At 36.3% G+C, this 144,179-nt stretch overlaps 2 protein-coding genes across 6 annotated transcripts; one reads left to right on the forward strand and one right to left on the reverse strand.

The window, feature by feature from the left end:
• Nucleotides 1-5,787: 5,787 nt before the first annotated feature.
• Nucleotides 5,788-19,404, reverse strand: ORMDL1 (ORMDL sphingolipid biosynthesis regulator 1). Of its 2 annotated transcripts, none has more exons than XM_059052553.2 (4): nucleotides 19,260-19,404; nucleotides 17,468-17,648; nucleotides 12,487-12,638; nucleotides 5,788-8,842 (listed from the first exon to the last, which is right to left on the reverse strand). In XM_059052553.2, the coding sequence occupies exons 2-4, from the start codon at nucleotides 17,639-17,641 to the stop codon at nucleotides 8,707-8,709; spliced, it is 462 nt and encodes a 153-aa protein (XP_058908536.1). In that variant the 5' UTR covers nucleotides 17,642-17,648; nucleotides 19,260-19,404; the 3' UTR covers nucleotides 5,788-8,706. The 2 variants fall into 2 exon arrangements, with proteins under 2 accessions (XP_058908536.1, XP_058908539.1); XM_059052556.2 differs by having other exon boundaries at nucleotides 12,466-12,638; nucleotides 19,260-19,359.
• Nucleotides 19,405-19,469: 65 nt separating this feature from the next.
• Nucleotides 19,470-117,963, forward strand: PMS1 (PMS1 homolog 1, mismatch repair system component). 4 transcript variants are annotated; one of them, XM_059052546.2, is made up of 14 exons: nucleotides 19,473-19,614; nucleotides 20,589-20,704; nucleotides 24,771-24,922; nucleotides 27,621-27,803; nucleotides 37,973-38,075; nucleotides 56,892-57,055; nucleotides 84,031-84,147; nucleotides 90,294-90,416; nucleotides 90,966-91,109; nucleotides 91,262-92,154; nucleotides 104,962-105,444; nucleotides 108,852-108,982; nucleotides 112,895-113,055; nucleotides 117,591-117,963. In XM_059052546.2, exons 3-14 carry the CDS (start codon nucleotides 24,791-24,793, stop codon nucleotides 117,753-117,755), a joined length of 2,799 nt encoding a protein of 932 aa, XP_058908529.1. In that variant the 5' UTR covers nucleotides 19,473-19,614; nucleotides 20,589-20,704; nucleotides 24,771-24,790; the 3' UTR covers nucleotides 117,756-117,963. The 4 variants fall into 4 exon arrangements, 3 of the variants coding, with proteins under 3 accessions (XP_066882551.1, XP_058908529.1, XP_066882552.1); XR_010839152.1 differs by having other exon boundaries at nucleotides 19,489-19,614; nucleotides 108,878-108,982; nucleotides 117,591-117,947; XM_067026450.1 differs by lacking the exon at nucleotides 90,294-90,416 and having other exon boundaries at nucleotides 19,470-19,614.
• Nucleotides 117,964-144,179: the final 26,216 nt, after the last annotated feature.

Below are 144,179 nucleotides of genomic sequence, written 5' to 3' on the forward strand. Positions count from 1 at the left end.
AGTATGTACCTCAGCATAGTATGTACTCCTGTTCTTGTACCTCCTTCAGTCTTTTTTTGTTTTTTGTATGTGAACTTTTTACCATTTGAATAGATTTATCCCAATCCGTTTTTCTTCCCTGCCTGGCGCTAAGATTTTACAGAACATGGACTTTACAAATGCAAGGTTGGACAGGGCTGGCACATGTATCTGCGCCTTGCATGGTGTGAAGCTCTTGGTACGAGGTAGGCAAGTCACGGTTATGGTCTAGTGGCAGATGTGTAATTCATAATTTCCAGATATGTAAATTTATAATTATCAGGACATTAGTAAGAATTTTTTTTTTTTTTTTTTTTTTCGCGGTACGCGGGCCTCTCACTGTTGTGGCCTCTCCCGTTGCGGAGCACAGGCTCCGGACGCGCAGGCTCAGCGGCCATGGCTCACGGGCCCAGCTGCTCCATGGCATGTGGGATCTTCCCGGACCGGGGCACGAACCCGAGTCCCCTGCATGGGCAGGCAGACTCTCAACCACTGCGCCACCAGGGAAGCCCTAGTAAGAATTTTTAAGGTAGAACTTACGTTTATAAAAAATTTTATTTATGTGACAATAATAACCATAATTAACAAAGTGGCACTTACTATGTGCCAGGCACTGTTGCAGACTTATTTACTTAATCCTCATAACAATCACATGAGGTAGTTACTGTCCTCATTTTGCAGATGAGACAACTGGACCACAGAGTTTGGGTGATTTGCAGGTTACACAGATAGTAAGTGCAGAGCTAGTATTAGAAGTCGGGCCATCTGCTCTGGAGTGTTTTCTTAACTGACAGAAGATTAAATAGTTCATATTTTCCCTAGGATGTGTTGTTGACCCAAAGGAAGAAACAAGAAAACTTAAGACCTAAAGGTTAAGAAAAAGTAGTCATGGGCATCCCTAGTGGTGCAGTGGTTGAGAGTCCGCCTGCCGATGCAGGGGACATGGGTTCGTGCCCCGGTCTGGAAGATCCCACATGCCGCGGAGCGGCTGGGCCCGTGAGCCATGGACGCTGAGCCTGCGTGTCCGGAGCCTGTGCTCCGCAACGGGAGAGGCCACAACAGTGAGAGGCCCGCATACCGCAAAAAAAAGAAAAAGAAAAAGTACTCATCCTGATTGCATATGATAGGTCAGGAGTTATTTTCTTATACACTTGTGATCTATTCTGAACATAAACTCATTCCCGTCTGGCATAGTTTTTCTTGCAACTTGAATTACTTTGTTCCAGTGCTCTCCTGTGCTGTCAAGAGTTATCCCTGTTGTGTTTGGTAGTGTCAATAGTAGAATCCTTAACTGGGCACTCTTGGCTGGTGTTGAGTCTGAATGCTACATTATGTGAAAGAGCCAAACTTTAGGACACATTAGGAAGAAATTTTATTCTTTGAGTGCATGTGGGTGGTAGAAAAAAATGGTACTTACACCAATCCCACATATTTGGCAAGTGAAGGTATAAAGCTTCCATGTTCTTTATTGTACTGGAGAAGTTATTGCGGGAAATGCATGCTCTCTGGGGCTTGTCTGAGCTTTTATGCAGATCACATCATATGGTTTGAATGCCACATTCATGGGCATTCTCAAGAAAATATGGCCTATCCACTGTAACTTCAACTTGTATTCAGAGCTCTGAATCTAAATATGTTCACTTTGTCTCTGCTATTGCTTAGCTTTCCGTTTGTAAACTTAAGAGGAAAACTTTATATAGAAGAATCTTTACAACAATACTCATTCCCTAATTATGTCTTACTAAACTGGATTTCGTTTTCACGTTTCATATATTTATTGGTTCTTTTCCTTTGTGCTAGGCAGTTTATTAGTTGTTAGGGATCAAAGATAAAATCCATTTTCTATTTTCAAGGAAATGAGTCTAATAATAGGCAATTACAATACAGCATTATGAAAAATGTGCATTGAGAGAAAAGTTGCGGGGGAAGGCGGTATCCACAGTCTAGCAGGACCATGCTGTGATGACTGGGTTTCAACATCTGATTATTTTCATAGGTTGAAATTGGTTTATCAGATCTGGAAGTGACTGGACTCTGTAGTGCTGAGTCACACACTCAATTTGCTAAGAAACTGCTATGTAAAACCCATAATACTAATGTATTAACTTAAGAGAAATGATGGAGGGTCTAGGATAGTTGAGCTTGCTGATCCTCACCTTCTCTGTGGTGATCAAATTACAATGAAAGCCAGATCCAAATTATAACCAGATTGTTTAGCACAATGGAATGGAAGCAATAGAAATGAGTTTGGTGCTTTTTTTTTTTTTTTTTTTTGGAAATATTAGTTTGAACCATTTTATTTATTTTTTATTGATTTAATTTTTTTTTCGGTATGCGGGCCTCTCACTGTTGTGGCCTCTTCCGTTGCGGAGCACAGGCTCCGGACGCGCAGGCTCAGCGGCTATGGCTCACGGGCCCAGCCGCTCCGCGGCATGTGGGATCTTCCCGGACTGGGGCACGAACCCGTGTCCCCTGCATCGGCAGGCGGACTCCCAACCACTGCGCCACCAGGGAAGCCCAAGTTTGGTGCTTTTAATGGCTAATATTTCAGGCCTGATGCCCTCCTTTACACTTGAGTCACATACCTGCCTTATGTTCTTCATAGGCTGGATTGTGCTAAAAATAGTCATTTGCCTTTCTCTGTTTTTTTTTCTTTTTGGCGGTACACGGGCCTCTCACTGTTGTGGCCTCTCCCGTTGCGGAGCACAGGCTCCGGATGCGCAGGCTCAGCGGCCATGGCTCACGGGCCTAGCCGCTGTGCGGCATGTGGGATCTTCCCGGACCGGGGCACGAACCCCTGTCCCCTGCATCAGCAGGCGGATTCTCAACCACTGCACCACCAGGGAAGTCCTGTGTTTCTCTTTTTAAAGTTTCTTTGCTGACAAATATTTTTTGATGTGGAACATTCTTTCATTAATGGTAATACCATCAATCAGGTCTCATCTTTGGAAGATATTTTGCTTTTTATTTCATTTGCAGAACGATTATGCTTATTTTACAAATTTACTGCTTTTTAAAAATTGTATTAAAATATACGTTAACAAAATCACCATTTTAAACAGTTCAGTGGCAGTAAGTACATTCACATTGTTGTGCACCGGTCACTACCATCCATCTCCAAAACTTTTTCATCTTCCCCAGCTGAAACTCTGTATCCGTTAAACACTAATTTCCCATTTCCCTTTCATCCCAGCCCCTGGCAACCACCATTCTTTCTGTCTTTATTATGACTTTGAGTACTCTAGGTACCTCATGTAAGTGGGCTCACACAGTACTTGTCCTTTTGTGACTGGCTTATTTCACTTAGCATTAATGTCAAGGTTCATCCAGTGTGGTAGCATGTGTCAGAATTTCCTTCCTTTTAAAGCTAAATAATATTCCACTGTGTACATACACCATATTTTGTTTATGCATTCATCTGACAGTGGACACTTCGGTTACCTCCACCTTCTGACTGTTATGAATAGTGCTGGTATAAACGTGGGTCATACAAGTATCCTTTCAAGTCCCTGCTTTCACTTCTTTGGGATATATACCCAGAAGTGGAATTACTGGATCATATGGTAATTGTTTAATTTTTTGAGAATTTGCCAGACTCAGATGACCTTATTTTTCAAGTGTGTGGGGTCTACGTTTTTTGGTAGTAGAGGGAGAGGGTGAATTTCTTTGTTGCTCCATAAACTCCCTATGACCATTAAGCACCATGATAGAAGCATGCGTTTGATAATTCAAAGGAGGGACAGATGTTTCAAAGCAGGATCATTGTATCAGGTTTTCATGTAGTAGCTGGTATACTCGTATTTTCCTGGGTAATAGCCAATAAATCATCTGCTCTTCTGTTTCCATTTAAAAAGTTACAAAATGAAGAAGATAATGCATGCTTATCTTGCAGAATCTTCAAGTTTTTCAAAAAAGTGTTATCAAAAAATTTATATAGTTGGAAAGTCAGAATATTTATATAGTATAAAATGCTCTCATATTTTATATTTTAGAGTTCATTCTACAATGTTAATGATGTAGTTTCTTTACTTATATTCTTGAATTTGAGAAGAATGTATTTTTATCAATGTAATTATGCAGTTAGAGTGAAAGGACATAGTAATAAAATTGGCTTATCTGCTAACTTAAAATTTAATAGAACTTTGAAGCTACAGGTTGAGCCACTTTCATAACCATTAGTTGTTTATTAAAGACTTGAATGAGTCTAGAAATAAAATAAATTACACTGCTATACTGAACATAAAATAAAATCCAAATATATTTTTACTAAACTTTTTAATTATGAAATATTTTAGATTACGAAAAAGTGTCAAGAATAATAAAATCAACTTTTGTGAACCCAACACCCGATTTAAGAGCTAAAGTATCACAGTTGAGCTTTCTGGGTACCGTATACCCAAGATATTCAGTATTCTAAATTTGATGTTTATAATTCTTATACATTCACCTTTAGCTAAACAAAAGCTTTTAAACCCCATATAACAAACTATCTGCTGAATCATTTTTAACTGGAACTGAAATTAGGGAGTAAAATAAAAACCTGAGACATCTCATTACTTTTTGACATCAAGCAAAATAAAGGTTTATCTTTGCTATTCTCTTACCTACCTTACTTCCCTGCCCAGTGCTACTCAAAAATTGCTTTTATTTTACCTAGACTTGTCTTTCCAGTACTAAATTTGTTTGCATTTCCAACATCAATATGTAATATCCATGTAACTGTTTTGGGAATTACACTTTTCTATCTGTCCTGTTAGAAAGATTATTAAACTGCATTGGTCTATACTGGGTTGCTGCATTTGTCTTTTGCAGGATTAGCATGAGGGTAATTTGGAGTCATATTTACTAGTGACATATACTAAAATAGGAGACAAACTATAAGAGAAATATATTGCATGAGAAGATTCACCTTCAGCTAGACAAGATGAATCAATAGGCTAAAATCTAACAACATGGGGATCTATAGAAAAAATAAGAAATCTTAGACTTTGGTTTAATAAATCCATTAAATAAGTACATGAAGGGAAAGCCACCATTGAACAGCGCTACATGTTGGGACTTGAGGTTTTAGTGACCATAAAGTGAATCAGTGATACATGGCTCTCAAAATAGCTAAAATAATAGGCTGCATTAAAAATAAAAAGTATCCAGAACAAGGGAAGTGGTACTGTTGTAGTGACATCACATCTATCACCTCTTGTAGTTAGCTTAGGGCTATATAATAAATTGCAACTTACAGCAGAATTACCAGGATAGTGGGAGAAATTTGAAACCATATCATATGGAAAATGGTGAAGGCTCTGGTAATATTAGTGCTGTTGATAACAGTTTAAAAGTTAATTGAAGAGTTATACAGAATAAGGATTAAATTTTGGCTCATTGTAAAACATGTCATAAATTCCATAACAAAAATGCAGCCTTGTAAGTTGTAAGTCTTCCTTTATTAGTGCTAACACAGAACTGAATAGAGGTGTCAATGAAACTGAATAGAGGGTCGATGAAAATTCAAGGTAAAGGATGGGGCTGAATACAGCCTCTAAGGTCTTTTCTAACTCTTAGCATCATATAGTTTTGTAAGGCTAATTCATACAGATATTAGTTAAGGAGATAGCTATGCCCCTTCAGGATCTTTCTAGTTTAATTGACAATAGTGACATAAACCTAAAAAATACCATTCTTATGTTTAAAAAAAAGGATGGGGCAAGTCAAAAGAACACAGGAGTTAACTTGGGAAGTTCCACTGGGAACTCCCAATGGTCAAAGATGGGGGACAGTTTTAGCAACAAATTAATAATGATTATAATGGATTATAAACCAAAGACTAAAATATCCATGAGTCCATAATATAAATGATTGAATAAATAAATGGAAGAGAAAGGAAAAATATGCGTTACAAAAGAATTCCAATAAATACATGTAGAAGGAATGAGGGAAATAGAAAACCACCACTGGAACTCCACAGTAATAACTGCTGCAGGAAAGATTCACCAATGAATGCTAAAATCAGTAGCATTTTTGAGCTCATGCCTATTAAGAAATTTATTATTATATGTCCTGACTTGAAATTAGGAGCAATTATAGCATAGCAATTGATTTTGTTCCAAACAATAGTCATTATAGATTTTGTTTAAAAAAGAGTTTTTGTTTTACACTAAACTCTACCAATTTGTGAAATGGGGAACAGTTTTCATATTCACTATTCAACCATTCACTAGGTTTTAAGACCAAAAAACCATAAGTCATTTTAGTTCCCTTCCTCCTACTCACTTTCAATATACCAGTGTTTTGTGAGCTGTACTTGCTACGTATATCACATATCTGACCACTTCTCACCACTTCATCAGCTAATTCCCTAGTCTGAGCTACCTTTTGCTTGTAGTAGCTATTTTTCCTGCTTCCCATTACCTTAACAGTTTTTTTTCAACATTAGCCAGTAGCCTTCACAACACAAACAAAAAACCCCAGATCCCTCTACTCTCCTGTGCAAAACTCTCCAATAGCTTTGTCAAGCTTAGAATACAATTTGTTCTTTACCTCGGTCTATAAAGTCCTATAGTGATCTGACCCCTACCTACTTCTCTGAGCTCATTCTCACTGCTTATTACTCCTTTCCAGGCACAGTGACTGTCTGCTTTTTCTTCAAACACACCACCCTCATTCCTGCCCCAGAGCTTTAATATTTGCCATCACCAGTACGGGAAAGTCTCTTTCCCCAGATCTTTGTACTCCTTGCTCCTTTACATCAGGAAGGTCTGTGTCTAAATGTCACCTTAGTTAGGATATTTAGGGAAGACTTTTCTGAGGCAGGCTCCCCTGCCTTTCACCGACTTAATTTTTTTCCCCATTTATCACTATGTAAAATAATATTATTTGTTTACTCATTTATTATCTGTTCTCCAACTTGAATGTAAGCACATAAGGGAAAGGACTTGGTTTGTCTTACTTACAAACTGTATTCACAATACCTAAAACAATTCCTACAACAGAGTGGGCCCTCAAATATCTACTGAATAAATATCTTTAAAACACTGAAGGGCAAAAGTAGGCAAAACAGCAGAAAACCTGTATTAGAGGCAGATTTCTATCTCCGAAGTCTGTGCAAAAAATATAAGCCTTTTGAAATAAACTTAAAAATGAAGGAAAACAAAAGAATATTTTTTAGCTACCTTAATTTTACAAATTCACCATTTATTGCTTTAAAAAAATTTGAAAAATTTAATTGTAACTCGATGACTGACTTTGGAAAGCTTTTGCAATAACCTTACACCAAAGAAAAATTTATTAAAGTATAGATTACTGGTTATTTAAAAATACATGAGAAAAGACAAACATACAAAGGCATTATCATACAACTGATTTCTAAACTCAATACTTTTGAAATACAAAACAATGATCATTATCCCCAAAAGTCAGTTTGAAACATATTGATTTTTAAGTTGGTATTATAATTCTTTTCACTCAATTTTGCTTACAAATGTTACTAGGTTTTTCAGTTTTGTCACATATCAGAACTTTTTTTGACATGTTTATTTCTCAAAGTAGAATATAGTTATTTCTTGCAATTAATGTCAGCAACTATAGAAAGCTTCTCTTAAGTCACAAGGATTCAATATGGTTGCTGCTTTGGAAATAGTTACCATTCTGAGTTATCTATACTAAGATTCATGTAGGCAAAATATTAATGGGAAAAGTATGGAGATTGAGAGCAGGATGACTAAGAAAAGATGGTATCTTTCACTGCAGACCTGCTAAAAAAAGACTCCATTATTTACTGATAGTATTGCTAGAGAAGCAGTTTCTGCCAGATCACAGGTTGGCTATGTAGTTGTCCATTATAAATTTCCATCACTAAAGAATGGCAGACTTCAACAATTAGATTGCTCAACCAAATAAGCAGACCTTTAAGTTACCATATACTTTAATTACGAGAAATAAGTTATATTCTTAATTGGTTTAGCAGCCTTGTATCTGGAAAGGCAGCAAAACCCACTTTGTTTCAAAATTAGGAGGCCGACTCAGAGGCTGCTTCTAAGGTGCCTAACTATCTTCTATCATCAATCAGTCGTGAAGGTGGACCTTCATGAACTCAGTAACTTAATAAATGTAAAAATGAACTCATCTATCAATACAATATTGAGCCTGCAAAACCAAAAAAGTATATTCATAAGGTAGGAATTGGTTTGTATAAAACAAGAGATATATATCCTCTTATATAACATAAAAGGACTATGCATGGTAATAAAAACAATCTATAATAAACTTGTAAAGAAATGATTCTGGTTTACATGTAACTCTGCTTAAACTGACCATGACTGAATGATTAAACATTTTCTTCTCCTAACATAATGCCCATTCATTATAAGCTAAGCTGGACTTAGTTTCTTATAAATCTCTTATTTCCTTGGATTTATCTACTACACCCTTACTTTATAGCCATTTAACTTATAAGCTGGGCCTGCCCAGCCTGCCTCTAAAGGCTCTCTTCAGAAGGATACCAGATGCATTAAACAAAGGCATGTTCTTGTAAGAATCTGCACTTTAAAACAGCATATGAAGAACCAGCAATTGGCTCTCTAATGTAGCAACCTCTCATTTCACATTATCACAGAAACAGTGCAGTTTAGTAACCATTCCTTCCTTACAGAAAACTCAGTAGCTGTAAAAATTTTTGTTGTTTCAAAACACATTTCAATACTTATTAATTCCAAAGATCCGAACACCATGTAGCTGTGGCATTTTGGGAATTAGCACACTCAGGAGAGAAGCTGTGTTCAAGATGAAGTGAGTTGGATCATACTTCGTATAGAAACTTGCCAGAAAATACCTGTAGAAATAAAAGTTAAGAATATATATATAACATCTAAAAGTGAAATTACTTAGAATTTTTAAAATATTTAAAGGTAGGAAAAAGGCCACTGAAACATAAATACCTAAAAGCAGAACCATTTTTTTGAGCACTAAAACAAGAGCAAAAAGTTTTAGTTTGGGGGCCTAAATTAATTTTATTTGGGATTTAAACATTTGTTTAATGGAGGCATATATGCACATTTTAATGCAAGACAGTTACTACTGTCTTTAAAGCAGAAGGCTTTCAAACTAGGGTTCATGTGCTTCCTGAAACTTCAGGTGTAGTTTTGTATCTATGTGTATGTATCTGAAGAGAAAGTCCATATTCAAAGCATCCATCATATTCTCAAACGGTTTTGTGACCCACCAAAAGGTTAAAAACTACTGCTGTAAAGTTGTGAAAAACGGGTGTTAGTGCATTAGTAGAGTTAGCATCTTTGAAAGAAAACAAATACTTGATTGCCGTTTTGATGTTCTCATTTCCATACTGAAGTTGAACAGGTATATAACCAGTATAACGGGAAACTTGAGAGACACTATTGTAAAATTCCAGCTATTTTGCTATAACCAAACATACGTACATATATATATTCAAAGACATCCAATATCCGAGGATTTGTTTTCAGGAGCCTAAGCCACCTTTAAGACCACAGATCATAGAGTAAGAATGCCTAGTTTGACCCAAGGGTACATCAAAATGAAGACACATCATGAGGCCACTAAAAGAGTATTCTAAAACATCATACCTTACTTGATGATAACTAAGAAGTTACTATGCACAAGGGTGTTTGTCTAATTAGTACTTTTAGAGTACACAGAAAAGTATTTTAATAGTGTTTCCTCTAAAGGAGTGATAAATATCTTGTGTAATATGGTTAGAAAAGAACATCTATTTTCCAAGTACAACTAAAAACATCAGAGAACTGTACACATTATTTTCAGAACCATCTAAATTGAGAAATTCTATACTTTTCCACCTATTTCACAAACTATAGTCAGAAAGTTCATTCTTGAGAATAAACTATATTCCTCAATCCTTACTTTAAATCCTGTCTTCCTGCTTTCATATACTTGAAGACTGTTTTCATACTTCCTTAACTGAACAAAATAGGATACCATTTACATTCAGTAAGCTCATTTAATTTCCCATCATCATTACAGGTTTAATCTGTAATCTGATGTTAGAAATAATAAATCTTCTTGGAATGGCTTCTCCTCCTCATAGCATATGTCTCCTTTATGTCTTTTAATAAAAACTGATTGTGTGTGTGGATCATATGAAAATTACTTGACTCTTACAAAAACCTACATAACCCTCCAAGGGGATGCAAAACCCAGGTAGGAATCAATGTGGTAGCATTTATCTGCCAAAGAGTATACCAGAAAGAGACCTGTATTAGAAGCTAGAAGTTTAGGGTTTAACCTGGGCTCTTAATTCCAACTAGCTACAAGATCTGGATGAAGATGATGCATTTGAATCTGTTTCTTTATCTAAAAATCTGGGATAATATTACTCATCCTACCTACCTGACAAATGATCAAATAAGGAAATGTAAATGCACTCTGAAAAATATCAGTGCTACACAGATGGCTTTAATGCTGTTTCCTCAGTTGTATAAGGAATTTAATCATAGAATATTTAAAATCATACCTGTTGGTCAAAAGTACACTTTAAGAAATATGGGTGTTGTACACAGGTACATCTTAGGCTTTTAAGTGATAGCCTTTTAAGTGATATCACCTTTTTTGTGATAGCTCCTATTGAAAATTCAGCATATGTCAGGCTTTTTACATGTGCAGTTGACCCTTGAACAATGAGGGTTTGAACCGCACAGGTCCACTTACAGATGGATATTTTTCAATAGTAAATACCACAGTACTGCATGATCCACAGTTACTACACGATCCGCAGTTAGTTGAAACCGAGGATGTGGAAATGGGGATACAGAAGGCTGACTATGTAAGTTATAGTTGGATTTTTAACTGCACAGAGGGAGGGTGCCTATAACCCCCACATTGTTCAAGGGTTAACTGTATTATAATGCAATCCTCAACATTTTATAGATGAGGAAACTGAGACTTTCAAGAATATGGCCAAAAGTCACATAGCTAGAGAGTAGTAGAGCTAAAATACAAATTTAGGGCTGTTTGAATAACCATTATTCTTGTTATTGCATTAATCTTTGTTAGGCCATACAAATAATTTTTCTTTTGACATGAATTTTATGTGGGACTAAAACAATTAAAAACTTAAAAAATTTCCTCCCAAGTGCTATAAATATAAGGAAAAAGAAATTTATCACTTTATGATTACTTTATTCTTTTCATTTGAAAATGTCTTCCCTAACTTAAACACCTGTCTAAAACCTACCCTAAGTCCTAGTTTAAGGAATTCTAATGCCTCCAAGAAGTCTTTCCAGCTGCTGCAGACTGCACTGATTCTATAATGGATATATAAATCTATATCTATATCTATGTCTATATATAGAGAGATATATATCTATCTATATATATCTCCTTAGTGGTATTGAGTGTTTGATTAGGATATATGTGAAACATCCATTATATGAAAGCAACTGAGTGTGGAATTCAAAACAATCTATGTACTTATAAATTCTTTGTAGAAATAAACATAATAATAGAGAAATAATACAAAGTACCAATAAATAAGGGATATATAACAACTACTATGGATTTCAAAGCAGAGCGTTATCACTGAAGGCTGGTTGCTAAGGAAAAGACCTCAAAGGTAAGGTCACAATTTAAATCTTGAAAGAAAAAAATAAGACAGATAAATTAAGAAAGGAGAAGGCATTTCAGGTGGGAGAAATGACTTGAACAAAGGCATAGAAATAGGACTATACATGAAGTATTTAAGAAATGCTGCTTAGAAGAGTGTGAGCAAGTAGGAGTTGGGTGAGGGTAAAATAGTCACATAAAGGAAAAATGAGGTAGGAACCATTTTGTGGAGGACCCTGAATATCAGGTAATAGGAGGAAATTACATACCATATATAAGGTTAAATGCTTTACAGATAGGTATTATCTCATTTATTTCTTACAGCATCAGATTGAGTTAGGCACCATTGGCTACAATTTTATTTATGAGCAAACCAAGCAGGCTGAGTGATAGGTACAGGATTCAACCCGGGTCTGTCCTACAATGAAAGCCTAACCTCTCTTTTCTCTAAACCATACTGTCTCTCCCAAGGAGTTTGAACATCCAAATGTGGCAGGTGGTCAATGAAATTCATCTGAAATCATCCAAATCCTTGTTTAGGGAGATTAATCTGATAGTAGAATACAGAACAAGACTATGTGTTTAGTATTCTTGCAAGCAGCTTAAAGACATGAACTAGAATATATTTAACTTTTATTCTAGAATGTCTTGTCATACTGATAAACATGTAAGGTTGTCTCCATATATATTTGACTGAAGTGAAAACTGGTTTATTACCAGCTTGTTAAAAATTTTGCCTGTATTTTATACTCTCTATGAAGTAGCAATTTACTGATACAGGTTTTCAACAAAATATTCTGTTTCTATTTCAAATTTAATCTAATAAAAGGATGGCTTCCTCTCATCTAAACCTCCTCATACCTGAAAATTTCCACCACTTACAGAATTATTGGAGAAATTGTGAAAAACTTCCGTGAAGATGTAAACTGTACTCCATAGTCCAGTTGTTCCCAATGAGTTAGGAGCCTCGCTTTACCCTGGTCAGGAGTTTCAAATGGTGTTCCTTTTACTGCATGCAAAAATACATACATCCCCTGGAAAACAAGCAAGGGGGTATATAATCAATATCAAGTACAAAATTAGTATTTGCCAGTTAGCATTAAGACAGTTGCAGTCTGTGACAGAGAGCGTGATTAACTTGACAGCTCAAGTTTTAAGATTTCATATTGTGAAAGACTGTGGCCAGTTTCTTCACAGTAAAACAAAACTTCTAGGGGCTTACACATGCAAATATTATTTGTTGAAAACCACTCTAAGTCAACCAAAAGTAACCTGTTTTCATCTCCTATTAAATTGAAAATAAACGAAAAGTACCATCACGGTAGCTTTGCATCATTACATTTAGATTTTCTAACACATTTCCTGTTGGGAGATAGAATTATCTTTTCTCTAATGTGTAGGAAAGTTTAGAGTATCATATTAGTAAATCTGATGATACTTATAAAATGATAAAAACATACAAATCGGGAAATAATAATAAACAAAATCTCTGTATTGGGGAAAATTGTTTTGAAAATATTTAATATTAGGACTGTTTTTGTCTCAATAGTTCTTTTCCAAAGCAACAAAGATGGTTTGATGTAGCAGGTATAATGTTCAACACAATTTACTTTTAAAATCACCACTGTACCTCAATAGTGTCTTTTGAAGTTAGTTTTTAAAAATCAAAGTAAAAAAAATTACTAAAAGCCATTCTGTCCAGTGATATGTTTAAGCATCTAATTTTGTGGTTAATTAGGGGAAAAAGCCAATGTATACCAGATGTGGTTTACTTGAGATGCCCATTTAGATTGATAGTTAATGCTTCATTGCAGGATCACTGTCTGAGGCACTGGTAACAGAATAAAGCCTATATATGGTCATGAAACAGCTTTACTTACTAAAGTCATGATGTGATGTCATTTTTTTTACTTCAACTTTTAATAAATATATGGAAAAATATATAAATATTAGTGATTTGAAATTTTACATTATTCTACTAGGCTAAGAGAGCCCTTGTTTTCAAAGCTTAGTCTATCTGTTTCCTATAGTTATTCCATTAGGCAATTTAAAAGTTGTTTACCTACAGTAACACTTAAGCAACAGAGGAATGGATTCATGTTCAATTGGATATAACTCTACAAACATTTAATAAGTGGCTAATATGTACAGGACACAGGACCTATATGCATATATGAAATTGAACAAGACATGTCCAATGCCTTGAAAAAGTTCAATCTTCTAAGAGATGGTAAGGAAAAAATATATATATATGCATAAACAACTACAATATAGGGCAGAAATTACTATCAAAGGTACAATCAAAGTACTCAGGAAATGCAGAGGAGGGAAAGGGTCCTTGTTGCTGAGGCTAAAGCCTTGATGGTTCCTTGTCACCTTCCTCAGTCTTGAAGGTTCGGCTCAAATGATAACTCCTTAGTGAAGCCCTTCTCATTAGCAATAATTAACCTCTTGCCTATGTACATATATAGAATTTTATTGAAAATACTTTTACTATAGCACAACATATTGTATTAAAGTTGTTTACATAATGTTTGTTTTCCCATTAGCCTGACTACCTCAGGAACAAGGGCTCATACAAAGCAAGTATTAGATATTAAGGCAAGATGACATTAAGCCAAGGAATGTTTTTATTCTGTAAGCACAAGAAACCATTTTCACGTGGTATTTTTTTTTTTTTTTTTGAGGTACGCGGGCCTCCTGCTGTGGTGGGCTCTCCTGTTGTGGAGCACAAGCTCCAGACACGCAGGCTCAGCGGCCATGGCTCACGGGCCCAGCCGCTCCACGGCATGTGGGATCTTCCCGGACCGGGGCACGAACCCGTGTCCCCTGCATCGGCAGGCGGATTCTCAACCACTGCGCCACCAGGGAAGCCCCATTATTTTTATTTTAATAGTTTTTCTATAAAATTTTAGTGATGGATGATTTATACCCACATTAAAAGAATTAGGGAAAAAAGTATATAGCTCATGGTTAGCCCTTAACAAATATTTACTGACTCAAAATGAAGAGAATTCTCTTTCATTTTAAAAGCTAGGATAAGAATTTTGTGAAGTATTAAAATTTCTAAGAGTGAACTGTAGCACTGAGTAAAAACAATTGCTTTAGGTTTCTACTATATGGTTCAGAAAGACAGAGACCATGTTTTTTCTTTTTTCCCATATTTGGTCTATTTTGCCATGTTTAAAAGCATGCAGTATGTATTTCACATTTTTAATTGGTTTAACGTAGGCTAACTTCAAAAGAAATTTACATTTGGCATCATGTAATTGCCACATCTATGGCTGGTTAGTCAGGTTTTTAGTGGAGGACTAAGAAGTCAGAAATTTGCTTCCCTACTTGTTCTCATTACCTGTCCTTTGTCCATGGTCATATACTGTGCCTCAGTCTCAGTCAACCAACTGAAAACATGAAGGGAGGAGATGACTTCTAAAGTACATTTAATACATGTGCCACTGGAGAAGGGAAAATTATGTGAGAACAGACTAATTTATTCAGCAAACATTTAAATAGGTCTTTAGGGATAAAGAAATTAAAAAACAAAAAAGATAAACTGCTAATTATAAAAGGATGATAAATACATGAAAAAAGAATGCAGCATGGGACTTTTGTAGCTTCCTGGAAGAGGTGACACTTGAGTATTTTTCCTGGAGAAACAGGAATTAGCCAGGAAGAGTAGGAAGGAGGAAGAGGTATTAAAATAGTGGAAGAAGAGCCTAAGCCAAAGCAAAAAGGTGAGAGAAGATGATTTTCATTATTGTAGAGCACAGCTTGTGTTTGGAGAGATGTTAAGATTGTGTCTCTATCTTGCCTCTGTTGTATTATCAACTGGTCTTGTATGCCACACAAAGAACTTGGCATTTTACTATGAATGTAACAAGGAATCACTGAAGGACTTAAGAGTGTGACCTGAACAAACATGAATTTCAAAAATATCACCCTGCCAAATTGGAATGAAGGAAAGTAGAGTAGAGAAGCGTCAAAGAGACCACTTGATCTGCTGGTGTAATCTACCTGAGGGGAAAAACGGGCATGAAATTATAGCAATGCCCATAAGGATCAAGTTGAAGACAGTAAAGCAGTAGAATAGACAGGCTTTGACTAAATGGATATGGAATATAAAGGAAAAAGAGTTACCCTAAGTCTAGGGTGACTATATATACTAGTTTTCTATGGGTGGTCCTGATTTTCACTTACTCTCTTGGAGTAGTTATTACTAGAGCTCTCTTTTACTCTCAAAAGTCTCAGTTTGGATAATACATTATATTAATCACTTTACCTCTGACATTCAGCTATGTGGCTTGGCTTACTGGGCAGATAGTGGTACCTTTAGATTAGATTAGGAACAAAATCCAGGAACAGATTGTGGTGGGTGGTAAGGGATATATCAGGAATGAATTCAATTTATACTTGTTTGGTTTAAGGTGCAAGGTGATCTTGCAATATTAATATGGTCATCATCATTTAACATTTAACTGAAAATACAGATAGATGAAGTAACCTAGATAGAATATATATCATAAGAAGAGATGAAGAAAAGAACCTTGAGAACAGTAATATTTAAGAAAGGAAAAGAGAAAACTGTGCACGAGGAAATAATAAAGGAAAGGTCAGAAATATATCTAGGAAAAAGCAATCCCATGGAAGCCAAAGGAAACGAATTCCAATAAAAGGGATATGATTAGTGTCAAATATTTCAGAGAAGTGACTATTTAAAAAGTGTTTTTCTACACTTCCTTCCAAAGTCTATCACATAAAATGGACTAAAGGGACATTCACTGATCTCTACCACATCATCTTTGTCGTCCTCCAGTCAACTTCAAATGCTTTACAGAAAATATAAATAATATCAATTTTTTAAAAACCTATTTCTCCTACATTTTTCTGTCTTAAAGTTCTAAGCTCTTCATTTTGGGTAGATCTTTAAACAAATATATAGTTAATCTGGATTTAATTAAAAGTCTCAACCAGATCTCTCCCCTTTCATTCTACTTTAATAGGCTGTTAAGGACAAGAAAAGTCACTATCACGTTTTGTTTGCTTTTAAACAGGCAATTTTCAGGGCTGCATGATATGGTCAGTAGAGTCAATTTAACCTCTGGTACTTTGTAGAGCTATCATATAATACAAAAGAACAATAGTCAACAGGAAGAACTAAGGCACCGTAAGTTTCTGAATCATATAAGATATGATTCAACTCAAAATTTCTATACTGAAATAGAAAAGTATATATATATATATAATTTAGAAAGGATTTAAACCAAAGATATTCATTAGACTCCAGTTAACCAAAAAACATAATTACTTCCTCTGATACATTTTGGTTAATCAATATATAATAGTTGCCTGAATTACAGTGTCTTGTAATTTTTGCTAAAATGCCCTATTTTTCAGATTTTATAAAACCAACAGGAGAAAAAAATGTCTTACTTACAAAAAGGATCCAATATAAATATAAAGTGATAGGAAAAATATAATCTTATTCCAGATAAGTATTCTTCAGAATTGTCATATATACTAAAAATCACTGAACTGTACTTTAAATGGGTGAATTTTATATCTCAATCAAACTGTTTAAAAAAACTGAGTCGTGTTTTTCTTCTTTGTAACATAAAACTTTAAGCTTTTTAAAAAACTATGTTTAAATACACATAACATGGACCATCTTAGCCACTCTTAAGCATACAGTTCAATGGTATTCGGTGCATTCACGATGTTACGCAACCATCACCACCATCCACCTCCACAACTCTTTTCGTCTTGCAAAACAGTACCCATCAAACAATAACTTCCCATTCCTGCCTTGCCCAGTCTCTGTAAAACCATTAGACCTTGAGTGTTCAGTATAAGGTGAAATTCTTACCAGATTATGTATAACATTTGTTAAGGTCCAAGCAACAGGAACACTGAAGAAGGGAATACTGAGTAAAACGATATGAAGCAAGCCAACTCCCAAAGCATATGTCAGCCACATACCCCGGCTGTTCATTACACGGGTATTTGGATTCACCTCACTGTGGGCAACTCCAACATTCATGTTTGCACTGTAGGAAAGCAATGGGATGAATCAACACTGATATAACTGGAAACCTAAGTACTCCTAATTCTGACGTGACAAAATAAGTGTTACTGGGATTATTTTTTTCCCTCATCATTTTTAAATAGAACAAATAGACCCTCCAAAATATGCTACTTGCACATGCTGACGAGGGCAGTAAATAATTCTTAATATCTAACTCCCCAGTAAGACAAGCAAGACTTATTTTTATGCTTCTTGTTGAAAAAATAAACAGTTAAAATGCCTTTCCTAAAGCTTGTCTTCAAGCATGCTGGTTTTATTAAATGAAGTAATGGGCAGGAAAACTCAAACTGAAAGAGAAAACCTACATTTTCTTATGAGTGTACAGTGAAAACTCAGGAGGTAAATTTACCAACAGAATAAACTAATATATAAAAAAGCAAAGCTGACCTAACCAGTCTGTTCTGAGTAGACAGATTCTTACATTTAATGTACTGTTGTGTCCATAAAGAGTGGTCAGAGTTCAAATCACTCCTTTATGAGTACTGAAGCTGCGAGGTACATAATGAGGTGGAAATTTTACATGGTCAAGGGATAAGGCTTGTTTCTCAACCTAGTGATACAATTAGGTTTAAACAAGGAGTCTTTCTTCTGCGTATTTTAACTCTAGTCACCTAACCAAAAACTTTGGTTTTCTCTCATTCTTTCCTTCCTTCTTCCCCTCCCTCCCTTCTTTCTTCCTTTCTTTCTGAGACTGGGGGTGGGGGGAGCAGAGCTACATTATATTTCGAACAGCTCTGATTTTAAAATGTATAAACGCTTTCTATTACAGAGTTGGCACTGAGAGAGGAATTTCTCCGAACCCCGTCCAACAAGTGTTCTGGAGTACAATGGCTTCTCCCTCCAAAAATCTATAGACTTACGGTGATGAAAGTTGGTTGCACTGAAACAAAGCAAAAACCTCAAATTTAAATGTATAAAAAGTTCCTCCAATCCAAACATCCACCATCCATGTTACATTCTTTTTATACGCTATAAATTATACTTAGAACGTGCCTCCACTCAAGATGCCTTTCCCATTTTCGACAGGATAGGAAAAAAAAAAAAAAAAAAAAGCTCGAAAGTAGGCTTAAAATTTACATCTGAGCTGGAAGGCAAACACTGACTCTACCCCAGGCCAGAAAACCCTTCCAGGGAGTCTGCCACGCCACTTCAGGACTGGCAAACAATGACTTAAGAGAGCGAAGAGCCTATCGGCTTCTGCCCTCGCGGTGCCGGGCGACCCACAGCGACGCGCCCCCACCTCCACCCCCGCCGCTACCGTCACCCGCAGCCTTCCCCGGTGGCCGGAGCTCCCAGCTAGTGGAAGCTCAGCAAAAGCCGCCGCTGCTACTGCCACAGCGCCCCCCCCCGCCCCGCCCCTTTCTTCTCGGAGCTGCACATCCCGTCAGGGCCAGGATGCGACGACGGGGGTTTGGGGGGCAAGCCCTGGGGACCACTTGGCCCGCACGGCCTGACAGGGCGCCGCGGACTGAGCCGGAGTCCACTCTTTCCCCTCAAGCCGACCCGGGCCCGCCAGCAGTTCCCCACTGCACGGGCAGCAGCACAGTCCCGGCAGCCGTTTGTGCCCACTCACCCGCCGCCCCACTCCCGGCGGCTGGCTCGGAGCAGTATCAGCTCCGCGGCGGCTGCAGTGCCGACGGCAGCGCCTCCTCAGGCGAAACGCGAGTGGCCAGCCCCAACGCAGCGCGGCGCGGCGCAGCTTGCGGAAGCTTTCAGGGCGGAACGCGCTGCCAGGGCATTGGCTGAGGGAGGCGCCAATCCCACGTTCGCCGGGCGGGGCGGGACTAAGGGCGGTGCGCTTGGTGCCCGCCCCGCCTCGCGTGCGTTGTGGGTGAGTCGGGGATCAGTCAGGCCAGGCCTGGGCTGCTGGCGGGAGGCCGGCCGGTCCGCTAGTGGATTGTTGTTGCCCACCTCGCGCGAGCAAGAAGGTAGTGTCGTGTGGCTAACGGGTATTCATTCTTATATCGTAAGCTCGAGAGCCTCCTCCCCTCCACTTGTCCCGGTCGGGGCGGGAGCGCCGCCGTGGGCGCCCATCCCCCCCTCCCCTCGCGGGGCGGGAAGCGGACGAAGCCCGGCTCGCGGGCGCGCACACCTGGAGAGCGGTCTCCCAGCAGGTGTGGGCTGCTTAATGTCTGATTTGGACTTTACTGACTAAATGGTGTTTAGGCCTTTGTTCCAGCCCATTCCTCAGATCCTTCTGGGTGCAGACCTTAAAGTTGTTGTTTGCCAGGAAGAAACTTTAACCTCTGACTGCGATAACTCAGCCTGTCTACAGTGTGAGTGAGGGGTTTTATAATATTGTAGGTTGTGGCATCATGCAAGTGGCGGAAGCAGACTTTTCGGTTAACCATGATTTTTACTGGTGTCATTCTGGGTCGGTCTACACGCTGAAGACAGGTACCTGTGTAATATGCTGAGGAAATGTGGTTACCAAGAATTGATCTTTTTCTTCGTTTTTTGGCCGCTCCCGCGGATTGCAGGGCGGCTTGTGGGGACCTTAGTTCCCTGACCAGGGATTGAACCCGCGCCCTCGGCAGAAAAAGCTTGGAGTCCTAACCATTGGACTTCCAGGGAATTCCCCCACTAATTGATCTCATTCAAGAACGGGGAGGAAAAAACTAGATTATTTGGAATCATCTTTGATATTGAATTTCATAAGCTTGGCAGTACACAGAGTTTTTTAAATTTATATTGTTGAAATAACTTACAGTGGCTTTTCAAAATTGGTGTAAGAGAATGTTGACTGTACATACACATATATATGTGTACATATATTGTATTTCTAATGGCCTTATAAAACCAATTAGGTTAGATTTATTACGTTTTTTTAAAAAAATAATTATTTCATTGTGTTCTTCCTAAAGTTTATCTATGAGTTCTCTGATCTTTACTTCTTTTTTAGGTGCACTGTTAGCCTTAACTGAATTTCCTGATCATCAGCACTCTTTCAAGAGTGTTTGATTTACCTCTCAGCAAATATAGAAGACTGATTCCTGGCATTGTTAGACATTCTTTGCTGTGAGTCGTAAGCCTGATATCAACCCTTCCACTTTTCAAAAGATGCCATTTGGTACACATATGGTGGAATGCTTGTTATGTTCTAGAGGTTGTGCTAGGGATATGAGATTAATATATCCTCAAATATATCTCAGCCAGGAGGAAGGGACAGAAATACAATACTTAGAATAATGTGTGATGGGTTTGGGGTTAGAAATAAAGAAAAAGTAGTCTGGGAGTACAGAGGAAGGACTGCCTAATCTGTTGGGGCAGGGGTTGGAGCTGATAAGAAAGGCTTCCTCGAAGAACTAAATCTAGAAGGATGGTGAGAAGTCATCAGCAGAGAAAGGGAACCTTATGAGCCAAGGAAGGAGTCACTGCCACCATATTAAGAAAGACAAGTTGCATAGTATGACTGGCTTAGTGTGCATTTGGAAAAGAGTGGGATGAGATTAGAAAGACAGGGGTCCAATTGATAAAGAGTTTGGGTTTAACCTAGTTAGTAGTTGGAAATCTTTATAAAATTTTAAGTAGGATAGCAACATGATTGAATGTAAATTACGGAAAGAATCCTGTAGGTGGTTGAGATTCCAGGCAAGCTGTCAATTAGCTGGTTATTTCAATAGGTCGGGGGAAAATTGTTGAAGGGCTGAACAGAGGCAGTAGCTATAGGGATAGAGGAAAGAACTAGTTTGAGAAATATTTAGGTGGTAAGATAGGCAGGAGTGGGTGGCAGGATGTAGAGAGTGAGGAGAATTTCAAGGATGACTCAAGGTTTCTAATTTTGCTTTGTGAGACTGGATGAGCATAGCCTGTGGAGTCAAACATGACAAAATATGCAGGTGTGCATCAGTCACTTAATAGTTGTGTGATCTTGGAACAAGCGATCAAGCTTTTAAATCCTGTTTGTGATAGAGGAGTGACACTATACATAAGCTTGTTGTGAGGATTAACTGGAATAATTATATATATATATTTAAGTAACTTATGTTAGCTGTTATTTTTATTATCAAATAAATATAGCAAGAACGACAGTTAATGAGAGAAAGATCTGATCTCTTTGGGACATGTTGAGTTTAGGGTGCCTTTCTGTCATCTAAATGATGATATTTAGAAAGTAGTTGGAAATAAGGCCCTGGATTCTAGAAAAAAGCCTGGTTAGGAGATACAGGTGATGAAGGGGATGATATGGAGTCCAGTTAAAATAGAATAAATAAAGGGTAGGAGTTAAGGCAGTGGTAACTTGCTGGGAAGGAGGTCACTTTTCCTAATGTTTACCTTGGCATGAGGTAGGTGCCGATAAAATTATTTTTCGTGTCCACTTCATTAATAATTATGAAGTACTCACCTTGAGTGAAGTACTCTGATTACTCTGTGTTGCATCCAGAAGTATATAATTCTGTGCATTCAGAGGTTGTATAGGTCAGGACAGGGGTGTGTTAAGCAAGCCAAGTTCTTTCGTAATGGGAGGAAAGGGTCATTCCTGGCTGGGTGATCAGAAAGGACCATGTTACAAATGATATTGAAACCGGGTCTAGAATGATAGATAGTATTGCATTAGGAGAAAGTGGAGGTGCAAATAGGGTGGGATTGCTGGCAAAGGAAGATTGAAATTTTTGACCTTGGTCACTAAGAACATTGAGTTATTAAGAGAAATAGCAAAGTTAAGTGGGAGGTATGGAGGGTGGAACAAGAAGATAAGTTCTATTTTATAAACGTTTTGAGGTAGCAGTGACACTGATTGTAAGAAATGCCTGTCTTGGGAAGAGAGAGATCACTGCTGGGATGTAGATTCAGATGTTATTCTATAACATCTAAGGTTATAGGGTTTTGGGTATATAAGAAGAGGGGAGAGGGACTAGGGAATGCCCATTTTTCTGGGAAGAGAGTGAAGAAAACACGAAGAGATCCAAGAGATATTGATGGATGGTATAATCCTTGAGAATAGGGAGTATCATCATTGTCACATGCTTCAGGGATATCAAGGAATGTGAATCCTGAGAAAAGGATTTGATGATTTAAGAGCTCATTGGTGAACTTGAAGAAAACAAAATCCTAGCAGTGGTTGTGTAAGCTATTTTGCAAGGGTTTTAGAAGTGAGTTGTTGATAGGGAATTGGTGACGGTGAATACAGGTTACTTCAAGTTTGGCTTCATAAAGAAGATAATCATAGAGTTAATAAGGTTGAGAGAAGAATTTTTGTTTTTGTTTTCAAGACCAAGAGGCCTGGAGGAGGGATGGGACTAGATAAAGAAACTAGGTGAAAGTGTTAGTTTAGAAGAAAGAGGCATTGGTCTGAGACTGAGTGAAGAAGAACATGGGTAGAGGTGGAGACATTTTAAGAAACCAAAGGACACAGTATGGTGGAGGAGGTAAAGTGTGTGAAGATAGAGTTCATGCTGTGGTCTGCCTTGATCTCAGTAAACTAGAAGAGGGGGAAGATTGGGATGAAATTAGGGACTAGCTGGGGAGAAATAGAAGATTTTGGAAGAGAGATTATAGAGAATGAGACAAAGATGATGAGATTAATAAAGAGATTAATTAATCTCTGCAGAAGGAGGGAAGGTTGAGGTGAGACTAGGTTTATACCCCAAAGCTTGCTTGATAAGTGTTTTTCTTAGATCCCTGGGACTCTCAAACTAAGGAAGAAGACTTCTTAAACCCAGACCTAACCTGATACCAAGCACTGGGTTAGCTCCTGTGGGTCTAGGGGTTAGAAGTGTGTTGGGGGGTGTGGTATTCATGTAGTAGTTTGGAGGAACTCAATTTAGTCCAAAGATCCTGGGATTTTTAGCATGTATATGCCAAGCACTATAATAAGTTGTATACATTATCTTATTTACTTCTCACCACAACCATATGATATCATCATTATCTCTATTTTGTAGGTTAGGTGATTGAGTTTCAGAGTTTAATTTTAATTTCCTCAACATTGTATAGCTATTAGTGTATAATAATATTTAGTGGCATATTTTTCCATTGTGCTAATCAGCTTTGCCTCGTACAAAGCAAAATATAGTTATGAATTGTGAATAGTTAACACCATTCAGAACTCAGTATATTGACTTCTTCCCAGAAATGCATCCCTTAAAATTTTATGTAATCATTGTAGTGGCTATACTCCATTTCTTGCTCAGTTACTTATTCTTAAACTTTATGTGACTTCTTGTTTTATGTCTTAAGTTGCCTGAGAAAGAATCCTAAACAGAGACCATTTTATTGTAAAATAAAATCATGACTCTAGAGGAATTGTGTGTTGTCAAGCTGGTATTTTTTATTTTCCTGAAATCTTTTCTGAGTTAGGCATTAAGGTAGTTGCAAACCCCACTCCCTGCAAATTTTACATATGTGATTTCCATATGAAACTTTTTTGTTTCTTTGTTTGAAAAGGTTTCAGACAAAGGGTTTCATGGCTAAAACAATTACTGGCAGAGAGATTTTGGATGTACAAGTTGGATCGGCATGTAAAGGACCTTGAATGCCAGCATATGGATTTGAGCTTTATCATAATTTGGCTTCGGGGAGCCACATGATATGAAAGATGTTTTAGACACAGTAGTGCATAGGATAGTAATCTGATATGATAGGTCTGGGTATGACTAGTTTAGATTAAGAGTAATTCTAGAGTCAGATTTCTTAACTCTAAAAGAGCTCAATAATTGAAAGAGATATTGTAATTCATCAGAATGTGTAGATGACTAATGTTCAAGAGCAACTGCCATTAAGACACATGACTGACATTATCTGCATAACAGTTGACAGCAGCATCTGGTGATTCCTAACCAGACACATCATATATTACACTTATTGCACAATTGTTCTTAACATTCTTCAATTAGTAACATACTGTGATTTACCAACAAATTTCTCTGTGCCTTAGTCTTATAATATGGAGATGATAATGGCATCTATTTTAAAGGGTATTCATAAGAAATAAATGATTTAATACTATGTGGTTAACAGTAGATCCTTACATACAGTGAGGCTCAATAAATATGCATTGCTGTTATTGCTGCTGTTGTTGCTATCAGTTCTGTTAGGAATGTTTAACAATTTTTATTTTTACAACTTATATTTTATTTTCTAGCTACTCTGCTAAAAGCTAGAATGAAACAGCTGCCGGCAGCAACAGTTCGCCTCCTTTCAAGTTCTCAAATAATCACTTCAGTGGTCAGTGTCGTAAAAGAACTTATTGAAAACTCCTTGGATGCTGGTGCCACAAGCATAGATGTTAAACTGGTGAGTGTCCCTGAGATGCTAACAAGTACTTTTAAAGCAAAAAAGGGTTGGACAGATGTTTTCTTCATACGATTATTACCTTTCTTTTCTTTATATAACAGTGAATTATTCTTAGTACATTGAATCCTTTGTCTTGTTTAAGAGTAAATTCTTAAAAATAAGTTTTAATTTAGATCAGTGTTACAGTAACATTAAAGGAAATTATAAAGGAAAGCTTATTCTAAAGGAATCTATCACATAAAACATGAATTTAGTTTGTCCGTATTTTCTACAAATACTTATCCTTGGTTATTTGTGTTTACTTGTTTTATATATTCTCATTTGCATTTTGTTTTTTCTACCTAATCTTATTTCAGAACTGTGCCCCTTGTTGCTTCATAGTTTTCGCATTTTTAAATTTAAGTGCTACATATTAAATCATTTGAGTTAATAATGACTTATGACTCTTATTATGATTTATTACAATTAGTCTTCAGGTCTACCTGCCCTGTTATAAGTTACTAGCTTATGGAGGTAAGGTCTATATTTTTTTGTGTTCTCTATACCTGTCCAGTATCTGGTACATAAATGGTAAATAAATTTGAGTGAATGTAAGAATACATTTTTTGTAATTTCCTAATTATCAGATATTCATATTATTTCTGGTATTATGGCATTAGAAAGACTACTGATATGAATATCTTTGTAGGAAAGAGACCTTCCCTTTTCATATACATATGCATATATTATGTATATGTTACCCATTTGCTCCTTGTAAAAACTCTGTGAATTAGCTACTGCTATACTCATTTTATAAATAATTGAGGTTCTGAGAACTTTCCCAAAGTCACGTAAGTAGTAAGTACTGGAGCTGAGATTGTAATCCAGGTCTTTATGACTCTAAAACTCATTCAGGATCTTTCCTCTATGCCAGTGGTTTTCATAACATTTGGGTGCATCAGTAATTTTAGGGAGTCTGTTAAAACAGTTATTGGGCCGCAGAATTTCAGATTCTAGGTAGGGCCCCAACTTTGTGTTTCTAACAAGTTTCTAGTTGATGCTGAGAACTGCTGTTTTATAGTGTATCAAACTGCTACTTTGGTTTTAAATAATATAGTAAAAGCTTTATAAACATGAAAAAATTAAACCGAAAGAAAGACATTTTCTTTTTCTTAGACATTTTATGTAGTCAGTTCAGTCTGATTAGAATACAGTTGATAATGCTTAAATAGGATTATATAATTATATCTGACAAATTTAACTTAAGAATCTTAGGCAGGCAAACATACGCCTTGTTCTCAAAGTTCTTGGAAGAAAAACATAGTTTTTAGAAATAGTTTTACAGAGCCAACAAAAGTCCTCTTTAAAAAGTAAATTAAAATACATACACATTTTTATCCTGCTGCATATTTAAGTCTCTTGACATTTGCCAGTTCCTGCTTTGTAGAATTTTAGAATAAACAAGTCTGTTGCTTTACATAATAAGATCTGTTTTATTATAGTTTCATACAGTAATAACTGTTCTGACTAGGAATGTTTTCATAATTAGTAAATTAAACATGTAAATATTATTTTAAACATTTAAACAGATCTTTGTGTTATTTTACTCAGGTGTGTGGAGTTCTTATTTATATTGAAAGATTTGCATTGCCTGGAGTTCTTATTTATATTGAAAGATTTGCATTTCTATAGTTAATTATTTTTCTATAAAATGAAGCAGACAAGCTATTCCCAGAAAGATAATTTTTAGATCGAGGGAGAGATAAGAAACTAAATCTTAGGTGTCTCCCCCCAACACCTTTTATTTCTAATTTATCTAAAAAGTAATGACACAGTATTATATAATTTTAGGTTATTAAAAAGTATTATTTTTAAATAACAGAGTCATCAGAATTGTAGGAAGATTTTTTCTCCCTTTGTAACCTGCATTTAAGGCCACACAAATAAACTTTGTGAAGTAAAGCTTATGATAGAAGCTTACTACCAAATTTAGTATATGGTATCATAGAAAGTGTGATCACTCTAGGAATTTAGTCTTTGTATTTGTTATGTATGCATATTTTTAGTATTAAATTACCAATATTAAGCTATGATTTGTTTTTCTCCCTCCATTTTCAAATTAAAAACTCTGAGATTGCCAGTTAGCTATATTTTCTCAGCAGTCTGTTAGGTGACTATCTGCAGAAAGAAATTTAGAAAGTTATAGCAGATTTTTATTTATTTATAAAAGCAATAAGTAGTTCAGGGACAAAGTATTAAAAATCAGATTGAATAATGATGATTGGTAGACTCTTGGTGGATAGAACCAGCTGGTGTTTTTGATGGTGATGGTATTCTGTTTTATTTGAGAGATTATATATACAAAGGTGTATATAACTTAGAAGAATATTTCTGGGCAAGTTTAAACATAAATTTAAACATAAATGCCTATCATACTGAAATACTTCTAGGGAACCTTGAAGATCATACTGATTTCCTTATTTTACAGTTGAATCTGAGTCCAAGGAAAACAATAGTACCATAACTAGGAATTGGTAGAGTTAAGAATTTAAACTCTTACTTCTTTTTTTTTTTTTTTTTTTTAAACTCTTACTTCTTTAATGTTAAGTTTCCATAAAAGATAAATGACAAAACCATTTCACTTGTGTTACATTCTGTTTGTAAATGTGATAATAGTTTAATGTCCTTATATACTAAAAGTACTGTTTAACTTTCATAGGAGAACTATGGATTTGATAAGATTGAGGTGCGAGACAATGGTGAGGGTATCAAGGCTGAAGATACACCTGTGATGGCAATGAAGTACTATACCTCAAAAATAAGTAGTCATGAAGATCTTGAAAATTTGACAACTTACGGTTTTCGTGGAGAAGCCTTGGGGTCAATTTGTTGTGTAGCTGAGGTGAGGTAATTTGTATTGACTATTTGAGTGGTTTCATAATAACACAATATTAGAATTAAGAGACAACTCCCCCAGAATTTGGCAAAGAGGTTTTTTTTATTGCATAAAATACACATTTTATTGTGTAAAATATACATAAAATTTACTATTTTAGTCTTTTTTTTTTTTTTTTTTTTTTTTTTTTTGTGGTACGCAGGCCTCTCACTGTTGTGGCCTCTCCTGTTGCGGAGCACAGGCTCCGGACGCGCAGGCTCAGCGGCCATGGCTCACGGGCCCAGCTGCTCCGCGGCATGTGGGATCCTCCTGGACCGGGGCACGAACCCGTCTCCCCTGCATTGGCAGGCGGACTCTCAACCACTGTGCCACCAGGGAAGCCCTATTTTAGTCATTTTTAAGTGTACAATTTAGTGGTATTAAATACATTGAATTGTTGTGTAGGCATCACCACCATCCATCTCCAGAACTTTTTCATCATCCCAAACTGAAAGTATGCCCATTAAACAATAAACTTCTATTCTCCTTTCCCCCGTCCACTGGTAACTGGTAAGTATTCTGCTTTCTGTCTCTATGAATTTGACTGTTCTAGGTATGTCTTATAATTGAAAGCATACACTATTTGTCATTTTGTGTCTGGCCTATTTCACTCAGCGTAATGTTTTTAAGATTCATACATGTTGTAACATGTATTAGAATTTCATTCTTCTTAAGGCTGAATGATACTCTGTTGTATCCATTCATCTGTCAATGGACATTTGGGTTGTTCCACTGTTTGGCTCTTGTGAATAATGCTACTATGAATATTGGCGTACAGATGTCTGTTTGAGTCCTTGCTTTAATTTTTTGGGGTATATACCCAGAAGTGGAATTGCTGGATCAAATGGTCCAATAGTCCCCCCTTATCCATGGTTTTGCTTTCCATGGTTTCAGTTACCCCAGTCAACCACTGTCGGAAAATATTAAGTGGAAAAATTCCACAAATAATTCATAAATTTTGCACCATTCTGAGTAGCTTGATGAAATTTTGTGCAGTTCTGCTCTGTCCTGCCTGGAACGTGTATCATCCCTTTGTCTTGCATATCCATGTTTTATACACTACCAGCCTGTTAGTCACTTTCTAGCCATCTGGGTTATCAGATCTGTCAAGGTATCATAGTGCTTGTGTTCAAAGAAACCCTTATTTTACTTAATAATGGCCCCAAAGTGCAAGAGCAGTGATGCCAGAAATTCAGGTTTTCTCTTACTGTGCCTAATTTACAAATTAAACTTTGTCTTAGGTATGTATACATAGGAAAAAACATAGTATATATAGGGTTTGATACTAACTGCAGTTTCAGGCATCCATTGGGGGTCTTGAAACATGTCTCCTGCAGATAAAGGGGACTACTATAATTCTGTTTAATTTTTTGAGGAATGACAGAGTGTTTTTCAGTGTTAACATTTATAAGAGGAAAAAATGGTTTAGTGATCCCCTGACTTGGAAAAGTATTAAAATTAAACAGGTATCTTAACTATAAGCACTTCTCAGAGCATTTACTGTACTAAAGTGCATTGTGAATCTCTGAGGTTGGTGGTTTATAGTACAGACATTTCCTGCACGGTTGTGCTGTGGAATGCACTCTGGAAATACTACTCTAGTCAAAACAGATAACTAGACTGTGCTCTAGAGATGTGCATTGACTTGAGCTAAACCCTAGCTAGAACTTTACTGCACTTACTTGACTATGAAACTCTTTTATTGAGACAGATATCACTGTTATTCTGTTGTGCTGTGGAATGCACTCTGGAAACACTACTCTAGTCAATACAGACAACTAGACTGTGCTCTAGAGATGTGCATTGACTTGAGCTAAACCCTAGCTAGAACTTTGCTCTCCTGACTGCTAGATGTTTTCAATTTCTATGAACCCTTAAGTTCACTGCCTGACCCACTCCATTGCGTAGTACCAATTATACGTCACTGCCTCTGCCCTAAGTTACATAACTAGTTTGTGGCAAAGCCTATCTAGAACCTTGATCTCTTCATTTCCATGTATCTCAGTTATGTTTGATCACTGGTTTCTTTGTGCTGTACTGTTATTCTGTGTGTGTTAGGCTCTGTTTTATAGTGTGATAGTATCTGTGTGCGAGTGAGTGACATGGTAATTGTGAGGGTCTCTTTAGCTACCTAAAGAGTTTGCCAGTGGCTGTGTATCCTTTCTTTTGTGCTTAGGCTGGCAGACTCTGTTTGGGTGAGCGTGCACAGGTGCAGTAAAATGATAGGACTTTATACTTACTGTCCCAGAAAAGTGGCAAGGACATGAGATATTGTTGCTATTTCTTTATCTATTTAGTAGCCTGGTCTCCCCAGCAATGATATATTCTTCAGGCTTCTTTTGGTTTTCCCTTGGTCCTTCTGCCTTTAGAATGCTGGCAAAGTGTAGGTTTTCTGTTTTCTGTGGAAAGGGTCCCAGCTAGGTATTTGCTTACTCTTTGACTTCGGGGCTCTGTAAGCTGATGCCTATGTAAGAAAGAAAAATTGTGGGTTGGGGAACAGGTGGAGGTTGAAGTGGGAGGTTTTGCTATTCTGGCACAGAGGACTAAGGGCCCTTGCTTGTTAGAATCCAGATGTTCAGACATCACTAAAGAAAGAAAGACCTTGTCATTCGTTAAGTGCATTCTGCTTAAAATCTCTATCCAAAATCTAGCACACTGTGTGCTTTCTCTATCTTTCTCAGCTCTTGCTTTATTTAAAGTTCACTGAGTCTCCAAATAGATTTTAGGGAAGAGCAACTAGAGGGTACAACTGGCCATTGCCCATTTTTATCCCCAGAGACTGTGTATGGGAACCTATAGCCCTAGAATCTTGTACAAAGAGTCTGTTTTTAAAATGGGATGGGATTTGTACCAAGGAAGCTTTGAAGCTCCCAGTGCTAGTACTGTTGTTGGAGTTCTCAGTGGCTATTTTAGAAATCATATAATTTGTTTGAGAATAAAAGTATTTGCTTTTTTAGCTGTCGTCCAAATTTGGCAGATAGTTGTTAAGCTTTATTTTGGCAAGTATTGTCGAATAATATATTGTTCAGCATTTCTGTATTTTCTATAAGATGTATATAATAACCTTTCAGAACTGAAGTTGGTCATTATCAACTTTGTCTGCTAGGTGGCAGTACTACACTTAGTCTTTTAAAATACATTGTACATCAGCCATGATTTCTCCAAATTTTCACTGTAGTTCTGATTTTAGATGGCAGTTTTGCAAGTCCTTATCTTGTGATACTCTCTATCTTGTTTTTTTATTTGATTACTTAAGCCCACTTTGATATCCAGGTTTATTATTTTGCCTTGTTTTATTTTTGAAGCATTTGAATGCCTTAAGTATAAATATTTAAAGTAATTTTGTTCATCAAAATCACAAAAGGAATAAAAAAATTGTCAAAGTATCACAATAATAGAAAACTATAAGCTTTAAAAAAATTATGTTCAGTTTACATATTGCAATGTCAAGTGTTTATCTTAGAAAATATTCCAGTATTTTGTGGACTCTCTTGTAAGTCTTTGGGAAAATCACACATAGGGGTGTGTGTGTGTGTGTGTGTGTGTGTGTGTGTATGTATGTGTGTGTGTGTGAATATTTATGTATGTATACTTCAGATCAAGATTTAGACCATTATCAGCATCCTTGAAGTTTTCTGTCATGTCCCCTCCCATTTAGTACACCTCAAAGGTAATGGTTATTCTGATCCCTATCAACATAGATTAGTCATACCTGTACTTGAACTTGATCTGAAGGGAATCTTACAGTAAGTACTATTTTGTCACAGATTTTTTGATGATTTAGGTTTGATTGTTTCTTATACAGGGGACTCTTGTATTAGTAGTGGACCCTTACCCACCTCATACAGGGCAACCTGCATCCAAAGACTAGTTGATGTGGGGTTGTAAAGGCCTTATTCCAATTCAGAAGCAGCTCTGCCATGCTGTTTCTGCTCCAGAGTGCCCCCCTGGGGTCTGCCAAGGCCTTGTGACTGTGGCACAGCCTCACTTCTCTTTCTGCCCTGCCCCCACAAGTGATCATCTCTGGAGCACTCCCCAGTGCTGGTCTCCATCTCAGTCTTTTATGGTTTAGTTTCCTTATATTACTGATAAGGAAAACGAGGTCTTGTGAAGCCAGATGCCGGGTTTTCTCACCCCAACTTCAAAAAACAGTCTAATAATCAGTCGGCTAATATTACAGTATCTGCTGTATGCAGGGTTCTGTGCTAAGTAGTTTACTTCAGAGGAACTGTGCACAGTGAAGTAAATGGAATATGAAAATTGTGACCTGTTTAGAGACACATAATGTATCCATGGCAAAGCCAAAAATTCATTTACAATTTCATGCCTCTCAGTAGTGAGTTTTCCACAGTAGGTCATGCTGCTTTCTTACTAGCATGGTTTTTAAGGTATTTATAAGTTTAAAAATACCTCATATTAAAATAATAAATATACTCAGGCCTACAGTGCTCAATAGAGAGGTTATCAAGGGGTAGTCAAGTTGAAAATTATATGGGAGGGTTCTGAATAGTATTTCAGAAACACAGAAAGTAATACCTGGTTGTTAAGGTCAGTTACATATAAAAATTGTTATTCAGCAAGGCAAATTAATGAGTGCTTTTTTGGGGAAAAAATTCACTTTTTAAACAATATTCTTTTTTTTTTTTTTTTTTTGCTGTATGCGAGCCTCTCGCATTGCGGAGCACAGGCTCCGGACGCACAGGCTCAGCGGCCATGGCTCACGGGCCCAGCCGTTCTGTCACATGTGGGATCTTCCCGGACTGGGGCTCTCAACCACTGCGCCACCAGGGAAGCCCTAAACAATATTCTTTACCATTCAGAAAGAATTGAAGTTTCAGGTATAGAAGTTGCATGTTTATTTTATTTTTTAATTTTTTTGCATGTTTTTTAAAGGCTCCAACTTATTTTGAAAATCTTTGGATAGAGATTGCAGTTACATAATAAAAATTAGTGATTTGGTTATTTTATCTGCCAGACTAACTGATGTAGATAATTTAAAAGTCATACAGATGTAAATCAACTCAGACTTGGTAGATTGATAATATGCAGTTGGGATATAGTTTGTCACACTGTTAAACAGCTATCACCCAGAACTGTTGAAATTATTTTTTGTTAGATTAAAGATGTTAATAATTTTAGTTACAGAAAGAAAAAACTAAGTAGACTTTCAGCAAAATTGGCTGAAGAAATTTAAAATACATCAAATTCTGTTTTTTTATTTATACATTTTAAAAGAATGGGCAGTTTTCCTAATTTGTCAATTATAAAATGACTTCCAATCTTAAACAGTCCAAAAGAGTAAAAAAAAAAAAATTTATATCTACGAGTGATCTATTGGTATTTAAAACTGGAATTACTGCTTCCATAATTTGTGATGAAGGTGTCAGTGACTGAAACAAATTGATATGGTTTTTAAAAAGTCATATCATCAAGCATAACTTCTCTTGAAATTTATTGTTGTTTGTGGAGCAATAATTTTGGGATATTTGACAGTCTTCAATGTTAAATTCCTGATACTAATTACTAAGCATACTGACTAGAATGAGCTAGAGATAGTGAAAATCCTGTTTTGACCTGTTCATAAATTTTTTAAGACTCTTTGTATATATTCTTCCTGTTACATAATAAAACACACAATAAAAAATTTTATTTCCTTTTAGGCTGATATTTTGTATACATTATGTTAAAAATGATCTTTTTTTCCTCCAAGGAAATGTATGAGAAACTTGTAAGTTTTTTGAAATAGATTTTAAATGGAGGCTAAATTACATCTCAGTTTTCAGAGGAATACAGAACAGTTTTGATTTGTTTTGTTTTCTTCAAATTAGAACACAGTCTGGATGAAGATTCAGAAGCTTAATTATCATTACCAAGAGTTTAAATAAGAGAGTTGGCCAAAGGCATAAAACAGGTTGACTTTTCTGAGAGCCAATTTTTTTTTTAATCTATAAAGTGCAGATAATGCTTTGAGAGTTAAATGAAATAATATGTATTAAAGTATCTAGAATATGGTCATGTGCCAAGAAGATGAAAGTTATTTTTATTCTGGACTTGAATGTGAAAAGTAGCATGCGTCTGTATCACATAAGGTGATGGCGTCATCAGGCTTGCTCATTCTCTTGTTGGTAAGCAGTATTTCACCTTAACTTTCAAAGTTTATTCAGACTCCTCAACATTTTCAGGAAATCCTTTCTAAAATTTAACTGCCATTCCTAGCTAAATTCCTTCTAATTCTCACCAATGGTCTTTATTCTGTAGCTTAAGTTCACTTTTTTTCTCTTGTTTTTCCCTGGGAAGAATTAGAAGAGTTGCCAGCCATCCTCTTGCATAAAACTCATGTTTATTGATTCATTCATTCAAATTTTTTAAAGTGGTTATAATGTGCTGTGTGTTATTTTGATCTATCAAGTTCATTATACATTTTGTGATGAGATGATGAGGGATGTATAGATTTGTTTTTGTTTTATGTTACAGTAAACCTCCATAGCTTAAGGGGGGGCAGAATGAGAAGCTAAGTCATTCTGTTTTGAAGATGGGAGTTGGGGTGCCCTTATTTGTGGTTCCACATAACGAAGATGGGAGTTGGGGTCCCCTTATTTGTGGTTCCACATAGCTGTAAAAGAGTAGTAGAGGGAAGCCTCTAGCTTCATTCTGCTGTTTCCTGCTTCCTGTTCCACAGTGTAGGATACCTCCTGTGTCCTTTAGAGCCATTGTGGTAGGGCTTTAATTAGAATAGGCACAGGATTTTTGAAACACTTGGTGTATCCTGCTTCCTAAATAAATGCAGCCTTCTCACAAATAATAAAACTGCTGAAAGGAGAAAAGCCAGGGCCAAGATCTCCCTGTTGCTAGTCTCCCTCAGTGGAGGAAGGCTCTAAAATCATAGTATACAGTTATGCACAGGCAGGCAGACATACTCACACAGAGAAAGAAAAAGATATTTCAGTGATCCGTGCACAGTCCATATTTTAGCTGAATCATGAGGACCATTTACTTTAGTTTTCAGATTCATGTTTTTGTGCAAAGTATTTGTCCAAAAGTCAGCAAAAACAAAACAAACCCACAGAACCTTAATATGATTATCTTCAATAAATTTTTGTCAATAGAGGATATTTTTTTCTCATGAATTGCTAAGATACATCCTAAGCTTTTCAATTTACTTTCTTTCTAAAACATTGAGAAAAATTGTGCTTATCTAAAGTTTAAATGCTTTTATATAATTTTAACTTTGTAATAGTACTATAATTTCTTGAAACTCAGTAACTGGACCGGACAGTTTTTAATAACTGATAACTAATATAAACTCTAAGGACTTCTAAAACTTCTTTTAAAATAAACCTCTCATTTTAAAATTCTTTAAAATAAATTTATTTATTTCTTTTCTTGACACCACTAGATTCATTCACTGCCACAATTACTCAATGTCTCTAGTAGGAAGCACCAGTAATAATTTGTAATATTGGAGATGCTCCTGATGGTGGAGTTACTACAGATTCGAATGTGTTCGCTGCTTCACAGCGAACACATTCTGAACCTTTGCCTCGTCCAAAAAAAGGTTTCCTGCCTAGGACACAGGGTCATATGATGAAATGAACTCTTGAAATACAATTCCTTCCTTTGAGGAACACACTGTATTTCATGAATTTGTGCAACGTGCTTAGGTATGTTATCCTTCACTGTCTTTTGAAGTGAATTGCAAAGGATTTCCTATCTAAATAAATTTCATAGTACTCTAAACATTCTAGTTTTTAAAATTTTGACATTGGAAAACAATATTGTGTTCTCTATTTTTACCATAACATAAATGTTACATTATGACCACTAAGGTCCTATTTTGTTTTTTAGCACTTCAGTTTATTCATCTTGGCTGGAGTATATTTATTATTCACTAATGTGTTTAAAGGATGAACATGTTAATATCTGTAAAATGCTCTTAAGTAGTTAACACAAAAACCCACGTAACCTTATAAAGTATTAGCATCATCTTCAACTTATCATCACCGTCTTCTTAAAATGATAGTGTAATCATTTATTCAGGACCATCTAGCAAGCCACTGGCAGGGTTAGTACCAAAACTCAGAGTTTCAGGGCTGCCTTTGCTCAGTGACACCAGCTTTAGGCCAGGTGGCTAGCTCTTTGGAGAATAGAAATAGAATTCAGTTGACCTTGGCATTTTGGAGAAGTGGTTGGTTAAATGTAGAATTGTTTTTAAAGGGACAATCATAGAGTAATTAAATTAGAAACAGGAAAGAAAATCTCTAGCAATTTCTGTCTTCTTTGTTTTAAACAAACTTTGCTAGAGGAAATCACTGTTGGACACAATAGAGTTGGGATGTAGGTGGGAAGACTGAGATTGGTTATCAGGAAAACTTTTTTTTTTTTTTGTGGTACACGGGCCTCACTGTTGTGGCCTCTCCCATTGCAGAGCACAGGCTCCGGACGCATAGGCTCAGCGGCCATGGCTCACAGGCCCAGCCGCTCTGCGGCATGTGGTATCTTCCCAGACCTGGGCAAGAACCCATGTCCCCTGCATCGGCAGGTGGACTTTCAACCACTGTGCCACCAGGGAAGCCCCAAGGAAAACTTTTAAAATACAACTTTTGAACCATGGAATGTATTTTTAGAAGTAGTAGAATCATCACTTAAGAGTATACAGAGGCTCACAACTTTGTTTCAGGTACAACTCTTTGAGGGAACAGTTTGGACAGAAATAGCAGCCTGCAGCAATGAGCCTCTAAGGATTTTATGGACGTCACCCTTAGACAGAACCTAATAGACTCTACTAGTACTGTAAGCTAGAGAAACCAAATTTTTTTTTGTGGTGACTCTGGTTTTCCCTTCATGGTACCCACATGATCCACAGAGCCATCAAGCCTACCAGAAATCAGGGCATGGTTAGGACTTGGTGACAGAACCATCAAATGTAGACCCAACTGGACCTGGATGAATTCCAACAGTGGAGCTGTATATTTGTGGCTTCTTTCTAAATTATATAGATTTATTTTAAGATAGCTCTGCTGAGTTCATGGATGGCTGAGAAAGATTGCTCCCAGTTTTGGATCAACATTACTCACTAGAAATGTGAGGAGGCTACCCTTTTCTGAATCCATCCTGCTTTTTTTTTTTTTGCGTTACTCAGGCCTCTCACTGTTGTGGCCTCTCCCGTTGCGGAGCACAGCCTCTGGACGCACAGGCTCAGCGGTCATGGCTCATGGGCCCAGCCGCTCCATGGCATGTGAGATCTTCTCAGACCGGGGCACAAACCTGTATCCCCTGCATCGGCAGGCAGACTCTCAACCACTGTGCCACCAGGAAAGCCCCACCCTGTTTTTTTTTTTTGCCAGCATTCCCACTCCCTACCTATGGTATTTTCTGATAATGGAATGTTTTACTACTGTTATAGCATGTACTCTTCTAGTAATCTCACAAAGTAGGTAAATAGAAAGCTGAGGGTGAGGATGGCTCAGAAGAGTTCAGACATCCTTAAAATTTATATTTCTATGACTGTAACATCATAGGAAATATTTTCATGCTGAATGGAATCCTATCTTACATGTTTTAATGCTAGTTTTTTTAATAAAAATTTTACATTTAAAACAATGAGTTCAAAGCTTGGGTTTAAGAAAAAACTGCCCATAAATATACATGTATGTATAATTTATTTATTTTTATTCTTTTGAACCATTAACTTGAAAGAGAAGTGCAGTTTTATCAGAATATAAAGGAAGGAGGGAATGATCACTTTACAAAAGGATTTTTCACTTTGCCAACAAATTTATGGGAATTGTCTGTTAAAAAGCAAGCTTCCCTAATGCAATTGATTTGATTTTATAGATGTAAGTCATTTAATACATACAATACAAATAGCCGTTTCAAGTATACTGATTTGTGTGTTTTAATTAAAATAAAATATTTGAAATAAAAATCGGTAATTTGCAACATAGAAAATGTAAGCTAGCCTATTGCTTATTAGTGTTAACTCTAAGGAATATTTCAAGAGAGATGGTTGTAAGACCTTATTAAGTAAAACTTCTATCAATCAAGGAAATACGTAATTATTATTTTAAATCTAATTTTATAATAAGCCCACTGCAATAACTAAAATCATAATTTTATTAGAGTTTTTCTTTTTCTAGGTTTTAATTACAACAAGGACAGCTGCTGATAATTTTAGCACCCAGTATGTTTTAGATGGCAGTGGCCACATAATTTCTCAAAAACCATCACATCTTGGTCAAGGTAAGAGAGAAGCTTTGTAGCATTCTTTGCCTTTTCTGTCTTAATTGTTTGTTTTTAAAAAATTGTTTACTCCTTAAATTCAAACGTATTGCTTTAAGTTTGTTTCTGATAAAGGCTGGTTAACTTCCAAGTGAACATTCAGCCTTACTTTACCTGCTAATCTTTTAAACATAGCGTTGTCCTCAAGACGAACTATGTGAAAGACTTTGAGCAACAATATGGATTAGTTATTCTGTAAAACTCTTAAGAGCAGTTGTTTTACTATTGCTGGATCACTAGTGTCTTCTTTATATATGAAGGATAATATTTTCTTTAAATGCCTAAAACATTATTGATTTAGTAATCATGATAATAAACCATCCTATCAAGATATTTTGATTAAATAATTAATTTAAAATATACCTGTTTGTGGAAAACTTCAAATATATGTACAAGTAGATAGAATAGAGCAGTGGTCCCCAACGTTTTTGGCACCAGGGACCAGTTTTGTGGAAGACAGTTTTTTCACAGATGGGGGTGGTGGTGAACTTGAGCGATGGGGAGCGGCAGATGACACTTCGCTTGCCCACCACTCACTTCCTGCTGTGCGGCCTGGTTCCTCATAGGCCGTGGACTGGTAGTGGTCCATGGCCTAGGAGTTGAGGACCCCTGGAAAGGAGTACCCATCACCCCTGGAATGGAGTACTCATCACTCAATTTCAATAGTTATCAACTCATTGCTAATGTTTCATCTAATACCCTCAGCCACTTCCTTCCTTTCTGTATTATTTGAAGCAAATAAATATATTATAAATTATATCATATATAAATATAATATTCTACTTGTAATTTAGTTCTTTTTTTTACATTTTTTTAACTTTTAAAAAATTTTTATTTGTTTATTAATTTTTTTGGCCACGCAACACCACACGGCCTGTGGGATCTTAGTTCCCCAACCATGGATTGAACCTACGCCCCCTGCATTTGAAATGCAGAGTCTTAACCACAGGACTGCCAGGGAGGTCCTGTAATTTAGTTCTCTAGTGTTTTATACACTTACATAATTTTAGTATGTTTTAATTGACATCTTAATATTTTTAAGTTCCTCTACTACTTATTTACTTCTAAAGAAAATAATCTCTTCAGGCTTGAGTTTCACATATTTCCTTTAATATTTTTCATGCTACTAACTTCTGGTAATGGGATCTATAAATTTGAGAGAATATTAAAGATATGCCCTGTTTAGAGTCATGTGCAAAAGAATTATTAGATCTGAAAAGGGACTTCTGTTGTTGTTGGGGGTTTGTTTTTGTCCTTCCAATTTTGTTGTAAGTTCATTTTAAATTTTTGGGTTCCTCGTAATTTATCAAAGCACTATATATATATATATATATATATATATATATATGTATATATGTATATATTTAAACATCTTTATTGGAGTATAATTGCTTTACATTGTTTTGTTAGTTTCTGCTGTATAACAAAGTGAATCAGCTGTACATATACTTATATCCCCATATACCCTCCCTCTTGTCTCAAATTACTTACTGATTTCCTTTGCCCATTAAGAATTATTTTTGCATCTACATAAAGAGTAAATAGGAACTCTTAAGAAAACACTCTTTTCTCATTTATTCAATTAATAAAATGAGCTCAAGTCTAAAAGTGATTTAATTTGATGTATTATATTGTACATGTTTTAATTAAAAGTAGTAGATTGTGATTCTTTTTCTTTTTTATGTACTGAAGATAAAGACAAGGAGAAGGCATTTTTTAATATTGTCCCTATTCAGAAATGCTCTGACCCCAGTTCTTGGGAGTTCAGATTAAGAAACCATTAGGAGATATTTGAGTGGCTAGCCTATGGAGTACTTTGAAGGAATCTAGTCACCTTAGAAAACTTAATTGTATTTATTTTTATCTTGGTAGTAGCCAGTCTAATCTGGATGGCCAGTGGCTCTGTATCACTCATACTTCTCATGCTTTTCTGTATTCATCTCCATGGGAACTATGAAATAACAATCCTTAAATATGGAATCCTTCTGATCTTTGCCCATTTGCTTATTGATTTTTTTTTTCTTGCTGACGTGAGTCTTCTTTACTGTAGTGAGACCACATAAGCATATTAAGAAATTTCTACAGTCAGTAAATGAACCTTATTTTCTTTAGCATATTCCTTTTATCTTAAGAAACTACCCACTTAGAAGGTCAACATTTGTGAAACCAGTCACTGCGTTTCATAACTCACTTTTTTCCCCCAATTACAGCTGGTTGCCTAGGAAAACAACAAAAAGTCAAACTCTTAGTTTCTTATTGCTCTATGTAGACATATAAAAATCCACAAGCACTTTCAAAAGTCTTTTACATTTATATTGCCTTAGTGCTGATAGTTTTTGAGTGATTGAATCACAGACTCAACATTTCACTACCTGTCATTTATATATTTTCTTTGTAAGATAAAACTACAGTACAAGCATCCTAATTAATACCTGTGCATTTAGGGTTCTTGTAGATTAATTTCTGCTGTGGTGTGAATATACTTGCTTTGCAGTTACTCCTCATATCATCTGATAGGATGATGACACCTGTAGATAGCCTAACTGTAGGTGCAGGGACAACTTACAACAAAATCTTCCTTAGGCATTGGAAAATTCATTACCCCTTTAAAACATGTTTTAAAACGTTTAAGCATAGTTTTACTAGAGATTCCAGTTCTGGTTTTTCCAGATATAGGTATTTGTTTTATAGATTAATTTAATCATTTAAAATGATTTATGTGTTTAATAGAATGTCATTTTAAATTACCCTTCTGTTCAGTTCTAAGACGTTTTTAAAATTAACAAGAAATGTAAAAATAAACTTCTAGCTTTTAATTCTTTTACCAAGAACTCTGACTAAATTATTTGTTTTGGCCATATCTTTTTTCTGTCATTGCTTCTATTCTCTTTACCCTAGATAATCAGCATTCAGCTTTCTAAATTGATTTACCCTCCTGGACAAATTTTTTGTTTGTTTGTTTGTTTGTTTGTTTGCGGTACGCTGGCCTCTCACTGTTGTGGTCTGTCCCGTCGCGGAGCACAGGCTCTGGACGTGCAGGCTTAATGGCCATGGCTCACGGGCCCAGCCGCTCCGCGGCATGTGGGATCCTCCCAGACCGGGGCACGAACCCATATCCCGTGCATCGGCAGGCGAACTCTCAACCACTGCACCGCCAGGGAAGCCCCTGGACAAATTCTTTTAACACCTCCTAGTACTTCTGCCTTAGGAATTTCTCAGATATCGAAAGTAATATATTTAAAGTACTGTGATCAGGGTACATCCTTTCCCTACTCTGTTATTAGAGTAATGCATCATGTTCTTTGTAAATCCCTGCTATGTGTGATTGTGCAAGTGTTGAAGGATTTTTTTTTCATGTTGAGAATGGAACTTTATTCATTAAATAGTTTAAGAAAACTCTGATATAGTCAAGCAATCATACCTCTTTACATTAGGAATATAAATAGCTGCCTTTATAAATGGCATAACATAAGGTCATGTAAAAATATAACAGGGAGCATAGTACAGACTACAGTTTAATTCTGGTGTTTATAGAATGTGCTAAAGTTAGAGAGCTGAGCAGTTCTCTTGTAAAATATGATAGTATACTAGGGCCTCCTCCCTACTGGCCAGTATTACTTGGTACTTTTTTTAAGGATATACATTTCATTTGGAATCAGCAAAGTTTTCCATCATTAAGTTTTATTTGAACATATATATAATTCTTGGCTTACTGGTAATTCTGTTTGTTCAGAGAAAATAGTTTTAGCTGTTGAAGCAATAATTTATCAATTAATATATGGATTAGGTACAGTGTAGTCTCTGATGCAGACATATATTTAAAAGCCAACATACATCTTTTCCTTTCATAACACATATTTTGCCCTACTGATTTTTGCCTATCTTCTTTCCCACCATCTGTCCACAGCTACAGTATATCTCATTATATTTGCACAGCCTAGTGGAGAACACAGGTGAGTGAAAGGAATTCACAGACTAGTGGAGAACACAGATGAGTAAACAGGCAGTGACAGTAAAAAGAAGCCACCAGCTGCCTAGAGGAAGGTGAGCAAATTTTTCAGAAAAGGTAACATTTGAGTTTGAAGATGGTAGTAAGGAGGGGTGGGAGCATAACCTTTCAATAAGAGAAGAATGATGGCTCTAGAAGATTTCAGGAGACCATTGCTCTCTGTGTAACAATGAGGGGGAAAAACACATAATTTAAAAACTTGTATTTTTAAAAACTCATTGGAGAACTGTGTCACAAAGAAATTAAATGAACCAAGTTCAAGAGGAAGATGACCCTTCCTAGGTGCACCTAGGCACAAAGAGATTGGTGGCTACTTGTATCCCTGACAGCATTAACTGAGCCTGGAGGCATAGGCATGCAAAGGAGCAAGCCTACTATAGACAAGGGATCTTTTATGGCCCTAGGAGAAACCAGCTGAACTTTATTAGCCACGTGTGAGCTGAAATGACAGATTGGAGGATAGGATCCTCAAACACAGAGCTAGTTACACCCAAGAAGCCAAATCTCATCAGGACTTTTGCTGAGTAAGCAGTGGTGAAGAAAGTTGGGACTGAGCTAGAGAGAGAAATATCTTAAAGTCTTACAGTACTTAGATCCCAAAGCCTTGCTAGAGGCAGAGAGAGACCTGATTCCATCCTCAAGACATTTGAAACCAGAAGTGAACTGGAACTAAATAAAGGGGCAACTCGGCTCCAACCCAGATGAACTCCTCTAATTATGTATTGAAGAGATCTATTCTTCACTCCAGCTGTTTGATGAGAAGATGAAGTACCTTCACTGGGGGGAAATATCTATTTCAATATCTATTGTTCTTTTATATATTATGTGTGATGAAAATAAAAGTATTGAGAGACATGAAGAAAGGAAAGTGGGGTTCATAGTCAAGAGAAAAAATAGTTGATATAAGCAAACTTGCAGATGTTTGAATTAGGGACAAGAACTTTTAAAACTACTGTTAAAGAATTTAGAGGAAAAGATGGTCAATTGGTAAGAAGGTGGAGAATATCAGCAGAGAAATGGAATTCTAAAAAAGAATTCTAATGAAATTCTAATGAAAATTCTAGAACAAAAAAATGTACCACTAAAAATACTACAAAGAAGTATAGCTAAAAAGCCAATAAAGTAGGTAAACTGGTATACTAAGAATGACATAGCAAAGTTCTGTGAGAATGTTTGGAGGTAGTAGATGCAGGAGATTAGGTAAGAAAATGGTAGCTTGGATATTAGGTTATGGCGGGCCTGTTTTATCATGCTAAGGAGTTTGTACGCTTTCTTGGCAACCAGTGAAACTTAGGTAGAGGATGGATATCATGCTATTTACAAAATTAACCAGTAAGACATTATAACTCCTACCGTAATTTATGTCTTACTGTAAGAGATGTTATCCTGAACTAAGGTTTGAGGAGAAGGAAGGGACTTGACATAAATTTGAGAGATATTTTGGGGATAGAATGGATAGGGCTAGGTGACTTAAGCAATATTGGTAGTAAGAGGTAGAGGAAATCTAGAGTACCTGTTTTTAGAAACTGTTTGATGTCAGTGTTATGTGAGAAAGGGAGGATAGATGTAGTATCAGACTCAAGAAGAAAGATTGTGACTTCAGGTCTGCATGTGGTGATTTGAGGTATCTTTGGGATATCCAGGTAATTTTGAATAAGCATCTGTATATAACTTGAGTGTTATAGGTCTCAGATATATATCTTAATTATAAGATGCACGTTTTGACATCTCTGAAACAAGTTGTGGCTTATAATTAATGGCTTCCTCAGATCCTTTTTGGACAAGCAGTTTTGTGCATTGTTCGTAATTCGTGTGTTGATTTCAGGAATAAACAACAATTTTGTATTTTCTTTCTGAAGCAACAAATGCTTTATGAGACCTAAAAAGGGAAAATAGCCACAAGTGAAAAAAGCTGTGTTAAATGCAAAAGGATTGCTGTCACATGCCAAGCATTGAAATTGAAGACACCAAAGGAAATTGCCTTATCCATGGGGCTAGTTAAAAGTAATTTCAAAGCATGAAAGTCTGGTGTGAGTAGTTCTGTGTTGCATGGGACTGTTGTTAAGGCATTGTAGCATACTTTAATTGGCTTGTTTTATCATTTTTAGAGTTTCATAACAGTATGGTGTTTCTTACAGTTTTGATGAAAAGAATCAGAGATATGGGAACATATGTATATGTATAACTGATTCACTTTGTTGTAAAGCAGAAACTAACACACCATTGTAAAGCAATTATACTCCAATAAAGATGTTAAAAAGAAAATCATTGGCATATGAATGGCAGTTGAAGCTGTTGGAGTGGAGGAAATATCTAGGGAGAACGTAGATGAGATGAGCAGAAGGCATAAGAGGTTTCAAAATAGGGTGTGATGTGAATTCTTCTGTGAGTGTGACCTCTGTTTAGCAATGGAGGCAGAGTGCATACTTGTTCTGCGTGCATTCCTTGATCTGTCAACTTTACCTCAGAACTTAACAGTGGCTTTTTTACTTCCCTAAGGCAGAGAATACCAGCACCACCGTGTTACTGGTGAGGAATACTGTGGTGTTCCTAGGAATTTTGTTCTTTGGTGGAAGTGACATGTACATTTAGTCCAAGAAAATACCCTACATAAAAATGGAGGGAGGCCAAAAAAAAGAAAAAAACCCGCTTTAAATTGTTAGTACAGTCATCCCCCAGTATCTGATTGGTTCCAGGGCCCCCTGCGAATACCAAAATTCTCAGATGCTCAAGTCCTTTATATAAAATGGTGTAGTAGTTGCATATAACCTATATGCGTTCTCCCATATATATATATATATATATATATATATATATTTTTTTTTTTTTTTTTTTTTTTTTTTTCCTGGTACACGGGCCTCTCACTGTTGCGGCCTCTCCCGTTGCGGAGCACAGGCTCTGGACGTACAGGCCCAGCGGCCATGGCTCACGGGCCCAGCCGCTTCATGGCATGTGGGATACTCCTGGACCAGTGCACAAACCCGTGTCCCCTGCATCGTCAGGCGGACTCTCAACCACTGTGCCACCAGGGAAGCCCCTCCCATATATTTAAAATCATCTCTAAATTACTTATAATACCTAATACATTGTAAATGCTATGTAAATAGTTGCCACTACATGCAGCAAATTCAAGTTTTGCTTTTTGGAATTTTTTTTCCCCAACTATTTTGGATCTGTGGTTGGTTGAATCTGCTGATGCAGAACCCACTGATGTGGAAGGCTGACTGTGATATGCTAATGAAGCACCTAATCAAGGGGAAAAAACATCAGGTATGAGCAAAGTAGAAATACAGCTTTTCCTTTGGTCCTATTCCACAAAGATCTTTTTTTCCTTAACCTTGTTTTCTTTGTTTTTTTTTCTTTTATAGGAAATTCCCTTTCAGAAATTTTAAAAATGCAATGTGTACTTCTTTAACTACAGAAACAATTTAAACAAATACAAAGTTTCTACTTACTACCTTATTTATTTTATTTTCTTTCTTCAGTGCATTCATTCATTTGTTCAAAAATTTTTAGTTAAATGCCCACAGCTTATTAGTCATTGTGCTGGGGATTTATTGGCAAACATGGTAGACAGTTACTTGCTCTCATGCTTCTTGTATTCTAAAAGAAGAGGCAGACACAAGTTTTTTCAAATATTGATCATTTCTAGGAAGAAATAAAACATGATTTAACTTTGGGAGCAACAGCCTTTGATAGGGCATTCAGGAATGGATTCTCTAAAGAGGTGTTACTTAGATTGAGCCTGAAGGTTGATAAAGGAGTTAGCTATGCAAAGGGTAGGGGATAGAACATGTGCAAAATCACTCAGGTGGAAAGAAGTCTGATGTGCTGGAATAACAGAAGGAAGGACATTGAGAGGAAAGGAGATAGCCATAGTGAACTTTATATAGGACCCTGTAAGCTTTATCCCTCTTTATTCCTAACTCTTTTCTCCAGTTATTACCCAGTGTTACTAAGAATCGTTTAAAACATTGAGTTCCAAGCTATTGGTAGGATTTCCCCAACGTGATATATCTCTTACATTTTAAAAATCTTTATTTAACAGTTATATTGTAAATGCCAGCCACATTGCCATCTTCTGTTTACATTCAGGTCTTAAGATTCTTTGCTCACCAAGTTTATTTTCTTCTCATTGTGAAATCTCTTGTTTTGATATAATTGGCACTTGGTTAGTGTTCATCCTCCACTGTTTTCATCACATATACTTTGGTTGATATACTTTCAAATCCTTGCAGGTTCCAAACTGTCCACATATTGCACATATACATATCATATCTTGATGTAAGTTTCTTAATTACACATAAGTAGTTTGAGGTTGTCTTCTAGTGTTATAGATAACAAATTTGATGCTAGTCTTTCCTCATAAGGAACTTATGCTTTCTGAAGGTTTGGAAAAGCTTTCTATTCTTAAAATTTAGGACTTCCAGTGTAATGTGGTGTCTTTTTTTTTTTTTTAATTCCTACTTGTAATGCTCTAAGCTCTTGAAGCCTGCACTCAAGCCTTTAACTCAAGAAGATTTTCTTCTATTATTTATTTAATTACATCTGCATTTGTTTCTTTTTCTCTTCCTGGAACTCCTGATTTTATGCTAGGCTTCTAAGTCTTATATTTCCCTCTTGATTGTCATTTCTTTGTGTTTTTGCCATTTCTTAGGAGCAGTAGGTCAAAGGTTGACCTTTGGAGCAACTTTCAGGTTTTTTGATTCTAATTCACAGTAAGAAATACATTTTACATAGCAACCCAGTTTATACAAATCTAATCAAAACAAAAATTCTTAATGCAATATATACACTTACTATGTGTGATGCATTCTATTTTGTTCTCGTTTAGTCTATTTGTATTTTAGTTTTTCTTGTTTGTTTGTTTTTAATGCTAGTTGCTGTATACTGAATCAGTGATTCTCAACCAAGGGCAATTTCCTACCCCCCCACCCCTGCCAGGAGACATTTGACATTTTCTGGAGACATTTTTGATTGTCACAACTGGATTGGGTGCTGATTGCATCTACTAGGTAGAGGCCCAGGGATGCATCTACACATCTTGAAACGCACCAGACAGCCCCCACAGTAAATGTTTGAGAAACTGTGCACTAAATTGGTTTTTTGACTTTGCAGTGCTTTGTATCTCAACCCTGCTGTACATTCATTAGAATCATGTGAGGAGATTGATTTAATAAGTCGGGACTAGCTGGTAACTGGCAGTTTTAAAAGTTGCTCAGTGTTTGAAAAAGCACAGACTTATGGTATATGGCCTTGAGAAAGCATCCAGTACTAATTTCATGTTTTTTTCCCCAACAAAAGCTAATTATTAACCTGATATTTAAGCAGTATAATTTTTATACCTTTATTCAACTTTTTTCTTTTTTTTATTGAAATGTAGTTGATTTACAATATTAGTTTCAGGTGTACAATGTAGTGATCCAATATTTTTATAGGTTATGCTCCATTTAAAGTTATAATATACTGGTTATATTCCCTGTGCTGTACAATATGTTCTTGTAGTATCTTTTATACAAAGCAGTTTGTACCTCTTAGTCCTCTACTCCTATCTTGCCCCTCCCCCTTCCCTCACCCCACTAGTAACCAATATTTTGTTCTCTACATCTGTGAATCTGTTTTATTGTTTTCATTCATTTGGTTTTTTTTTTAGATTCAACATATAAATGAAATCATACAGTATTTGTCTTTCTCTGTCTGATTTATTTCACTAAGCATAGTACCTTCTAGGTCCCTACATGTTGTTGCAAATGGTAGAATTTCATCCTTTTTTTCATGGCTGAGTAGCATTCTGTTCTGTGTATGCACCACGTCTTTTTTATCGATTCATCTGTGGTTGGACACTTAGGTTGTTTCCATATCTTGGCAATTGTAAATAATGCTGCTGTGAACATTGGGGTGCATGTATCTTTAAGAATTAGTGTTTCTGTTTTCTTCAGATACATACCCAGGAGTGGAATTGTGGGATCATATGGTGGTTTTATTTTTATTTTTTTGAGGAATCTGTATACTGTTTTCCATAGTGGCTGCAACAATTTACATTTCTACCAACTGTGTTAGGGTTTGCTTTTCCCCACATCCTTGCCAGTTTATTTGTAGTCATATGATAGCCATTCTGACATGTGTGAGTTGATAACTCACTGTGGTTTGATTTGCATTTCTCTAATGAACAAGCACTGTTGAGCATCTTTTCACGTGCCTGCTAGTCATCTGTATATCTTCTTTGGAAAAATGTCTAGTTAGGTCTTCTGCCCACTTTTTAATCAGGTGTGTGGTTTTTTGATATTGAGTTGTTTATATATTTTTTATGTTAACTCCTTATTGGTCATATTATTTGCAAATATTTTCTCCCATTCAGTAGGTTGTCTTTTTTGTTTTGTTAATTGTTTCCTTTGCCATGCAAAAGCTTTTAAGTTTATTTAGGCCCCATTTGTTTATTTTTGCTTTTGTTTCCTTTGCCTCAGGAGACACGTCCAAAATATATTTCTATGATTTATGTCTGAATGTTATGCCTGTGATTTCTTCTAGATGTTCTAGTCTTATATTTAGATCTTTAATCCATTTTGAGGTTATTTTTGTAAGTGGTGTGAGAAACTGTTCTAATTTCATTTTACATATAGCTGTACAGTTTTCCCAGTACCAGTTATTGGAGAGACCATTTTTTCTCCATTGTATATTCTTACCTTCTTTGTCAGTAATTGACCATAAGTGCCTGAGTTTATTTCTGGGCTCTCTATTCTGTTTCACTGATCTATGTGTCTATTTTTGTGCCAGTACCATACTGTTTTGATTACTGAAGCTTTATAGTATAGTCTGAAGTCAGAGTCTGATACCTCCAGCTTTGTTCTTTTTTCTCAAGATTACCTTGCCTCTTCAGGATCTTTAGTGGTTCCATATAAATTTTAGAATTATTTGTTGTAATTCTGTGAAGATGTCAAGGGGTATTCTGATGGGGATTGCATTAAATGTGTAGATTGCTTTGGGTAGGATGTACATTTTAACAATATTAATTCTTCCAATCCATGAACATGGGATATCTTTCCATATCTCTGTATCATCTTTAAGTTCCTTCATCAGTGTTTTATAGTTTTCAGAATATAGATCTTTCACCTCATTGGTTAAGTTTATTCCTAGGTATTTTTGATGCAATTTTAAATAAGATTATTTTCTTCTTTTCTTTCTCTGATAGTTAATTATTAGTTATTTCATTATTACCATCAGGTTTCTGTATATTAATCTTGTATCCTTCAACTTTACTAAATTCATTTATTAGTACTAGTAGTTATTTTGGTGGAGACTTTAGGGTTTTCAGTGTGTAATATCAAGTCGTCTTCAAAAAGTGAGTTTTACTTCTTCCTTTCCAATTTGGTTTCTTTTTACTTCTTTTTCTTGTCTGATTGCTGTGGTTAGCACTTCCAATACTATGTTAAATAGAAATGACAAGAGTGGGCGTCCTTGTGTTGTTCTGTTGAGCATGATATTAACTGGGTTTGTCATCAGTAGTCTTTATTATGTTAAGATACATTCCGTCTATACCAACTTTGATGAGAGTTTTTATCATGAATGGATGTTCAATTTTATCGGATGCTTTTTCTATGTCTATTGAGATGATCTTGTGATTTTTATCCTTCTTTTTGTTAATGTGGTGTATCAAATTGATTGATTTACAGATGTCGGACCATCCTTGTATCCCTGGAATAAATTCCACTTCATCATGGTGTATGATCCTTTTTTATATATTGTTGAATTTGGTTTGCTTATATTTTCTTGAGGATTTTTACATCTATTTTCATCAGAGATATTGGCCTGTAATTTTATTTTTGTAGTGTCTTTGGTTTTGGTATCTGGTTAATGGAGGCCTTATAGGATGAATTTGGGAGTGTTCCTTCCTCTTCAATTTTTTGGAATAGTTTGAGAGGGTAGGTGTTATTTCTGTTTTATATGTTTGGTAGAATTCCCATGTGAGCTTGTCTGGTCCTGGGCTTTTGTTTGCTGGGAGTTTTTTATTATAAAATCAGTTTCACTACTAGTGATCAGTTTGTTCAGATTGTCCACTTTTTCCTGCTTCAGTCTTGTAACATGTTTCTAGAAATTTATTCATTTCTTGTAGGTTGTCCAATTTGTGGGCCTATGACGGTTTATAGTATTTTCTTACGATTTTTTTGTATCTCTGTGATATTGGTTGTTATTTCTCTTCTTCATTTTCTTGTTTATTTGGATTCTCTTTCTTGATGAACCTTATCAATTTTGTTTTCAAAATTGGTTTTTCAAAAAGCCTTTCAAAAAGGCTTATCAATTTTGTTTATATTTTTTAAAAACCAGCTCTTGATTTCATTGATCTTTTTTATTGTTTTCTTGAACTCTATTTCCTCTCTGATCATTATTATTTCATTCCTTATGCTGAGTTGGGCTTTGCTTGTTCTTTTTTTCCTGATTCCTTTAGATGGTAGTGTAGGTTGTTTATTTGAGATTTTTTTTATTTCTTGAGGTAGGCCTGTATTGCTGTAAACTTCTGTCTGAGAACTGCTTTTGCTGCATGTGATAGATTTTGGAAAGGTGTGGGTTTTTTTTCATTTGTCTCAAGGTATTTTCTAATTTCCTTTTTAGTTTCTTCATTGACCCATCAGTCTTTTAGTAGCATGTGGTTTAGTCTCCATGTGTTTGTGTTTTTCCCATTTTTCTTTCTGTAATTGATTTCTAGTTCCTTACTGTTGTGGTCATAAAAAATGCTTGATATAATTTCTGTTCTCTTAAATTTTTGAGAATTGTTTCGTGGTCTAGCCTGTGATCTCTAGCATGGAGAACATTCTGTGTGCACTTGAAAAGAATGTGTATTCTGCTGTTTTGGATGGAATGTCCTGTAGGTATCTATTAAGTCCAGCTGGTCTAACGTGTTATTTATTTTATTTTATTTTTTTTTGTGGTACGCGGGCCTCTCACTGTTGTGGCCTCTCCCGTTGCGGAGCACAGGCTCCGGATGCGCAGGCTCAGCGGCCATGGCTCACGGGCCTAGTTGCTCCGCGGCATGTGGGATCTTCCCAGACCGGGGCATGAACCCGTGTCCCCTGCATCGGCAGGCGGACTCTCAACCACTGCGCCACCAGGGAAGCCCCTAACGTGTTATTTAAAACTACTATTTCCTTATTGATTTTTTTTTTTCTGCATGACCTGTCCATTGGTGTGTAAGTGGGGTGTTAAAGTCGCCTACTATTGTTATATCATTGTCAGTTCCTCCCTTTATATGTGTTAATATTTGCTTTATATATTTAGGTGTTCCTCTGTTAGGTGCATATATATTAATGAGTGTTAAACTCTCATTTTGTATTGATCCCTTTATTATTATATAATTCTCTTCTTTGTCTTAAAGTGTTTTTTGTTTGATATGAGTATTATTTGCCCCAGCTTTCTTGTCATTATTTGCATGAAATATCTTTTTCCATCCCGTCACTTTCAGTTTATGTGTGTCTTTAGCTCTAAAGTGAGTCTCTTGTAAGCAGCATATAGTCGGGTCTTGTTTTTTAATCCAATCAGCCACCTTATTGCTTTTCTTTCTTTTTTTTTGGCTATGCTCCACAGCTTGTAGAATCTTAGTTCCCCTACCAGGGATCAAACCTGGGCCCTCAGCAGTGAAAGCCCCGAATCCTAACCACCAGGCTACCAGGGAATTCCCAGCTACCCCATGTCTTCTTTTTTTTGGGCTGCGTTGGGTCTTCATTGCTACGCGTGGGCTTTCTTTAGTTGTGGCAAGTGGGGACTACTGTTTGTTGCAGTGCGTGGGCTTCTCATTGTGGTGGCCTCTCTTGTTGCGGAGCATGGGCTCTAGGCACGTGGGCTTCAGTAGTTGCAAAACCCAGGCTCAGTAGTTGTGGCATACGGGCTTAGTTGCTCCACAGCATGTGGGATCTTCCTGGACCAGGGCTCGAACCTGTGTTGCCTGCATTGGCAGGTGGATTCTTAACCACTGCACTACCAAGGAAGTCCCTACCCTGTTTCTTTTGCTTGGCGCATTTAGTTCATTGACATTTAAAGTAATTATTGATAGGTATGTACTTATTGCGATTTTGTTATTTATTGTCTGGTTGTTTCTGTATATTTTCTTGGTCTTCTTTTAGGTTCTTTCCTTATGATTTGATGATTTTCTTTAGCAGTATGCTTGTCTTCCTTTCTCTAATTTTTGTGAATTGTATTTTATTTATTTATTTTTTGGCCACACATGCTGCTTGCAGGATCTGTTCCCTGGCCAGGGATTGAACCTGGGTAATGGCAGTGAAAGCCTGGAATCCTAACTACTGAGCCACCAGGGTACTCCCTCTATTGTAGTTTTTGATTTATGGTTCCCGTGGGGTTCGTATATGTTGACCTATAACTGTATCTACTTGTTTTAAACTGGTAGTCATTTAAGTTCAAACACATTATAAAAGATCTACATTATTTTCCTCCCTTCTCCCATATTTTGTGTTTTTGATGTCATATTTTACATCTTCATTTTTATCCCTTAATGGTATTGTAGTTGTAGTTATAGTTAATTTTACAATTTTTTGTCTTTTAATATTCATAGTAGCATGCATATTTAAGTGGTTGATCGACAGCCTTTACTGTATATTGGTTTTTGCTTTTTTTTTGGCTGTGCCATGCAGCTTGTAGGATCTGAGTTCTCTGACCAGGGGTTGAACCCAGGCCCGACCAGGAGTTGAACCAGGGCCCTCGGCAGTGAAAGCTTCAAGTCCTAACCACTGGACTGCCAGGGAGTTCCCTTTATTTGTCTTTAATAGTGGGATTTTACTTTCCAACAGATTATTACTTCTTGTTGTAGCCTTTTCTTTTTCTTAGAGGAGACCTTTTAACATATCTTTTAAAGTCATTTTATTATTGACGAGCTCTTAGTTTTTGTTTGTCTGAGAAGTTCTTTATCTCTCCTTCAATTCTAAGTGATAATCTTGCTGGGTAGTATATACTAGGTTGTAGGTTTTCTCCTTTCAGCGCTTTAAATATATCATGCCATTCCCTGATGGCTTGCAAAGATTCTGCAGAAGAATCAAATGATAGCCTTATGAGGGTTCCCTTGTATATGACTCTTTGTGGGGTTTTTTTGTTGCCTTTAGAATTCTCCCTTTATCTTTAATCTTTCTATTTTAATTATGATATGTCTTGATGTGGGTCTGTTTAGGTTCATTTTGTTTGGGACCCTCTATGCTTCCTGTATTTGGATATCTCTTTCCTTCTTCAGGTTTGGGAAGGTTTCAGCCATAATTTCATCAAATGTATTTTCGACCCCTTTTCTCTCTCTCTTCTCCTTGGACCCCTATAAAGTAAATGTTAGTATGCTTAATGTTGTCCCAGAGGTCCCTTAAACTCTTCTCATTTTTTTAAATTTGTTTTTCTTTTCATTGTCCTGATTGGGTGATTTCCATTATTCATCTTCCACATCACTTATGTGTTCTTCATGTATCACCAAGTCTACTGTTAATTCTTTCCACTATGTTTTTTGTTTCAGTTATTGTATTCAGTTCTGACTGGTTCCTTTTTTTTTTTAGTTCCTTGTTAAAGTTCTCACTTTGTTCATCTGTTCTTTTCCCTAGTTCAGTTAGCATTCTTATTACTAATGCTTTGAACTCTATCTAGTAAATTAGTTACCTATGTCATTAGTTGTTTTTTCCGTGGGTTTTCTCTTGTTCTTTCATTTGAAACAAATTCCTCTGTCTTCTTATTTTGCTTAACTTTTTCTGTCTCTATGGAATTTGGTGAAACAGTTACCTATCTTGGTCTTGTAGTGGCATCCTTGTGTGGGAACATCCCTATACTGTCTGTGTGTGCCAGGTGCCTTTGGTGGGAGAGCTGGATTTTATATGAGCACGAGTTACATCTTCCGCTATGGAGTAGTGGCAGCTTTCACCTTGGCTGGGGAGTAGGGCTAGAGATAGATGGGCTAGAACCAGAGTCACGTGTAAGCTGGGGCTTCTCCTCTGCTCAGTGGCCAATACAAACCTATTGGGGATGGGATCAGGTCCCATGTTGCTGGAATAGAAGGTCTGAGGGTCAGGTCTGAGCTGGCTCTCTTCCCTCTAAGTGTGTGCCCTCCCCTCCCAGCATTGGCACACTCGCCTTCAAGGGGAGCTGGAGCAAGAGAGGCTGCTGGTGTGGGTGCTTGGCATGGGTCAGGGTGCAGGCTGTGGTGGTCCTGGCACCAGTTAGAATTCCATACTGCTCTTGATCTACTTTCTCCAGGAGCACCAACAGTGGCTGATTTCAACCCTGCTCAGATGCTGCATTGGGCCTGAGCTATCTCCACCCTCTACAATTGTGCATTCCATTCAGCCAGGACAGCCCTTGCCCTAATGTGGAGCTATGCTGCAGAGCAAGCGGGACCAGGGCTGATGCTCAGTGTGGACTGGACATGCACCATGGCTGTCCTGGCACCAGAGTTCTGCACTGTCCCCAATCCACTTCCTTTGCAAGTGCCAGCAACGATTGCCCCTACCCGGTTTGGATGCTGCCCCAGGTCCAAGCCAGCCCCATCCCCTACAACCATGCACTCCCTTTGGCTGTGGCAGCCCTTGTTGCAGTGTGGAGCTGTGCCACAGAATGAGCCCAGGCCAGAGTGCATGCTCAGCTTGTCCAAGGTATGTGCTGGGGTGGTAGTGGGAAACAGGCCAGAGACCTGGGCAGTTTTAATCTGCTTCCTCTGCCTTATTTCAGGAGTAAGCAAGCATGTGCGTGCTCTTCATGAGTGAAGTCTAGCTTTCCTATAGCCCCACTGTCAATCCTGCTGGTTTTCAAACCACCTAAAGCGACTCATCTTCCTGGTGTTGGACCTCAGGGATGGGGCACCCAATAAGTGGTGCAAACTGCTCACTCCTCAGGGAGGATCTCTGAGCCTGTGTACTCCCTCCGCTTCTGTGCCCCCTCCAAGTAGAGGAGAGGGATTACACAGACTTGCTTCTTTTCCCCTCCTGCTTGATTTCATGTGCATCTTTCTTACACCTTTGGTTGTATAAGAGTCTTAATGCCAGTCTCCAGTTTGTTTTCAGTAAGAATTGCTCTACAAGTAGATGTATTTTTGATGTGTTAGAGAGGGGAAGTGAGCTCTGTATCCTCTTGCTCTGCTATCTGGATCCCACCCCTCAACTTTTTTTTTTTTTTTTTTTTTTTTTTTTTTTTTTTTTTTTTTTTTTTGCGGTATGTGGGCTTCTCACTGTTGTGGCCTCTCCCATTGCGGAGCACAGGCTTCTGACGCGCAGGCTCAGCGGCCATGGCTCAGGGGTCCAGCCGCTGTGCGGCACGTGGGATCTTCCCGGACCAGGGCACGAACCCATGTCCCCTGCATCGGCAGGCGGACTCTCAACCACTGTGCCACCAGGGAAGCCCCCACCCCTCAATTTTTTAGTTAAATAATTTCAAAGTTTAAAAAAACCTTTTGTTAGATTATCCTGTGTTTTGCGTATTTGTTGTTGTTCAGGAGATGAGGTAAATTAAATCAGGCAATTAGATATTATTTCAGATAAGAATTGTTTTTTACTTGAAGTATAGTTGATTTACAATGTTGTGTTAGTTTCTGGTGTACAGCAGAGTGATTCAGTTTTACATATATATATTATTTTTCATATTTTTTCCATTATAGGTTATTATAAGATATTGAGTATAGTTCCCTTTGTAGGACATTGTTGTTTACGTGTTTTATATATAGTAGTTTGTAACTGCTAATTCCAAACTCCTAATTTATCCCTCCCTCCTGCCCTTTCTCCTTTGGTAACCATGAATTTGTTTTCTATGTCTATGAGTCTTTCTGTTTTGTAAATAAGTTCATTTATATCATATTTTAAATTCCACATATAAGTGTTATCATACGGTATTTGACTTTCTCTGTCTGACTTTTTTCACTTAGTGTAATAATCTCTAGGTCTGTCCATGTTGCTGCAAATGGCATTATTTCTTTCTATTTTATGGCTGAGTAATAGTCTGCTGTATACATATACCACATCTTCTTTATCCGTTCATGTGTCGATGGACATTTAGAGTGCTTCCATGTCTTGGCTATCGTCAGTAGTGCTGCTGTGAACATTGAGGTGCATGTTTCTTTCTGAATTAGAATTTTCTCCAGATATATGTCCAGGAGTAGGATTGCCAGATCATATGGTAACTTTTTTTTTTAAGGAACCTCCATACTGTTTTCCATGGTGGCTGTACCAATTTACATTCCCACCAACAGTGTAAGAGGGTTCTTTTTTCTCCATACCCTCTCCAGTATTTATTATTTGTAGACTTTTTAATGATGGCCATTCTGACCAGTGTGAGGTGATACCTCATTGTAGCTTTGATTTATATTTCTCTGATAATTAGTGATGTTGAGCATCAGATAAGAATTTTTAATTGAATAATTAAGGTTATCACATATGCTGTTAGCCTTATACCACCTATGTATTTCAAAGTGTCAAATAATCATCATCACCAGGTAGTTTGAATATCAGCAGATTTCTTAAGATACTGTACATTCTAGTAAGCCCATGTTTCTCTGCAGTGGTAGAAATAAGATTATTCTTGTTTAGATCACATAGACGAGATCATACTTAGCACGTCAGACCTGTTAACAAATAAGAGAGCCTAGCAAGGGATCAGAATAGCTTGCAAGGTTGAGCCTTCTTTGTGTTCCCAGAGTTTGAAGAGGACTGGCCTTCAGTGATAAAAGGGATTAATTACTGATTGTATGTGGTTTTGAATATCTGTGAAGTTCCTTCCACATCTAAATATGCTTTCCTCTTATCTGCCAACAGGTACAACTGTAACTGCTTTACGATTGTTTAAGAATCTACCTGTAAGAAAGCAGTTTTACTCAACTGCTAAAAAATGTAAAGAGGAAATAAAAAAGGTCCAAGATCTCCTCATAAACTATGGTATACTTAAACCTGATGTAAGGATTGTTTTTGTACATAACAAGGTAAGCATTATTGTACTTTCTACAGGATTTTTTTGGTATATGATATAATAAAGGGACAGTGTATTTTATCTAAATCAGTTAGATATGTAAAGAGTCTTCTTTCAAAATTTGTCCACATTTGTTTAGCTTTTTCTTTATTGTTTAAAGAGCATCTTTACTTTGTTACCTCGTATCTATATGAAATCTGATTGAACCTTTTATTTCTTAATTTCTAAGATAGGTGATTCTACCAAGAGACTTTTCCATCCAAGAAATGTTTGCTTCCTAAATATGAGGATGAGTAAGACTTGTTCTTTTCCTTTAAAGAGTTCACAATTTAATAACATTTTCCACCTTCTATTCTAAACTGTTTCTTCTTTGGAAGAGTTTTTTGTTAAGTTTTTAAAGGAAACTCTACCTCATTTTTTTCCATTTTTCAAAGCAGGGCTGATAAGGAATTCCTCTTGTTGCTTGATGAATCTTAGGGGAAAGAAAGGTTTACATATCTTCTGATTGTTATGTTTTTCATAAAATTCCACACATGCACTTCGAAATATTTAATGTAAGGAGAGTAGAACCACACAGCAGAAGTTTGGAAACCTTATGGGGAGTAGAGAGTTAACATTTATTAAGGGTGTACACAATGCCAGGGCCTATGTTAGGTGTGTGAAATTCCTATATCCACAGCAACAACCAGGTGAGGTAGACATTATATCAGTTTGCAGTTGTCCTCTGAACTCAGAGGTTTGATACTCTGCTCAGTGTTGCACAGCTGGTAAATTGTTGAGATGGGGTTCAAAACTTTACCTACCTACAGAGTACAGGTTCTTCACACTCTACTGTTTTGTCTTCCCATTTTAATACTACATTACATTTGTGTACTTCTTTTCCATTTTCAGAGCACTTACAATAACCTTGTGGGTTAGACAGCCTTATCTCTATTTACATGGGGAACTTGAAGCTCAGAATGATCTAAGGAATTGTTTTCTATTTTGTAGTAAGTAATACTACTGAGGTCAGAACTCTTTTTCATCCAGTTTTCTTTCTACTCCATGTCTTTTTACTTGTTATTAAGAAGATTCCATATTAAACCAAGTTATGGTAGAATATTTATGATCAAAATCTTTGGTCATCTTAAAAAAATAAAGAAAAACATTAAGAATAGTCAGCCACTTTTTCCCGCTGGCATAGAGCTCAACCAACTAATACCTTGATATCCCTTCCAGCTCTATCATGCTAGGATTCCTCAGGATGTTGATAGATAGAGACTCATCCTGTTAATATAAATAACCCTATGATCTCTTGATCCAAAGGACATTTAGTCATTAAAAGTTGAATTACCCAAGTTAAGAAAATATCAAGGGCAGAAGAAACAGTGATCAGGAAGGGAAAACAAATGCAAAAACGTAAAACATGAAGACAGGAGCTACATTTTTATAAAAGAAAAGTGACTACAACCAAAGAGAAAAGTTTTAAGAGAAAACAGAAGATTATTATTGCCCTGTGTAATGGAGATGTGTATTTTTTTTTTAATTTTTTTAAGGGAATTCCTTTATTTTTATTATTTATTTATTTTTGGCAGTGTTGGATCTTTGTTTCTGTGCAAGGGCTTTCTCTAGTTGTGGCAAGCGGGGGCCACTGTTCATCACGGTGCACGGGCCTCTTACTATCGCGGCCTCTCTTGTTGCAGAGCACAGGCTCCAGACGCGCAGGCTCAGTAGTTGTGGCTCACGGGCCTAGTTCAGCAGCATGTGGGATCTTCCCAGACCAGTGCCCAAACCCGTGTCCCCTGCATTGGCAGGCAGATTCTCAACCACTGTGCCACCAGGGAAGCCCTGAAGATGCATATTTAAAGTCAAATATATATCTTCTAAGCTTCTAATAAGTTTATATTATTATCCCAGCCTGTGTAAGATCATCAGTGTAGGCATTTTCTTTTGAAAATGGAAAGTAGTATTTTTTAATACACTGTATTTTATAATTTTTGGAAGACACCGTATCTGAACTTGTACTGAGCAAACACAGGTCTCTCAGTGGCCTTCAGTAATTTCAGATACAGTTCAAATCCTGGAGAGTGTTATACCATGCAAGTAACGTAAGATTATCAAAAGTCTTATAGTAAAATAAGTATAAGCTATTATTACACAAGGAAATCATGGACTCAATTATGTTTTCAAGCTTTTTTCTTTTAGTATAAATTATTTTTTCACTCTTCCATTTATTAATAGTGCTGTTGTGCCTCAAATGTTATATTGTTAAACGTCCTAAAATAGCATTGATACATTATCATAAATCTCTTTGAACATTGAGTCCTGCTCTGCTCTTATAAACATGCTTATGTTTGTCATTCTTTATGTGCTTTTCTGAAGAATTCTTTTGCCTTAGCTTAAAATTTAAAGATGGCAATATTGTTGTCTCTTCTTTTTTTGAAATTTCTTTCTACATTAGAAACAAACAATCATATTGCACATAATATGAGAAGTACTATTGCTATTTTGACATCTTGGATTATGTAGTGTTCTTTCTTTTTATGAAGGTTCAACCTGCCAAGACATTCTTTGAATACTGATAATGTTGATGTTCTTGCCAGTATGGTTATGTTAGAAAGAGGTATTTTTCTTCTTTCATCACCATGTTCCTTGAAAGCATATTGAATAATGAGACAGCCAAAGAGAAATAATTTACAAGTGGATTCAGTGACTTTATTTAAAGTAGATTTTGTTTGGAGAAATGCTAGAGCCATTTCTTAGATGAGCACTACAGTCTTCAACTTTTGTTTTGTAACTGAATCCCTGTGAGGTCCTGCTACATATATTTTCATTTATAAAGTAGCTATTTCCCAGAATTAGAAGTTTTTCTCAATGTGGTGATATCTGCAACCCACTTAATAGTATTAGCTCTTTCACAAGTACATGAGTAATTTTATAGACCACTAGTTTAGAACATAATGGTAAATATGTGATTTCAGATAAGGGATACTTTCATACTTCATACTTGTTGATTTTCGTGACTCCTTTGCTTAAAATATCATTTGTATTTTTAAAAATTGTTTTGCATTTAATCCTGTCTTGATAATTAGAGTCCTGCTGGTATTGTAAAAGCTGAATTGGATATTACTGACATAAGAACGTCTGATCTGCCTCTTACAAAAGAGAGAGAGAAGTAATTTAAGGAATGGCTTTCTGCCTATCCCACCTCCATGTGACATGAATGTTAAGGCTTATTGGGATCAATTTATTTATTTTTGAAGTCTGGAAGAATGATGACCAAGAATGAGAAAGAAGGGACACATTTATTAGATTATAAACTAAAGATAAATAAGTTGTAGTTTATAATCTGTATCCCCTACATTCATGGTATTCCCTTTATTCATTTTATTCTTTGTATCCTTTAGCCTTTTATTCATGTATTTTTGAATGTCCCAGTGTTGTTTCACCTGTGTTGTGAGGGACTCAAGGAAAAGTCCTTTGCCCATAACTCACCCCTCCCCCTGCCCATCCCAGCCAGTGTTGTGGAGGCAATATAATCAAAGAAATTCTAGTCCAGGACTATGGTTCAAATGCCCCTTCCTTCTGAAGAATATATTCTTCCAGTTCTAACCTTGAAAGTTTGGGTGGTTTGTTTTTATTTATTTTTTAGTTAGTGAAGGTGGATGTTCCTTCAGATATGTTTTAAGGGTAGCTTGGGGCTCATTATCAATCATGATTTGTTGTTTATTTGCAAATTAATGATAAATTTTTTTAATGGTTCTCATTTTTCTTCTTTGTTATATTAACTTCTTTTACTTTTCACCTAACTTCTGTGAAATATTATATAGAAAAGATGAGGGACATATATAAGTCAAATTTTAGTTTAGTTGATTTCTAATTTTGATGTTTGCTCACACTGTTAAAAACGTCTTTGAAGTCTTCCCCTATCAGCCAGCAAGACTTAGTTATTATGTAGCTTTTTCCATACATTTTCTGCATATTCCTATTATGTCACTTTTGCTTTGTTGGAAATGATTTGCATTCTCTCTCCCTGTCCCAACAGCCTCTTGTGGAAGGGAGGGCTGCATCTTGCTTATATCTGTATTCCTCTTAATGCTCAGTTAGCATTACAAAATTTTGAGTATACAACCATAGAAAAGAATGAAATAATGCCATAGAGATTATCATACTAAATGAAGTAAGTCAGAAAGAGTAAGGCAAATACCGTATAATATAATTTATATGTAGAATCTAAAATATGACACAAATGAACTTATCTACGAAACAGAAACAAACTCACAGATACAGAGAATAAACTTATAGTTGTGTAGGGAGAAGGGGGTGGGGGAGGGAGAGCTTGGAAGTCTGGGATTAGCAGATGCAAATTCTTATGTATAGAATGGATAAACAGCAAGGTCTTACTGTATAGCAGAGGGAACTATGTTCTGTATCCTGTAGTAAACCATAATGGAAAAGAAATATATATATATATAAATGAATCACTTTGTTATACAGCAGAAATTAACACAGCATTGTAAATCAACTATACTTCAATAAAATAAATTAAAACAAAAAAACAGAATATTGAGTATAATTCCCTGTGGTATACAGTAGGTCCTTGTTGGTTATCTCTTTTATATATAGTAGTGTATATATGTCAATCCCAAACTCCTAATTTATTCTTCTTCCCCCCCTTTCTCCTTTGGTAACCAAAAGTTTGTTTTCTATGTCTGTGGGGTCTATTTCTGTTTTGTATATAAGGTCATTTGTATCTTTTTTTTTTTTTTTGATTCCATATATAAGTGATATTGCATGATATTTATCTACCTCTGTCTGGCTTACTTCACTTAATGGTACAATAATCTCTAGGTCTATTCATGTTGCTGCAAATGCCATTATTTTATTTTTTCTATGGCCGAGTAATATTCCATTGTGTGTGTGTGTGTGTGTGTGTGTGTGTGTGTGTGTGTGTGTGTATACCACAAATGGGACATAATTAAAGCTTTTGCACGACAAAGGAAACCATAAACAAAACAAAAAGACAACCTACAGAATAGGAGAAAATATTTACAAATGATATGACCAACAAGGGATTAATCTCCAAAATATAGAGAGCTCATACAGCTCAATATCAGAAAAAAACCAAGCCACCCAATCAAAAAGTGGGCAGAAGATCTAAATAGATATTTCTCCAAAGAAAACATACAGATGGCCAAAAAAGCACATGAAAAGATGCTCAACATTGCCAATTATTAGGGAAATGCAAATTAGAATTACTACTACCACTTTAAATTCATGATCACTAATCTTTGTACTGCCTGGTAGTCATACTGTGTTTCTCTTGCCCATTTTCTCTCCTGGTCTCCTATATCAGTGCTTTAAACAAACTTTAATGTGCATACATATCACCTGGGGATGTTGTTAAACGTGCAGATCCTGATTTAGGCCAGAGAGGGCCTGAGATTTCTACATTTGAGACAAGTCTCTCCAGGTGGTGCAGTTGCTGCTGGCCCATGATCCACACGTTGAGTGGAAGTCCCAAAGGGCTATTTCATGTTTTCTTTTCTCAGACAGTCAAGTCCTTCTTCCCTGTCTTCACAAGAGTAGCACAGAGAACTAGGACATAACCTGATCTTACGTCCTATTTCACTGAGAAAATCGAGGCAATCAATAGAGAACTTTTACAGACTACCCACCTGTCTGCAATTGTGCCCATACATTCAGCCTTCCCTTCTGTTACTATAGATGTATGTGTCATGTTTCTAGGCAAGGCCAATTCCTTCACTTGGGCAAAACTTCTTAAAATGCTTGTCTGCATTCATTGTCTCCAATTACTTTCCCCCTATTCTCTCTTGAACCCACTCTAGTCAGACTTTCTCTTTCTGCCAGTCCACAACTCTTACCAAGGTCATCATTGACTTTCAAATTTCTAAATCCAGTGGTCACTTCTCAGATCTTATCTTACTTAACATTTGCCACAGTTGATCTCTGCATCCTTGAAATACTTTTTCACCTGTCTTCTAGGTCAACACACATACTTGGTTTTTTTCCTATCTTTCTACCATTTGTTATCAGTCTTCTAGTTCCACCTCATATCCTAACTTGTAAACATTTAGTGTCCTGTGGCTCAATTCTGGAATTTATCTTCGTGTGTGTGTGTATGTATAATTTATTCTCATATATATTCTTTTTTTGATGTGCTTATTCAGTCGTATGCCTTTAGATATCAGTTATACACTGATGACTCCTCAATTTTTATCTCCATTCTATAGCTGTCTTCTGAACTCCAAACTCATAGATCTAACTACCACCCCAAATCTCTTTTTGGATGTTTAGTAATAAGCTCCTCACATTTAACATGACCAAAAGTAAGCTCCCTACCTTGTCTCTCAGAATTGCTCTTTCCACATCCTTCCGTATCAGTATATGAGAATTCTGTTTCTCCTGTTGGCGAACCTTAGGGTTATCCTTGACTACTGATTCTCGCACTTTAATCTGATAAAAGAGTAAATTCTGTTGGTCTACCTTCAAAATATATCTAAAATCTAACTACTTTTTACCATGTCTGACTACCATTGTCGTCCAAGCCACCATCATCTCTCACGTGGATTTTTGTAATAGTACTGTAATTGGATTTCCCCACTTCCTACCTTTCTCTCTTTAGTCTATTCCCAGCCCAACAGCTAGGGTGACCTGTAAAAATGTAACTCAGGTCATGCAACTCCTCTTCAGTGAGTTTCCATCTCAAAGTCTTTATAAATGGCCTGTGAGTTCTACATAAAAGTTAGTAAACCTTTTTTTGTAAAAAGCCGTGGTGTAAATATTTTGGGTTTTCTAACTCATACAGTCTCTCTTACAACTGTTCAGCTCTGCTGCTTAGCATGAAAGCAGCCGTAGGTATTAAAACTTTACTTTAAAAAGCAGGCAGTGGGGGCTTCCCTGGTGGCGCAGTGGTTGAGAGTCCACCTGCCAATGCAGGGGACACGGGTTCATGCCCCAGTCCGGGAAGATCCCACATGCCAAGGAGCGGCTGGGCCCATGAGCCATGGCCACTGGGCCTGTGCATCCAGAGCCTGTGCTCCACAACGGGAGAGACCACAACAGTGAGAGGCCCGTGTACCTTAAAAAAAAAACAAACAAACAAAAGGATAGTCTCTTTAGGGCTTCCCTGGTGGCACAGTGGTTGAGAGTCCGCCTGCTGATGCAGGAGACACGGGTTCGTGCCCTGGTCCAGGAAGATCCCACATGCTGTGGAGCGGCTAGGCCTGTGAGCCATGGCCACTGGGCCTGCGCATCCGGAGCCTATGCTCCGCAACGGGAGAGGCCACAACAGTGAGAGGCCCGCGTACCGCAAAAAAAAAAAAAAGCAGGCAGTGGGTTGGATTCAGTCCTTGGGCTATAGTTTGCTGACCCCTGTTATAGATGATCTGATCCACTATTATGTCTGATCTCATTTTTTTCTTTTCTTGGCTTCAGCTAACTGGCCTCTGTGTTTTTTCCTTGAACCTACTAGTCATACTTCCAACTCAGAACCTTTGTATTTGTAGTTCCTTTGCTTAGAACATTCTTCTGTATATCTGTCTCAATCCTCATCTTTTAGTTCTTAAAACTTCTCAGTGAAGCTTTCTTTAGCCACCCTAAAGTTATAACTATTTCTCCCGCCCCACACGTTTTCCTGCTGCTTCTTCTTAAAACTTCTCAAAATCGAATACACTGTATGTTGTACTTCTCTTAATTTATTGTTTCTCTCTCCTCCTCTGTAATATAATTTTCATGAGGGGAAACATTTTTGACTATTTTTTCACCAATGTCCCCAGTGTCGACATTAGTACTTCATGTAGGTACTCAAAAAATGTGTTAAAATAATGAGTGTGATCAAGGATTGAGAGCATGGAGGACAGGAGCACTCTATCGCATTGGTGGCACTAGCCCATACTGGATTGTGAACATAGGTATTAAAGCACCAAAGATACAGTGGTAAATGGTTTCACTAGAATTAGAAATAGCAACTGGTAAAGAGAGGTGGGAAAACAGCAAGTATCAGCTTTTATACTCGAGACATTTCCCTTTATTTCTGGAGGGTTCCTAGAAAGTCACAGAAGAGGGAGGGCTGACTTTAGCCACTTGGCAGGTGGGTGTTACTGATTCAGTGAAGTAGGAACTACCTGTAAAAGTGATTTCACCTAGAACTCCACAAGTGGGTGCATCATAGGCTGATTCTATTACAGTATGATTTGCTAATATGTATAAATGGACCAAGACCATTCTAGGTAGAGGAATAGTATGAATATAAAAGATGTAGGTAGGAAAGTACAGAGCACATTTAGAGGCAGTGAATAAGTCAATTTAGGTGAGTAGGTATTTTATATAAAGGAATACAGGAAGATAAATCCTGAAAGACAATTTGAGGCTAGATTATAAAGGGTCTTGAATTCAAGCTAGGCTGATTTTTTTTTTTAATAGAAAATTGGGAGTAGGGAAGTGACTTGATCAGGGTGTTACCTCAGACAGTTAGTTTGGTAGTGTGCTGGGAGAAATTATAGGAGGCTATAAGTGGTGACATTAGTTAGGAAGCTGTAACAGAAGTCCAGGCACTATGGGTCTGAATAGGATAAGCAGATTGGGCATAGAAAACAGTGTGATTGCTATTATAAGGACGAATCAAAGAGACTGATTGCACATAGAAAATGAAGAACAGAAAAGATTTGAGGATACCTGATTTATTTAACTTAATGCCTAGGAAAATGATAATACTATATACATGCCTTTTTTTATTCCTGGATGGGTGCATCTGTCTTTCTCCTCTTATATGTAGTACCTTCATGAATTACTCTGGCATAATTTTGATTTCACTCCAGAAAGAACCTAATAGGATCAAACCAAACTTTTAAAGTGAAGTTATTGTTACCTCATCAGTAGAAAGTTTTTGTTAACTAATCAATTAAGAAAGAAAAACTAATCAACTCCAGCCTGGATATTATTTGTTAGCCTTAAAAGTTGTTGCTTGTTTTTTTAATAAAAGGACAAAATTAGAAATTAAAAAAAAAAGAACCATAAGGTAATTGTTGGCATATTTGCCTGAATAGGGTGTATGGGAAGAGAATTGCCATCAGTTAAGTACCAGAGAGCCAGCTGATTGTAGCATAGTTAGTTCAGAATCTGTGGGTTTGGTCGTGTTTTTTCTTTTCTAAATATTATTGTGTTAAGAACACTTAACCTGAGATCTACATGCTTAACAAATAGTTTAAGTGTACCATGTAGTATTGTTAACTAGAGGTATGGTGTAAAGCAGATCTCTAGAACTTACTAACCCTAACTGAAACTTTATGCTTATTTATTAGTAACTTCCTATTTCCCCATCCCCCCAGTCCCTGTTAACCACCATTTGACTCTTTGATTCTATGAATTTGTCTATTTTAGATACCTCATATAAATGGAATTATGCAGTATTTGTCTTTCCATGACTAGTTTATTTCACTTGGCATAATGGTCCTCATGATCGTCCATGTTGTCACATGTTGTAGAATTTCCTTCTTTTTTAAGCCTGAATAATATTTCATTGTATGTATATAGTACATTTTCTTTATCCATTCATCCATCAGTGGACATTTAGGTTGTTTCCATATCTTGGCCATTGTAAATAGTGCTGCATGGGAGTGCTAGTATCTCTTTGAGAGTTTGCTTTGAATTATTTTGGAAAATACTCAGATGTAGGATTGCTGGATCATTTGATAGTTCTATTTTTAATATTTTGGGGTATCTCCATGCTGTTTTCCACAGCAGCTGCACCATTTTGCATCCCCACAAACAGTATACAAGGGTTCCAGTTTCTCCACATTCTTACCAACACTTGTCTTTTCAATAGCCATCCTGACAGGTGTGAGGTGATATCTCATTGTGCTTTTTGATTTGCATTTTATACTGAGCATTTTTTATATACCTATTGACCATTTGTGTTTCTTCTTTGGAGAAATGTCTATTCAAGTCTTTAGCCCATTTTTTGTTGGGTTATTAGTTTTTTGGTTTTTGAGTTGTAGGAGTATCTTATATGTTCTGGAAATTAATGGTCAGATATATGGTTTGTAAATATGTTCTCCCATTCCATAGGTTGCCTTTTCACTTCATTGATTGCTTCCTTTGCTGTGCAGAAGCTTTTTAGTTTGATGTAGTCCCACTTGACTATTTTTGTTTTTGTTGCTTGTGCTTTTGGTGTATTATCCAAGAAATCATTGCCAAGACGAGTGTCAGAAAGCTTTTCTTGTATGTTGTCTTCTAGTTTTACAGTTTCAGGTGTTTAATATTTAAGTCTTTAATCTATTTTGAATTGATTTTTGTGTGTGGTGTAAGATAAGGATCCAACTTCATTCTTTTGCATGTTGATATCCAGTTTTCCCAACACTATTGAAGAGACTGTCCTTTCCTCATTGTGTAGTTGTGACACCCTTATCGGACATCAGTTGACCATATATGCATGTATCTTTTTCTAGGCTCTCTATTCTTTTCTGTTGGTATTTATGTCTGGCTGTATGCCAGTGCCATGTTGTTTTGATTATTGTAGTAATCAAATACTATAATATATTGTAATATATTTCAACCTCAGGAACTGTCATGCCTCTAACTTTGTTCTTCTTTATCAGGATTTATTTGGCTCTTCATGCTCTATTATAGTTCCATACAAGTTTTAGAATTGTGTTTTTCTGTTTCCGTAAAGAATGCCATTGGGTTTTTGTTTTGTTTTTTTTAATAGGGAGTGCATTGAATCTTTAGATCACTTGAGTAATATAGAAATTTTAACACTGTTAAGTCTTCCAATCCATGAACACAGGATGCCTTCCCACTTGAGTCATCTTTAATTTTTTTCATCAGTGTCATCATACAAGTCTTTCACCTCCTTAGATTTATTTCTAAGTATTTTATTCTTTTTGGTGCTATTGTAAATAAGATTGTTTTTCTAATTTCCTTTTCAGGTAGTTCATTGTTAGTGTATAGACATACAACTGATCTTTGTATTAATTTTGTATCCTGCAACTTCATTGAATTTATTAGTTCTAATGGGTTTTTTATGGAGTCTTTAGGGTTTTCTAGAAATAGGATCTTATCATCTGCAAACAGGGACAATTTCACTTCTTCCTTTCTCATTTAGATCCCTTTTATTTATTTTTCTTGCATAATTGCTTGGCTAGGACTTTCAGAACTATGATTACTGATCTTAGAGGAAAAGCTTTCAGTTTTTCACTGTTGAGTATGATTGGCTTTTTCTAGATGGCTTTTATTATGTTGAGTTACTTTCCTTCTATTCCTAGTTTGCTGGAAGTTTTTAATTGTGAAACGTTCAGTTTTGTCAAATATTTTTTCTGCATCTATTGAGACGATCATGTGATTTTAATCCTTTATTTTGTTAACGTGGTGTATCACATTAATTTAAATGGATATGTTGAGCCATCTTTACATGCTAGAGATAGATCCCATTTGACCATGGTTTATGATGTTTTTTTTTTTCTTTTTTTTTTGCGGTACGCGGGCCTCTCACTGTTATGGCCTCTCCCATTGCGGAGCACAGGCTCCGGACACACAGGCTCAGCGACCATGGCTCACGGGCCCAGCCACTCCATGGCATGTGGGATCTTCCCGGACCGGGGCACGAACTCGTGTCCCCTGCATTAGCAGGCGGACTCTCAACCACTGCGCCACCAGGGAAGCCCTATAATCTTTTTAATATGCTGTTGGTTGATTTCTAGTGTTTTGTTGAGAGTATTTGCATCTGTATTCATCAGGAATATTGGCCTGTAGTTTTCTTTTCTCAAAGTATTCTTCTCTGGCTTTGGTATCAGGAAAATGCTGGCTTCATAAAATGAGTTTGGAAGTGTTTCTTCTTTCTCAGTTTTTAGGAAGAGTTTGAGAAGGATTGGTGTTAATTCTCCTTTAAGTGGTTGGTAGAACTCACCAGTGAAGCTATCTGGTCTTAGGATTTTCTTTGTTGGAAGGATTTGGATTACTTATTCAAACTTCATACTAGTTATAAGTTTCTTCAGACTTTTCTCTTCTTTCATAACTTAATCTTCGTAGGTTGTATGTTTCTAGGAATTGAGCCCTTCTTGTAGGTTATCCAGTTTATTGACATGTAATTGTTTATGTTGTCTGTCATTATTTTTGTTTCTGTGGCATTAGTTGTAATATCTCTTCACTTCTAATATTATTTATTTGGATTTGTTTTTGTTAGTCTAGCTAATAATGGTTTGTTAATTTTGTCCCTTTTCAAAAACCCAACTCTTATTTTTGTTGATTTCTTTTTCTGTTTTTTTTTTCTATTTTGTTTATTTATTTTCTACTGTAATCTTTATTTTTTTCCTTCTGCTAACTTTGGGCTTAGTTTGTTATCCTTTTTCTGGGTCTTTGAGGTATATAGTTAGGTTGTTTATTTGACATCTTTCTTTTTTAATGTAGGTGTTTTTTCTGTGAACTTCCCTCTTAGTATTGCTTTTGCTGCACCCATAAGTTTTGGTATGTTGTATTTTCTTTTTCCTTTATCTCAAGGCATTTTATAATTTCCTTTATTATTTCTTCTTTGACCTAGTGGTTGTTCAAGAGTATGTTGTTTAATTTCCACATATTGTGAATTTTCCAGTTTTCCTTTTGCTATTGATTTTTAGTTTCATTGCATTGTGGTCAGAAAAAATACTTGGTATGTTTCAATCTTTTTAAATTTGTTAATACTTGTATCGTGACCTAACATATGATTTATCCTGGAGAAAGAGCCAAGTGAGCTTGGGAAGAATGTGTATTTTATATATGTCTATTATGTTTATTTGGTCTATATTGTTGTTCAAGCCCTTTGTTTCCTTATTGATTTTCTGTCTGGATTTCCTATCCATTAATGGTCTTGATCTGAAAAAAGAACAGCTAGAGAACCATGTTGAGGATGGAGTTGCATTGTAGAAGAGATGGTTGGGGTAGCTTTCTTTAAAACGTGTTAGGGAGAAGTAGGAGTCAATTCGGAGAAAAAAAGTCTCTTGAAAAACAAAATGCAATAGAAAGGTGATCTATTCAGTTCGAATAAAGAGGAAAAGCTGAAATCAAATATTATATAAAGCAGTAGCAGCTTGATTTGCAAATAACCTTTTCTGTAAAGTTAAATATGGAAGGATGTAGTGATTGCCTCAGCGATCCACGATTAAAGAGCTGATCAGAAAGACTGATCTGAAAGATTTCTATAAACAGTATTAAGAATATAAGTAATCTGGAAGCAGTTATTAAACTCTGGTCAAATTCAAAAAGAATTTTCAGAGGAGGTGGCTTTAGAACTGGTTCTTGAGAAAGACTTAGTGGGCAAAAGCATTCAAAGCACATGCAAGGTCAAGGAGTCATGAGAGGTTAGAGAAAGCCAGTATAGGAAAATAGATGAGGCTGGAAAGGTTGCTTGGGTCTAGATTCTAAAGGATCTTATAGACTTTACATGGGAATATGGACTTCTTGCCAAGTGGTGAACGGGAACATAATAAGGACATTTAGTAGGAGACTAACAGAATATGATAATTCTCATGGCAGTTGGAGAATGAACCAAATTATGTGTAGTAGTTGTGTAACAGAAGAAGCTGGTTTAGTAGTCCAAGCAGTTGCACAGAGCATGTAGAAAAGGGTATAGGCAAGAAAAACATTTTTTAAATATATCTTTATTGGAATATAATTACTTTACAGTGTTGTGTTAGTTTCTGCTATACAGCAAAGTGAATCAGCTATATGTATACATATATATCCTCCCTCTTGAGCTTCCCTCCCACCCTCCCTATTCCACCCCTCTAGGTTGTCACAAAGCATCAAGCTGACCTCCCTGTGCTACGCAGCAGCTTCCCACTAGCCATCCATTTTACATTTGGTAGTGTATATATGTCAATGCCACTCTCTAACTTCGTCCCAGCTTCCCCTTCACCCCCGTGTTCTCAAGTCCATTCTCTATGTCTGCATCTTTATTCCTGCCCTGCCACTAGGTTCATCAGTACCGTTTTTTTAGATTCCTTATATGTGCATTAGCATACGGTATTTGTTTTTCTCTTTCTGACTTACTTTATTCTGTATGACAGACTCTAGATTCTTCCACCTCATTACAAATAACTCAATTTCATTCCTTTTTATGGCTGAGTATTATTCCATTATATATATGTGCCATATCTTCTTTATCCATTCATCTGTCGTTGGACATTTAGGTTGCTTCCATGTCCTGGCTATTGTAAATAGTGCTGCAGTGAATATTGTGGTACATGTATCTTTTGGAATTATGGTAAGGAAAACATTTCTGATGTAGATAAGATTTGATTAGCAATTAGAAATAATCTTTTTTGCTTTAAAGACCACAGAGTATCTATAATCTCCCTTTGAAAATTATGCAGAGGTTAACTTATGTTTTCAATTTTTTGCTTAGTTTTTTTTTACTGAACCATACCTTCTTTACATGATTCAAAACCCAAAAAGTATGAAAAGGTAGAGTGACGAAATTAATCTCATCTTTGTCTCTCATATGCCTAGCTCCTATAAGCGCCCCCCATAGGTAATGTTACTAATTTCTTCATAACCTTAGGAAAAAATAATTATGCATACTGTATTCCAAAATATGAATATAAAATAAAATGAACATTTAAGCAGAGTAAAGTAAGCATAAAAGATTTTATATATATTTCTTTAAGTGGGGAGGGAAGGGTCTTTTTTAATTTTTTTTTTTTTTTTTTTTTCCTACTTGGCCGTGCTGTGTGGCTTACGGGATCTTAGTTCCCCAACCAGGGGTTGAACTCAGCCCCCCCCACCCCCACCCCACTCAGTGAAAGCACTGAGTCCTAACCACTGGACCGCCAAGGAATTCCCACATAAGAGACTTTAAATATCGAACTCTTCTAAATAAATTTTACGGGTTTTCAACTTTAGGGCTGCTTAGTAAGAATCAAATCATATTAATGCTTATTATGTTAATAGAATGTGATATTCTTTTTTTTTTTTTGTGGTACGCGGGCCTCTCACTGTTGTGGCCTCTCCCGTTGCGGGGCACAGGCTCTGGATAAGCAGGCTCAGCAGCCATGGCTCACGGGCCCAGCCGCTCCGTGGCATGTGGGATCCTCCCGGACCGGGGCGCAAACCCGTGTCCCCTGCATCGGCAGGTGGATTCTCAACCACTGCGCCACCAGGGAAGCCCTGATATTCTTTTAACAATAAATAGTATTTGGTATTGTGATGGAATAATCCATAATTTAAAGTTTCTATAAGCTTCTGTAGCTAATGTTGTTATCATACTGCCAGTGCAGAAAGAGATTGCCTTTTCTTTTATTGTGTTTGTGCCTCTGACCTTTTCTGAACCATTCAGTACAAATACATGTCCAGGAGTAGATAGCAATAGATACAGATCCAGTTATATTGTAAGACCTTGGAAGTAGTTAAAACTTCTGATTTTTAAGAAATTGAAACATATTCTTAGTACATGTCTGCAAATAATTTGCATGAAAAGTTTGGTTGCACTCTATGCTAATATGTATACTTTGATTTCATATTCTAGGAGTCGCCTTTGCTCAGGCAGTCTTATTAGCATTATAGTTTTTAGTTAATTGTTTATTATCTATGTGTAACCTCCTTTTTCCCATTATCACAAGTTGCCTTCACAGTTGAGGTTTACTAATTAAATACTGAATATTCTCATCTAACTTCAGATAGTATATGTCAGTGAAGTAGGAAGAGTGGCAAGATATATTTGGCTAACTTCAATCAATTACATGGCGTGCATGTAATAATATATTTTTTATTGAGGTGGTTTCTCACTGTCATCATCCTGACTAGAGTCAGATTCTTACTTGGCATATCCAGATGCTCCAACTTTGTGTGACCTAGATAGAAAACATATGGGGGTATGTGTGTGTATTTTTAGCACATTAAGCTTTCAGCCTAAGGACAAAATATATGAAAAACTTCAGGAAGTGAAAAGATCTCTGTTTTAGAAAAGAATACAGGATTGATGAAATGGTGGGGAAAGCAAACTAAAAACTACTTGCTGTAAAAACTGTAGCACTTAAAAATTCAGTACTTTCTATATCCTTAATTTTTAATTACTACATTTAATTGTTTAGTTCTTTAATAATGGGTCCTGTTGTGAAAATGGATCTTAATTGCCTAAGTAATAGTGAAGATTTAATTTATTGGCAGACCTCTTTATTGTTTATTGTTAGCCCAATTATAACTACTTAGAAAATGCTTCTAAATCAGCCCCCTGATCTGATGCAATAATTGCCCAGTGTGAAATAATGCTCTAGAACTGCTAGTAGTATTTACATGAAAAAAAAATTCACATTCAGTGGTTCTCATGTTTCACAGCTTGTTTAGAGCCCATTTCCTCAAGTGATCTTTCTACAGTTCTGTATACTAGCTTTTCAATAGGTCAGGCAGTGCAATAGCATCTTTGCATTAATCAGCAGTTAAGATTCATATCTGAGGCATCACTCTAATACAAACTAAAATACGCAAGATGATGTTTCCACTAGAAAAATCACAGGTTTTATAGCTATATTAAGTGCAGTAATTTTAAAACATTAGTTTTCTTGAAATATTTTCATGACTATTCATTTTAAATATATTTTATACATATGTATGAATCAGAGAGCTAGCTGGCTAGCTTTAAGGAGATAAACTTTTTATGAATAAGTTTTTATTGCTCAACTACTCCTTGTTAAAAACAACTTGTGATGTAGAAAGTATGAAGCAGATGACACTTAATTTCTATACAGTTGCAGATTATTCAGAACCTTAACCTGCTTCTCTTATTTTGAATATATTTCCTTAAATCACCAGCTACTGGCTGGCTTAAAATAATAACCATGATAGCAGAAGCCAGCACCGTTTTGTCTTTTTACACTCACACACATACAAACACAAAAGTGCAGAGGAAATGGAAAGATTACAGTCTGGCAAAAATAAACAGAGATACCACGTTACCCAGCTATTTCACTCCTAGGTATATATACAAGAAAAATAAAAATATATTTCACACAAAAAGATGTACATGAATGTTTATAGTAGCATTGTTCGTAATAGGCAAAAAGTGGAAATAACCCACACATCCATCATAAGAGGCAATGATGCTTCAAATGTATATCCATATAGTGGAATATTATTTAGCCATTAAAAAGGAATGAGTTCCTGACAAAAGTCCAGGACCAGCCAGCTTCACAGGTGCATTTTAACAAACATTTAAAGAATTAACACCTATCCTTCTCAGACTGTTGAAGAAGGAACGCTTGTGAACTCATTCTACAAGACCAGCATCACCCTGATACCAAAACCAGACAAAGGCACTGGAAAAAAAGAAAATTACAAGTCAATATCACTGGTGAACACAGATGCAAAAATCCTCAACAAAATATTAGCAAGCCAAATTCAGTAATACGTTAAAAGGATCATACACCATGATCAGACGCAGTTTATTTCAGGGATGCAAGAATGATTCAGTATCCACACATCAATCAGTGTGATATACCACATTAACAGATTGAAGAATAAAAATCATAGGATCATCTCAGTAGGTGCAGGAAAAGCTTTCACAAAATTCAGCATCCATTTATGATGTTGAAACTGTCAACAAAATAGGTATAGAGGGAATGTACCTCACCTTAATAAAGGCCATATATGACAATCCCACAGCTCACATCATACTCAAAGGTGAAAAGCTGAAAGCTTTCCCTCTGAGATGAAGAGCAGGACAAGGTTGCCCACTCTAACCACTTTTATTCAACATAGTATTTTAAGTCCTAGCCCTAGCAGTTAGATAAGAAAAAGAAGTAAAAGGAATCCACATTGGAAAGGAAGAAGTAAAACTTTCACTCTTTGCATATGATATGATACTATGTATAGAAAATCCTAAGGATGCCCCCAGAAAACTATTAAAACTAATAAATGAATTTGGTAAAATTGCAGGATACAAAATTAATATACATAAATCTGTTGCATTTCTATACATTAACAATGAACTACCAGAAAGAGAAATTAAGATAACAACCCCATTTACAATTGCATCAAAAAGAATAAAATGCCCAGAAATAAATCTAACCAAGGAGGTAAAAGACCTGTACTCAGAAAACTATAAGATATTGATGAAAGAAATTGAAAATGACACAAATAAATGGAAAACTAAAACATGCTCATGGATTGGAAGAATTAATATTGTTAAGATGACCATACTTCCCAAGGCAGTTTACGAATTCAGTGCATTCCCATCAAAATACCAATGGCTTTTTTCACAGAACTAGAAGAAATAATTCTAAAATATGTATGGAAACACAGAAGACCCAAAATGACGAAAACAATCTTAAGAAAGAAGAACAAAGCTGGAATTATCATGCTCCCCAATTTCAAGCTATACTACAAAGCTATAGCAATCAAAACAATATGATAGGGACTTCCCTGGTGGTGCACTGGCTAAGAATCCACCTGCCAATGCAGGGGACACAGGTTTGAGCTCTTGTCCAGGAAGATCCCACATGCTGCGGAGCAGCTAAGCCTGTGCACCACAACTACTGAGCCTGCGCTCTAGAGCCTGCGAGCCACAGCTCCTGAGCCCACGTGCCACAACTACTGAAGCCTGCGTGCCTAGAGCCCGTGCTCCGCAACGAGAAGCCACCACAGTGAAAAGCCCGCATGCTGCAACAAAGAGTAGCCCCTGCTCACTGCAACTAGAGAAAGCCCACATGTAGCAACAAAGACCCAATGTAGCCAAAAATAAATTAAAAATAAAATAAAGTTATAGGGCTTCCCTGGTGGCGCAGTGGTTGAGAATCCGCCTGCCGATGCAGGGGACACGGGTTCGTGTCCCGGTCCGGGAAGATCCCACATGCCGCAGAGCGGCTGGGCCCGTGAGCCATGGGTGCTGAGCCTGTGCGTCCGGAGCCTGTGCTCCGCAATGGGAGAGGCCACAACCGTGAGAGGCCCGCGTACCACAAAAAAAAAAAAAAAAAAAAAAAAAAAAAAAAATAAAGTTATAAAAAAAAACCCAGTATGATACTGGCACAAAACCAGACACAAAGATCAATGGAAGAGAATAGAGAGCCCAGAAGTGAACCCTCACGTATATTGTCAATTAATCTACGATAAAGGAGGCAAGAATAAACAATGGAAAAAAGACAGCCTCTTCAACATAATGATGTTGGGAAAAACTGGACAGCTCCATGCAAAAGAACCAAACTGAACTACATTTTCACACAATTTACAGAAATAAATTCAAAGTGGATGAAAGACTTACATGTAAGACCTGAAACTGTAAAACTCTTAGAAGAAAACATAAACAGTACACACATTGGTCTTAGTAATATTTTTTTCGATCTCTCTCCTCAGGCAAGGAAACAAAAGCAAAAATAAACTAATGGGACTACACTAAAAAGCTTTTGCACAACGATAGAAACTGTCAACAAAATGAAAAGGCTGCCTATTGAATGAACAAAGATGTTTGTCAGCAATATATCTGATAAGGGGTTAATATCCAAAAAGTACAAAGAACTCAACATCATAAACAAATAACCTGATTTAAAACTGGGCAGAGGATAGCACAGGGAGATCTGCTTGGTGCTTTGTGACCACCTAGAGGGGTGGGATAGGGAGGGTGGGAGGGAGACACAAGAGGGAGGGGATTTGGGGATATATGTATACATATAGCTGATTCACTTCATTATACAGAAGAAACTAATACAACATTGTAAAGCAACTGTACTCCAATAAAGATGTTAAATAAAAAAGGCAGAGGACCTAAGTAGACATTTTTCCAAAGAAAACATATAGATGGCCAACAGACACCTGAAAAGATGCTCAAAATCACTAATCATCAGGGAAATGCAAACCAAAACCACAGTGAGATATCACCTCACACCTGTGAGAATAGCTATTATCAAAAAGCAACAAATAACAGGTGTTGGAGAGGGTGTGGAGAAAAGGGAACCCTCCTGCACTGTTGGTGGGAATGTAAATTGGTGCAGCCACTAAGGAAAACATCATGGAGGTTCCTCACAAAATTAAAAATAGAACTACCACACGATTCAGCTATTCCACTTCTGGGTATTTTTCCACAGAAAACAAAAATACTAATTTGACAAAATATATGCACCCCTATGTTCATTGCAGCACTGTTTACAATAGTCAGGATATGGAAGCAGCCTAAATGTCCATTGACAGATGAATGGATAAAGATGTGGTACATATATACAATGGAATACTACTGAGCCATAAGAAAAGAATGAAATCTTGCCATTTGCAACAACATGGATGGACCTAGAGGGTATTACACTGAGTGAAATAAGTCAGAGAAAAAGAAATACTGTATGATTTCATTTATATATAGAGTCTAAAAAACAAAACAAATGAACAAACATAACAAACCGAAAGACTCATGGAGAACCAGCAGGTGTTTACCAGAGGGGAGTTGGTGGTGGGATGAAAGTAAAACAACAAAAAATAGTAACTATGTGAGGTAATGAATGCTTATTAGCTTGATTGTGGTGATCACTGCACAATATGCAATGTTGTATGAAACAATAAGATTGTACGTCTTAAATATATACAGTTTTTGTCAATTATACCTCAAAGCTGAAAAAAAATTTTTAAAAAGAAATTATTACTCATTATCAACCAAATATTTCCATGTCCTTAATTATCCTGTTGATACCAATACTGCATTCTAATTCAGCCAGCTTTTAATTTCCTAGAGGGGAAGGATTCTGACCATTTTTTTTCCTTGTATGTCTACGTAACCCATTACTCTTTTCTCTGTTATGGGACCTCAGTACTTCGATATGTATAGGCACGTTGAGTGGACCAGTGCTTTTGGAGTCTTTCAGGAAAGCTGTATTTATATAAATAGATTTATGGTTGCAGTGCAGCTCCCAGTGCAAAGAATTAAATGTTATGTGACATACAGAAGTATAGGTTATATAACTGTTAATAGGACATTAAGATTTCTTTATTTGATAAGTATCACTTGGGAATTTTGCACATAAATATGTGGAGATTGAGCCTTTGATTAAAGTTTGAGTGCCCAAACTCTGAAATCACATGTTTTAACCTGAAATCACTTGAGCATAGTTTTTTTGCCTTTAAAATGTCTAGTATGGACGATGAAGAAGATAAAAGGAACTCTGCACATTTCTACACATGAAACCAGTCAACCCAGCTGATCAGTGACTATCCCAGATGGTGATGAAATGAAGCACACTAATGACTTAATATGATTCCTACCTAAACACATTGTGTTTAGTGGTCAGAATTCAGAGGCATTGCATAAAGATTATATCTAAGCTGAAATTGTTCAGAAGTGTTAAAAAAGCAGTGACTCAAAATTCACTTGAAAAAGAAAAAGATAAACAGAACTAGGAACCGATGTCTTTCAAAATGATGTTCTTTCAAAGAACCTTGCTGCTGTCAGTATTATTTGTAACTTTTTGGTAGGAATCATTTTATCAGTATCTGTTTATAGAAATTGGAAAGAACCTCAGTCACCTATTTCTATCCTCCATCTAGAAGCATAACTAAGGGAGAGAGTATTGGAAATTCCTGTGGCCTGAGCTGAGTTAGAATCATCATTAGTGGAGTATATAGCTGGTGACTTTCTACATCCATCTCATTTTAAAACATGTAAATAATATTCGTTATGTGACAGACACTAAATTTCTGAGTTGAACAGCATAAAAGTCCCTCATCTGGAGAATCTATCATCTCATGCAAATTAACACTCAGTTACAGAATTTGTTAGCTCCTATTTTTTCTTTAGATCATATAATATTAATTATGCTAGCTTCTTCCCTTACTATAAACTCAAAACTAAATTCATATATTTTATGTTTTACCCTTTCGTGTAAATTAAATTGTATCTTTACTGTAAGATACACCTGAGACAGTCTGTAAAGTCTTTAGCATTATGTAGCTAAATAAAACTGGATTTTAAAAAAAGAATGAAGTACTGATACAGCGTGGATAAAACTTGACAAAGTTATGCTATAAGTGAAGAAGCCACTCACAAATAACTATGTATTGTATGATTCCATTTATATGAAATACCCAAAGTTGGGAAATTTGTAGAGACAGTAGATTAGTGATTGCATAAGGTGAAGGTGCAGGGACATGGGGAATGACTGCTAATGGGTACAGGGTTTCTTTTTGCAATAAAATTGTTTTAAAAAATTAGACTGTGGGGATTTAGTTGCACAGCTCCGTAAATATACTAAAAACCATTGAATTGTATACTTGTATACTTAAATTGTATCGTGTCAGTTCTATCAGGATAAAACTATTATTTTAAAGAAAAGAAGGAAAAGCAGAGTTGTTTTGGATTTCCTAAAGGAATAGACAAAGACTATAATTTCTAACCCATGTAGTGGTGTGAGAACCAGCAGTCTTAATTTAAAAAATAAAGAGCTAGTTTTCAACTCCACTAGGGTTACTTTTCTCTAGAAAAATGTATTCATTTGCTCTCTCCTTCAACAAATCGTTTACTGGGCCCTTCTGAGTACTTGACGCTGTTACTGACACTAGGGATTCAATCACATTCCTGATTCTTCTCCTTTTCTTCCTCTCCCCATTCAGCAAGTCACCAAATCACCTCAAGTCTGTTTCACATCCTTTAGTCTATCTCTGTTTTCTTTTACTCTTAGCAGTGTGCTTGATTCTGTTACCCAGTCCAGTGATTCTCAGCCACAGTGTTAATATTAGTAAAATACCTAAGTTTGCAAATGTTTTACCTTTAAAAAAATAAGGTAAATAATCCTGTAAATGTCACTTTTACTGACTTGCATTCCATTGTATTTTTGTGAGTGGAAGAGAAAGAAATAGTGTTATAGCTAATGTGCCAGGAAAAACACACAATCGTCAGTGTCTATGAGACTATTTTGTGAATGTGAACCTTATCCATTTTATGTGTCCTCAATAAAAGTTGAGAATCTCTGAGTTGGATTATTACAGTCATTTTAAAATCCATATTGCTTTAGTTTCAGTTCTCACTAAATCATTCTTGCCAGAGATCTCTTTCTTTTTTTTTTTATTGAAAGATATTTGACATAAAACATTGTGTAAATTTAAGGTATACAACATGTTGACTTGATACTGTATTATTGAATATATTATGATGGCCATTGTAGCAATAATTGCACCTCTATAACATTAACTAATTTTTCTCTTTACTGGTTGGAATAATTAGGTTCTAGTCTCTCAGCAAGTTTGGTGATTGTAATACAATATTATTATGTATATTCACTGTACTGTGCATTACATCTCTAGGATTTATCTACTACTCATTGCAAGTCTGTACCCTTAATTAACATCTGTCCTATCCCCCCAACCCTTAAGCCTTGGTAACTACCAATTTTACTCTGTTTCTGTGAGTTTTTCCTTAGATTCTACATATGAGTGATATCATACAGTGTTTGTCTTTGTCTCACTTATCTCACTTAACAGAAAGCCCTCAAGGTCAAAAGATCTCTTTCTAACATCCATATCTGATCATGGCATTTTCCTAATTAGATTTGTCCATTGATTCTGCATTGCATATAAGAGAAACTATAAACTTCTTTGCATGATATACTAGGTCATTCGTGATCTTGTTCCTGTCTATCTATCTGTCCAGCTTCATCTCCAGCAAGGCATATTTTCTATGCTTCCATACCTTTGCATGTGCTCTTCTACCTGTCAGGAATGCCCTTCCCATAATTTGTGGGTGGCAGACTCCTTTCAAGTCTCACCGCACATGCAGTTGTTCTGTGGAGTAGACTTAGGTTTCTTCTACAGTGTTCCCACTGTGTTTTGTATTAGCAGTTTTCATAATGCATTATAATTATTTTAATACCTTAACTTTCCTTTTGTATTTTTAGCTCCTTGAAAGCTGGGACCTTGTCCTTCTATCTTTGTATTCCCAGCTTTTAGCATGGAATCTGGTACAAAGTAGATGTTCAATAAAATATTTGCTGAATAAATTTAGAAGTTTTTCCAAACATTTTAATTTAGCCAGAGCATTTATGTATTATAATATGTGCTGAAATAAAGATTAAAAATACTTATGTGACATCCCATGTTTCCTGGAGCAGTTCCAATTTTATATAGTGTATTGTCCTTTAAGTGGAAATGTAGTTACCAAAACATAATATTTTTTAGGAATATACGCATTGAACCTATACCTTAATTTTTTAATTGTTTACAATTTATTTTTCTATTTGATTTCATGTACTTTAGGTCCTTTTTTCTAATTCAGATCACTTTCAAAGCAATAGACAGTGAAAAGTTGGCATCTAGGACAGAACAGTACCTGAATTCTAGTTCTGTCATTTTGCTGGGACTAATTACTACACATTGTATTTATATGAATATTAATAAATAAAAATAATCAGAAATTTAGAAATCCTTAGGTATAAGGATCTGCATAATAAGATTAAGGTTGGTACTGACAAGCTGCATTCTCAAAAATATTCTGACTTCAGGATGCTATAAGAGTAGCTCCCAGTCTTTTTTGGATTTCTGTTATTCTGGTGTGGTTTCTTTGATTTGGAGATGCCGATTTTTCTCCTTGTCCTCTTCTAAAGGTAAATTATTTATTTAACTTTAAATGAATTTTTTAAATAATTTTTTGTTGTTGTGGGTTTTTTTGTGTGTGTGGTATGCGGGCCTCTCACTGTTGTGGCTTCTCCCATTGTGGAGCACAGGCTCCGGATGTGCAGGCCCAGCGGCCATGGCTCACGGGCCCAGCCACTCCGTGGCATGTGAGATCTTCCCAGACCGGGGCACAAACCCGTGTCCCCTGCATCGACAGGTGGACTCGCAACCACTGCAGCACCAGGGAAGCCCAATAATTTTGTTTTGAGAATGTATTAATACCCTCAAACAACTGGAGATTTCATAACATATCACATACTCATAAGTGAAAATGCATTTGTCAGAGACACTATTTGAGAATTCCCAGTTAGGGTCTGGAGTTGGCTCTAACTTATTACTATCCTTGACTAGAGAGGAGAGAGATTTTAGCAAAGTAAAAATTTGGAGCCAGAAAGGTTAGGGTATAAATCATGATTCCATGATCTAGTATCTGTTTCTTTGGGTAAATCAATCTGAGCCTCAGTTTCCTCATCTGGAAAATGAGATAATAATACCTGGCTGAAATGGTTGTGAAAATTAATGGTTTCTAGAATAGTAGTGCCTAGTAAGTAAGTTCTTCATAAATCGTAACTCCTACTTGATTAGTATTAATAAAACCCTGGGAATAGGTAAAAGGTTTTCCTGTTACACTAAATATTGGGCAATTTGTCTTCTTGAGCAGTTGTTACACTGTCTGTTTTCCCCAGCAGGTTGGTCTTTGAGATTCTAAAAACAAAAGTGGCTTACAGATGATACGATACCTATCAAGAAGCAGAGTCAGTGACTATTGTCATCTTGTCCAGAAGAGAACAGCCCTTCGCTGCTGTCCCCTGACATTCCAGTTAGAGAACAACATGAATTCATTTATTTCCCCTTTCATTTTATTATACATAATATTGTTAGTACTTCTTCCTGCCTACATGGGTTCCTGGTCATGTTAAGGAATTTGTTTGGCTAGGATCCTTTGATCTAGCCAGAGTGTCTCTCTTTCTTTTAAACCTTCTCTACAATCAAATATTTAAATCAGTGTCTTTTTACTTGGAACAAATAACCTTTCTATATTACAAAAAAAAAGAGGGAGAGAGAAAGAGAGAACAAAGCAGAACTTTCTCATCTCCCTTCCATTGATTCTACAAACCTACTTGTTTGTATACCCATTCTTCCCTCACTGCTTTTTGTTCAAGTGTGTCATCAAGAGCTTCCCTTGATCCACCTGCCTCCAGTTATTGCTGTCTGCTTTCACTTTACAGCCAAACTTCCTAAAAGAGCTGTCTCTTTCATATGTTCCCCCTATAGTCACTATCTAGTAACTAAAATTTGGCTTCATTTACTCTGCTTCCTTAGAACTGCTCTCATCCTCCTGATTGCTAAATCCTGTGGCCACATCTCTTTTTTTACCTTGGTCTCAACACTGGTCACACATAACTACTACTTTCTTAAAAAAACTTCTTGTTCTATGCACCATACTGTCCTGTGACTCTTCTTGCCTCTGGCCAATCCTTTTCAGTCTCCTCTTCTTCCTCTGTCTGCCTCTTGAATGTTGATGTTTTCTCCTAAGCCCTTTACACATTTTCTTTAGGATTTAGGGGGTTCTAAGTGAATAGTTGTTGAATGAATATGTGTCTGTATTGGTGGTTTCTCAAGAGATTTGACTACAGTTGGACCTCATTAACTGAAAAAAATTTCAGTATGTTGTACCTGATCATACACTTCACAGCCAAACTTTGGTGCATTCTCTCTGGACTATGCTTCTCTTAAACTACTCTACTATAAACTACCCTACTAGATGCTTGCAGTGTAAAACTTCCAAGCTCATTATTCAGCTTTTATGTCTGTAAGGTTCAGTTAGCTTTTTTAAAGTTTTCTGTGTATAAAAGGTAATTATAAAGGTAATTTTTAAAAGCATGCATTATCCTAAATTTTTATACCAGTTTGACTGTTTACAGAAATCTTATAGCATAGGTGTCTGTCCTCAATAAAACAGTAATACTTTACTTGGAGTAGCGATTTAATTTAAATATACTCTGAAGTATATACTCTGAAGTTTAGGATTAGAAGAGGGGAGAGAATTAATATTTAATGAAACTGTTTTATGCCAGATACCGGCCTATGTGTTTGTCTACATCATATATTTTCATCTTTCAGCAACTCGGGGAGATAATTACTCTTAGTCATCTTATAGAGAGAAGAAAATTGAGGTTAAGGGAAGTTAAAATAGATTCTACACTGCAGCATATATAGCTACTAAAATTTGGAAACGGAGTTCTGTTAGACCTGCATATCTTATAAATGATGCAGAAAATATAAGCTAGGGATGAATGCTAAATATAGCAGTAAATGGTATAAGTACTTGAGTTTACTAAATCCAAATTGTGTCAAAAGTTGTCTGTGTTATTTTGTCCCTAGGCAATTATTTGGCAGAAGACTAGAGTATCAGATCATAAAATGGCTCTCATGTCTGTTTTGGGGACTGCTGTTATGGGCAACATGGAACCCTTTCAGTACCACTCTGAAGAATCTCAGGTATACAACAAAAATGTTCTTTAATAATTCTAATTTACCAATGAAACTATTAAATTATTTCCTTTTTGTGGGGTTGGGGTTACAAGAAGTTTTTTTTTTTAATTTTAACGAAGTATGTGTATAAGGTACAAAAAGAAAAACGCACAGAGCTCATATTAAACCTCTCTTCCCAGCCCTGCTTCCTGTTTTTATCTTTTCTGTTTATTGTTTAATTTTAAGTGTCGTGGCTACATTAATTTTTAAAGTGATTTTCAATTTAGAATCTTCATCTGTTTACTTTCTACAATGAAAGAAAAGAAGTTGAGCTCTCTTACTTTTGTTTTCCCTTTCCCATCCTAGATATGTATTCCAGCTTTATTTTCTTGATCTGTCAGCTTCAGACAGTCTTCTTCAGTCCCAATAATATTGGATGAGGTTATTAACACTCCCAATCTTACTTCTACCTACTCTTCTCCCTCTCAGTCATGTCAGCTCCACTTTCATGTTATCTAGCTTAATAACCTATTTTCTTATGTAACTATCTTTTGTTTGTTGGAAGATTTTTAATTATGTAATCATCTTTTGTTTGAAGATTCATTCTAAAAGTTGAAAGCTTATATGGAGTATACATTACTATGACTTCTCTGTTCTCCTTCTCTTTTTTATAATTTGTTGCAGTCTCTTTTCTGCTACTAGTTCCCTTCCTATCCTTTTTGCAGTATTGAGTTCTTAATTATCATCTTATTAGAGTCTTGGATGGGAGCTTGTACTCAATTAATGTGTTAAGAGTTGTCTCTCCTGAGGAACAATTCAGGCCACCCTTAGTGGCCATGATCTGACATGGGTTCTGTTTTTCAGAGCTCTCTTAATAGTTTAATAGTTTAGACACTAGTGCCACCTTGGACTGGTCATGGTGGTTGACTTGGGATAATAAGGGTACTGTCTAAATTCCCCTGGGTTCCCTGTGGCTTCCTGGAACTTTGTTGCCTATACTGGTAACCCAGGAAGCTTGTGACAGGAGATCCAGACATGATATCTGTGGTGTTGTGCTTTAGAGATTCTACCTGTCATAGTTTGCTCTGAAGACCAGCAGCATTGGCATTACTTAGAAGCTTGTTAGGTGAAGCCTCATCCCAGACATACTGAATGAGAATCTGCATTTTAATATGGTCTCCGAGTGCATATTCAAGTAGGAAAAGCACTGATTTAGACCTTGGTTAGTTATGATTCCATGTGTGATTGGAACATGAGTCAGTCCTGCAGTTGGGATTTCTTTTCTTTTATCTGTATTGAGATACATTGCCAGATCTGTGCATGTCCATTGTTTTTTTTTAATAAATTTATTTTATTATTTTATTTAGCTGCGTTGGGTCTTTGTTGCTGCGCACAGGCTTTCTCTAGTTGTGGCGAGTGGGGGCTACTCTTCCTTGTGATGCACGGGCTTCTCATTGCCATGGCTTCTCGTTGAGGAGCATGGGCCCTCGGCGTGTGGGCTTCAGTAGTTGTGGCACGTGGGCTTAGTAGTTGTGACTCGGGCTCTAGAGTGCAGGCTCAGTAGTTGTGGCGCACGGGCTTGGTTGCTCTGCGGCATGTGGGATCTTCCTGGACCAGGGCTCGAACCCATGTCCCCTGCACTGGCAGGTGGATTCTTAACCACTGCACCACCAGGGAGCCCCATGTCCATTGATTTTAAAATTTTCCCTTGAGATAAAATTGTACAAGGGCTGCTGCTAATCTTTGACAGATACCAAAACCTTGCTGAACCTTCATGTGGTTATTCTTGCATGGGGGAATGAGGGAACTTGGAAACCATGTGTTGCTGAGTAGTACCACTTCAGTGGGTTGTCAGAAGGACAGACTTCTGCGTGTCTCCCTAGTGAGAATGATCGTCTAACCAAATCTCTCTTTTGTTCATGCACTGTGTGTCTAAATGGGTATTGTAGTTATGTTGCCACCAGCTACCCATCACTATTTCATGCTTTCTGGGCTTTCAGAGTTTCCTTGACCCATTGTCATTCCTAGCCTAAATCAATCTTAAGTTGTTTACCAACTGCTAATGGTTGCCCCTCTCACCTCACTTTTGTCCTCATTACATACATTCAAGTTGTGAAACTTGGCCACCAAGGCCCTTCACTGGACTGGGGTGGCAGATGCATAAGTCATTGGGAACCTTGGTTGCAGAAAATCTTCATAATATCTGTTTCTTTAATGTTGAGGGTCCCTTTCTTTTCTATAGCAACTCCATATGGGAAGAATCTCCTAATTATGGATGGTGATCCCAGCTGCACCACTGCTGTGGTGGCATTTCTTATGGAGTTTCCCAGTGTGGCTTTGTTGGTTTGATGGAACTCGTCAAGTTGGTTTTTTTGTTTGTTTGTTTGTTTTGACATCTATCTTCTCTTTGATAGCTCTGCATTAATCCATGCTAAGTTCTGGATGAATTCCACAGTACTGCCTGATTTTTATTTCCAAAACAATATCTACTTTTCTGTTCTTTCTTCTAAACTTGATTTATAGCTACCAGTTTTGATTTCTTTATCTTCTGGGTTTTTAAAAAATAATAATGGTTTTTTATTTACTCTTTTAAAAGCATGGTACACATACTAAATTCAGTCATTTTTGTATTGCTCTATCATTTTTATTCTTGAGAGAATATTCTCTCATTCTTTGCCATTTTATATGCTTTGAAATTTTAATTTACAAAATCACTTTGAATGCAGATTTATTGTTTTGTTTTTCCGTTCCCATAGTTTGGCAGATACCACTGCCCTCCCAGCCCCAATTCAAAACTAGGTATTAATATTAGTAGTTCATGCCTTTCGTCCTGCCAAGATTTTGCAGACCCTTTTTCCTAGCTGACTTGGCTTAACCTTATTTTTGGTTTTGGAGTTGTCTCTGTTCTTTCTGGTGATCCTTGCAAGCAGCTCCAAACAGTGGTCACAGTATTTTTTAAACATTTGTGGGGGTGGGAGGAGAAATTTGCCCATATCAAAGGGAAAGACTGATTTAAATCCCCTAACTATATGTGTTTTCTGTCCTTATTTCCATACCAGAATTGAATTTCCAATTGACCAGCTGCTTTTTTTCCTTTTTTTTTAAATTGATACACAGTTGACATATTAGTTTCTAGTGTACGATGTTATGATTTGTCATATGTATACATTGTGAAGTGGTCACCACAGTAAGTCTAGTTACATCCATAATCACACATCGTACCAATTTTTTTTTTCTGATCTTAGAGCACATACGGGCTTTTGATTTCAGCCATCACTCCCTGTTATGTTTAGCATTAATAACATCTTTATGTTTGTCTTATTTTTAAATGGTTAGGTCTTCAAAAATTTTTGTAAAACTTTGTTTTATCTATCACTGCTATTTATTTGCAGTTGGGATGGAGAGAAGGGAATTATTAATAAGTGTGAATTTATTCCACTATCCTGATCTTCTGATCAGGATTTACTTTAGAAACATAAATCCCATAGGGTTCTAGAGGTTTACCAAAAGAGAACATCAAGGTTACTTCAACAGAATTGGGGCAGAGAAGAAGCGATGGGTTTGACAAACTGGGTAGGGGGCAGGGCTGTTCATCATGGTAAAGGAATACAGGAGGAGCTAGTTGGACAGCAGAGTAAAGGTGAGCTTAAATATTTTATCAATTTTTGAATTTGGTGAGATTGAGAAGATTTGTGTGACAGCTAGTTAAAGATAGTAAGCATTTGGGGATGAAAGAAATAAAGGTTCTACATCTGTATCTTAGTGTCACTGGTGTATGTGTGTAGATGGGAATGAAATTACTCAGGGAGAGTAGAGAGCAAGAAAAAAGGGTCTGATTATGAAACTCAGGGGGACCATCATCATTATAGGCTGTAAGCAAAGAGAGAGAAACCAACAAACCAGACTAAAGAGGAAGTGTCAGAGAGGAAACAGAAAGACCAAAAGAAAAGGCTGAAGCAGTGTCATGCTTCCCAAAGTAGAGAGTTGTCATTGGTATCGGTCTGTAGAGAGTCAGGTAAGGGTAGACCTAAGTGTCCATTGGAGTTGGTCACTGAGGTAGAAGCCAGATTATAGAATATTGGAGATGAAGGGAAGGAGAGAGGGATCCATAGCTGAAGAACAATAGGGGAGAATTATTTGTTTACATTTTGCCTTTGATTTTTGTTTTGCTATTTAGTTAATAGTTGGGTATAGAATCTTATAAGGTCTATCTAATTTTTTATTTTGTTGCACTGATTTGGTCTCTTACAGACATTTTTCTTCACTCGAACTAGATGGATTTTCACTTTTTATAGCATTTTATAAGACTTTGCCATTTGATTTTACTATTCCATATAACTTACAGTTTGTTAGTTCTTAAGGTTGTCTTAAGCCATTTTTAAAGCTCAGTATTCACAAGTAATAGTATTTATTCAGTGGCCAGCCAAGATGGTGTGGAAGGAAAACACTAGCAATATTACCAATTTTTTCTTCATTTTAATCTTCATTCTTCCCTATTCTGGGTATTTTTTTTCCATCAACAGTCCCAATAAGTCTTTCAGGCTAAACAGGCTCTCCCTGATGCTCAGCAGGTGCTTTAAGAAGGGTCTCATGTTACTTGGTAAATTATACAACCATTTATAAGTCTTGTGAAGTTTTACAGTTAATTATTTTCATTTTAAAATGGATTATCTAGGTTTATTTATCAACTTTTTTAATTGGCACAGTTTGGCACTGTGACGGTAATGCTCTTAGTGTTCTAAAATTGGTACTGCATCTCCTTAAGCACTTATTTCCCAGGGCAGGGATAGCCACAGACATAGGTGGCAGCCTGCAGGATACGTTGGTAAGGAGCCTCATGGTTTCTGCTTAACTAAAAATAGCACCCCCACTGACAGTCTTGCTTTTCTAAACCTAAGCTGAAATTTTCCCATTATTACTGTTTCTTAACAGGTTAATAAAACAGCTGATGCCAGTTGTTTCAGATAAGAGATTATTATAGGCCTGTATTTTGAATAATTTGACCAAGATCACACTAGTAGTAGACCTGGGATTTAAATCACGTCAGTCTGGCTCTATCCGGTATTCCTAACAATTCTCTGTATTATCTTTAAAAGTAAAAGTAGGAGCATTTTCCTTGCCTTCTGTTCCCTAAATCAGTCAATCTTCTCGCTGGTATTTTTTCGAGGATTCTTCTTTATTTTCTCCCTCTTCAAACATTTGTAAAATAGTTCTCTAAACAAAAATGAAGATAAAGTACAATGCTGCAATGTATCAAAGAGTAAAAGATTTTTTTTTTCCCTCAGTAACAAATACCCAGTCAGATTGACTTCATGGCATACTCAGAATAAGGATAGAAACAGCCACAGCCACTTCTTTACAGAAAACGGTGGCTGAAAAGAAAAGGATAAAGAACCAGAGGAAAGTCACAATATGAGGAAAGACATTTTTAGAAGACAGAAAGAAGATCAGGTTGAGCAGAGAGCAGTATTTATGCTGTATGTCCTATGACAATAAGATATATGCCCATTGGTGAAACTCTCATGAATGCCAATTTTTCCTTAAAATAGAATTGCAAAAAGGGAGAGTCAGAGGCTAAGAACACCAATTTAGCACGCTTCAGTAATTTATTTAAGGTTAATGCTCATGACATGGTTATCAGGAAATAAATGGCTCTTTAGACCTTACGATGAAAATCCATTTGTTTGTTAATTTTTTTATACCTTTAAAAAAATATACAGTGTTATTTAGGCTTTTTAATTTATTTTACTTATTTTATTATTTTTAAAACTTTTTTTATTTTTGGCTGCATTGGGTCTTCACTGCTGCATGTGGGCTTTCTCTAGTTGCAGCGAGTGAGGGCTACTCTTCGTTGCGGTGCGTGGGCTTCTCACTGCAGTGGTTTCTCTTGTTGCGGAGCACAGGCTCTAGGCGTGCGGGCTTCAGTAGTTGTGACATGCAGGCTCAGTAGTTGTGGCACACGGGCTTAGTTGCTTTGCAGCATGTGGGATCTTCCTGGACCAGGGCTCGAACCCGTGTCCCCTGTGTTGGCAGGTGGATTCTTAACCACTGAGCCACCAGGAAAGTGTCAATTTTTTCATACCTCTTAATGTATTGTATATAGCCAGACCCATGGAATCACATTTATCATTGACATTGCATATCAATTCTGTAATTATTCATTACAATTATAGATTTATCTAAGTGGATTTCTTCCAAAGCATGATGCAGACCACTCTTTCACAAGTCTTTCAACCCCAGAAAGGAGTTTCATCTTTATAAACAGTCGACCAGTGCACCAAAAAGATATATTAAAGGTAACCTTTTTAAGAAAAAGTATCACTTGGATCAGAAATAAAAACTCTGTCACTTGCAGCTTCTTATAAGGACTACTTCTAAGAATTTGTTCCAAAATAAGGAAAAGGAAAAATCGATACAATATCATTTATTAAGCATTGTGCTAGTACCTTACATATGACTCTTCACAACAGTTCTGTGGTGAATTATTATCCTTATTTATAGTGAAGAGACTGAACTGTTTGTGACTATCTTAGACCACATAACGAGGAAGTAACTCAATTTGGATTTGAACCCAGGACTTTCAAAACATCCATGACACTATGATCTTTTAACCATGAAGCCAGTTGCATTGGATATTTGTACTTCTTAATGAATGCTTGCGCTTTATGTAAGTTCAAAGCCTCTAAATGAGCATTACTATTTAGATACTACCTTTCCTAATAAGCAGTTACATCCACTCAGTTTCTCAGTTAAATATGCTTCTTTGGGTGGTATTTTAAAGATGTCAATACTATCTTTTTTTATGTCTTTTTTTTTTGTCTTTCACTCATTACATATATTTCTAGCTAATCCGACATTATTACAATCTGAAATGCCTAAAGGAATCTACTCGTTTGTATCCCATTTTCTTTCTGAAAATTGATGTTCCTACAGCTGATGTAGATGTGAATTTAACACCAGATAAAAGTCAAGTATTATTACAGAATAAGGTAATCTTTTTCAGATTTTTGTTTGTTTTTATGCTATTTACAAACTTTTGCAGTCCTAACCATTTTCATATGAAAAAGACTTGCTTGTTTCTGTAGATTTTTTAATATTATTTTCATAATTTCCTCTAACATTTGTTAATTTGTATTTTTAGGAATCTGTGTTGATTGCTCTTGAAAATCTGATGACAACTTATTATGGATCACTAACTAGTACAAATTCTTATGAAAGTAATAAAACAGATGTTTCCTCAGATGACATGGTTGTTAGTAAAACAACAGAAACAGATGTGCTTTTTACTACGATGGAAACATCTGGAAATAATTATCCAAATGTTGATACTTCAGCCATTCCTTTCCAGAATGATGTGCATAATGATAAATCTGGGAAAAACACTAATTATTGTTTGAATCATCAGATGCATATTGGTGACCATTGTGATGATCATCTTAATAGTGAAAATTCTAGCATTAATAAGAACAGTGGAAATACATTACAGGAGATTCCAATGAATAATTTATCATGTGAGGACACCCAAAAGGAATATAGTGAAATTTGTTTTGTAGGTTCTGTTAAGCAAGCCCAATCAGAAAATGGCAGTAAAGGCCATATAGATGAGAGTGGGGAAAATGAGGAAGAAGCAGTTCCTGAGAAGTCTTTGGAAATTTGTGTAGATGACTGGAGCAAGGGAAATGTACTTAAAGATTCAAGAGGAGAAAACATTGAACCTGTGAAAATTTTAGTGCCTCAGGAAGGTTTAGCATGTAAAGTAAGTAATAATAATAATAACCCAAGTCCTGAACAAAAGAATTTGAATGAAAGTTCCTATAACAAAAAATCAAATGTGGTAGATAACAAATCTGGACAGCTTACAGCTTATGATTTAATTAGCAATCGAGTAATCAAGAAACCCATGTCAGCCAGTGCCCTTTTTGTTCAAGATCATCGTGCTCAGTTTCTCACAGACAATTCCAAGACCAGTTTGGAAGATGCAACCATACAAATTGAAGAACTGTGGAAGACATTGAGTGAAGAGGAAAAACTGAAGTAAGTTTCCAGAGCTTTCATGGGATCTGAATGCTCAGATATTTCCATTCTATATGACTCACTGGGTTAAAAAAAATTTTTTTTAACTTCTTATTTATGGAAAAGCAGAATGGAAAATGGCTTTTGGCTTGACTAAAGTACCTTTTTTGGCATCACTTTTTTGTTAATTTAGAGGTTTATATGGGGGTTTTTTGTTTGTTTGTTTTTTATTTTGGTACAAACCTTAACTACTTTCTGATTTAAGTTTGTAGTTAAAGGTTTTCCATTCTTAACTAAAAACTATCATTTTCTTCTATTTCTTTTTTATTTTTACTTTAATCTTCCTATGACAGGACTTTTTCTTTTTTAAACTTTTGCATTAGAATGGTCGTGTTTTTAAGATCTTGACTATTCCCTTATTAAATTGGTCTCTAAAATATGTAACACAATACATAAAATTGTAACATTGTTGCAGATTTAATTTAGTGATGTTATCCTATTCAGTATAACTCAAGGCTTTCTTATAAAATCTTTTATTTATTGACAACTTACAAACTATGGTGGGTTTTGGGGGCTAGGTAAATAGGTGGTTTGATCTCTTTGATTAAAATAACTACATATTATTTGCCATTTTTAGATCAGATGATCTGAATAAATATTCCAAAAAAATATGAGGGGTGTTTCTAATTGACTTAGGGCACTTGCTTTAAACACAAAATATGTTTTGAGTGATTTAGCTCACAAGAAAATGAAAGAGTGCAATTATACTTCCAGTCACATATTATTACCTGAGGCAGTGGTCCCCAATCTTTTTGGCACCAGGGACCGGTTTCGTGGCAGACAATTTTTCCACTGGTGGGGGCCGGTGCGGATGGTTCAGGCAATCGTGTGAGCAATGGGGAGCAGCAGATGAAGCTTCGCTCGCTTGCCTGCTGCTCACCTCCTGCTGTGTGGCCCAGTTACTAACAGGCTGTGGACCGATACCGGTCCGTGTCCCGGGGTTTGGGGACCCCTGACCTAAGGCATCGCAATACTGTGTCAAACATCTGGAAAAAATTTAAATGTAACCTGTCATCCAGAGTTTATATTTGGTGATAAACTACATGGATACTTGACCAATTTTCTTTTCATTTTTCCATTAACTTTTCAATCTTATAAAGACACTGTTAATTTAAAGTAATAAAGACCACTATTAACACACCAATAGGCAAAACCTCCGCAAGTTAACTTCTGTCTTTTTATTTAAGTGGGGATGGTGGTTGTGTTTTGTTCTTTAATATATATCTGTAAAAGACAGATACTCTTATTTTAAACAGAGCCATAATACAAGTTGTTATCACTTTCTAAAACATGAATTCCTTAATCTTCATTGTTCAAATTTCTAATTATTTCATAAATGTCAAATTTTTTTAAAAGTTTATTTGAATTAGGATGCAAATAAGGTTCACACATTGTTAATTCTCTTTTGTTTTACATAAATGACACATTCATTTTAAAGATGAGAGCACTTGAGTTTTAATACAGTAAGCCCTCAAAAGTTGAATTGCATTGACCAGGGAGGTGATGAATTGAGAGCTGTCTGAGAAAAGAAAAAACAGCATAGATGTTCCCAGTTCTCATGGAAGTATTGACATTGGAACAGCTCAAGGTAGCTGTTCCCTTGCAGCCTCACACAATAGCAGGTATTACTCCAGTTTCCTTTCAGGGAATGTTGGCATTGTTTCCCCTTGCAGACCCCAAGATGTTAAGGTACAGGGGTTATGGTTAATTGGTCTCATCTAAAAATTTGTTAATCATCAGGCAGTATTCTGGAATTCAGAATTTTCTCTATTGCCATAAGGTATACAAAAGAGGCATTGTTGGTCAAGAGCAGGCCTCTGAAGCTACACCTGCGTTCTAACCTCACTTCCTCTCTTTGATAGCTTTTTGTAAACATGTGTGGACAGTATCTCCCGGATTGTTGTGAAGATTAAATGAGATATATTGTGTGTTATGATACAAGATAAATGACTAGCACATAGTAAATAATTGTTCATGATGTTAATTAGGGTTTTTAATCTGTGAAAAGGATATTTCTCTATTGTGATTGATATTATTTTTCATTTGCTTATTCAAGGTTAAATTTAATTTGGAGGCCAGAAATAGAAACCTGTGAAGAAAATATAGGTATCTTGGGATCAGAGAGCTTACTGTATGTCACAAAAAGCTCTATTAGAATCTTCCAGAGCCAGGGGTCTGGGAATCAAAATCATGATTAGTGAAAAGGTAGAGGAAAAATGTTATAACACAAGAATTGCACTAACTACCATTTATCTTCTGGTCTTTATCTTAGAATTCTTTCCATGGTCTTAAATTCTACAAGGAGTGTTAAGGGATATGAGAGTAGACTCCTGTTCTACAGATAATCAGTCTTTCCATCCATCCTTCCTTTTCTTCCCTTTTTTTTCTCTTGTTTCCTGTTTTTTTCCCATCCCCTTCTTTCCCTTTTTTCTTTCCTCCCTTGCTTCCTTCCCTTCCCGTCCCTTCTCTTTCCCTTCCTTGTTTCTTTCAGTTAGGAACTATTTACTGAGGACATTCTGTGTACAAGGCCCTATGTACTCTAGCTAGTCATTTCAGATACAGTGATAAATGATAAATAAAAGGTACTTTTACTACTCATAAGAGTGCCATCTAGTGAGGAAGACACTATTAAATAAATGTTAATCATAGAATATGAAGAGTTTTTAAATAAAAGGAACACAGAAGAGTTATGAAAACAGTTAGCAGTTGGGCTTAATCATATCTGTGGGACAGGAAATGCTTCCCTGAACAGAAATTAATCAAAATGGTGTAGGGAATTTTCTGTGTAGAAGGAACAGCACGTAAGAATGCCCAGAAGCTGGAAGGAAAACAGCATTATTGAGGAACTGAAAGATGCCCTTTATGACAGGAATGGATTATGGGGGAGTGTGATAAAGAGAGATGGGGTAGGCAGGTCAGATCATGGAAGGTTCAAACAGTTTTGAATAAGACATTGGATCCGGGTTTTCTACCAAGAGCTTAGGATAGACTTTGCAATAGAGAGTACCTACATTTTAAAATTTTTCCTTTCTGGATTTTTTTTTTCCCCCTTGTTTTCTTCCCTTTTCCTCTAGTGGATTAGAAACCACTGTGTCCTCCCACTGGGTTCTCAGTCAATTGATGTGAACTTGAACTTTCATTTGTAGTAGCTATGAACATATTTCTACTTAAAATAACTTAGAACAGTACTGTAATTGGGATATTATTGAAAAATGGTAAATAAACTTTATAATTACATGTAATCTTGAGACACAGAAACATTTGAATTGATTACCGATAAATCAGAATTAATATTTTTTGTTCAAGTTACTAAATCCCTTAATGATATAGAGTTGAAGATAACAGCTGTTTTTACTTAACATGTACTTAATACTCCTTTGGACATAACTTTTTATATTTCCCAAGGAACTAATTAAATTGACTTCTTGAATAAATCAAAAGATTAGTACCATATGTGAAAATTTGCACATCATAATTAATTACAAATGGTAACCTTCATCTTGAACTCATTTTCCACCGTAGGAGCAAAATCTTGAGTTTGAATGTCCAAGAGCTAAAAATACTTATTTATAGTACTTATTGAAGGTAAACTGTATTGAAAATTTTGTGTTTTATAATCCAGAACTTCAGATTCTAAGCAGAAATGGGAGAAAATAACATAAAAAATTATGAATGTGGCCTGGTCAGTAACCAAAAGAGGCATTTTTCATTCATCTAGTTCACAGCGAAATAAAGGCTTTTTTACATTCTCATCCAGCTAACATTTCTTTTTTACATTCTCATCCAACTAACATTTTTACAAAAAGCTATCAAACATATGTTTCAACAAACATTTGCTGAGTACAGATTACATAACATGCTTGCTTCTTGTGTTTTAGTCTCACTTTTAACATTTAATTCCATTGTCCCAGTAGTATCATTTTTATTTCCTAGTACATAACTACTCAAATTTCTCCTTAAAAATGGATATATATTATCTACAATAGAACTCATCCAGTTTCTTAAGAGTTTCTTAAGATTAGAAATAACATTTTCTAGTCTCAATTTTAAAACTGCATTTAAAGAATTTTTTAGCAAGGTTGCTCAAATAATTACCAATGTTTAGTCAATTGTGTGCCCCGTTCATTATAAGATAGGTGTTTCTTGATAGAAAATGATAATGAACATTTATTATCATTTACTATGTGCCAAGCACTGTTCTAAGTACTTAAAACTCATTTTAAACACAGTGCTGCCCAACTCCAGCCTAGGTGTGGAGAATTGGAAACTCTGAGGGTAGGACCCAGGCATCTCAATTTTTCAGAAAAGGGTTGATATAACCACTATACCAGACTGCTGTCTTTGGGCCCAGAAGTTTCATTTTACTTCTGTTATTGTTAACCAAAAAGAAAAGACCTCTTAACTTTTTACCCAGTATAATTTTTTAAAAAATAAATCTATTTATTTATTTTTTGCTGCGTTGGATCTTTGTTGCTGCATGTGGGCTTTCTCTAGTTGTGGTGAGCGGGGGCTACTCTTCATTGCAGTGCGCGGGCCTCTCATTGCAGTGGCTTCTCGTTGCAGAGCACGGGCTCTAGGCGCACAGACTTTAGTAGTTGTGGCACGTAGGCTCAGTAGTTGTGGCTTGTGGGCTCTAGAGCACAGGCTCAGTAGTTGTGGCGTGTGGGCTTAGTTGCTCCGAGGTGTCTGGGATCTTCCCGGACCAGGGCTCGAACCCGTGTCCCCTGCACTGGCAGGCGGATTCTTAACCACTGTGCCACCAGGGAAGCCCTTACCCAGTATAATTTTAAAAGGTCCATTACCTTGTTTGAAATTGAATTAAATTACATGGTTTGGATGTGTTCAGTTTATTTGAATTTATTTTTTTATTGCTGACTCTAAAATGAGAAATAAATATTAACAAAAAACATTTAGCTATGAAACCATTACAAATTTAATCATATAATTTTTATCTTGAGTTATTATTATAGTGACCTTAATTTTACTAATATATAATTATTAAAGGTATGTAAGTTTTCTTTTGTTTTGCTCAGGGAATTGCTTCCTCTATGTTGATGTTACAGCACATATTTAAGGAACTCTTCAGATCTGAAATTGACTCCTTATTTTATAGTTTGTTTCCTTTTTTTTAGTTGCCTGTACATTAAATGGTTTTTTAAATTGGGTAAAATTTAGCTGCTGTGAAATGCATAGATCTTAAATGTATATATAGCTCAGTGCATTTTCATATGTGTACACCGATGAAACCACCACTGCAAACAAAATATAGAATATTTCCATCAGCCCAGAAGGTTCTTTAATGCCACCTACAAACCAGTCTCCATTCTCAGCCACTATTTTGATTTCCATCACACTAGCTTGGTTTTTCCAGTACTTAAACTTTTTATATATAAAATCATAATGATATGTGTTCCTTTATATCCAGCTTCTTCCCCTCAACAAAATATTTTTGTAGTTTTCATTCATGTTTGTTGAATGTATGCATATAGTTTACTCTTTTTTAATCAGTAAATAATAGTTGTATAAGTATACCACAATTTGTTTTCTCAGTCTCCAGTTGATGAACATTGTGTTCTTTCCAGATATGGGATATTATGAATAAAGCTGTGTTGTTTAGTTTCCAAATATTTGGAGTTTTTCTAAATATCTTATTGCTACTGAATTTTAATTAATTTTGTCATGGTCAGGGAAAATACTGTTAGATTTAAATCTTTAGAAATTTATTGAGAATTATGCCCAGCAGCATATTTTGAAGAATGGGCACCTAAAAAGAATCTGAATTATGTAGCTGTTAGATGTAGTGTTCTAAAATGACAATTAAGTCAACGTAGTTGATAGTATTGCTAAAATCTTCTTAAGCCTTTACTGATTTTTATGTTTTGGTCTAATTCTGTCAGTTCCTAAGGGAGGGGCATTAAAGTCCCCAACTGTAATTCTGGATGTGTTTCTACTTTTAGATCTGTAATTTTTTGCTTCACATAGTTTGAAGCTTTGTTGTTATTAGATCCATGCACATTTGTGATTGGTATACCTTCCTAATGATTCCCTTTGGTCATTATGAAATATTCCTCTTATCTGTGGTATTATTTCTTGTTTTGAAATGTATTTCATCGTATATTACTATAAGCTGCTCTTATGCTTATGATTTGCATGGTTTATCTTTTCCATTCTTTTACTTTCAAACTGTCTGTCTTTTTTCCCCCCATGCTATCTGTGTAACTCTTGTACACACATATAGCTGGAATTTGCTTTTTTATTTAAGTGGACTGCATTTTAATTTTGCTGTACTGGATAGTGCTTTATGTTCCTAGATTTAAAATAAATTTTAATTACTATAAAGGGTTTTTTTAATCCTTCATTGTATTTTAGTACCTTTTCCCCTGAGAGTTAGTGGTGTTTTGATAGAAAAAGATTCCATTGCCCATCTCTTCTTGGTGCTTTTCCCTAAGAAATTAGACCAGAGTATTGCATAGGACATTGATTAAATACTTGAAAGCAGCTTGGCAAATTGTGCTTAGTTCAGATTAGCAGAATAAAGAACATTGTACTTATTTCAGTGTGCAAAAGCAAAAGTAAATGTGAAAGTGAAACAAAAATATTCAACTATACTGAAGGTGAAGGTGTTCTGACAAAGTGCATTTTCTAAATGTTAATAATTTTTAAAATATTAGTAGTCACTTCATTTAAAATATTAATGTTTTAAATTTTTAGGCATCTACTGTTTTTTTTCTTGAGATATAATTGACATACAGCACTGTATAAGTTTAAGGTGTACGCACAATGATTTGACTTACATACATTGTAAAATGATTACCACAATAAGTTTAGTGAACAACCATCATCTCATATATATACAACATTAAAGAATTAGAAAAAAATATTTTTTTCCCTTAGAACGAGAACTCTTAGGATTTACTTTCTTAATGCCTTTAATATACAACATACATTGATGTTACTTATATTTATCATGTTTTCTTTGGATAAATACCCAGAGGTTGAATTGCTGGATCATATGTTAGGTCTAGTTTTAATTTTTTGAGGAATCTCCATACTGTTTTCCATAGCGGCTGCAGCAGTTTACATTCCCACCGACAGTGCACGAAGGTTCCCTTTTTTCCACATCCACACCAAGTTATTTGTTGTGTTTAACATTTCTTACAAAGCTAGTTTTGTGGTACTGAACTCTTTTAGCTTTTGGTTGTCTGTCAAACTTTTTATCACTCCTTCAAATCTGAACAAAAGACTTGCTCGGTAGAGTATTCTTGGTTGTAGGTTTTTGCCTTTCATCACTAAATATATCATGCCATTCCCTCTGGCCTTCAGAGTTTCTGCTGAAAAGCCAGCTGATAGCCTTATGGAATTCTCTTATACATAACTTCTTGCTTTTCCCTTGCTGATTTTAATATACTCTCTTTATCTTTAATTTTTGCCAATTTAATAGCAATGTGTCTTGGTGTGGTCCTCTTTGGGTTGATCCTGTTTTGGACTATCTGTGCATTCTGGACTTCCTGGATGTCTGTTTCCTTTCCCAGGTTTAGAGAAGTTTTAAGCTAGTATGTCTTCAAATATGTTCTCTTCCCCTTTCTCTCTCTCTTTTCCTTCTGAGACCCCTATAATGAGAACATTAATATACTTGACATAGAGACTCCCAGAGGTCTCTTAAACTGTCCTCGTTTCTTTTTATTCTTTTTTTCTGTACAGCTTCAGTGATTTCCACTACTCTGTCTTCCAGCTCACTGATCTGTTCCTCTGTATCATCTAATTTACTGTTGATTCTTTCTAATGTATTTTTCATTTCAGTTATTGTATTCTTCATCTTTGTTTGGTTATCTTTGTATTTTCTAACTCTTTGTTAAAAACTTCTAACTTCTCACTGTGTCTGTCCATTCTCCTCCTGAGTTCTTTAAGTATCTTTATGATCATTACCTTGAACTCTATTGGGTAGACTGCTTATCTCCACTTTACTTAGTTCTTCTGGGGTTTTATCATGTTCCTTCATTTGGAACATGTTTCTCTCTTGCCTCTTTTTGCCTAATATGCTGTTTTTATTTCTATGTATTTGGTAGGTTCATTCCATTTCCCCCTCTTGGAGAAGTGGCCTTTTGTAGGAGACATCCTATGGGACCCAGTAGCACACTCCTGTCTGGTCACCAGAGCTATATGCTTTAGTGGTGCCCTGTATGTGGGTTGTGTGGGTTCTTCTGTTGTGGTGGGCTGGCTACTTACTGTGGGTGTGCTGGTGGTTGTGGCTGTCCCCCATTCCAGTTGGTCGCCATGCCCTGCCTTATACAAAGGGTGCTGGCTGATGGTGGGCAGGGCCAGGTCCTGGTATGGCCAGTGGAGTCCTGGTTACTGGTGTGGACCGCCCACAGGTAGATGGGGCCAGGTCATGAGTTGACTGTCTGTGGAGTCCTGGGGGGTCCCGAGGCTAGTCCTGGCCCATTGGTGGGTGTAGTGGGGTCTCCAAGTGGCTGGCTGCCGGCTGGGGTTCCTTGATCTAGTGTCCGTCTGCTGGTAGGCAGAGGTGGTTCCTGACACAGCTTTCTGTATAGTTGTGGTGTCCCAAAGCTGCTGTCGGCCTGCTGGTGAGTGGGCCCAGTTCCTGACATGGCTAGCTGTGGAGTCTAGGGTGTCCCAGGGTAGGTATTGGCCCACTGGTGAGTGAGGCTGGGTCCTGGGGCTAGTGCCAGCACACTGGTGGGCAGAGCTGCATCTTGGGGTTTCTGAGTACAGGGCTTAGAGTTTCCAGGGCTGGTGTATGGGCCCAGACCCAAGATGTCCTGGGTCTGTTGTCTTAACCCCTGGTGGGCAGAGCTGGGTCCTAGGGTTTCCAGCTACAGGGCCTTGTGGGGTCCTAGAGTTGGTTTCTGCCTGCTGGTGCCAGGACCAGTTCCAATGGCTGGCTGAATGTCCCAGGGCTAGTGCCCATGCACTGGTATGGGGAGCCAGATCCCGGGCCCTTTGGTAGATGGGGCCGGGTCCTAAGGGGGCTGTTGACTTGGGCCCTGTGGCAGCTGGCCTGCTGGTGTGTGGTGCTGTGTCCCTGCCCAGCTAGCTGCTTGGCCTGAGGTGTCCCAGTACTGATGCTGACAGGCTGGTGGCTGGGGGCAGGACTGCATCCCAAAGCTAATAAGCTAGAGGGAGGAGTCCAAAATGGTGCTTACCAGCATTGGTGCCCGCATGGTAGAATGAGCTCCCTAAAATGGCTACTGCCAGTATCTATGTCCCCAAGGTGAGTTCCATTTGCCTCCTGCCTCTGGGAGGCTTTCCAAGATCAGCAGGTGGGTCTGACCCAGCTCCTTTCAGATTATTGCTTCTGCCCTGGGTGTTGGAGTGTGTGAGATTTTGTGTGTGTGCCCTTTAAGAGTGGAATCTCTATTTCCTTCAGCCCTCTGACTCTATTGAAAGTAAACCGCACTAATCTTCAGAGCCAAACATTCTGGGGTCTTCTTTCCTGGTGCAGGACCCCCGAGCTGGGGATCCTAATGTGGAGCTCAGACCCTATGCTCTTTGGAAAGAAGCTCTGTGATTGATATCATTCTCCTTTTTGTGGGTCTTCTACCCTGGGGGTATGGTCTTGACTATACCACAACTCCGTCCCTCCTACCCACCTCGTTGTGGTTCCTTCTTTATATCTTTAGTTGTAGAAGATCTCCGCTAGTCTTTATTTCATTCTAATTGATAGCTGCTCTGTAAATAGTTATAATTTTGTTGTGCCCATGGGAGGAGGTAAGCTCAGTATCTTCCTACTCCACCTTGTTGGCCACACCTTTACATCTCTGGATTTTGCTTTTGAAATTCAGTCTGGCAGACTCTGCCTTTCAAATGCAATAGTTAGTCCGTGTAATGTATTAATTGATATGGTTGTGTTTTGGTCTACCATTTTCCTATTCCTTCTCCGTTTTGTTCCTCTGTTGCTCCTTGTTTTGGGAGAGAGGCAGCAGCCTCTTTAGGGTTAAAAGAATATAATTTCATATTTAATTTTAATTCCTCTATTGGCTTTGCCTTATTTTTTGCTCTGGGGAGTACATTATACATCCTTAATTTATCATAATCTACTTAAGAGTTAATAGGGTACCATTTTAGGGACTTCTGTGGCACAGCGGTTAATAATCCCTGCCAATACAGGGGACGCAGATTCGAGCTCTGGTCCCAGAAGATCCTATATGCCGCGGAGCAACTAAGCCCGTGCGCCACAAGTACTAAGCCTGTGCATTAGAGCCCACAAGCCACAACTACTGAAGCCTGCACACCTAGAGCCTGTGCTCCACAAAAGAGAAACCACCACAATGAAAAGCACGTGCACTACAATGAAGAGTAGCCCCAGTTCGCCACAACTAGAGAAAGCTTGCGCGCAGCAACGAAGACCCAGTGCGGCCAAAAATAGATAAATAAAGTTAATTAATTAATTATTTTAAAAATAGAATACCATTTCACATAAGCTATAAAAATATTTCAAGTATAATTCCACTTACCACCCCTGTCCTTTACATAGTTGGTGTCATATATTTTACATCTACGTAAAAATAAACCGCAACTTTAAATATTACTTTTAAAATTTAAAGTTATCTTTCAAAGAAATAAGAGAATTTTTCAAAAGATCTTTGGTTTTTTTCCTGTTTACCTACATAGTTACCATTTTTGGTGCTCATCATTTTTTCCATACATCTGAGTTTCCATGTGGTGACATTTCTTAATGTAATTATGCTGGCAACAGATCTCAGCTTTCTTTTTGAAAATGTCTATTTCACCTTCAGTTTTGAAGTAAATTTTTATGGATATAATTGAATTCTGGATTCTTATAGCAGTTAAAAGATGCTATTCACTGTTATCTGGCTCTGCATTGCTTATGATGAGAAGTTATATCCATCATTTGTTGTGGTGCTCCTTTTTGTAACATCTTTTTTTTTTTTTCTCCTCTGTACTTCTAAGATTTTATCTTTATCTTTGGTTTTTAGCAGTTTGATTCTAATGTACTTAAGCTGTGGATTTCTTTGCATTTTTCCTGCTTGGGGTTCACTGACCTTCTTGAATCTGTAAAATGTTGCATTTATCCAAATTGGGTAATTTTCAGCCATAATTTCTTTGAATATTTTTACCCTATTATGATTATTATTATTATTATTATTATTATTATTGGCTGCATTGGGTCTTGTTGCTGTGCACAGGCTTTCTCTAGTTGCAGCGAGCGGGGGCTACTCTTCATTGCGGTGCAAGGGCTTCTCATTATGGTGGCTTCTCTTGTTGTGGAGCACAGGCTCTAGGCACACGGGCTCAGTAGTTGTGGCTCACAGGCTCTAGAGCATAAGCTCAGTAGTTGTGGCTCACAGGCTTAGTTGCTCAGCAGCACATGGGATCTTCCCGGACCAGGGCTAGAACCCATGTCCCCTGCATTGGCAGGTGGATTCTTAGCCACTGCACCACCAGGGAAGTCCCTACCCCATTACTTTTATATTTTTTATCTGGGACTCGAATTACATATATGTTAGGTTGCTTGTTTTGCCATAAGTCACTGAAGTGTTTTTCATTCTTCAATCATTTTTCTCTCTGTTCAGATTGGATAATTTCCTTTGATCTGTCTTCAAATTTCCTGATCCTTTCTTTTGCCATTTCTTATCTGCTGTTAAGTCTACCCAGTGAATTTTTCATTTCAGATATTCTGTTTTTTAGTGTTAGAATTTCCATTTCCATTTGGTTCATTTTATAATTTCCCTTCTCTGTTGAGATTACCCCTTCTAGTCTCTCATTGTGATCCTCTTTTTCTTAAGTCCTTAAATATATGTAAAAACCAATTAAAAAAAAATTTTTTTGCAGTTCCAACATCTACATCATCATCTTGAGGTTGGTTTTTAATGTCCACTTTTTCTCTTTACCATAACTCACATTTTCCTTTTTTATTGCTTGAGTGGTAACTTTTGCTCGTATAACGGACATTGTGGTTGATATGTTGTAGAAACTCTGGATTCTGTTATCTTCCGAAAAGTGTTGGGTTTTGTTCTGCCAGGCATATAAATTGCTGACAGATCACCTGGAGCTTGGGGAGACTTTGTTTTACACTTCCTTATGCAAAGACTGTTTAAATTTTGCTCTTAGTCCTAGGGCAGCTTCCTTAGTTCTAGAACATAGTTTTTTGTTTTGTTTGTTTCTTTGTTTTTGTTTTGTTTCCTTACCCCTAAGATGTGAGATGTAGCCCTCCTCCAGTTTTAATTGAAAGCCCAGTGTGTTTTCCAAGTCATCTAATTATGTGGAATTTAAACTCCAAACTCTTGTTTCTGCTGCAGCAGGGAGCCACTGAAATCTCTGTTTAGCTTATTTAGCCTTCTAGTGGTTATTTTCCCCTAGATTCTCACACACGGGATTTTCTCCCTCAATTTCCAGTTGATTTGGAAGCAGGGAGTTCTGTGTTCTGATGAATCAGTCTAATAAGAGTGCAGCTTTCTGACTGAGTTCTTGCTACTCTCCCTTAATGCTCTGGGGACTGCCCTCTGGGTAAAAGTGGTATAAATGTGGATCTCTTTTTTTTTCAAGGGGTGAATCCATTCCAAATTCTGCATGCTTTTCATTGCTCTTCAGTGCCTATTTTAAATGGTTGATTTCTGTATTTTGTTCAGAGCTTATGGTTATATTAAGGCGGGTTAATCCAATACAAGCTCCTTTGTCATTACTGAACCTGGAATGCCAGCTCTTTATTTTTTATAAAATTTGCTTTGGATGGTTAATGTATTTCTCATTATGACTTCATTAGTTCTTTTTTATCTCTATTCATAGATACGAAGAGAAGGCTACTAAAGACTTGGAAAGATACAATAGGCAAATCAAGAGAGCCATTGAACAGGAGTCGCAAGTATCGTTAAAAGATGGCAAAAAAAGGATAAAACTCACCAGCGCTTGGAATTTGGCACAGAAGCACAAGTTGAAAACTTCATTATCTAATCAGCCAAAACTTGATGAGCTCTTTCAGTCCCAAATTGAAAAAAAAACACAAAATATTAAAAAAGTTCAGATCCCATTTTCTATGGAAAACTTAAAAAAGAATTCTGATAAACATAGGAAATTTGACTTAGAAGAAAAGGACGAATCTTACTTGATCCACAATCTCAAGTTTCCTGATGCATGGCTAATTACATCCAAAACAGAGATAATGTTATTAAATCCATATAGAGTGGAAGAAGCTCTGCTATTTAAAAGACTTCTTGAGAATCACAAACTTCCTTCAGAGACACTCGAAAAGCCAATTATATTAACAGAGAGGTATGATGAAGTAATATAATTTTTTTTTACTCTAAAAACATTTATTGAAATTGAAGGTAAAAAGTTGAAAGTGTTTCCTAGCAGGGAAAAGTGGTATTTATTTAAAGAAATTTTTGTAATTTGATTTCAAATATTTAATGGAATTGCTTTTAAATAAATAATTTTAGAATATTCTAGATAGTTTACTTCTGCAGTTAATAAATATCAAGCTCAGTTCCCCCCTGTACATTAGTGATTTCCCCAGGGTAATCCTGACATTGGATTGCTATGACTCTTCTTCATTGTACACTCCTTGTTTTAACATTTCAAACATATACCAAAACAGAATTATACAATGAACGCCTTTATCAACAATTATCAAGATTTTGCCACATTTACTGTATCTGTCCTTGATATATATATATATATATATATATATATATATATATATATATATACACACATGTATGTTTTTCCTTTTGCTAAAGGATTTAGAATGATTCCCATCCTTAGAATTTTCAGTATGTCTGTCTCTAAAATGGCCATTTTCTTAGCCACAATGCCTTTTTTCATGTGTTACACAATACAAATTCCTTGGAATTGTTCCTCATTGTCTCAGAATGTCTTTTTATAGTTTTTAAATTAAGTTTAATTTATATCTAAACAAGGTCCAACCATTACATTTTGCTTTGTATTTTAAATCTCTTCTAATAGCACATCGTTAATGTATTGTGGATTCTTAGTCGCTTGTTCATTGGAATATCCCATTGTCTATTTGTCTCTCTTGCTTGCTTGTGATGGTGTTTAACTTGTTTTTCTCTCTCCCATTTTTAAATGGAAGTTAGCTCAGGAGAATTGAATAGATTTAGATTCTACTTTCTGGTAAGACTGCTTAATAAGTGGTGCTATGTACTTCATATTTCATTACATCAAAAGGCACTTATCACTGGGTTCAGCTGCTGACAACCTGATCTTCCATCTTAAAGTTCCCTGATAACCTTTCCATCTAATGGTTTTATCCATTGATGATTGTTGCCTGAAATAACTTTATGATAGATTGTAAAATGGGGGTATTTCCTTTTCATATCCTATGTGAGCAAATTGTTTTCTGTAAAAACAAATAACTGTTAAATAATCTACTAACATTTCACTTTTTTGTACTTAATATTTCTTTTTTAGTCTGACATAGGTAGAAGAAATTATATTTATGACAAAGGAGATAAAAACCTGAAATTAAAAAGATGACAATTTGTGGGCTTCCCTGGTGGCGCAGTGGTTGAGAATCCGCCTGCCGATGCAGGGGACACGGGTTCGTGCCCCGGTCTGGGAAGATCCCACATGCCGCGGAGCGGCTGGGCCCGTGAGCCATGGCCGCTGAGCCTGCGCGTCCGGAGCTTGTGCTCCTCAAAGGGAGAGGCCACAACAGTGAGAGGCCCGCGTACCGCAAAAAAAAAAAAAAAAAAAAAAAAAAAAAAGATGACAATTTGTTTTGAAGGCCAACGTTCTGTTTCAGACTTCCAAGAATAAATCAAAAATCATTTAAAAAATGTATTTAAACCCTTGTGTTAAAGACCCTGCCTCCAGAAAGAAAAACAGGGCCAGAACCAAAAACACATTTGATAAAGCTATCTTTTTAATTAAGGCAATAGTAATTACAGTAACTAAAGCCCAGTGTCTTTCACAGTATTCTTTTAAGACTGGCTAGGAAACTGTGAAAGAAAGAATTAAAAAGAATTAATACAGCCTTAGGCTTAATTAAAACAGTTCAAAAATCTGATAGTACTTTTCCTTTTCTTCCCTTAAAAAGAGCTAGGGTGTATTTGAAATTGTATACTCCACTGCTTTTCTAAATGGTATTCGTAAATTTTCATTTAGATCTCAAAAATATTTTTGTGCTTTATGAATTATAGGTTTTAAAAAATATTCTTCTTTGTGACATTCTGTTATTTTAGAACAAATACATTAAAAGTTATTATTTGGGGTCCATAATAGCCTGAGAATAAATCTTTCTTATTTGAACATGGACAGCAACAAAGCTTAATTCAAAATTGTTTTCACCTTTCTTCTGAAATATGACATCCCCATCACAGTTAATAATATAAGTTTTTTAAAACTGAGTCATAAAGAAGGTAATTATGGGTTGGGCTCAATTTTCATTTCAGAGTTCTAATGCAGGTTGTGTAGTTTCTCTCTCAACGGAGTATATAATTTAGAGATTATAAAATACAAAGAGCTCAATAATAATAACAATAATGGCTCATATTTATTGAGCTCTTACTATATGATAGGAACTTTACTAAGCCCCTTGCTTTCATGATCTTATCTTCACAATAACCTTATGAGAGTTATCCACATTTTAACAAGGAAACAAACACAGAATGTTAAGTAACTTACCAAGGTTCATACAGTCAGTTTATAAGCAGTGGATCCAGCATTCCAATCTTGACAGTAACTGTAAACCCTGCACCACTAATTTCTATACTATATCATTATCACCACCACTACCACCGCCACCAGTTCTCAGATTGATCTTCTGAAGTTGGGTTAGACCAGACAGTGCACATCTGCTATATAGCCAAAGTTCTCCTCTCCATGATGTCTGCTCTTATAGCCAGTGGGGTCCTCAGCCTTTCAGAGGTGATAAGCAAAGACATCATCTATTCATTTAATTTTCAAGGGGTACAAGATTTTAATGAAGAAGTAGCAGCTCATCATCCTGCACTGGATAGAATATAGAACGGTGCCTTATTTACATAGGTGTCAACTGTAACCGACACATTACTGTAAGTAACATGTTATGAAGCACCTGACCAAGCCTAAAACCAACATGAAAGGTTAATTTGTACCCTAGATAATCTTTGGCCACCTCAAAATTTTGTTTAGGGCTAGTACCACTCAGCGTATGCCACCTTTGGCAAACATACCATGCCTATAGTATACTGGAAGTATCTCTCCCAAGCCCTGAATTACTTTTATAAGTTCTTGGGAGAAAAAGATACATGCTTATCTTCTTATTGAAGAAACCTTGACTAGCAATAGACTATTACGCAGGATGGACTACATCAATAACTTGACAATGTGTCTTTGTAAATAAAGGTATAAAATGGCGTTATTTATAAATAAAGTTTTCATTTGTATTACAGAGAGTACTTTTTAAATTTCACATTTAGGTTGTATAACATTCTAGAAGATAGAAACTGTCTTTTGTGTCTATTCTTCCTCCTTTCTCTACACTGTATATATGGTAGGTCTATGAAGTATTAACAGATGTAAAAAAGTAAAGTTTCTCACAGGGCTTCTTATACCTTTGTATTTTGGTTAGTGATAATAACACTTTTTAAAGGGCTGTCAGATTAACTTTTCTCCGTAAATTCTCTTATTTCATTTTACGTATTTAATAAGTTAAAGGGCCATAATTTCTTTTTCAGTCTTTTTAACGGATCTCATTATTTAGAGATTTTACATAAAATGACTGCAGATGACCAAAGATACAGTGGATCAACTTACCTGTCTGATCCTCGTCTCACAGCAAATGGTTTCAAGATAAAATTGATACCAGGTATGATAATGTGGTTTAATACTTTCTGACTTGGAAAAATAAGTCTTGTTCCAAAAGTTACTTTTGGGTTTCGTAATTTACAGATATCACGGTATATTTTTGTCTCACCAAAAGTACAGTGTCAGCTTTGTAAAAACAGTCATATTTCAGAAAGATCACCTCTGCGTGAAACAAGCAAGTTTAGCAACTCTTTCAGTTCATTGCCTTGTATTTTAGCATTTCCATAACTAATCAAGTAATTGTAATTTTTGCCATCCTTTGTCACAATATGCAGACTGCCTGCTGTCTAAATTATTAAATACTCCTTCGATGATGAAGCAGAAATAGACATGTAGGGTACTAGAATTGACTAACAAAATTAAACATCTCTTTTCCTTTTTTAAAAGCATTTACTTGTTTTGCCAATTAGATGTGTAGCATCAACAGTCTTACTATTTGGAGAGTGGATGATTTGATTCCATGGCTTTGCTAAAAAACCTGTCATAATACTGTTTGCTTACTGTGGAAATTCTCTAGGTGGGGAGAAAAAAGAAAATTCTTCTGGCTAGGAGACTTCAGTTTTCCTGGCTGGCCCCTTCTCTGTTCTTTCATAGTTTCCATACTTAACTGCTTCTGCCCTAGCGACCTAGGCCAGTCTTGTCCTATTACTTTGCTTTCATCTGGTATCAAGCAGCACAGAGGTACCAGGAAGAGTGATTCCACTGTCCCTTCCCCCACCCTCCCCTAAACTTGCCATGACCAAAGTGTACAAAAACAAAACAATGTAGAAAATTTTTTAAGGAATGTTTTATTGAGACATGAAAAGAGAATAAGTAAAAACAATGTACAAAACCATGAATGGAATATATACAGAAAATGCTTTGGTGTTCCAAACTTTAACTTTATTGACTAGCAGTTTTAAGAAAACCTACCCAGAACTTCTTTCCTCCTAACCTCAATCCTGGATATTTCAATTTGGAGTGAAGAGTTAGTCCAAATCCCACCTCTGCCATTTAAAAACACGTGTTCTAGGGAAAGTCAGTTGGCCTCAGTGTTACCTCATCAATAGCAACTAATAATTATGTGCATGGCAGTAGTCTAAGTATTAAATGTATTAATTCATTTGATCTTTCTAATAGCCCTGTGGTTCTGTTACTGTGCCCCTTTTTTATAAATAGAAAAATTGAGGCATGGAGAAACTAAGTTTGCCTAAGGATACAGAATTAGTGGTAGAACCAGGATATGAACCCAAGCAATCTGCCTTTAAAACCAACTCTTAACTAATTTATATTGATTTCGTATTTAAATTGATATATTTACTTCATGAAGTTGTTAGCACTAAACTAGGTACTTAGGTAAATCAGTGTAGTACTCGGCAATGGTATGTGTTCAAATATTCTCTTTTCTTCCAGCACCCCCTTTCTGACCTGAACTGACTTGTCATTTTTTTGGTCCTCCTAGAAATCTTTCATCCTCAGGACTTCTGATATTTTTAAAAATTCATTTGAAGTGTGAATCAAGGAGTTTATGTATGTGTATGTGTGTGTGTAGCAAGATATTTTTTTCTTAATCTATTTTCCTAATTAACTATGTGGCATTGGTGGCAGGTACTTTTTTTTTTTCATGAAAGATGTTATCACAACAATTTTTTTTAAGTTAGGATAACTACCCTGTCTGTTCCAAGAGCATGTTTGTTTTTGAGTTACCCAGTAAGTTTCTGTGTCACAGATGTTTTCAGCTCTCAGCTTGTAGAGAATGTTTTTTTTTGTTTATTTGTTTGTTTTTTGTTTGTTTTTTTGTTTTTGTTTTTTTTGCGGTACGCGGGCCTCTCACTGTTGTGGCCTCTCCCGTTGCGGGGCACAGGCTCCGGATGCGCAGGTTCAGAGGCCATGGCTCACGGGCCCAGCTGTACTTTGCATGGCACCAAAGATATAAAAATGAATAAGCCAGTCATCTGCTAACTGACTTGATTTGATTGGAATTAACTTTACTTCGATTATCATCACTATTTCTCTTCTCAGTAACAGATCAAGTTAAAGGCATTCGGTTTTTTCTTCATTTTTTTAAAACCATTTTTTCATTCATTAATTTTTATATCATGTTTTCTTAAGGACCATTTCTCCGTCTTTTAGTGAGAGTTTTGTTGTATTGGACTAACTTTTGATCACCAGTTTGCCAGTTGTCATAAAACATCTATAGATAAAAGCACTTGAAGGAGGAAGAATACCTCTGGCTTTAAGGAAAAAGATTCTGAATGTGACCCTAAGAACTTTGCTTGTTAATGAGAATAGCTTTTGTTCTGTATCAATAAGAATTACACATTTTAGGAACTGAAAACTTGTCAAACCACTTGTTGAAGTATTTTGGGGAAATTTGGAAGCATTTCACAGAATTTTATGGAAACTTCTTGAACGTGATTCCAAATGTCTCTAAGTTTTCCATATCTAAATTTTGCAAGCACAGATATTAAAATATTGCTCAGTTTCCTTTTTTGTTGCCATATACTTTTTACCCATATCCACAAATAATTCTGTGAAATGTGTATAATTTCCAGCATTCATGTAGACAGTATTAGACTTTTCAGTCAAATCATACTGTAAATGGTATAGAAGCAGCAATAGTGAAAAGTCTCTTGACTGATAAATTTTACTATCTGTATAAAAAGATGTGAACTGGAATATTCTGCTACTTCCTCTTTGCCTATCTAAACCCTGTTTCAAGTCCCATTTAAGTTCCCCTGGTTGCTCAAACTCTCATTTTATTTTCCTTCACTGAACTCTGTATTGTACTCCTTAACACTTGATTATGTATCTTCTTATATTATTCTCCAGTTGTTTCCAGGGAAGAACATTAGGATGCCTTCTCTGTTTAGACCACCAGTGCATCTGCCATTCAGCTCAAGGAACTAGTCTGAACTGGTAGGAATAGGGTCGTTGACATCTCAGGACCTGAAACTCTTCAAGCTACATCACTCTTAAAATTTTTCCACTGATAGCTACCACTTATCCAACATGGGACTACCTTTTTTTTTTTTACTTATAGGTACTTATAGGTAACATTTTGTGGTCTCCAATATTAAGAACACTGTTACACAGATATAACCGAAAAAAACAAATTTCTCCTAAAATCAAAAATGCGTTCTAAAGCCAAATTTGATGCTTGGGAATGTATGCTGTTATGGATGTTTTACCCCATTACATATCCACTCATGTTCCTACCTTTTAGTTTTATTTTAATCACTAAATTATTTAAAGTAGTTTAAATAATAGCTAATATGTCAGATATAAACATTATTCTAGTAAAATAAACAGTATTTCATTTCCTCAAATTGCTAATATATTAATAAGTTACTATAGTGGTATCATTTTGTAGTTTATATGTGTGTTTATCAACACTTTGTACACCTTAAACTTACACAGTGTTATATGTCAAATATATCTCAATAAAGCTGGAAGAAAATAAGTTACTATGTGAGTATTTTTATAATAACCTGTTAAGTTAAACTAATCATAGAAATAATTCAGATTTTTAGATATTAAACCAGTAGGATAGAATTTGAACAGCAGCAGTTGTTAAAACATTTAAACCAGTTTTATTTTAATACATAATAATGGGGCTCCATTTTCTCTCCAGAGAAATGTTCTAAATAAATGTAGGGCACAGAACAACAGTAACTGAGATTAAATTAAATGATGTAAAGCACATGTGGTTTCTTTGAGCACTTACGACTTAATGTGAATGTGAAATCCTATGTGAAATTATTATTTGTTCTTCAACTAAGGAACAGAACTTTTTCCTGACTCTGTTAAATTCTAATGAAGGTTAACTAAATATTTTAACAGTGATTTTGTTTTTAATAGACATTTTCTGGAATATAGTTTAAACAAAACTAACTATATCTATATGTGGTTTTATTTATTTTTTTTCTTTTAGGAGTTTCCATTGCTGAAAACTACTTGGAAATAGAAGGAATGGCTAATTGTCTTCCATTCTATGGAGTGATGGATTTAAAAGAAATTCTTAATGCTATATTAAACAAAAATGCAAAGGAAGTTTATGAATGTAGACCTCGCAAAGTGATAAGTTATTTAGAGGTATGCATTATTAGCTTATGTAGATTGGCTAGGTTTTAAGATACTTAACTTTTCCTTAATAGTAAATGGTTTCAAAATAGTAAAGTTTTTATAAGGCTTATTATCTGTTTGCAGGAGGAAATACTATTTTTAAAAAAACTCCATTAAAAGTTTCACATCATGGACTGGTTGTGGTAAACTCTATCATGGATCCTTACTATAACGTTATTTCTTGAATACATATTGAGGAAGAGCCTTATGCATTAGACACTTTGTGAAGTGTTTTGTTTTGTTTTGTTTAGAAGGGATTCAAAATTGCTCCACCTTGATACCAAACACTTGTCTAAAAAGAACTGTAGGGCTTCCCTGGTGGCGCAGTGGTTGAGAATCCGCCTGCCGATGCAGGGGACACGGGTTCATGCCTCGGTCTGGGAAGATCCCACATGCCGTGGAGTGGCTGGACTCATAAGCCATGGCAACTGAGCCTGTGCGTCCGGAGCCTGTGCCCCGCAACGGGAGAGGCCACAACAGTGAGAGGCCTGCGTGCCACACACACACACAAAAAGAACTGTAATGTGATTTTAAGCCCTGATCTCTTCAAGAGCAAAAGAGGGCAGGGGGAATGAAAAAATGTAGATTATTGAAAAAAATGGAAATTTTCATTTTCTAGCAGTATCTACCACAAATGAGAAGTAAAAGTGGATTAAAACATAAATTCAAAAGTAATAGAGGATGGAGGCAGGTTATAAAGTTTTAAATGTCCAAGTGCTGGGCATTTGGTGGTAAAACAATAGTGATTGTCTCTATATTGAGGTTCTGTCCCTCAAGGTTAACTGGTGTTATTTTGAACTTTAATAAAGTTTATTTTCTTCCTTTTAAAAAATGAGTCATTTTTGTTTAGACTGTAATCATGGTGGGCCGTGAATGCTGAGGGTCAGATTTCCTCAACAGGAAAGTCCATTTTTTACCCTTCCTGTAGGTTATAGTCAGTAGCATTCTGTGAATACTTCAAGAGGTTTGTCCTATGGAACTTGCCAACCTATTTTGGAGGTAATTCAACATTGATAGTTTCTAGGGACCTGAAACTTTTCTTGTGAAGGAGTTGGTATAAACTAAATAAAGGTTGAGGGAGTTGTGGGTAGTGTTTTGTGTATCGAAGAACCACATGGGAAGAAGTAAGATTTCAGAAATAAGAGGAAAAAATGGTAGGGATTAGTTACAAATACTTTTACTAATACTGTACCTCTCATTATGTTAAGGCAATAGTGGATGTGATTCTTAGGGAAGACAGTCTAAGGTAAAAAGAGAACTGTCAGAACCATAGTTACGCTTCCATTGACGGTCAAGCTGAATAAGATGAATCGAAGATACAGATAGAAGAGTAAAAGAAGAATCAAGGGAGGAGTGGATATACAAATCAAGGGAGGAAAGAAACTTAAGAATAAGTAGTATCACATTCTCTATAGAGTATAGTTGCTAGAAGACCAGCAGGTGTGGCTACTAGATGGCAGTTATATCCTTGAAGAGAGCCATAACGGAAAAGTAGTAGTGATAGTGAAAGAGTGGGAGCAGTGGTGAAAAGTGTAGGCAGGAAGTTACATGGTGGTGAAGGGAAAAAAAGAGAACATGTTTGTATTGAATTCATTGAAAAAGTCTTACAGTAAAAGATTGAAGAGCAGATGTTCCAGAAGAGGCAGGAAGGGAGATGAGTTAACAATATAAGCTTTAGAAAGGTGAAACCATTCTCTGAATCAAGAGCAGAAGAGGGGAGAGCTTTAAAGTGAAAGTAAAAATATTTTGAGGTAAACGAGAGAAGTCATGTATGATATATGTGGTAATGAAATAGGAGAGGTTATCTGCTGAGAGTGAAGAGGCTGGGGAGGCACTTGAGGATTTGAGTATATTGGAAACGATGTGAAAATAAGAGCTGCAGGTACTTCAAGAGAAGGTTGATTAGAGAAGAACAGGATATTCAAATGACATTAAAGGCTCATAAGAGCTAATATTGGTATTGGATCCAGCCAGCAAGTTTTGTGATTCTCCAACAATGCTCGGTAGAATTTATCCAAGGGTAAGGATTAGCAAGAGGAATATGGTGTAAGAACAAAACAGTGAGTAACGAAATTTGAACACATAATATATATTAGAAACTGTTTAATCCTAGAAGGATATAAAGATGAATTAGATTCTAGTAAGAACCTGCCCTTAGATTCTAGTTGGAATCTAGAGGGAATGCAGGAAGCAAAGCTAGAGATAGTATCTTTAATGCTTCACTAACTATTCATACCTGAAGTATGGAAAGATGACAGAAGGGTGCTGGTGGGCCAGGAGAATTAGGAAGGATTGAGGAGATTAAAGGTCAAAGTGAAGAAGAATAGATTTAGTTGGAATAAAGGAAGTAGGATGGTTTGAAAGATAATGGGAGAGAGTATGTGGTTAGAATAATGTTAGTATTCAGGATCTTTGAAGTACAACAATTTTTGAAAAAAATAAATCTTAAAACAAGCCAACATCACTAATGCTGTTTTACCCCCAAACTGTCAGTTTTCCCTATCTCAGAAAACAGCACTACCATACCAAAAAGTATCCTTGATTCTGCACCCCTTATAACCAGTCCATCAGCAAGTCTTGACTTTATCTCCAACTCATGTCAGGAGTCTTTTATAACTCCCTCCATCTCCACTACTATCTCCCTAGTCAAAAACTCACCAGGGATTGCATTGAATCCATAGATTGCCTTGAGTAGTATGTTCATTTTAACAATATTCTTTCAATCCAAGAACATGGTATATCTTTCTATCTGTTTGTGTCATCTTCAGTTTCTTAGATTAGTGTTGTAGTTTTCCAAGTACAGGTCTTTTACCTCCTTAGGTAGGTGTACTCCTAGGTATTTTACTCTTTTTGATGCAATGGTAAATGGGGTTATGTTCTTAATTTCTCTTTCTGATAGTGTATAGAAATGCAACAGATTTCTGTATATTAATTTTGTATTCTGCAAATTTGCTGAATTCATGATGAGCTCTAGTAGTTTTCTGGTGGCATCTTTAGAATTTTCTATGTATAGCATCATGTCATCTGCAAACAGTGACAGTTTTACTTCTTCCTTTCCAATTTGGATTCCTTTTATTTATTTTTCTTATCTGATTGCTGTGGCTATGACTTCCAATACTGTGTTGAATAAAAGTGGTGAGAGTGGTCAACCTTGTCTTGTTCCTGATGGTAGAGGAAATGCTTTCAGCTTTTTACCATTGAGTATGACGTTGACTGTGGGTTTGTCATAAATGGGCTTTATTATGTTGATATACGTTCCCTCTGTGCCTACTTTCTAGAGAGTTTTTATAATAAATGGATGTTGAATTTTGTCAAGAGTTTTTTCTGCATCTGTTGAGGTTATCATATGGTATATATTCAATGGAATACTACTCAGCCATTAAAAAAAAGAATGAAAATTTGCAACAACATGGGTAGGCTTGGAGGGTATTATGTTCAGTGAAATAAGTCAGACAGAGAAAGACAAATACTGTATGATATTACTTATATGTGGAATCTAAAAAATACAACAAACCAGTGAATATAACAAAAAAGAAACAGTCTCACAGATATAAAGAACAATTTAGTGGTTACCAGTGGGGAGAGGTAATATAGAGGCAGTATAGGGTAGGGGATTAATGATTAGCTTATAAAGTAAGCTACAAGGATATATTGTACAACACAGGGAATATAGCCAGGTTTTATAGTAACTATAAATGAAGCATAACCTTTAAAAATTATGAATACTATATTATACACCTGTAACTTATATAATATTGTATGTCAGTTACACTCAATAATATATATATATAATTAATTTTAAAAAACAGCTCTCACCAGGACTGCAGTGATTGCCTGCAAGACTCCTGCTTCTCTTCTTGACCTGCCTCAAGCCATACTTCACAAAGTAGCCAGACAGATTGTTTTAAAATGTGAATGTCAGGCTTTTGCTTAAAAACCCTCTGGTTACTTCCCTGTGCATTCAAATTAATACCCAAATTGCTCACCCTGTCCCAAAGGGCGATCTGGCCCCTGCCTAACTCCTTTTCTTGTTCATCTCTTCACTTTAGTAACTCTGCTACACCCACACTGACCATTCAGTTCTTTCTGTTCCCTCTGTCTGAAATGCTTTTCTTTCCCCATCATCTTTGCATCATAGTTCCTTAAATTGAAGCTTAATTGTCACCTGGAGGAAGCTTTTCCTAATCACACAATCACTCTGTCATGTTGCCCAGTTTAATTTTGTGCACTATTAGTCACTGAAATTTTCTTTGTATTTTTATCTTTCTGCTTCTCTGCACTAGAATGTCAGTTTCAGAAGAGCAAAGATCTTGTTTGTCTTGTTCTCTGCTGTATTCCTAGAACCTACAGCAGTGACTAGCACATAATTGGTGTTTAATAAATATTTGTTGAGTGAGTAAATAATGAAAGAATATAATCAATTTTCTGTCTTCCTCCTTGCCAGTAAAAACCTGTTTTCTGCTTCAGGGTATATCGCAGTAAAGTGTATGGCTTTCTCTCCACAGGGAGAAGCAGTGCGTCTGTCTAGACAGTTACCCATGTACTTATCAAAAGAGGACATCCAGGATATTATCTACAGAATGAAGCACCAATTTGGAAATGAAATTAAAGGCTGTGTTCATGGTCGCCCATTTTTTCATCATTTAACCCATCTCCCAGAAGCTACATGATTAAATATGTTTAAGAAAATCTGTTACTATTGAAATTGATATGGTCATAAAATAATGAGTTGGGGTTTAAACTGTCTTTGTACTATCATGTGTCAAATGGTTGTTTTATAAGTAAGGATTCACTGGCCTGTTTGTATATTGAAAATATTTTCCAAAACTGTAAAATTCTTAAATAAACTAATATAGACTATTAATTCATTTTATTCTCAAGAACCAGCCTTCATAATAATTATTGGTTGTTAACTCCAAATTGAAAAATACTTACTATTCCTGGGTGGTTGATTTGCTAGATTCTATGGATCTAATTGTATCCTCCAAACTTGTACGTTGAAGCCCTAACCCACAGTGTGATGGTATTTGGAGATGGGCCTTTTGGAGAGGTAATTTGGTTTAGATGAAGTCATGAGGTGGGGCCCTCATGGTGGGATTAGTGCCCTTATAAGAAGAAATAGCAGAGAGTTTGCTCATTCTCTCTTCTCCCACCCCCCCATCCCCCCCCCCCCACCACCACTCTGCCCCAGCTTTAATGTGAGGACAGAGAGAAAAAGTGGCCCTCTGTAATCCAGGAATAGAGCTCTCACCAGAAACCATGTCAGCCCCTTGACCTTGGATTTCTAGCCTCTGGAACTATGAAAAAATGTCTGTTGTGCTTTTAAGCCACCAGTCTATAGTATTTTGTTATGGCAGCCTGATCTAATACAATGGGTCAGTCCTGTGCAGGGAGAATCACAGATTCAGCTGGCATATATGGCAGAAGTTATCAATCTTGTGTAAAGTAGGATTGAGAGGGAGTGGGGAAAAAGTAAGAAAATGAAATTCAGAGAAGGAAGATAAAACATAGCTTCAAAAATCCTGCTATTTACCTCTATTTGGGAGTAACAGTTGAGAAGTTTCTGTCTCTAATATGGAAATTATTGGGCTCTGGGATTAAAATTTGTCAGAACATAGGAAGATCCAGATTTTTAACAAAATTTAGATTGAGTGTTCATTGTGCATATGTCCTTTCAAAAACCAGATCCCAAGATGTTAAAAAATAAATAATTATAAAAAAATTAAATAAGACCAGATCCCACAAGTGCATCAAAGTACTTAATTTACAAAAAGTTGAAACATGATTTTTAGTGAATATATTTGTTATATAAAATAATATACGGGATACAGTCTCCCCACATTCACACCACCTGTAGTTTTCAAGGAGAATTTTAAAATTTTTAAGACACTTGTTTTAAGAGGTACAAATTGTGATAATTTATACCTGTAGCCAGGACTTTTTCCTAACATTGTCCTATTTCCAACAACCCAAATACCTAGAGGGTTTTTTCCCCCATTATTCCCTTTAATAACTTGGGGCCCCTCTCTGGAAGACCTTTCTGGGAGTAATCCTTTTTAATTTACTGGGTAAATTGAGGAAAGAGAAGTTCAGAGAGATACTGAGAAAGACAAAATTTGCATCATCCTTTATACCAGTCCTAAGTAAAATTTTGGAGTCATTTTCCAGCTGACATAATCTATTGTAAGAGGTCCTACAATGGCTTCTTAGATGAATAAACTCATTTTGCGTTTTCTTTCCAGTCCTGGATTCTATCAGGTCAAGGTAGTAGTTATGACAGCAATTATTTATCACCTGTTCGCTAGATCCACTATGCACTTACCTTGTATGATCTCATTAATGTTCACATCAGATTTAGGATTGTAGGTACTATTGAGTCTCCAATCCCAGAGCTCGTGTTCCTTACCACGTTCATTGCTTGGCATGAGAAGCAGGCCCTATTCGTTAGAGTCTACGGAAGTATTTGGGAAAAGGAGAAAATTATGAAGCAGCCCTTGATGCCAGTCTAAGCAATGCTAGATCAACTTTGAGCAGCAATTTACTGAGTCTGGTGGGCAGAATCATGGCCGGTTCTGATGAGGCCCCGCCTCCTGGCTCCCGAAGAGGGCGCAGAAGTCCCGCCTCCACGCACTGCCCTCCCTATCTCCCATAAGCCCTGACGGCGGCGGCGGCGGCTGCGGCGGCGGCAGCAGCAGCTTCAGCAGAAGAAGCAGTAGGTGCTGCCGTCGCCGACCACGGGACAAAATGGCTGGAGGAGACGGCAACGTCTGCGAAGCCCTGGCTCCTAGGATGGAGGTAACGGCCGCTGCAGTTTGGGAAGCTGACGGTGGGGATTAAGGGCGATGTGAGGAGATCTGGAGGGAAAGGAAAGCCTCCCGAATTGCCCATTTTTCTCGCTAAGTTACGGCTTGGCCGGGAAGAGGGAGGATTCTTAAGGTGTGATCCTCCTCCCAAAGTGCTCTTGAGACCCAGGGGCCTTGCTTAGCATTCCACCCTCAGCTATAGGACAGGGGTGACACCGAACCCATGCGGTGGTGAGGCCTGAAGGCCCCTTTGGATGGACCTTTCGCCTTGTGTGGTCCCGCCATGTGTGGTCCCTCAGTGCTTACGAGGTTTCAAATATTTAACGTACTGAAGTGTTAGACCTGAATTCAGGTGTATAGATTTTTGTTGTTATTTTCATTGGCTGTTTGATTCTTGATGATCTTATCCACATTTTGTGTCTTCAGACTGCAGGAATTATAGGCCATTCCACTGCAGCCTATGTTTCTTAACTAAGAATGTAAATATGATCTATTTATTGGAGACCCAAGGTGACTCACTAACTTAAAAACCGACGTTGCCAAGCAAATTAAAAATACCAATAATGATATTAAGGTATTTAAGTGAACTAGACTTGTTCTTGAAATTAATTCTATATTAATTTTGGCAAACCAGTGTTCTTGGATTCATAGTTGCTAAAAATAATCTTTGAGGTGATATAATCCAAACAATTTTATAGATGAGAAAATAGAACCCAGATTACTTAACTGTGAGTTGCCTGAGTACCCACAGCTGATCTAGTACTTTACCAGTTCCACTTCAAATGTTGATATTACCATAAACAAAACAAAGAAGGGTAAGTACTGAAAGAATACATTTTACTGTAGAACCAAATAAAAAGTGACTCAAGATTGTCAATTACTTCTCTTCATAAACATGAATAATTAAGTGACCTATTAATTTATTCTAGATCTTTTGGTTGATCTCACCTAAGCTTTAAACATTTTTAATCTTCAAAACCTTCATTGTTTTCAGTAATGCTAACAACACAGTACTGAGCACTCCCCACTTCTACCTTGAGATTGTTTTCTCTGCTTGCTATTTTTTTTTTTTTAATGTCTGTTCAGGTATTTTGCTCATTTTTATTTTTATTTATTTATTATTTATTTATTTATTTTTGGCTGTGTTGGGTCTTCATTGCTTCACATGGACTTTCTCTAGTTTCAGCTACTCTTTATTGTGGTGTGCAGGCTCCTCATTGTAGTGGCTTCTCTTCTTGTGGAGCACGGGCTCTAGGTGCGCAGGCTTCAGCAATTGTGGCACATGGGCTAAATAGTTGTGGCTCGCAGGCTCTAGAGCACAGGCTCAGTAGTTGTGGCACACGGGCTTAGTTGCTCTGCGGCATGTGGGATCTTCCCGGACCAGGGCTCGAACCTGTGTCCCCTTCATTGGCAGGCAGATTCTTAACCACTGCACCACTAGGGAAGCCCTACTTGCTTATTTTTTTAATCACACTTTTTAATTCCTCCTTAAGCCACTGCAAATAAATGTAAAACTTTTTCTAGTTTTTAAAATCCTGTTTCAGTGGTTTTCAACTTTGAGCCACACTAGGAGAACCACTGCCCTATCCTATATCAAAGTTCCCCTAACAATCTCAGGTCCATTTCTTTTAGCTCATATTTTTTCGTCTCTACAATGAAGATGCTGAACTTGACCCTGAAGTGCACAGTTATTTCTAACATTCTGTAATTTTGTTTTTTCCTATTGTGTCATGAATATTCATTAGCAGGACCTGGAATGACCTATTTTCAGTTAATTATCACTGTATTACTATTGACTGTATTTAACTACTTCTGAAGAGGCCCATTTTTCCCCATAAAATCTTTTAAACTAATCAGTGGGGGGTAGGGAGTAAATTTCTTCCACCCTACTCAAATTGGACTCAGAATCACTATAACTCCCTCATCTCTATTTTAGTTGTATATTCATTTCTTTGTTTATTCAGTGACATTTATTGAGTGCCACACTTAGGGCTGAACACAATACAGAGAAAAGACATTCCTTGCCCTCCAGTTGAGAAAAATTATTGCAATGTAATATAAGTGTTATGATAATATGTATCAATAGTATGTAGTACAGAAATGTAGAGGGCCACCCACTGCCTTGGAGAAACCTATGGAAGAAACTGGCAAGCTGAATCTTAAGGTTAAGGATTATCCAGGAGGAGAAAGAAAAGAAAGGTATTTCAGGCAGGAGGAATAGCATGTGCCAGTGCCTTGGTGAGTGCAAGGAATTCTGCATTGCTGGATCTTGAGAAGTAAATGGAGATTGGAGTAGAATGATGGGCAGTACCTTGATCATAAAGGGTCTCATAGGCCTCTACGTATTTGGTAGATTTTATCCCAAGGACTGTGGGAAGGCAATAAAGTTTTTCATCAGGGAAGTACACATTAAGGTTTAGAGAATACTTTAGCCAAGTTAAAAGCAGATAAAGAAAGCAGGCTACTTGAGAATTCAGACAATGTGAGTGATCCAAACAAAAAGAGATAATTGACTCTGTGGTAACAAATAAAGAAAGTCTATTTGATAGTTATTGAGGCCCTCATAGCCTTGTGGTGGTCTTCAGTTTAGATTCTCTAGGATAATGCCTTAAAAGAATTAAAGTAGAAAATGAGATCTTTCTCCATTTGGCTAATTTGTGGTGATAATAGATTACTGGAAGAATGGAGAGTCATTTGCTTTTCTTGTCTACATAAGAAGTCAGTATAAATTTCAGCTAATCCTTTTGTGTTCCTTACTGAAATTCAGTATCTTTTTAAAAAATTGTTAAATCCGGTGCTTAAATTTTAATCTAGGCTTGTATAAGTGCCCTTTGGAAACCAACCTAAAGTTTCTAGTTATACCTTAAATGAAATCGTTTTATCTATAAAGGACTTAAATATTCATATGTAATTTTCTAGATAACATGACAGATACTTAACAAGATAAAGTAAGGGCTGGAAAATTTAAAATTATCTTTAATGTTGAACTTATTTGATTTTTAAGAACTTTCTCATAGACATTTTAATTATGTTTTATAATTTAGATCATAGAAATGAATGATGAATTAAGAAGAACAAGCAAGAAAGTGAATGGATTGAACATATCTTTGGAAGAAAATGGTATGTTTTCAAAAGTTAATTTTATTTCTTTAAAAAGAACGTTTTTGTTTCTAAATTTGCTTTCGTTTTATCTATGACAAAACTATGATGCTATCCTGAGTAAAAAAATATTTTAAATATTTCGCTAATAATAATAGTGAAAATTGTTTCCATGTGTCTTTACATGTAAATAACTACATGTATATAATGTACTTATTATCTATTTCAAAGTCCTTTGCACTTTTTTTGGTCTTTTCTTCTTAGCTTCCCTAGTCATATAAAAATACTCATAAATCAAAAATTTTCCCCCATACATAGTTATGATCCTTGATGTCCCAGATTTTATAGGAGCAATCAAGTCTTAGCTATTTTTTCCATTTAAAACCCAAATGAAATATACAATCCTTCTCTGTCCCCAAAGGTGAAGAAGAGTACTTCATGTTTCCTAGGTTTCTTCAGATGACAGGTTTGAGGCTACTCTGTGTATACTAGTACAGTCAGCCCTCAGTATCCACAGGTTCCACATCTGCAGACTCAACCAAGCATGGATCAAAAATATTCGGGAGGGCTTCCCTGGTGGCGCAGTGGTTGAGAGTCCGCCTGCCGATGCAGGAGACACGGGTTCGTGCCCTGGTCCGGGAGGATCCCACATGCCGCGGAGCAACTGGGCCCGTGAGCCATGGCCGCTGAGCCTGTGCGTCCGGAGCCTGTGCTCCGCAACGGGAGAGGCCACAACAGTGAGAGGCCCGCATACCGCAAAAAAAAAAAAAAAAAAAAAATTCGGGAAAAAAACTTCCAGAAAGTTCCAAAAAGCAAAACTTGAATTTGCCATACACCAGCAACTATTTACATAGCATTTACATTGTAGTTCCAACTATTACAAAGTATTTACATGGTATTAAGTATTATAAGTAATCTAGAGTTGATCTAAAATATACAGGAAGATCTGTATAGTTTATATGCAAATACTGTGCCGTTTTATATAAGGGACTTGAGCATCTTCTTGGATTTGGGGATCTGCGGGGAGTCCTGGAAATAATCCCCTACGGATACCGAGGGATGACTATATATGAGTATGGCCTAAGTCAGCACTTCTCTAATTTTAATGTGCATTTGAATCTCCTAGGCATCTTATTAAAATACATGTCTGATTGAGTAGGTCTGGGGTAGGGTCTAATAGTCTGCATTTCTGACAAGTTCCCAGGTGCTGCTGGTTCAGGAACCATACTTGGGTTAACAAGAGTGCACATAATTTTTGGCCAGATGCTAGATTCTTGCAATAGAATACAGGTATGTTTTTAATCCAAACATGCTGAAAGTCAACTAATCAGAATTGAGTGTGGTAATGGCTCTCCATTGTTAGAAAGACAGATTTAGGATGTCTTTGGGGACATCATTTTATATAAAGAAGTTGGATTTATATACAGTTTTCCCTTGGTATCCATGGGGCAGGGGGTGGTGCCGGGGGGAATACCAAAATCCATGGATGCTCAAGTCCCATAGTGGGCCCTCTTTTTCCATATATGTGGAACCTGTTAATACTAAGGTCTGACTGTATGTTTATTGAAAAAAAAGTCCCAAAAAAGTGGGCCTGTACAATTCAAACCTATGTTGTTCAAGGGTCAACTATATTCTCAAAATATTGGTTTCAAAGTGACCACCATCAACTGATCCCTTCTTATACACACAAGCCATCCCCTCATTAAGAGGTGGAGTCCACTCCTCCATTCCCTTGAATCTGGGCTAGTTTTTGATTACTTTGATCATTAATTAGATTATAACAGAAGTGAGGCTATATGCCTTCCAAGGCGAAGTCATAGACTCCTTGCAACTTTCCTCCTGGCTCTCTTGAAACTTTCTCTGGGAAGGTCAGTCACCTCATAAGAAGTCAGCCTACCCTGAGTCTGCCATTATGTAAAAAAGTACAAGCTAGCCAGGTGAAGAGGCTGTGTGGAGAAAGAAATGCCTGACTAATGGGTTTCTAGTTGTTCAGCCATCAGGTGCCAGATGTTCTGGCCAACACTAATATTTTAAGGAATAGAATGAAACCATAAAGATTATTGAGAAGAGGCAGCCAAAGAGATGTTGCAGAGTCAGGGGAGACTACAGTGGTCTCAGAAGCCAAGGGAAATGATAATTTCAGGAAGGAGGGAGAAGTCAGTATTAAATGCTTAAGAGAGGTCGAGTACCATAAGGATTGCAAAATATCCTTTAGTTTCAGCAGTTTAGATTGTTGGTGATCTTAGCAGGAGCACTTTCAGTAGAGTAGAAAACACAGATATCTATTATAGTGAGCTGGCAAGTTTATGAGAAAAGAAAGAAGAGTGTACACATGAAGTATTGCATGATGATGATAAAGTATGTTAGCTAAAGTGGGATATGAAGCCAAGTGAGAATTTTTGTTTTTAACATGTGAAAAAAAACTTTAAACATATTTATATATCAGGAAAGAGTCATAGAGAAGAATGGGTAAAGGTGCAGAAGAGAATCATTTTTTTCTTTGTTTTTGTTTTTTTTTAATTAATTTTTATTGGAGTATAGTTGCTTTACAATCTTATGTTAGATTCTTGCTGTACAGTAGAGTGAATCAGTCATACATATACATATATCTACTCTTTTCTAGATTTCCTTCCCATTTAGTTCACCACACAGCACTGAGCAGAGTTACCTGTGCTATACAGTAGGTTCCCATTAGTTATCTATTTTATACATAGTAGTGTATCTATGTCAGTCCCAGTCTCCCAGTTCATCCCACCCTGCCCTTCCCCACCTTGGTAACTATAAGTTTGTACTCTATATTTGTGATTCTATTTCTGCTTGGCAAATAAGTTCTTCTCTACCATTTTTCTATATTCCACATATAAGTGATATTGTACAATATTTGTTTTTCTCTTTCTGACTTACTTCACTCTGTATGACAGTCTCTAGGTCCATCCACGTCTCTGCAAATGGCACTATTTCGTTCCTTTTTAATGGCTGAGTAATAGTCCATTGTATGTATGTACCACATCTTCTTTATCCATTCCTTTGTCAGTGGACATTTAGGTTTCTTCCATGTCCAGGCTTTTGTAAATAGTGCTGCAGTGAACATCAGGGTGCATGCATCCTTTCAAATTATGGTTTTCTTCAGATATATGCCTAGGAATGGGATTGCTGGGTCATATGGTAGCTTTATTTTTAGTTTTTTAAGGAACCTCCATACTGTTCTCCATGGTGGCTGTACCAATTTACATTCCCACCAACAATGGAGAAGAGTTCCCTTTTCTCCACACCCTCTCCAGCATTTACTGTTTGTAGATATTTTAATGATGGCCATTCTGACTGGTGCTAGGTGATACGTCATTGTAGTTTTGATTTGCATTTCTCTAATAATTAATGATGTTGAGCATCTTTTCATGTGTTTGTTGGCCATCTGTGTATCTTTTTAGGAGAAATGTCTACTTAAGTCTTCTGCCCATTTTTTAATTGGGTTGTTTGTTTTTTGATACTGAGCTCCATGAGCTGTTTGAATTTTGGGGAGATTAATTCCTTGTCAGTTGCTTCGTTTGCAAATATTTTCTCCCATTCCAAGGGTTGTATTTTCATTCTGTTTATGGTTTCCTTTGCTGTGCAAAAGCTTTTAAGTTTAATTAAGTCCCATTTGTTTATTTTTGTTTTTATTTTCATTACTCTAGGCTATGGGTCGAAAAAGATTTTGCTGTGATTTTTGTCAAAGAGTGTTCTGCCTATATTTTCCTCTAAGAGTTTTATAGTATACAGCCTTACATTTAGGTCTTTAATCCATTTTGAGTTTTATTTTTGTGTATGGTGTTAGGGAGTGTTCTAGTTTCATTCTTTTACATGTAGCTGTCCAATTTTCCCAGCACCGCTTATTGAAGAGACTGTCCTTTTTCCATTGTATATCCTTGCCTCCTTTATCATAGATTAGGTGGCCATAGGTGCATGGGTTTACCTCTGGACTTTCTATCCTGTTCCATTGATCTATATTCCTGTTTTTGTGCCAGTGCCATACTGTTTTGATTACTGTAGCTGTGTAGTATAGTCTGAAGTCAGGGTGCCTGATTCCTCCAGCTCTACTTTTCTTTCTCAAGATTGCTTTTGCTATTCAGGGTCTTTTGTGTTTCCATACAAAGAATAAAATTTTTTGTTCTAGTTCTGTGAAAAATGCCCTTGGTAATTTGATAGGGATTGCACTGAATCTGTAGATTGCTTTGGGTAGTATAGTCATTTTTACAATATTGATTCTTCTAGTCCAGGAACATGGTACATCTCTCCATCTGTTTTTGTCATCTTTGATTTCTTTTATCAGTGTTTTATAGTTTTCTGAATATAGATCTTTTGCCTCCTTAGATAGGTTTATTCCTAGGTATTTTATTCTGTTTGTTGCGATGGTAAATGGGATTTTTTTCCCTTAATTTCTCTTTCTGACCTTTCATTGTTAGTGTATAGGAATGCAAGAGATTTCTGTGCATTAATTTTGTACACTGCTACTTTACCAAATTCATTGATTAGCTCTAGTAGTTTTCTGGTGGCATCTTTAGGATTCTCTATGTATAGTATTATGTCATGTGCAAACAGTGACAGTTTTACTTCTTTTCCAATTTGGATTCCTTTTATTTCTTTTTCTTGTCTGACTGCTGTGGCTAGGACTTTCAAAACTATGTTGAATAATAGTGGTGAGAGTGGACCCCATTGTCTTGTTTCTGATCTTAGAGGAAATGCTTTCAGTTTTTCACCATTGAGAATGATGTTTGCAGTGAGTAGGTCATATATGGCCTTTATTATGTTGAGGTAGGTTCCCTCAATGCCCACTTTCTGGAGAGTTTTTTTTTTTTTTAATAATAAATGGGTGTTGAACTTTTTCAAAAGTTTTTTCTCTGTCTACTGAGATGATTATATGGTTTTTATTCTTCAGTCTGTTAATGTGGTATATCACATTGATTGATTTGTGTGTGTTGAAGAATATTTGCAACCCTGGGATAAATCCCACTTTATCAGGGCGTGTGATCCTTTTAATGTGTTGTTGGATTCAGTTTGCTAGAATTTTGTTGAGGATTTTCACATCTATGTTCATCAGTGATATTGGCCTGTAATTTTCTTTTTCTGTGATATCTTTGTCTGGTTTTGGTATCAGGGTGATAGAGGCTTAGTAGAATGAGCTTGGGAGTGTGCCTTCCTCTGCAGTTTTTGGAAGAGTTTCAAAAGGGTAGGTGTTAACTCTTCTCTAAATGTTTTATAGAATTAGCCTGTGAAGCCATCTGGTCCTGGACTTTTGTTTGTTGGAAGACCTTTTTTTTCCAGTTTTAGCATGCTTTACTTGGTTCAGTTCGTTATTTTTAACAACAAAATAAGCGCCTGTCAATCACCACTCACAACACAGCTAAGTCCTTAACAATAATTACCAGTTGTTATAGTCCTTCCCACCATAGCATCTTCAAGCTTATACTCAATATTACCTTGCTCTCCATGTTGTATATTTTTATTGTATCTATTCAAATTCCCATAATGTATCTTTATTTTATTTGTATTTAACTGTATTCAAAGGGTATCATACTGAATACAGTGTTTGGGGACTTATTTTTAATTTTTTTACTTAATATTATTTCTGGTACCTTTTTAAACTCCACATTCTACTGTGAAGATCCATCCATATTTTGCATTTGCTCATTCTCTTGGTTGCAGCATCATATTCCATGGAGTATGATGGAACTGTAGAGTACATTCTACAGTTTATTCACCCGGGTTCCTATGCTTGGCATTGGGTTGCTGTCAGGGGTGTGCTCTGCTGAATGACACTGTTTTTTTTAGTCGACTCGGGCTGCCTATCACAGACTACCACAGACTGGGTGGCATAGAGAAATTTATTGCTAGTAGTTCTGGAAGCTGGAAGTCCACGAACACTACTACTTAACACAAGGCACTAGCAGATTTGGTGTCTGGGGAGAGTCTGCTTCCTGGTTCATAGATGGCTGTCTTCTTGCTGTGTCCTCACACGGTGTGAGGCATGGAGGCTCTTTGGGGTCCCTTTTATTAGGGCACTAATCCCATTCATGAGGGCTCCACCCTTATGACCTGATCACCTCCCAGAGGCCTCACTGCCTAACACCATCAGATTGGGGGTTAGGATTCAACCTAACCTAATTTTACCTAATTTAGGGGGACATTCAGTTCATGGCAGTGTTGCTATGAGCATGTGTCCTATTACCTGGGGCGAGGACATCTCTTATGCACATTGTTGGCAGATTTTTTTATTTTTATTTTTATTTTTATTTTTTTTACGGTACGCAGGCCTCTCACTGTTGTGGCCTCTCCCGTTGCGGAGCATAGGCTCCGGACACGCAGGCTCAGAGGCCATGGCTCACGGGCCCAGCCGCTCCGTGGCATGTGGGATCTTCCTGGATCGCGGCATGAACCCGTGTCCCCTGCATCAGCAGGCGGACTCTCAACCACTGCACCACCACGGAAGCCCTGTTGGAAGATTTTTAATCACAATTTCAATTTCCATACTTGTGATTTGTCTGTTCATACTTTCTGTTTCTTCCTGGTTCAGTCTTGGAAGGCTGTATTTTTTTTTTTTTAAACATATTTTTACATTTTTGGCCACGTTGGGTCTTCATTGCTATATGCGGGCTTTCTCTAGTTGCGGTGAGTGGGGGCTGCTCTTTGTTGCAACATGTGGGCTTCTCATTGCAGTGGCTTCTCATGTTGCACAGCACAGGCTCTATGCGCATGGACTTCAGTAGCTGTGGCACGTGTGCTCAGTATTTGCAGCTCATGGGCTCTAGAGCGCAGGCTCAGTAGTTGTGGCACATGGGCTTTGTTGCTCCACAGCATGTGGGATCTTCCCAGACCAGGGCTTGAACCGTGTCCCCTGCATTGGCAGGCAGATTGTTAACCGCTGCACCACCAGGGAAGCCCATAGATTGTCCATTTTATTGACATATAGTTGCTTGATCTCTTATCATCCTTTCTAGTTCTGTGATGTCTGTTGTAACTTCTCCTTTTTCATTTCTGATTTTATTGATTTGAGTCCTCTCCCATTTTCTCTTGATGAATCTGGCTAAAGGTTTATCAATTTTGTTTATCTTCTCAAAGAAACAGCTTTCAGTTTCATTGATCTTTGCTATTGTTTTCTTCATTTCTATTTCATTTACTTCTGCTCTGATCTTTATTATTTCTTCCCTCCTACTAACTTTGGGTTTTGTTTGTGCTTCTTTCTCTAGTTGCTTTAGGTGTAAGGATAGGTTGTTTATTTGAGATTTTTCTTGTTTCTTGAGGTAGGATTGTATTGCTATAAACTTCCCTCTTAGAACTGCTTTTGCTGCCTCCCATAGGTTTTTGGATTGTTGTGTTTTCGTTATCAATTGTTTCTAGGTATTATTTGATTTCCTCTTTGATTTCTTCAGTGATCCATTGATTGTTTAGTAACATATTGTTTAGCCTCCATGTGTTTGTTTTTTACTGTTTTTTTTCCTGTATAGTAAGTCCCCTTCATACAGACATTCAAGTTGCAAACTTTCAAAGATATGGATGTGTGTTCCATCAGTGTCAGGCGTGAGAGAAATTGCAGCTTGCCTTCCCTCTCCTATTGCTTATGATCCTTCAGCTCTACCATCTCCCACGTCCTCTCCCTCCTCCAGTCAGTAACTTCTTTCCTGTTCACTCAGTAGCACCTCCCATATGCCAGCAAGGGAAAAGCAACAAGTAACATATGAGGGGATCCCCATAAGGTTATCAGCTGATTTTTCAGTAGAAACTCTGCAGGCCACAAGGGAGTGGCAGGATATATTTAAAGTGATGAAAGGGAAAAACCTACAACCAAGATTACCCAGCAAGGATCTCATTCAGATTTGACAGAGAAGTCAAAAGTTTTACAAACAAAAGCTAAGAGAATTCAGCACCACCAAACCAGATTTACAACAAATGCTAAAGGGACTTCTGTAGGCGGGAAACACAAGAGGAGAAAAAGACCTACATAAACAAACCCAAAGCAATTAAGAAAATGACAGTAGGAACATACATATCAATAATTATCTTAGGGACTTTGCTGATGGCGCAGCAGTTAGAACTCCACGCTCCCAACGCAGGGGGCCGGGTTCAATCCCTGGTCAAACTAGATCCCACATGCATGCCACAACTAAGAGTTTGCATGCCACACTAAGGAGCCCACCTGCTGCTACTAAGACTGGTGCAACCAAATAAAATAAAATCTTAAAAAATAATAATTACCTTAAATGTAAATGGATTAAATGCTCCAACCAAAAGACACAGACGAGCTGAATGGAAACAAAAACAAGACCTGTATATATACTGTCTACAAAGAAGAATCATTAATAGACTAAGGTAGAGATGGAATTCAACAGGGTAGGAGGAGATAAAATAGGAAGTGATTACAGGAATGCAGTATTGAGGACCACTTTCTATCCAAGGTCAGGTACCTGCCCTAGCTATGTTTAATTGTGGAGTGCTATATGTCATATAGTGCCTTTACTTTGGGGAAACATTTTAACTACTAGCAGAGGAAGAATAGATTTTAGCTTTTTTTTTTTCTCATTTTTCTTCATGACTGTCCAGCTTCTTTACAATACTTTTAACTAGCCCTAGCTGTGAGAAATAGAGATTTCTCTTTAGACCTTAATCATGTACGGTCCCAAGAGATTTATTCTTCTCAATTAGGCCGTGCATTGTGCCCAAGTACCCATGAACATGAAACCTACAGTGGTTCTAGATGATACCATTTACTCATTTTTCTTTGTAGAGAACTGGGCTTATCATATATAAAACCCTGCTTCTGGAGGTGTAAGGATCAGGCTGAGCTGCCATTGTTTCAATATCACTTATATTTCATGTCAGGGTGATTGGGCTTTACTTGGCAACTGATAATTCGAAGAATTTAAAGAATTCCGTTATGTATCTACATACTATCTGCATTGTCAGCTTTGCGTATTTTTTCTACCTTTACCAATTTGAATTTTTTTATATAACAAGAAAAGAGAAGCAAAGCAGAAGCTGATCTGTGGTATTTTGTCTGTCAACTTCCTGAGAGTTATGTATCATTAGAAACAAATAGGCCTTTTTTGTTCACCTTATTCTAAGCATATCTTAAAAGTTTCTTATATTGCCTCAAGTATTTTTCATAAGCAGTTCTCATTCTGGGCTAACTTCAAGGACTCAGTTTTTATGGGTTAGTAATGTCATTGCTGTAAATATGAACAGTTGTATACAAAGTACGTTCATGTATTGTCAGCTTAATCATTTAGTTTTCTGTTCTTTGTATAGACTCTCAGAAAAAATATTAAGTCATGTTTCATAAGTCACTACATTATTATTTTCATTGAGGTAATTGGTGACTGTATTATCAGAAATGGGATAAAAATGTTTTTCAGCCTCCACTCTTTTTTGATCCATAGTCAAGATCTTTGACCATACATTCAAACCTGTTTCTATAATAATTTTGAAATCTTACTTCTATGATCCAAACTATGTGCCTTTTCCTTTGGCTGTTGCCCTTTCTCATCCCTGTTATCTATGAGTCTGCTCTCTCTCTGTTTGCTTTGTATATTACACCTTTAGTTATTACCTTCCTTCTCTCTTCTTCTTTATAACTTGCTATACTAAAAAATTGTCTATATTCTTTCTCTTTTTACCTCCTGTTGACTTTTTTAGATTGCTTTATGAATTGTGTCAGTACTATCATTTATTTTAGAAAAAGTAGGAAATTTTGTTTAAAAAAGGAAAAAATTATCTAAATTCCCACCCAGACTCAATTTCTATCCTTTTAGATTTTTTTCTGTGAACATGTACAGTATTCATGAAATTAGGTTAGCATTAAACATGTCAGTCTGTATCTTCCTTTTCTTATCAGTGATCTTGAACCCATTTTTACGTCAGTAAATAGAGATTTGAATCACTATTTTATTCATGGCATAGTACATTCTTATACACACAGATTTGCCAGAACTTATTTAAACGGTATTGAATTGTTGCAGTTTCGTTTGCTTCCAATTATTTCTCCCTATTTTAAATAATGCAGCCCACAGACATATTTTTACAAAAATGTATGCCTATTTGTTTATTTGCTTAGGCTAAATTCATAAGATGTGAGATTTTGGATCTAAGAATGTGACTTTTAAGAAGATATTTTATGCATCACACTTTTATCCCCCTAAAAGACGGTATCAGTTAACTCTCACATCAGCAATAATTGTGAGTGGAGATTTTACCATACTTTTGCCAACACCAGCCATCTTTGCTCATCAGGCAAGTAAAATGCCTCCTTATTATTTTAATGTTCATTTCATTGATTACTACTGAATATAAAAATATTTTCACACATTAATTGGTCATTCTGTTTCTTCTCTTATAATCCCCTGTTCAGTTCTTTACCAATTTTGTTTTTTCTATTGAAAGAGCCAGTAGTTTAATTATTTGTAAGAACACCTATATTGGAGAGAATAGACTTTGTTCTATATATTAAAAACAGTATTGCTGATTCATTATGTGCATTTAACTTGGTGATGGCATATTTTGCTACATAGATGTTTTTGGATTCTTTGTAACCAAATATATTAGAAGTTTCTCTTAGGTTTTTATTCTCAGTATTCTCAAGAGAAAATAATCACAGTTCAAAATTATATAAATATATACTTATATTTTCTTCTGGTGCTTTTTATATTTATTAAAAATCTTTAATTCATATGAAAATTAATTTGGTATAAGAAGTGACATGGGTATCTACCTTTTTTTTCTAAAATATTAGCCAGTTAACTTAATAAATAAATCATGTAAATCATCATTTAACTGCAATGCTGCCTTTATCATATGCTAAATTATTATATACAATTATATACACTCAAGTATATTAGCTCTGTGTGCTTGACAGTTGCTTAACCTCTGCACTTTTCTCATCTGTAAAATGCAGATAATACTTGTAAATTTATTGTAAGAACTAAATATGAGTCCTAAAATAAAATACAAATTTGAATAAAACATGTATTATTTAACACAATGATTGACCCACAGTATATGCCCAATAAATGAGTTATTGCTGTTATTTATTTTTGTTATTAATATTGATGAGTCTGTCTATTTTGTTATCAGAACCATACTTTTATAATTATTGCCATATAATAAATTTTAATATCTGGTAGGGCAAAATTTCCAACTTTATGATTCTTTGAAACCTAGGAGATTGTATTCATCTTCATATGTTAAAATTTCATCTGTCTTTATTAACTGTTTATTGTATACAAATTATATAGATACCAGATGCTCTAAATATTGTTTTTATCTTATTTTTTGTTTTTTCCTGAGAAAAATTACTAGATATCTTATTTTTCATAGAAAAATTACTAGATATGTTGTCTTCTTTAGTTATATTTTATTTCTAATGCTACAGTTTCTTAAATTTATAAAATATTTTATTCATACATTTTCAGAGACTTAATATGAGAATTAAGAAATTTGGTACAATTACAAATGAAGAATTCAGAAAATCACCAGAAAATTCTTGGTAATTTCTGCTTTTCTAATTTAAAGTCTTTTTTTAAAATGCAAAATGTAAAATATTTTCTACATTAATTGTATAATTAGAAATTTCTCATAGAACTTTTCTTTATTTTTTCTTTAAAGCTTTGGATTCAATATGTCAACTGGTATGTACTGTCACTATTAAAAGGACTGTATGAGTGCTTATAAATATGCTGTTAAAGTAAACTTGTGTAGGACATAAACACTATAAGTAAATAAGTCTCAGAATTATCCTTTTGTAGTCAGCCATAAAAAATCCATACTTCAGTGTTCAACTTTTGCTTTCTTTTTATTTTTTTCCTGAATCAAAAATTTTTGTTTGAGTTTAATATAGATTAGTATTAGGAAGGTTATCAATTTTTACTTTACAACTTGGCAGCATATATTTTCTTTCCCTTTCATTGTTCAAATGCATCAAATAAAAATGATTGTTAATGATCTCTTAAGGAGCTAATGAGGTAAACTAAAGAGATAGAAACCAACCATTGGGAGATGAGGAAGGAAAGAAATACTATGGATTTAACAGGATAGATAGTAGAAGATATTTTAAAATAGGTTTCTTGAGGATCTTAGTATAAGAAAAATTAGAAGCATGAACTATAGAGGAAGCATTTATAAATGCGATCAAGGAGTAAAAATTGGGCAAGATAGCTAAAACTTATATAACTATATATTTAACTTAATTGTTTTCCTTGAAAGATATAAAAATTTTAAATACTGAATGTTATTAGGTTTAATTTTAATTATGGTAGGAGATTATAGGTTGATAAAATTAATCCAAAATAGTATGAACAATATGGAAAATAATATGATTGCATGTATTTAACTTATGCTAAACACATTTTAAAATAAATTCCTTACCACTATGCTTAGATAACTGAATTATTGCTAAAATACTACACAATAATTTACATTCATAATGAGGATTCTTAGAGCAAGACAAGATCTTGAAGCGATTTTTTAATCATTTAAGGAAGATTAAATTTTTTTCATTGTAGTTTGTGTTAAGTATATCTTATTCATTGTATTTTAGCTCTTTAAAAATCGATAGCAAACGTCATCACTGTTAGAATCAGTAAATATTTGAATGTCTTTTATATGTAAACATTAAGTTAAATTGTTAGAGCATTCTGTATTGGAAAGGGGGATGATACATTGCCTGTAAAGATACTTCAGATGATAAGGCAGCAAGACTGAATATGTATATGACTTTTGGAAAGTAAACTTTGTATTTTATAATCATTCTTTATGTAAAACTTTAAATTTACAAGTATTGAGTGAGAGTTTATTTAGAAGATTATTCAAAACTTGTTTTCTTTGATTTATGTACAACTTTCAGTAACACTTCTATAGCTTAAAATAAGTTTAAACTATTCATGTTGATTGAATTGTGATTAGTATTTACATTAGGAAATACAATGAGCAAATCAGTAACTCCGTTGCCTCACATTTATGGATAATGCTTGATGGCTTACAAACTGCCGTCACATACATTTTTATGTAATCCTTTCAGGAATATTGTATTACTCTGTTTTTCAGATGAAGCACAAAATGTTTAAATGACTAACCCAAGGTTTGTCCCTGCAAATCTCTGTACTCTTGGTTCACTTCTCTTCTTCTACAGAGTTGCTTACAGAATTATGGTCCCATTTATACTTTGTTATAAAGACAAATTATTTGTTTCTTTTAGTCAACTCTGAATGTATTAAAGTTGTTAGCATGGGAAAAGATTACCTAACTGGATTCCTTAATGTGAAATGTAAACTCAGTTTCCTGGTGAGTCATTTTGGCCATGTTGGAGACAGAACCTGTTCTTTAAAGTCACTTTTAGGATAAGATATTTGAAAAGAAGGAATGGTTTTCTAAATCTTTGTGCTATAACTGACTGTAGTGAATTTCAGTCCTTAATCCTCGCATTTACCTTAAGAGAACCTACATTAAGAGAAAATATGGCAAAGAAGGATGATTTTGTGTACTGCAAAGAACACTGGATCTAGAGTGATAAGGCCTTTGTTCAAACAATAGTTCTGGTACTTACTAGTTCAGTGACTATAGAAAAATCATTTATCCCCTTTGATCCTTAGTTTCTCACTTGAAAAATGGGGAAAAGAATACTGTTATCATCTGACGGGATTATTCGATGGAACAACATCATATATATCAAAGCACTATATAGTTATTTTAATTTATTGCTACTAAAAGAGTGTATATTTATGTATCTCTGTCACTTTTCTATCCAAAAGAGAAGGACGGGGTTAAATAGGCCTCTCTGATTCTAAAACTGTATCACCAATAAGTAAGATTTACAAATAAATACTTAAATACAGGACTGAAGTTTCCACCTAAAAGAAAACTTGATATAGTCTTTGATAAGAATAAGATACATTGTGTACTACAACTCTTTCATAATTTATTTGTTCTCAAAAATCTAGATTTTTAGTCGTTTGAAAGTAGGGACAACAGTTTGTTTCCTAAGAAGTCGATATTTTAGTTGCCAAACACAGTATACCATGTTTCCATTCATATGAAGATGCTTAGAGAAATAATTTGAACTTTAAATATTGTTTATTATTTTATTTAAAAAATGTGAAAATGAGGAAGTTTACCTCAGTCCAGGGCTGACAGAATAAAGGATATCGCTAAAAGTAGGTACCTACTTTTAGGTAGGTACCTACCTACCTAATATCAAGACTGATATTCACAATCCCCCTGCCTGCCACACTCAACAAAGTCTAACCTCATCCATTTGGGAAAAAATCTGTAGCTGTTAAGGTAGTTTTAGATTCCTCTAGTGAAAGGAAATTTTTATCCTTTGTCTTCAAGGTTTATAGTCTACAGGATTACCTTGAATCTTTGGCCAGTATTGAGATTTTTGGATATTTATTGTGTTAAAAAGTGCTTCCTATCCCCAATCTATAGTCAGTTGATAATCATCTATTAAATTGAGTCAGAACAACATATGGATTTCTAAGTTCTCATCAGCAGTGGGAAGCTGTGCTTTAATCACTCATTTAGCATGTGTTTGAACAGGAGGGGACTTGAGAATTCCTCTCTGGCATTTACATTCAGCTTTAGGAATATAGATTTTTACAGCAAAAGTTGAACATTTCTTTCCAGTATTGGAGAGGACTTTAGGCAAGCAGATGTCTCAAGGAAGGAAGGTGACAATTTGATTTACCTTTTACATTAATTATAGAGTGATATATTTTTCTCCAGTTTGAACTGGTTTGCAGACAAGAGTGAGCAGAGTAAAAGAGCAAATAACATTTTTCACTCATTTTAAATCAGGTCTTCATGATGATATTACTGGAAGAGGACCCCTTCCAGGGTGTGAGAGTGGGCTCTTGTCTAAGACTCGGAAATGAATTGTCCGAGGACACACACATACTGACAAAGCAAAAGACTTTATTGGGAAGGGGCTCCCAGATGGAGAGCAGCGAGCAGTGGGGTAAGAACTGCTCTGCCATGTGGCTCACAGTCTCAGGTTTTATGGTAATGGGGTTAGCTTTCTGGGTTGTCTCTGGCCGATCACCTCACTTGTGCCCATATTTGGTCCGATTCAAGGCCCTTCCTGGCAGTGTGATCATCTCTTAGTCAGGATGGTTTCCAGCATGAGGGTTTCTGGGAAGTTAGCAGGACATATTATGGGCTGGCATCTCCTCCCTCCTTTTGGCCCCTCCAGAATTCTTCCAGCTGGTGATAGGGGTAGGTAGCTTATCAATTCTGTGGTCCTTATCGGGACCTCCTGTTGTGAGATAATTCATGCAAGCAGTTATTATCCTGCCTGGCAAGGATGGGCAGTTTCAGTCACTGGTTCCCTAACAGTGAGATTTTGCATTTCCCTTGAAATATGAATTCTCAAACTGTCAAATTTTCATTTTTGTTTAAACATTTATCAAGCATTTAATATGTTAAGAACTATCTATATTGAGTTGAGTACACTCATATGTGTAATCGTCAGAGTTATTCTTTGAGTACGATATTGTCTTCATTTTAAAAGTGAGGAAATGGATGTTTAAGGGAGAAATTAGTCCAAGAAGTGGCTGATTGGTGCCATATCAGGCATTTGAACCTCACCTATGTCTTTCAATTCTATGTGTTTCTATGAAGGGCCAGAAAATTTTTCCTTCCACCTTTCTAGGTTCTTTGGCTGGTCTAATAATCAGATTGACAAAAGACATTAACAAGAGAAAAACAAACAAAGTTACATATGTACTGGATCCTCATAAAAATGTAAAGACTCAAAAGGCAGCCAAACATCCTGAGAGAAGGAAAGGGGTAGGGGTCTGGGGATACAAAGGGGAGGAAGGCCCATTCATAGGAAGCAGAGGAGATGTTTAGAAAACAAAAGCTGTGCTGTTATGCAGATAAGTTTCTTAGGTAAAAAGTGTCTTGGTAATAGCTCCCTTCCTGATACAGGCCCCCCTTTCCAGTGTAAATTTAGGCAGTTTAGGGGGAGGAAAAGAGCTTTTCTTATAATCTGCTGGAGTTTTGATTGCCTTTAGCTCAAATTAATCCTCATGCCAAAGTGGCATATTTTGAGGGTCACGGATTCTTCTCCCCTTTACTTAATTTTTGAAAATATGGAAGTATTTTTTAATTATAAAATTAATTCCAGTTCAGTGTAGCAAAATTGAAGACTACAGATACAGAAGGAAATAAAATATCCATAATCTTACCACATAAAAAAATATATGTTTACTTCCAGTATTTTTGATATATATATTTTACATAGTTAAGAACATTTGGTATATAGTCTTATTCTGCTTTTTGTACTTTCTATTATACAAGCATTATTCTATGTTTTAAAAATAATTTTAAGTGTTATTTTTAATGGCTGTGTAGTATTCTAGCATACAGATATACTATCATTTTTAAAAACATTCCTTTATTTCTTAATATTTAGGTTATAATTTCCCCAACTTTTTTTTTTTTTTTTTGCGGTACGCGGGCCTCTCACTGTTGTGGCGTCTCCCGTTGCGAAGCACAGGCTCCGGACGCACAGGCTCAGCGGCCATGGCTCACGGGCCTAGCTGCTCCGTGGCACGTGGGATCTTCCCGGACCGGGGCACGAACCCGTATCCCCTGCATCGGCAGGCAGACTCTCAACCACTGCGCCACCAGGGAAGCCCTCCCCAACTTTTTAATTTAAACTTTCTGGACATCATTTAATGCTTAAATTTGCAAACAAACAAGAGACCAAGAAAAATATTTGTTGGATACATAATAGCTACTTTGTATGAGAATTTTCAATTATATGAAAATTTTAATTTCTCTTGTAAGTATGGCGCTTAACTATGCATATCTTTTAATCCCAGTTATGTTAATTATACATACACAGGAAAAGACTAGAGGGAATTACACTAAGGTCTTAACAAGCTGCTATCATCTCTCACCTGGATTATTAAAACAACTTCCTAACTGACCTTTTAATTTCCCTCTTCTTCCTTATCATCTGTTCTCCACATTGCAGCCAGAGCTGCTTTAACAGCAGAAATCATTTAAAATAATTTCTCTGCACAGAACTTCCAGTGACTTTGTCAGAGTAAAATCTAGAGTCCTAACTGTGGCCTGCAAAGTCTTACATTATTTATGCCTCCCATCTGCAACTTCCATTTTCTCTGATTCTAATATTCTACCTCTGATTCCCTGTTTCATTCCCCTAGCCACACTGGCCCCTTGGATGTTCCTTCAAAGTGTCAAGCATGTTCTTTTCTCAGGTTCTTTCCAGTTGCTTTTCATTCCAAAACCTCTAGATACCTGCACTGTTAGTTGACCAACTTCCTTGAAGTTTCTGCTTGAATGTCATTTTATCAGAAAGGACTTCCCTAGTCACTCTATAGAAAATAGCATTGCTCTCTTTCCATCACTCTGTGCTACTTATCCTACTTTTTCTTTTTACCAGTGACCTAGTCTATATTTAATCATTTGTCACTACTCACTAGAATCTAAACTTCATGAAAACAGATTTTAGTCATTGCTGAATCATAAACTCTAAAACAGAGTAGGGCATGTAAAGGGCATTCAATAATTATTTATTGAATGAATGAATGTTTTCTCTGAGTAGTAGAACTTTAAGTGGTTTTTATTTTCTCCCAAATACTTTTCTATACTTTCTAACATTTTTTGCTGTGTTGGGCAAATACTATTACTTGTACAGTGTAACAGCTTTAATAAATAGCAGGGGGGTTTTTTTGTTTTTGTTTTTTTGTCCCGTTGCGAAGCACAGGCTCCAGACACGCAGGCCTAGCGGCCATGGCTCACAGGCCCAGCCGCTCCGCGGCATGTGGGATCTTCCCGGACCGGGGCACGAACCTGCGTCCCCTGCATCGGCAGGCGGACTCTCAACCACTGTGCCACCAGGGAAGCCCTAAAGAGCAGTTTTTTAAAGAGCCCTTTTTAAAATTCTAAGAGTAAATAAAAATATATTTGCTATGCATTTTTTGTTTGAGATTTTTACATCTGTCATTCATTCATCCCCCAAATCTGCCCAGTTGTCTAAATTGCTTCTCAATATGTTTACATACATCTTGTAGCCTATTGTTTTTATTTTCTTAAAGTCAGCTAACCAGTTGATTGACATCAGTGCCTCATATACAGCTTATATCCAGGGATCTATAATGCTGTCATCTGGGGGATTCATTTTACATCTGTCTTGAGTTGATTTCCATTTCTTGGATACCATGTCTTGCTCTTTCTTGTTTTACTACCTTATTTTAGGGAGGTACATCCTCCAGTAGTTTTTTGGAAAATAGTGCATGAGAATTAAATTTTTTGAGACTTGGCATATCTGAAGTCACTTATATTTGACTGCTTATACTCAGCAGGATAGAGAACTCTAGTATGGAAAAAAAATTCTCACAGAACTTTAAAGACTTTTTTTTTTGTCTTGGCTTCCAGAAGTAGTGTTATCTGAAACCATTTAAATCTTGGTCTTTTACTATCTGACTTGTTTATTCTCTTTGGAAACTTGTAGGATCTTTTCTTTATCCTTAATATTCTGGAATTTCATGGTAATGTGTCTTGGTGAGAATTTGATTTTATCATTGTGCTGAGCACTCCGTCAGCCTTTTCAATTTTAAATTCATGTTCTTTTGTTCTGAGATATTTTCTTGAGTTATTTTTTAGCTGGTTGCTTTCTGGGTGTTTTCTCTGATTTGTTTTATGAAACTCCTGTTGGAGATATACGTGTGTGTGTGTATATGTATGAACATATATACACATATACAGAAGCACACATATATACAAATATACATATACATATATATATGAATGATAATTATCTATCTCTTTTCCTGTATGCTTTACTTTCTAGATTTCCTCAAATTTATTTTCCAACTGTAAAAAAACTTTTTGCTAATCTGGTATTAATACCAAGTGCTCACATTGTATTCGTGGATGTAGTATATTTTCTTTTCTTTGTGGGGATGTTAATGTATTTTTTCAAATAATTTATTATGAACATTTAAAAACATATTGAAGAACTGAAAGAACAGTACTATAATTACCCATATACTCACCCTCTAGATATAAATATGTTAACATTTGCCAGAGTAATCCATGTGTTTGTATTTTTTTTCTGTAACATTTGACAGATGTAATCATCATGACACTTGATCTGTCAATACTTCAGGATATATTTCCCAAAAGAATATGTTTCCTAAAAAATAATATTTTTCTTCAAAAATAAAACTACCATCACATTAAGGAAATTAGTATTAATTCCTTAAATCATCTAGTATTCATCCATATTCAGATATTCCCAGTCCAGAAATGCCTTCTAGAGCTGTTTTTGAAAAATCAAAATCCACTCAGATTGATGCATTACTTTTGGCTCAATAGTCTCATTTCATATTGAGTTCTCTTATTTCTTTCTTTGAAAAAAATGGTAGTTTTTCCAGTTTTACTGAAATATAATTGACATAAGCACAATATGAATTTAAGGTATACAACATGATGACGTGACTTACATACATCATGAAATGATTGCTACAATAGGTTTAGTGAACAGCCATCTCATATAGATACAACATTAAAGAAATAGACAGGAGTTCCCTGGTGGTCCAGTGGTTAGGACTCCACGCTTCCACTGCAGAGGGCCCAGGTTCAATCCTGGTTGGGGAACTAAGACCCCACAGGTCGCATGGTGTGGCCAAAAAAAAAGAATGAAATAGAAAAAACATTTTTCCCTGCAATGAGAACTCTCAGGATTTCCTCTCATAACAATTTTCATCTATAACATACAGCAGTGTTAATTATCTTTATCATGTTGCATATTACATCCCCTTGCCCCCACCCCACTCAACTCCCCTGTACCATAAATCTTATCTCTTCTTCTATGAGTTTGTTTATTTGTTTTTGAAGTATAATTGACCTGTAATACTATGTTAGTTCCTGGTACACAACATAATGTTTTGATATTTCTATACATTTCAAATGATCGCCATGATAAGTGTAGTTGTCACTGATCACCATACAGAGATATTACATACTTACTGTATTCTCCACCTGTACATTTCATACCTGTAACTCATTTATTTTGTGACTGAAAGTTTCTACTTCTTTATCTCCCTTACCTGTTTCTCTCCTTCCCCACCCATCTCCCCACCGGCAATCACACGTTTGTTCTCTGTATATTTGTTCATTTGTTTTTTAGATTCCACGTATAAGTGAAATCATACACTATTTGTCTTTCTCTGACTTACTACACTTAGCATAATACCCTCTAGGTCCATCCGTGTTATCACAAATGGCAAGATTTCATTCTTTTTTACAGCTGAGTAATATTCCACTCTATATGTACACCACATCTTCTTTAGCCATTCATCAATTGATGAGCACTTAGGTTGCTTTCGTATCTTGGCTATTATAAATAGTGCTGCCATGAAGTAGGAGTTCATGTATCTTTTCAAATTAGTGTTTCTGTTTTCTTCAGATAAATACCCAGAAGTGGAATTGCTAGATTATATGTTGGGTTTAGTTTTAATTTTTTGAGGAATCTCCATACTGTTTTTCATAGTGGCTACACCAATTTACATTCTCACCAGCAGTGCACAAGTGTTCCCTTTTTTCCAGTCCACACCAACACTTGTTATTTGTTGTCTTTAACATTTCTTATTAAACTGGTTTTGGTTAATGAACTCTTTTAGCTTTTGTTTGTCTGTAAAACTTTTGATCTTTCCTTCAAATCTGAACAAAAGACTTACCGAGTAGAGTAGTTTTGGTTGTAGGGTTTTGCCTTTCATCACTTGAAATATATCAAGCCACTCCTTTCTGATCTTCAGAGTTTCTGCTGAAAAGTCAGCTGATAGCCTTATGGGAGTTCCCTTGTATGTAACTTGTTGCTTTTCCCTTGCTGATTTTAATATTTTCTCTGTAATTTTTGCCATTTTAATTACAGTGTGTCTTGGTGTGGTCCTCTTTGGGTTGATCATGTTTGGGACTCTGTGCTTCCTGGACCTGGATATATGTTTCCTAGGTTAGGGAAGTTTTCAGCTAGTATGACTTCAGATATGTTCTCTGCCCCTTTCTCTCTCTCTTTTCCTTCTGAGACCCCTGTAATGAGAATGTTAGTATGCTCTGCGTTGTCCCAGAAGCCTCTTAAACTGTCCTTGTTTCTTTTTATTCTTTTTTATTTTTTCTGTCCAGCTTCAGTGATTTCTA

This window comes from Kogia breviceps, chromosome 2 (assembly GCF_026419965.1).
Source record: "Kogia breviceps isolate mKogBre1 chromosome 2, mKogBre1 haplotype 1, whole genome shotgun sequence".
Lineage (NCBI taxonomy): Eukaryota > Metazoa > Chordata > Mammalia > Artiodactyla > Physeteridae > Kogia > Kogia breviceps.

What these genes read in the sequence shown, in the direction of transcription:
- ORMDL1 (XM_059052553.2), bottom strand. Translation starts at nt 17,641, where the DNA reads ATGAATGTTGGAGTTGCCCACAGTGAGGTGAATCCAAATACCCGTGTA. An exon ending in CAAATGTTATACATAATCTG is followed by an intron (nt 12,639 to 17,467) that starts GTAAGAATTTCA and finishes CTTGTTTTCCAG; the next exon opens with GGGATGTATGTATTTTTGCA. An exon ending in ACAATTTCTCCAATAATTCT is followed by an intron (nt 8,843 to 12,486) that starts GTAAGTGGTGGA and finishes TTATTTCTACAG; the next exon opens with GTATTTTCTGGCAAGTTTCT.
- PMS1 (XM_059052546.2), top strand. Translation starts at nt 24,791, where the DNA reads ATGAAACAGCTGCCGGCAGCAACAGTTCGCCTCCTTTCAAGTTCTCAA. An exon ending in ACCATCACATCTTGGTCAAG is followed by an intron (nt 38,076 to 56,891) that starts GTAAGAGAGAAG and finishes ATCTGCCAACAG; the next exon opens with GTACAACTGTAACTGCTTTA. An exon ending in CAAGATAAAATTGATACCAG is followed by an intron (nt 108,983 to 112,894) that starts GTATGATAATGT and finishes TTTTTCTTTTAG; the next exon opens with GAGTTTCCATTGCTGAAAAC.